Source organism: Lynx rufus, unplaced genomic scaffold, assembly GCF_022079265.1.
Source record: "Lynx rufus isolate CCGP_SWC_20201006 ecotype Redwood Valley unplaced genomic scaffold, mLynRuf1.p SCAF_6, whole genome shotgun sequence".
In the NCBI taxonomy this organism is placed as follows: Eukaryota; Metazoa; Chordata; class Mammalia; order Carnivora; family Felidae; genus Lynx; species Lynx rufus.
Window position 1 is genome coordinate 40,587,316 of NW_025814878.1, and position 144,179 is coordinate 40,731,494.

Sequence of the window (144,179 nt, forward strand, 5' to 3'; positions counted from 1 at the left end):
TGTTAATTTGAAATTGGTAACATAATGGGCTAGCATTTGGATGTCTTCCACATCTGCAGTTTGCATTCAGAGACATCTTTGGAACATTTACATAACAAATGATCGTCTATCATGTCAGTCAGAAAATAATATTATTTCAATATGATTAACAGAATGCACATCTTGGTTTAGGCCAGAAATGATAGATGCTGCAAGAAACAAAGCTCGGGTGAAAGCTTGTTACATAATGATTGGACTCACAATTATCGCCTGTTTTGCAGTGATAGCATCAGCCAAAAGGGTGAGTATCTCTTTAAAATAAAGCTGGACTAGTGAATTTTAAGCAATATTATGAGCTTTGTTCTCAGTTTGGGGATTATTGCTGTGCTTTTAATGTAAGCACGATTGCATCTTAGACACCTTGAGCTGCCCATATATATCTATTCTACAGGAAACAAATTTTTTGAGTCCACAAATGCAAAATACATGGGTAGGAGGAACAAAAGCTCGTTTCCAATTAAAAGATAAAAACAAAAACAGGACAGTTAATAGCCTGGTTAAAATCTGCACAAGAAGTTTGCTGCATGAAAGTTATCCAGACTAGATCATTCCTTAAGTCATGAACTCAATCATAGTTATCGCATAAAATCTTGAAATGGAAATGCAATCGTTGGAAGTGTTCAAGGCCGGCTTGTCGGTATCCTGTATGTGAGCCCTCTCTTTGCCATCTTCAGTATGTGGTTTCTAGAGAGAAATTAAGAGCTGACTGCTGTCTAATTTTGTTTCTTGCTTCCCCAAATCCATCTGCTGGGCACTTTTTACCATGAAGAGCAGCCCCACAATACTGGGAGACAACTAACACATCCCCATGAGTCTTCTCTTCTCCAGTCTTAATTTCTCTATTTTGAGCTCTCTGAACACTCCAGTTTATCAGGGTCGCTCTTCACTGGGCATTTGCAACTGAATGCACTAGAGCATGACTGCAACTTCTTTGATCATGAACCATGTTCTAATAGTGCCGCCAGAGTTGGAACTAGATTTTGACAACTTCGTCACACGGAAGAGTTTGCTTGGATCTATACTTCTTCACTCTCTGGGAGTGTGTAGCCAATTACCATTGTGCCTATTCCTGTGATTCTGCCTATCATTACTTTTCAGGTTTTTGAGAGTATCTGAGCCCAGTAATTCACATAGGGCCTGAGGCCTTACTGATGTTATATACATATCCTTTCATTTCTATTAGCTTGGCAGAGAACTTGTGCTTTCAAATTATTCTCATCAAATGGCAAATTTCTTAAATATTTCTTAAGTATTCAAACACGGAAATGAAGAAATTTGGTCATCTCTTCTTTATAACCTACTCTAGGTAAAATGACTGTCCACCAAGTTGATGACTCTCTAGCTCCTTAATGACAGACTGGAGGCTGATACTGTCTGGACCCTCCTTGTTTCTTAATGTCTTCTCTTTGTTATGCCCCATCTACAGTAGTTCGTTTCTATTTTTTTAATATACCAAGCCCTTTCTCTTCACTAGGCTTTCCTTCCTTCCCCTGGCCTTGCCATAGCTAGCTTATTCTCATTCTCATCAGAGACCTCTGTGACCACCCCCTCCAAAATGGCCTTGCCCAGGTGCTCACTATTTTGTCATCTTTCTAGCTGTTCATGAATAAGCCGTTATACATCGGCAATCTTGTTGACTCCACTTTAAAACATCGGGGCACCTGGGTGGCGCAGTCGGTTAAGCATCCGACTTCAGCCAGGTCACCATCTCGCGGTCCGGGAGTTCGAGCCCCGCGTCAGGCTCTGGGCTGATGGCTCAGAGCCTGGAGCCTGTTTCCGATTCTGTGTCTCCCTCTCTCTCTGCCCCTCCCCCGTTCATGCTCTGTCTCTCTCTGTCCCAAAAATAAATAAACGTTGAAAAAAAAAATTTTTTTAAATAAAAAAAAATAAAATATAGCTACCGGGGTCACTCAGTTGGTTAAGCGTCCGACTTCAGCTCAGGTCATGATCTCATGGTTCATGAGTTCCAGCTCTGCATCGGGCTCTGTGCTGATAGCTCAGAGACTGGAGCCTGCTTTGGAGTCTGTGTCTCCCTCTCTCTCTGCCCCTCTTCAGCTCATGCCCTGTCTCTTTCTCTCTCAAAAATAAACATTAAAAAAATTAAAAATAAAATATACCTGCCATTGGACCACTCCTCACCATCTATCCTGATATCACCCTGATCTGATTAAATAACTAATGCATATATCTTAAATGAGATTGTGATAGTTGGAGGTGAAGAGAAGGTTAGCAATTTGAAATAATATTTGTGGGAGTAGGAAGGATAGAACTTTGTGGTAAATTTGATATGGGAAAAGACAAGAAAAGGGAAGAAAGAAAAGCCTGGGTTTTTGACTTGAGCAACTAGGTGGATGGTGCCGCTGTAGATGGGTGATGGCTGGGGAAAGAACTGGTAGGCACAAGAGGCAAAATACACCAAGTCCTGTACTTTGGATATATTAAATGTGAGGTGCAAATTAGGCATTCATCAATATCTATTATTTTTTTAAATTATTCTGCTAAGGACTTCGTGTTCTCTTCAGGCTGAGGATCTATAGCTGGCCTCAATTCTGAAAAAGTCTAAGCTGTCATAACTTCAAATACGGACCCTTCACCCATTCTGTCTATTCTCTCTACCTATCATGAATGTGTGTTGGAACTTCTAATTCTATTCTCAAAGTCTCTTAACCGTCTTTTCTACTTTTTTGTTATCTGTGTCTCTGTACTGCACTTAGATTATTTTCTCAGATCCATTTTCTAGCTAGAGTTCTTGCCTCCTAATTATGATGCTGATCAGCTTTTCTTTTCACAGGTGATCCCCACCCCCCCCACCCCCACTTCCACCGCTGCCCCAGATAAATGCTTAGTTTCCTTGCTAGTTCCTTGGGCTAGTGAGAGGAATTTTAGTCACTTCATTGGTGTACCTGATACTTCCAACTCCAGATCCAAACTCTAGACTCACCTGTTGGTGTAGAGATAAAACTTCCAGCTCACAGCTGTTAAAACCAATATTTTTTCCTAATGTCCCCTTCCTGAAACCATTCCTTCCCATCCTGGCTTCAATCCTTCTTATTTCCCACCAGTTCATGCCTTTTTAGTTTTTTCCATTCCTGGTACCTGAGGATTTACCTTTACTGATTTTTGAGTGTAAGCATTTGAAAGTATTTTTGTTATTTTTTGCCCCAAAATATGTCTTTGTGTGCCCAGAGAGGGTCAGGGCAGATTGCTGACATCAGCTGTCCTATTGAGTAGAAGTCCAGCAACTTAAATAATTTTTTTTCTATACCAGAGGATCATTTTTCTTGGATACTATTTGTGACAGACGTTTTAAGTCACTCTTCTCCTTTTCACAGAGTAGTATCTCCTGTGTATGTCTATCTAAAACAAATTTTTCGCAGCACTCTCAACAATAGCCAAATTGTGGAAAGAGCCTAAATGTCCATCAACTGATGAATGGATAAAGAAATTGTGGTATATATACACAATGGAGTACTACGTGGCAATGAGAAAGAATGAAATATGGCCCTTTGTAGCAACGTGGATGGAACTGGAGAGTGTGATGCTAAGTGAAATAAGCCATACAGAGAAAGACAGATACCATATGGTTTCACTCTTATGTGGATCCTGAGAAACTTAACAGGAACCCATGGGGGAGGGGAAGGAAAAAAAAAAAGAGGTTAGAGTGGGAGAGGGCCAAAGCATAAGAGACTCTTAAAAACTGAGAACAAACTGAGGGTTGATGGGGGGTGGGAGGGAGGGGAGGGTGGGTGATGGGTATTGAGGAGGGCACCTTTTGGGATGAGCACTGGGTGTTGTATGGAAACCAATTTGACAATAAATTTCATATATTGAAAAAAATATATATCAGTCCTCAAAAATAAATAAATAAATAAAACACAAATTTTTCCAGAGAGTCACATTGCTTTGTTATTTATTTACTTATTTAATTTTTCTTGTTGTTGTGTATTTTTTAGGCTGCAGAACGACACGAGTCCTTAACAAGTTGGAATCTGGCAAAGAAAGCTAAGTGGCGTAAAGAAGCTGCATTGGCTGAACAGGCTAAGGCTAAATGAAACTCGAAGTAACAAAGTGTTAATCAGAATATCATTGCTATTATCAAAAACAATAAAAGATAGATAAAACAATATTTAAGAAGATAATTGCCATGGTTTTATTTGGTGCAAAGAAGCACAAAGTCTTTTTTATTTTTACTCTTTAGGAAAATTTGTATTGAAGTATAACTATATTCAGAAAAGTGCACAAAAGTGTGTACAGTCTGATATATATTTACATAATGGACACACCTGCATAATCACTGCCCAGGTCAGGATGCAGAACACAAGTAGTACCCCAGAAACCTCCTTTCTGCCCCCCTGTCAGTCATCACCCTCCCAAGGTAACCATTGTTGTGAGTTTTATCACCATAGATTAGTTTTGCTTGGTTTTGAACTTTATATAAGTAGAATTACACAATATGCACTTGTGAAGGTGGATCCTGATATTCAACATTATGTTGTGAGATCAATCCAAAAATTTTGTGTACCATGAGTTTATTCATTTTCATTTTGTTATAGTTTTCCATTGTATGAATATGCCATAGTTTATCTGGATATTTGGTCCAGTCTTTGGCCATCACAGATAAGCCTAAACTGAGCACTCTGTGTATGTTGCTCACTAAGGGTTCTTTGGAAATCTAAGCGAATTTTCAACCAAAGTTCCACTCTATTTGGTAATTGGTTAATCTTTTCACATTATTCCCCGCAATTAGATAAAATAAGTTTGAAAAGTTTTATAAACTAAGAACTATTAATTTAAAAATCTATTCTAAAATGACAAAAATACCAAAACAGTAATTGTATAAGTAATTTAAAGAGACAAAGACATTAAAGAAGAAAAATTGCGTGTCAATCAATGGCCTAACAACTTTAAAATTATATATCTCCTCCTCACATAATTTTCATTTGGAATCTATAATTTTTAGTCATAAACCTAGGTAGTTGAAACAGTATAATTTCATTTACTGCATATTATGTCTATGTGTGTGTGTGTGTGTGTGTGTCTACGTACATACATACATACATACATACACACACACAGAGAGGGAGAGAGAGAGATTTATTTAAAGGATTGGCTTATAGGTTTGTGGCACTGCAAATCAGAAATTTGTAGAGCAGACCAACAGGCTGGGAGCTCTCTGGCAGGAACTGAGGCTACAGTCCAAAAGTAGTTTTTTCTTCCTCAGGAGACTTCAGTTATGCTCTGCGGTTCTTTCAACTGATTGGATGAGGCCCAGTCAGACTACTGAAGATATCTTCTTTACTTAAAGTCAACTAGCTATAGATGTTAACCCCTTCTTTTCTCCAGAATACCTTCGCGGCAACATTTAGATGAGTGTTTAATTAGATAATTAGATACTTTAACCTACTCAAATTGACACATAAAATCAACTATCACAGTGCCTCCAAGAGAGGAGAAGAGAAAATGAGAGACAGGAGAGAAACTTATGTATTATCTTTAGATCTAAATGAAAAGTAGGAAAAAAAGTCCTTAAAGAATATCTGACCAAGGGGCACCTGGGTGGCTCAGGCAGTTAAGTGTCCAACTCTTGATTTTGGCTCAAGTCATGATCTCTCCATTTTGTGAGTTCGGACCCTGCATTGGGCTCTGTGCTGGCAGCATGGAGCCTGCTTGGGAATCTCTCTCTCTCTCTCTCTCTCTCTCTCTCTCTCTCTCAATCTCTCTCTCTCTCTGCACCTCCCCCACATGTGCCGTCTTTGCCCCTCTCAAAATAAATAAAACTTAAAAAAAAAAACCTAACCAAAAGTTTATCATGTATTTGGGGTCAGAATTTAGGCCATCTGTGTTATGCCCACCCACCAATAAACCCATACCAAATATTTGGCTAAAATAGCACACAACAGAAGCTTTTAAGGTGATAAAAGTGTCCTAAAACCGATTGTAGTAATGCACAACTGTGTAAATTTATGAAAACGCAACGTTACACTTAAATGGGTGAATTTTACGGTATAGAAATTACACCACAATAAAGCTGCTTTTAAGAAAAGTGACTTGAGGGGCACCTGGGTGGCGCAGTCGGTTGGGCGTCCGACTTCAGCCAGGTCACGATCTCGCGGTCCGTGAGTTCGAGCCCCGCGTCAGGCTCTGGGCTGATGGCTCAGAGCCTGGAGCCTGTTTCCGATTCTGTGTCTCCCTCTCTCTCTGCCCCTCCCCCGTTCATGCTCTGTCTCTCTCTGTCCCAAAAATAAATTAAAAAACGTTGAAAAAAAAATATTAAAAAAAAAAAAAAAGAAAAAAAGAAAAGTGACTTGAACAACATCCTATGTTTCCAAGGTAGTGAGAAAGGAAGTCCTCACAAGGGAAATATGACAATATCTAGCAACATTGCATATATATTTATTGAGCTAGAAATTTACAGTGTTATTCATTGCCACACTCTTTACAGTGGCAAAGACTGAAAACAATTTAAATGTCTAAGGGGTTAATTGAACAAATAATGGTATGTCCACACAATGGAGTACTATGCTGGTACAGTAGAGCATGAAGAGCTCTGTATTCTGCTATGTCATGAGCTACAGAATATACTTGAGTGAAAAAAGTGCATTAGAGAAAAGCATGTGTGCTATGCTATCGTTTAATAAAGGGAGGAAATATGTAAACGTATTTTTACATTAAAAAATGGAAGGATTGGGGTGGTGCCTGGGTAGCTCAGTCAGTTAAGCATCCAACTCTTGATTTCAGCTCAGGTCATGATCTCATGGTGGGATCAAGCCCCATGTCAGGGTCTGTGTTGATAGCGTGAAGCCTGTTTGGGAGTCTTTCTCTCCTTCTCTCTCTGCCCCTCTCCCACTGCATGCACTTTCTCCCTTTCTCTCTCTCAAAATAAATAAACACTAAAAAAATGGAAAGGTAAACTGAAAAAAATATTTTTAATGTGACTTATAGGATAAGGAAGGAAATATGTGGGAGAGGACAGTGATAGAAGCTAAACTTTTCTGAATATATCTTGTTTTATATATTTTACTTTAGACAGTATGGATGTCTCACATAATGATAAAAACATTACGTTCTTTAAAAAAGGCAATCAACTTTTAAAAGCAAAATCAAATGAATAAACTTGGGTATCAAGTTGGCACATGGAGAGTAAATATTTCAAGTGTTTTTTAAAAATCTCTAGTGGGATATATTTGACCTTTAAAAAGAAGTCTCCTCCTCCACCCAAAAACCAAACCCCTGTTTTCAGTAAGCATATTAACAATAATATTGATATTGGTAAGAAAACTTCATATACATTGATTAAGCATAAGTAATTAAAAAGTACATTTTTTTCCTAGCTCTGTACATTGAAAAGGCCTAGTTAGCAATGGGCAACCAAGTAGTTGTATGCTCCTAGCACACAGATCTTGATTTCCAAATATCATTTCATACTAACAGAAACGAGGCCTCCTTAGGGAAATGGCTGATCCCAGATGTGGTACAGGAAATATATAAGATGATCCTGGGATATCTGGCCATATCAGAAAATGAATAAGTGAGCTAAGAGGCTATGTCTGAAGGACAAGAATGTGGAAAGCAATCTCCAGTGGAGGGTCTAAGCTTCGAGAAGGAATGGATGAAAAAGAAAAAAAAGTAAAAATACTTAAACCAAAGTAAAAATTGACGGTATATCCTAAAAATATCTAACTTCTGGCTCAGAAAAAAAAAAAAAAAACTACCTTATAAATTGTAGAGGAGTAGGGTTCTTGCATTGATTGAGAGGAATTCAAAACTATTTAGATTTGTGTTAAGTTAAATACATATGTTAAGATTCCTAGGGTAACAGGAAAATACGAACTCTCAAACAGGTAGATTTTTAAAAAAATAGATGAATGAAATTAACCAAAAGGTAAAAAAGGGGGAGAAAAGAGAAAAAGGGAAAGAAAAAAAAAGGGGAAACAGAACAAAATAACATGGTCAAAATGAATCCAGATATATCAGTAGTCAGAATAAAGAAAAGAAACTCTGGTAAGAGAAGACAAAGATATGCAGAATGTATTGAAAGCAGTAATATACTGTATACAAAGTACACAACTAAAACAACAGAACACGTATAGACCATTATGAGGACTAAGATATACAGAATACAAAGATGGGGATTTTGTCAATGGAGAAATGAAAACAAATGGACATCCAGCTTCAATACTTTAACTTTGCCAAACGTGGTTGATTGGTCAATAGAGAATGAAACCAAACTATCAACCAGTTATTCTACTGTTTAAGGCAAAATTGTTGACAGCCCATTAGTTGTGCTGTGAAAATGTCTGAAGGGAAACTGCTTTCACCAAAGATGTTTACAGTGAAGTTACCTAGAACAGGGATTGAGAACAGGGTTTTTTCTGTTGTTTTCTGCTTGGTTTTAGTTACATCATTTTATTAACCAACCTGTTCACTGTCATCTATTTTTCTTTTTAACATTAGTAAATCCTAGACCAAAGGTTTTGCACTCTTTCATTCTATCTACTGGCTGCCTTTTTGGATAGTGGCCATTCTCTAGTGCGCTGGTATAGATTTCACCACGAAAAGCTGTGATTGAACCTTCACTCTGATCACATTTTCATCTTGGCATAATGGGGCTTCTGTGTGTTCAGCCTTCAGCAGTAAGGTCCATTGTTCCCACAACAACTGAAAAATAAAATATTTTCAGCTAAGTTTCAACTAGTTTGTTTTATTCAAATTCAGTTATCACATAATCTGAAACTAACATTTTGTAATAACTATTCTGTTCTTTTGGCACATAAATTTACAAATTCTCATTTGAACTTGAAAAATATTATACCAATTATAAATTTGTATGCACAAAGTAATGCAGCATCTAAATACATAAAAAATTGCCAGAACTACAAGGAAAAGTGGACAAACCCACCATTATCTTGGGAAATTTACATACCTTTCTTAGAAATTGACAAATTTCACTGACTCGTAAATATATTAAAAATGTGAATCAATTAATAATATACATTCTTTTCTAGCATGCATGAAACATTCACTAAAACAGCATATACTAAAACATAAAGCACATTTCATCGTTAAACTATAAGAGTAATCCTATCCCAACTTAGAAATTAATGGCATAATGTTTTTGTTTACTTATTTGTTCATTTATTGTCACAATTTTTTTTAAGTTTGAGGATTTTAAAACATTTCTAAATGATTCACAGATCAAAGAATAAATCATAGTAGAAGTTTAAAAATGCTTAGAATTGAATGATAAGAAAAAGCTATATATCAAAACTGTGGAATGCAGCTGAAGTGGTAATTCAAAGTAAATTAATAGCCTCAATATGCATTTCTTAGGAATGAAAGGTTTATAACAAATGTGTTAAACATCTCTAAGAAATTGGAAACAGAAATATAGGATACACCCAAAGGGAATAAAAGATTGGAAATTATAAAACAGCAGAAACTAATGAAGTAAATTAAAACATAGAATATAGAGGGTTGATGTAACTGAATTTGGCAGAGTCGTCAAGATAAGAGATGAAAGGTACAAGAAAACAGTTTAGAAATGATAACAGGGATTAAAGCCAGAGATTTTAAAAAGAACATTATGAATTGGTATGCCATCTTCTGCTCTGGCCAAAAGGAGTAATAGGAATAAGATACTCTCCTGCCTGAAACAACTGAAAAATTGCACAAAAACATGAAACAACAGTTTCCAGACATTGGACATCAGGCAATGAAGGGCAGTGATCTGTGAAAAAGAGAAAATAAGTTAGTTGGGCTCTGTAATTGTTCCACTTCACTGCCTAGAGAGTTTCAAGACTGCAAGGTGTGGACAGGAAACCTAGGTGGAGCCTAGAATTTTCTCAGAGTTGAAGAGAAGGGTCAGGAAGCCAGGGAAGATAAGACAATTAGATTTCACAGCGTAGGGAACCAAAATGCTAAAGCTGTGCAGAGAACTCTAGACACCTGAGCTGAGTGACCACTACCCATGGTCATGAAAAGAACCAGTTGAAAGAATAAGGAGAAACAATTTTTTGTTTGGAGCTTACACATGGCCAAGAATGGTTTGAGTTCCACTGGCCCAACTAAAAACTCTCATATTTGGCAGACTAGCAGAGTACTCAGAATGATATTGCCTCAGGAATAAAATAAAGGCTGTTCTGTGCCTGCCTTACAAAGTTTAAAAGCAAGACTGTAAAGGATCAAAGTGTCTTCAAGTAACTTCATTGTGTCCAATAACAAAGCTTAAGAATATATGCAGGAAATCCTTATCTAATAGCCAAAAAAGTAAAATTCACAATGCCTGGTTTCCAGCACAAAATTACCAGACATGAAAAGAATGCATGCAAATGGAAAATATAAACCATAATGAAGAAAAAGAAGAAAAACAAAAACAGAGCACATTAGAATTAGCAGATAAGTACAATGTATCAGCTATAATCATACCTGCTGTGTTCAACACAGTACAGAAAAGCTTGAGCATAAGAAGAAATATGGGAGATATGAAACAGACCCAAGTAGAACTGTTAAAGAGGAAATATACAAAGTCTGACATGAAAAATACACTAATGGAATTAAGAGCAAATTAGATACAACAGAAGACAAGATTAGTGGCTTCAAAGACAAAGCAAGAAAACTATCCAAAATGAAACACAGAGAGAGAGAGACATGAACAAAGCATCTGTATTAGAGGTATGACTATTTTGAGCAGCCTAATACAAATGGAATTGGAATTGAAAAAATATTGCAAGAAATGAGTTGAAATGTTTCCAAACTTGATGAAAACTATAAACTCAAAAACCCAAGAAGCTCAGCTAACTGCAAGAACAAGAAACATGAAAAAAGGCAAACAAAAACACATCATAATCAAATTGCTTAAGATCAGTGATGAAGAAAAAAATGTTAAAGCAGTCAAAGAAAAAGTTAACATTACTTACAAAGGAACAAAGATAAGAATGACAGCAAAATTCTTATCAGGTAAAGACAAATCAGAAGACACTGGAGCAACATCTTAAAGGGAAAAAAAATGTTTTTAAAATTCTACATCCAACAAAAATCTTCAAAAATGAAGATGAAGTAAGGACTTACTCAGGCATACAAAAGCTGATGTATTCACCACTAGCAAACTTATAATACAAAAATGTTAAAGTCCTTCATGTAGAAGGAAAATGATACCAGATAGAAATCTACATCTACACAAAGAATTGAAGAGCACTAGGAATGGTAACTATGCAGGCAAATATAAAAAACTTCATACATTTTTAAACCTCCTTTAAGAATAGTTGACTAAAGGGGTGCCTGGGTGGCTCAGTCAGTTCAGCGTCTGACTTCGGCTAGATCATGATCTCACAGCTCTGTGAGTTCGAGCCCCGCATCGGGCTCTGTGCTGATGGCTCGGAGCCTGGAGCCTGCTTCGGATTCTGTGTCTCCCTCTCTCTCTGCCCCTAACCCACTCACATTCTGTCTCTGTCTCTCTCAAAAAGAAATAAACATTAAAAAAAATTTAAGAATAGTTGACTAAAGCAAAAATTTATGGTTAAACAATAAATGTATTAGGGAGTTTATGACATATAGAGAAGAAAAATGTATGACAACAGAACAAAGGCAGAGAAGGAGACAACGGAAGTATACTGTACTCAAGCTGCTTATACCAATGTTGTCAAACAGAAAAATAACACCACATAGGAAATTTATAATTTTCTAATAGCCATGTTAAAAAGTAAAAATAATCAGTAAAATGAATTTTAATGGAATTTAACTCAGTATGTTCAAAATAGTATTTTAGCAAGTAACCATAATATAAAAATAATTAATAACGTATTTTATATTACTTTTTCCTTTTTAAATCTTTAAGACCCAACATGGATTTTACATCTCAGTTCAAAGACTAAATTTTGATTGGAAATAGTCTATATTTACACTTCATAAAATGTATAGTCAAAACAAAAATTCCCGGGGCGCCTGAGTGGCACAGTCGGTTAAGCGTCCGACTTCAGCCAGGTCACGATCTCGCGGTCCGTGAGTTCGAGCCCCGCGTCAGGCTCTGGGCTGATTGCTCAGAGCCTGGAGCCTGTTTCCGATTCTGTGTCTCCCTCTCTCTCTGCCCCTCCCCAATTCATGCTCTGTCTCTCTCTGTCCCAAAAATAAATAAAAACGTTGAAAAAAAAATTTAAAAAAAAAATTCCCATACCTAAGTTGTGCCAAATATACTTAGGTTTTCTAATAACCAAGTAAAGTTATCAGTTTTTATTTTTAACTTTATTAAAATAAAATAACATTAAACATTCGATTTCTCAGTGGTACTACCACATCTCAAGTGCTCAAAAGTACAGTGTTATATGTTATATGCTTCTGTATTACTTGAAAGTAGCCAGAGTGAAAAATGGCTATTTTAAATCCTTTATAAAGCAACCAATAAAAAATGAAAAACAAATATTAAAGAGTTACAGCTAATAAGTCAACAAAGGAGATGAAATGGAAAACTAAAAAATACCTAGCTAATCCAAAACTGTGTAGAAAAAGCAAAAGCAGACCAGAAAAGAAAAAGGGACAAAAAGCAAATAGTTAGGTCTAAATTAAATCAATAATCATGATAATTGTTAATGATTTATAAACACTCCAATGAAAATGCAGAGATTCTCAGAATAAAAAAGCAAAATCCATATCTTGGATTAGTAGATAAGTACAAGAAACCCACTTTATAAAGGAGGAAATTGATTAAAAGTAAAAAGATGGAAAAGATATACTATGCTAAAACAAAAGTAAGAGTGGCTATATTAATATCAAAGTAGATTTCGGAGCGAAGAATATTACCAAACATAGAGGGTTATTGGATAAAGGGGACAATTCATGATAACCAAAATGTGGAAATAACCCAAATGTCCATCAACCAATGAATGGATAAATAAAATGTGTTATATCCATACAATGGAATATTATTCAGTAATAAAAAAGGAATGAAATATCAATATATGCTACAACATGGACTAAACACTGAAAACATTTATGCTAAGTGAAAGAAGTGAGTCACAAAATAAAATGTTCTACAATTGATTATGGTGATAGTTACACATCTGTATGAATATAGAAACCACTGAATTGTATACTCTAAGTGGATACATTGTATGGTATGTAGGTGAATATCTCAAATAAAACTTTTTTTTTTTAAAGAAAATAGCATGTCCTTGATACCTGAACAGGAAAAATTTTTGAGGTGAACATTACATCAAGATTTTATTGTCTTCATAATATAGCAAAATATGAAGCTTAGAACTAGATCGCTCGGTCCTTTCTCTTCTCATCTCCTCTCAGTTCAAAATGTTTGCATCTCTTAATAGCCAGCATTCTCTTAGATCTGCAGTTGGGCTAAACACATTCAAGCCTCAGCACAATCTTCTTTGTAGTTTCATAATTTTTCCAGAAAATTGGCTTAGTCTACCTACCATAGCCACTCTGCTTCCCGTCATAACGCTGCTTTCCCTGGGCACAAAGAGAATCTTTGCCTTTCTTGTACTGTGTCACTTGTGTGTTTTAGGAATGTTCACATGGTTGCCAGAGTGCTGTCAGCACCTAAAACTGAACAGGGACAATTTAATGTAAAGAGATTAGTAATGAGGGATTGGCTACTCCTGGTAAAGAGAAGTCTGATAAATAACAGGATATGTAGGGAACAGCCACTATGTCTGAGGCAAAGTCAGTATCCAAGGAAGTAATCAATTTGGAATAGGTCTCCCTCCAGCAAGGCTAAGATTTGGACCTCATTGGTATGTAGCATTACTGGATGGCAGAAAAGGTCTTTGGGTGTCTCAGGCTGAGGCTGGCAAGCAGAAAACTGTCCACTGAGGTGCCAACAAAACTAACCAGTAAGTTGCTCTCAAGGGGTGCTGGAGGAGCTCCCTAGAAAGTTGCTTCCAAGGGCTACTTAATTTCACTGAGAAGTTGCCCACTGGGATGCCTGCAAGTCTCCCTGCAAGCCTGCTGGGGCACCAGTGAAACTACCTGGGACACCCTGTGCAACTTGCTAGAAAACGAGGTGGGTCACTGGGGTAAGTCTCCAGTGGGCTGCCTGTGAGAGTGCCACTGAACTGGTTGGGAAGCGGACTAGAGGTGCCAATGAAACTCACCAGGAAGCTGCCGGCAGAAGTAGCACTGACACTAGGCTGGAGGTGAGCTGCTGTAGTCTTCTGCACAGTGGCTGAGCATCATAGGAACAAAAGCTAGGAAAAGCAAACTAGGAATAGGTCATGAAACTTTTTCCTCCTTCAGTGTCCCTCCAGGGCCTTCTACGGACAAAGGAGAAATGTTTACGAGGTCCTGGACCAATATCAAAAAGTAGGTTGGGGAAGGGTGCATTTGGAGCTTAAAAGCAATAAAATGATAACTGACACATTGGGTACATCTTAAAATAGGTTCAATACTGGAAAGTCTATTTTTCAACATATTAACAGTAGAAAGCCATAGGTTTATTCACGATGCAGAGAAAAATTGGATGAATTTCAACTCCATTCAGGTTAAAAACAGAATAAAATAAAAACCTTACATTAGGGAAAAAAGAGTACATTTTAAATCTGATAGAAGTTATCTACAAAAAAACATACAGTCAGTTATCATTATTCATGGTAGTTATTGTATAAAGTTGCTGCAAACACTGAATTAGCAAGTATTGAATCATTACTCCTAGGGGAAATACAGGGTTAGGTTCCTGTGAACCTCTGGTAATATGTTTGTCAACCAAACAATACACACCCTATTCTATAGGTGTTTCTCTTTAAAAACTATATATATATGATTCATTAACATTGAACTCACAGCCTACAGAATTGTAACTCATGCCTCAACAAAGCGTAACTAACAAATGTGTTTTCTGTTAAGACACATCACTCACAAGGGGCTACTGGGTGGCTCAATTGGTTAAGCATCTGACTTCTGCTCAGGTCATGATCTCACAGTTTGTGAGTCCCACTTGGGGGAGCTCGAGACCTGCATCAGGTGAGTTCGTGAGCTCCAGCCCTGCTTTGGGGTGAGTCCCACTTTTTGTCTCTTCCTCTCTCTCTCTCTGCCCCTCATGGGATTCTTTCTCTCCCTCTCTCTGCCCCTCCCTCACTTGTGCCCTCTCTCTCTCAAAAAAAAAAAAAAAAAAAAAAAAAAAAAAAAGACACATCAGTCACATAAATAAATAAATAAATAAATAAACAAACAGAAAGCAGTCACACTGTTTTCTTGCACTTAGGAGCACTAGACAGCACTTCAGCAATATACTTGGAGGCCATTTTAAACAGCAAAATCAACAACAACAAAAAACACAAGACACATGGCACTAAATAGGTCATGAAAGGATAGCTGTTTGTAGTATGAAGGCTGAAATAAGAGAGCAAAGCATTGCTTTGTTCGACCTCAGCTGGGAACATGTGTCCTGGGTGACTTGATTTTTTCACCACTATGCACAATGTCCACAAATGACCATGAAAATGTCAGGGGTATTGATTTTAAGGAGTGGGCAAATTTGATAACACAGAATCTCCAAATACAAATTTCACCTACTACATCATCAGTGGTGAAACATTAAATGCATTTAAGAAAATAATAACAAGCTTAAAATGCCTGCTACTATTACTTCTAATCAATATCATACTAGAGGTCATAACTTAATGCAACAAGAAACAGAAACAAGGATTTGAAATGAATGTCATTACAGTTAATATTATCTACAAAACCCCAAAATCATCTACAAATTGGAACTAATTTAGCAAGGTTGTTAGATATGATTAATATGCAAAATTCAATTGGAGTTCTATACCCCAGGAACAATTTGGAAATTTTTAGTTAACAAGAAATGCTTTACAACAATGAAAAACATGAGGGTCCTACCCAGGAGTAAACTTAAAAGATGTGAATGATTTTTGTGAAGAAAACTGAAAAAAAGATTTTTGAAATACAGTAAGGAAGCTCTAAGTAAATGGTAAGCTATAATTTGCTAATGAGTAGTAAAAGTATAATTAAGATGTTAACTCCTCCAAAATTGTCCTCTAGATTAAATGCAATTTCAGCCAAAATCCCTATGGGGCTTTTCACAGAATTTAAGAAGTGAATTCTTTATGTGGAAATGCAAAGAGCTATGACAATCCTGAAAAACAGAAGACTTGCCTTACCAGATAATCATGATATAGTCACAAAATGCAATAATATACAGCAAAGAAAAAGAACCATAGGTATATGTATATATGGATGTATCTCAAAAATTGTTAACATTGAGCTAAAAAATCATAGAATATATAAAATATTCCATTTTATACATTTCAAAAACAGGGAAGTGAAACTATATATTTTAGGTATACATAAACATGACATAAAAAAACGAAGGCACACATAACACCCAGTGCTCATCCCAACAAGTGTCCTCCTTAATGCCTATCACCCATTTAGCCCATCATCCCCCCACTCAATATTCCACCAGCAGCCCTCAGTTTGTTCTCTATATTTAAGAGAACATTTATGGGTTGTCTCCCTCTGTTTTTTTCTTATTTTTGCCTCCCTTCCCCTATGTTCATCTGTTTTGTTTCTCAAATTCCACATACGAGTGAAATCATATGATATTTATCTTTATCTGGCTAATTTTGCTTAGCATAACGTACTCTAGTCCATCCATGCTGTTGCAAATGGTAAGATTTTATTCATTTTGATTGTCAAGTAATATTCCATTGTATACATATACCTCGTGTTCTTTATCCATTCATCAGTCAATGGACATTTGGGCTCTTTCCATAATTTGGATATTGTTGATAGCACTTCTATAAACACTGGGGTTAATGTGCCCCTTCAAATAAGCCTTTTTGTATCCTTTGGTTAAATACCTTGTAGTGCAATTGCTGGGTCGTAGGGCAGTTCTATTTTTAATTTTTTTGAGGAAGCTCCATACTGTTTTCCAGAGTGGCTGCACCAGTTTGCATTCCTACCAGGAGTGCAAAAGGGTGCCTCTTTCTCCGCATCCTCACCAACATCTGTTGTTACCTGAGTTAATTTTAGCCATTGTGACAGGTGTGAGGTGGCATCTCATTGTGGTTTTGATTTGTATTTCCCTGATGATGAGCGATGTTGAGCATCTTATCATGCGCCTGTTAGCCATCTAGATGTCTTCTTTGGAAAAGTGTCTATTCATGTCTTTTGTCCATTTCTTCACTGGATTATTTGGTCTTTGGGTGTGGAGTTTGACAAGTTCTTTATAGATTTTGGATACTACCCCTTTATCTGATATGTCATTTGCAAATACCTTCTCCCATTCCATTGGTTGCCTTTCAGTTGTTATGATTGTTTCCTTTGCTGTTCAGAAGCTTTTTATCTTGATGAGGCCCCAAAAGTTCATTTTTGCTTCTGTTTCCCTTGCCTCCGGAGACATGCTGAGTAAGAATTTGCTGTGGTCGAGGTCAAAGAGGTTGTTGTCTATTTTCAACTCTGGGATTTTGATGGCTTCCTAAGGTTTAGGTCTTTTGTCCGTTTTGAGTTTATTTTTGTGTATGGTGTAAGGAAGTGGTCCAGGTTCATTCTTCTGCATGTCGCTGTCCAGTTTTCTCACCACCATTTGCTGAAGAGACTGTCTTTTTTTCCACTGACTATTCTTTCCTGCTTTGTCAAACGTTAGTTGGCCCTATGTTTGTGGACCCATTTCTAGGCTATTCTGTTCCACTGATCTATGTATCTGTTCTTGTGCCAGTACCATACTTGTCATTATGATTATAGCTTTGTAATACAGCTTGAAGTCTGGAATTGTCATGTCTCTAGCTTTGTTTTTGTTTTTTGTTTTCAACATTACTTTGGCTATTCAGGGTCTTTTCTGGTTCCATACAAATTTTAGAATTGTTTGTTCTGGCTCTGTGAAGAATGCTGGTGATATTTTGATAGGGATTGCATTGAATATGTATGTAGATTGCTTTGGGTAGTATCAACATTTTAACAATATTTGCTCTTCCAATCCATTAGAATGGAATGTTTTCCTTTTTGTGTGTCTTCAATTTCTTTCACAAGCTTTCTACAGTTTTCAGTGTATAGATTTTTCACCTCTTTGGTATTTAATGGGTTTTCACCTCTTAGGTATTTTATGTTTTTTGGTGCAATTGTAAATGGCATTGATTCCTTGATTTCTCTTTCTGCTGCTTCATTATTGGTGTATAGAAATGCAACTGATTTCTGTACATTGATTTTATATCCTGCAATGCTGCTGAATTCATCTATCAGTTCCAGCAGTTTTTTGATGGAGTCTTTTGGGTTTTCCACATAGCATATCATGTCAATCTGTGAAGAGTGAGTTTGACTTCCTCCTTGCTCATTTGGAGGCCTTTTCTTTTTGTTCTCTGATTGCTGAGGCTAGGACTTCCAACACTGTGTTGAGTAACAGTAGTAAAACACTCAATGTTTAAATAGTAGGCACTTTTGGGCATTACACATCAAACTGTCTACTGTCTCAAAATTAAAATGGTTGTGCATTAACTACTGAGCATTCCAAGTTGTTTATTTGGTGGGGTTGCCCCCAATCAACATTTTAGTGCTGGTGGTGCTTTCCAGCTAGTACGATTATTTCAAAGTTTTATTTCATAACAAAATGGAAAATTGGAATGTTAAAGTGCTAATAATAATGATATGATGTAAAGGTCTCCTAAAACTTAAACTACTGAAATATAAAATTTATTTGATGTGCTAAAAGCAGGGAATCATGTACTCACTGAACTTAGTCAACTCTTCAAATATGAATGAAAAGAAAATCAAAGAACGCACATTAAATTGACCAAACACATCATTAAAGGATATACTTAGGAATTTCTGGGAAGGGAATGGCACAGTCTATTGTTTGACCTCTACATTGCACTTTCAGAAATTCATTTGCCACTAAAATTGCAGACTGCCTTACTGGAAGTAAGGTACCCTAAATATAACCGATCCAATTCCTTTCGCTACTCTGTGATTAACATAGTTTCAAATACTGAAAGAAATGAAGCCAGGCAAAGCGACAAGCAGCAGCAGCAAACAAAAGCTCTAAGCTAGGGAGGCTTAGGCTTGGCTACTGTGTGGACCATGTGTCCCAGAGTACATTAAGAAAGTTAAACTGGACATTCCCTCCAATTTCTATTTATCTGGTTTAACACTCTTCCCCTTAAATAAATGCACAGTATTGCGTTAAAATAACAGAAAAGGAAAAAAATAATCTCAAAACACGTGAAACTGCCAAAGCTTGAAATACAAAGACAGATCTAATGTATAGCAGAATATGTAAGTTCTAAAATAAAGACAACATACTGCTTTATCAGATAGGTTACAAACAACATTCTTAATGGTTTTTATAAAGTAGATGGAATTATAATCATGAGGGCATCTGTTTTTGCTCCAATAAGAATACAATAGCATCAGTAAGAACAAATAAAATAGACACATTTATATAATTGCAATTGTAAAATAGTATTTTATTATTTTTAATATAGTGCTGTAACATTTCATAATATTGCATACTGCTCAAATGTTGGTTTATTTCGTTAGACAAGAATATCCTCCCTTCATCCCACACCCCAGTCAGAATTTAAAGACACATTAATATGTCTGTCTCCTAATATGTCACATTTCATAAAACAGTAATGCTATGAACTAAAAGAGTAAAGGTTAACAATTACTTTGATTTCAGTTTCACAAGCAGCCAGGAGATTGCCAAATTCAGAACAGCAACAAAAACTCACTAGACTTTGTAGTAGTTACCTTTTCCATAATGCTCCTTCTTAAGAAAAAATATGAAGGCAAAGGTAATGTTTCTTTTAGTCTTTTATTCAACAAATCAACCTTTATCTTGCAAGTAAGTTTTACAGTTACCAAATGATATTATTTCTGTGCCAGCAGATTTTTTTGTTTTTGTTTTTTCAGCTTTTTGTTCTGGTGCTACCAGTAAGTGAACAAAATGACATTAAAAATTAAGTTCTAGGAACACCTTTCAAAATAAAACTTGTTTAAAAACACCAGGCTAGTGAGTCAAATACTTACAAATATAAAACAAGTAAGCATAATTGCATAGATTAACTAGTAAAAATTCAAATTCAGACAAAATGAAACAATGAATTTAATTAAATCAATGTAAAAGGCTCTTTCAAGTATTTTCTTGGTTTTTTTGCATTAATGTTGTATGCATTCCCCTTTATAACATGTTTTAATTTTTTTTTTTTGGCACAGTTTCTCTTGGATTTAAATATAAGAAGTCTTATTAGGAAAGAAAGTCAATTTTTTTTTCCATAAAGGTCAGTGAAGAATAATGAAAATATATTTTGAAGCATTTTAAAAATTATATTTGAAAGGAGGTGACATATATTAAAAAATTCTAATAACAAAGTATTTGCTAGTCTTGGTTCAATAAAGTCATCACCATGTCAATAGCTGGTCCCAACTATTAGATACTACTCCTTGCATTCAAATCTAATCAAATTAATTATCCAAGTAACAGATCTAAATATAATTTTATATTTAGATGCTTATAATATGGTCATATTCTGTATTTAGAGATATAAGGTTTCACTGGCAAAATTTAAAAATTGCCCCCTCAAAAATCATTTTATGTGTGAGGGTGTGTACACACACATATATTATTTTTCCTTTCATAAGAACTACTTTGTTTGAAAGACTTGACTCTGATATTTATTAATATGACTACAGGGTCCTCAAAATAAAAGCAGGCACAGCTGGTTAGTTTATGAATTATACTGCATTATTAAGTTCGGTTGATTACAAAGAGTGGAATACCCTGTCACCTGATACTTAGAACCATCTTACCACAAAGAAGAGTTTACCTCATAAATTCACCATCAATTTGGTAATCTTTGATATAACTACCCTGTTCTTTTGAATACACATAACACAACAACAACAACAAAAACCTTTTTTTACTCAACTTTATAACTTCCACCACAATAAAAAGGGCACAGATACAATCCTCTACTTAACAAGATATAAAAGAGGTTTGGCAGATACAGTCAGCATTATGGACACCATTTAAACCTGTATTTTATATCTGTAGGTTTTAAGTGTCTTGCCAAAAGCACGGTTTCATGATACATAATTTACAAAGTGTCATACTAAGTTTTAAAAGTACTCCTATATACATTTTCTTCTTGTAACATGCCTCTGATTTCCAGCAGAAACATTATAAACGCTATCATAAATGAAATCTTTCTTTACAGAATAGACTATGGATCATATCAAAAATGCTTTAGTTCCCATCTTAAGACAGTTGTATACTAATTTTTAAATAAGTATTTTAGGTATATAATTGGAAATGTAAATAGTCTGCATATAACCATAAATGAAAAGACTGCAGTTCAACAGTACCGTATCTGCTTAGAAAGCTCTAACAAGTACAGCACTGTGAGAACAACACACAGACACCCTATACATATGTATCTATAAATAAATAGAATTTTCCCATTGAAACTTTTTTTTTAAAAGCTTCACAGTTTGAAGAGGTTTTTGCTGTTAAATAGGTAAAACAGATACATTATACTGACCGATCTGCTACAAATGTAATCTAATACACTGATTTACAACAAGCAGCGGTATGACCCTCTCTGTATTATGAAAAAAAAAATCCCTAACACAGATTTCAACTATATTAAAGAATCCTTAGCAATTTTCACTAGTGTCATCCTTTAGTGTCCAAACATTAAGTGCATGTAATAAAATTTAACACATAACAAGGTGATTTCTTCAGGATAATTTGCCATTCAAGTACCCAAGTTTATTATTACACAGAAAGTGAAACTTTTCAATTACTGCTCTGAAAAATCAGAGAAAGAATTACAGTATTATTTTTGCTATGCAGCACTACTTTAGATTCATGATGGCATCTCTATCATGATGCTTTTTAAAATGAAGAGTGAAAAAATAATAAAACACTATTTCAAAAATGGTAGCATATTTGGTCAAAATACAAAATATAATAATATTAATAGCATTTGTATGTTAAAAACAAATATTTAAATGTTGTGTAATCATTTTAATGTGTTCAACATGAAGAACAGCTTTTCTCTTCACAATTGCCACATTTTAATTGATTATCAGTACAATACTTCTATGTTTTATAAATAAATTTTACAGGTTTTTTGTTGTAACTTTTTTTTTTTTTTTGCAAAGTATAACCTACAGCACAGTGATTTATAATTTAAGGTAACAGATATTTTCACATTCTAATTTAGCTTTTACACTATTTCATGCTTCTGAAGCTTTTTTGTTTTTGCTTCAAGATAGAGGTAGATTTAATAGATTGGGCATGTCAGACTTACTGCCAGAATGCAATTCTGCTAATGCAAAACTGCTAATGCGCAGCTTCCAAGATGCTAGAAAAAATTCAGAACCATTATGTAATACTTTACCAAAGTTCTCCTTTTCAAGCTTAAGTTATTAAATAATTTTATATGTATTTAATTGTTCACAAGTAGATACAAAAAATAGGTAAAACAACAGAAACACAAATACAGGTACACCAAAATAAAAACAAAACTATAACAAAAGATTGCATCCGAATGGAAACTTTTGTTTTGCTTTTTAAAAGTGCATCAACTTTTTCTTTTCTGTTTTAAGTAAAAACACACCAAACATTCCTACTGACACTGTAACAAAGAAGAGATATCTGAAACTACCCTTTTTAGCCATTAATTTTTCCCCCACCAAGTTAAAGTTGAAACCCTTCCATTGGTGCTTCCTGCTGCTGAAACACGAACTGTTGTTGATTTTCATCCACCTGAGGTACAATGCTGGGATCATCTTCTTCTACACCAAAGTAATGTTCAATCAGATCAAAAGCCTTTTGGTAAATTTCCTGATTTTCATGGCTTTGCAGAAATTCAATTTTATCCAGACCTATTATATACATATATATAGAAAATTGTTACACAGGTTTCAACATAAATTTGAACTGAAATAATGAATCCACAGCATCTGTCAGTTCACTAGCAATCGGCTGTTATTTTTATCTAATTTTTGCATATACTGATAGCTAACACCATTTATGCCTTAAACTTTAAGAATGAGAGCATAAGGCAGTGCGGTATGAGGAAGCAGCACAGGCCCGGGGGTAAAAACATCACAGTCTTCACTCTGCTAGCTGTGTGATTTTGCCCAAATAGTTTGGTTCCTTTGTAATTTAGTGTCTCAATTTTAAAATGACAGTTTTAGATTATGGAAGTCCACAGGTCCTTTCCAAAGTAATTATGCTAAATAAAAGGCACAAAAATGGAAAGCATCAAAACAAAAACACACCAAAAGGTGAGCAAACTAACACACACACATTATCACAGAGAATGAACCAGAAGATACCAATATGGAATGAATACTATTTGCAAATCCAGTGCATCTATTATATAATTTACCAAAAGTACAACCTATAAGTGAAACTGAAAATGTCTATTTTTACAAGATAAGCAGAATCTATAGCACTTCATTTCATTGCTTCCAAGAAAAACAATCTACACACAAGTCTCAGTGATACTGAAAATCTTTTTCATTTGATTACAGATGAACCTCTTCAATTGTATTATTACAGGATAGTATTGGAAGTACTAGCCAGAGCAATTATGCAATGAAAAGAAATTAAAGGCATCTAATTCAAAAAGGAAGAAGTAAAACTATCATCATTTGCAGATGACATGGTTTTATAATAGAAAATCCTAAGGACTCCACCAAAAAAATAGTTAAAACTAATCAATGAATTCAGTAAAGTAGGAGGATACAAAAACAGTGTAAAAATCTACTACATGTCTATAAACTAATAACAAACTATTAGAAAGTGAAATTTAAAAAATAATCCCATTTACAAGTGCATCAAAATGAATAAAATTCCTAGGAATACATTTAACCAAGGAGGTAAAAGATCTGTGCACTGAAAACTATAATGAAAGAAACCGAAGACGACACAAATCAATGGAAAGATATTCTGTGCTCATGGGTTGGAAGAATTAGTACTGTTAAAATGTCCACACTATCCAAAGCAATCTACAGATTCAATATCATCCATATCAAAATTCCAATGGTACTTTTCACAGAAACAGAACAAACAATCCTAAAATTTGTACTGAACCACATAAAACCCCAAATAGCCAGATGCAATCTTAAAACCAGCAAAGCTGGAGGCATTATACTCCTGGATTTCAAACTATATGACAAAGCTATAATAATCAAAACTTAGTTGCATAAAAACAGATCAATGGAACATAATAGAGAGCCCAGTAAGAAACCCACATATAACATCAACCAGATTACAACAAAGGAGCAAAGAATGTAACATACAATGGGAAATAATAATCTCTTCAAAAAAATGGTGCTGGGGGGTCGCCTGGGTGGCTCAGTAGGTTAAGTGACCAACTTCGGCTAGGTCATGATCTCACAGTTTGTGGGTTCAAGCCCCATATCAGGCTTTGTGCTGACAGCTTGGAGCCTGTTTCAAGTTCTGCGTCTCCTTCCTCTGCCCTCCCCTGTACTCTCTCTCTCTCTCTCTCAAAAATAAATAAACATAAATAAAATGGTGCTGGGAAAACTGGACAGCTACATAAAAAAGAATGAAACTGGGCCACTATCTTATACCACACACTAAAACAAACCCTGAATGGATTACTTGAATGTAAGATCTGAAATTCTAAAACTCCCAAAAGAAAACACAGCTGATAAACTCTTTGATATCGGTCTTGGCAATTTTTGGATTTAACACCAAAAGCAATGGCAACAAAAGTCAAAATAAACACGTGAGGTTACATCAAACTAAAACACAAGGTTACTCTTCCTTGTGTACAGCAAAGGAAGCCATCAACAAAATGAAAAGACAACCTACAGAATAGGAGAAAATATTTGCAAATCATATACTTTAAGGAGTTAATACCCAAAATATATAAATAACTCATAAAACTCAGCACCAAAAACAAACCATCTGGTTAAAAAATAGGCAGAGGATCTGAATAGATATTTTTCCAAAGAACACAGATATCCAACAGGTTGAAAAGGTGCTCAACCTCACTAATCATCAAGGAAACATAAACAAAAACTGCAATGAAATATCACCTCACATCTGTTAGAATCAGTTCTCAAAGACTAGAAATAACAAGCACTGATGTGAAGAAAACAGGACCCTGGTGCATTGCTGGTAGGAATGTAAGCTGATGCAGCCACTATGGTAAACTGTGTAGAGGGTTTTCAAAAAATTAAACTACTCAAAAAAAAAAAAAAACAAAACACCATATAATTTAGCAATTCCTTTTCTGGGTATTTATCCAAAGAAAACAAAAACACTAACTAGAAAAGATACCCACACCCCCATGTTCACTGCAGCACTATTTACAGTGGCCTAGATATATAAACAACCTAAGTATTTACTGATGGAAGAGGAATTAAAAAATTGTGGTATACATGTATATAATAAAATATTATTCAGCCATAAAAAGAATGAAATCTTGCCATGTGCGACACGGATGGACCTTAAGGGCATTATGCTAAATAAAATAAGTCACACAAAGAAAGACGAATACCATGTGATCTCACTTATATGTCAAATCCAAATATACAAAAACAAATGCCAAGCTCCTAGAGGCAGAGAACAAACTGGTGGTTGCCCGTGAAGAAGTTGGCAAAATAGGTATGAAGGAGGTCAAAAGGTACAAACTTCCAGTTATAAATAAGTCATGGGGAGATAGTGTACAGTATGGGGACTATACAGTTAAGAATATTTTATTACATATTTATTAAGTTGCTAAGAGAGTAAATCTTAAAAGTGCTCATCACAAGAAAAAATCTTTATACCTATGTACAATAATGGTTGGTAACTAGACTTACTATGGTAATCATTTTGTAGCATATACAAATATTGAATCATTATCTTGTATACCTAAAACCAACATAATGTTAAACAGCAATTAAAAACAAAAAGAATTGACTATAATGATAAATTTTGAACTGACTGCTTACCATATGCTTCTTCAATGAGAGCACAGTATGGATTAATGCCTATTCCATTTTGCTTAGATTCTTGTTCTCCAAGACGTAGAATATTTTCAAGTCCATTTAAAGCCACTTGGACTATTTTAGAATCCATAACAGTCAATAGGTCACAAAGGGGTTTAATGCAACCTAAGGCTACCAAATACCTTCAGAGTAATTAAAAAAAGAAAAAAAAAGTAGAGGAAAAAAATTTTAAAAAGACTTAAATATTTACAACAATGATAGGAAAATATTCTTTAGTGAAATGTTACATAAACAATTAAGAAAAGTACTCATATATAAACTCAAACATGAAAACATTTAAATATTCATCTACATAGGAACCTGAAACTTCTTTTTACTCTCCTATTCTCATTTAACATAATTAGTCATAAATGATATTACAAATATTACAAAAAGATACACATAAGCAAGTTGGTACTTGGGTCTGTTTTTGCATGGCAATATGAATACTAAGAATAGTGGCTTCAAGGTGCTTTTTTTTCTTTTTTTAAAGGTGAGCCTATGTACACATATCAGGGTCGCATGGGAGTATGCAGAAATGGAGAGGGAAAAGGAACATTTAAATCAAATTTCCCACAAAAACAATTGTAGCTGATGTTCTAAGGTATCTCCTGTGTTTCAGAAGCACAGAAGGCTTCTAGGAGCAAAACAGGCTCTGTTGTGAATAATTTTAACATATAATATTCACAAAAGTTATTCTACTCATTTTTTAATACTTTGTCCTTTTCTAGTTTTTATTAGCTCTTTTCCATTCTCTATAAAATAAAGTAACTGATTTATTCACTTGGCAAAACGTCCACTAAGCATAAAGGAAAAAAGCATGTGCAGAAGCCAGAATGCATGGCTTCAAGGGCCAAATCCACTCCTTATTAGTTATGTGACTTTGAGTGACTGCTCTGTGCCTCAGTTTCCCCATCTTTAAATGGGGATAATAACAGTACCAAGCTCAGAGTGTTGCTGTAAAAATACAGTTAAGAATTCAATAAAGTTAGTTTCCACTCTCTTTTTTTATTTTTATTTTTTTTTTAACGTTTTATTTATTTTTGAGACAGAGACAGAGCATGAACGGGGGAGGGTCAGAGAGAGGGAGACACAGAATCTGAAACAGGCTCCAGGCTCCGAGCTGTCAGCACAGAGCCCGACGCGGGGCTTGAACTCACGGACCGCGAGATCGTGACCTGAGCCAAAGTCGGACGCTTAACCGACTGAGCCACCCAGGCACCCCCCACTCTCTTTTTTTAAAAAAAGTATATACCTTCACTAGAGCACTCACTTGTCATATACTATACTAAAATTGATCAATATATTTGTTGAATGAATATCTCATAGAGGTATGAAGTTAAAGGACATAAAATACATGAAAGTATCTGATATACTCCTGACACTCAATAACTGAAATGATGTAGCACAACAACTGGCAATATCAGATATTCAATAAATATTAGTGGTATGCATGCTGAAATCAATCTAAGATCTCTTCCCATATATGTAGAATTAATGAAATGGTGAAAATGGTTAGAAAAATAATCACCTTGGTTTGGACACTTGATTCACACTAATAAATCTAAGTAATTACATATGGACGACATAATAATGAATATAAACTGAAAAAACACAACTATTTATAGGTGAACAAAGAAACTTTGGTACCCAAAGCACATAAAAATAGTATTAGTATATAAAAAATGCAAGCTAGAACAAAGGAAAGATCTTGTTTTATTACTGCTTATATTCATAACATAATGAAATGGAAATGTAATGAAACCAGTAGAATGGAAAATAAAAAGAAGAGATGTTATCAACATGTAGAAATATAAATCTAAGACAGCAAGATATAGTACAAGTGTAGACAATAATAGACAAAACCTTCTCAGTGATTTGTAAAGTAGCTAGTAGCCTGACTTCTTCTTTTATAAATTAAGAAATAAATAAAATACTAATTAGAAAATACTTCCTAAATAGGCACTTCAAGAAACCTAAAAAGTCCTGAGTTTCCAGACAAATCCATAGAACAAGAAGATTCTGTAGGAAGTTAGGCTTTTAGACAAGTGCAAAGTAGAACCTTGCTATGGGGGAAAAGAGGGTAAATGCACAAGATAAAAAGAAACTCAAGAATTCTGATCGTAAAAGCTGTGATGATTACACATAATAATGATAACAGCAGCTAATCTTAGTAGAGAATTTAATGTTTAAGCACCATGTTAAGCATTTAAATGTATGAATTACATTTAATTATCAAGATACTACCATAAGTACTATGTGTTAATCAAATTCATTTAAAAAATGAAGAAACTGGGGTGCTTAGGTGGCTCAGTCAGTTAAGTGTCTGACTCTTGGTTTTGGCTTAGGTCATGATCTCACAGTTCGTGGGATTCAGCCCCATCCATGTTGGGCTCCAAGCTGACAGTGCAGAGCCTACTTGGGATCCTCTCTCTCTCTCTCTCTCTCTCTCTCTCTCTGCCTGTCCCCTGCTTGCTGTCTCTCTCAAAATGAATAATCAAATTAAAAAAAAATTAAGAAACTGGATTAAACAGGTAAAATGACTTTGTCAAGGTCATGCAACTTTTACTGAGGGAACAGGATTTGAAAGCATCCTGACTTCAAAGCCCACAGTACCTATTTATGTTGTTAGTAAAATAAACAAGTAAATAAACAACAAAAGGCTTAGATTCAAAAAGTTATCATAAAAAAGAAAGAAAGAATACTAGTAATGAAAAATAAAAGATACCATCCATAGATAAGGCTAATAACCAGTTAGGAGAACATTACTATACAAACAAATGTCTATTTCAATGTATTTTAGATAAGGGATGCTCAAATTCATTAGCCATTTCTATATAATAAAGTTACATGTATGTGACTTTAATGGTCTAAAAAAATTTGCAAATTAATATAGACTGTTCTTTTTCAGATTTTTAATCTCTGATTTTTTTAATACAGTCTGTCAAAGAGAATGGTGTTATTATCCTTTAATGAAAAAAAAAAAACCTGTGAATGAATATACCTAATGTAACAAATGCTTTCATTTCACATTAAAATGCTTACTAACTGATTTAGAAATAATGTTTTAGTTTCATCAACAAATAAAATGTATTTAGTACTTCATTTAGTTCTATTGACATTTTAAAAAATATCAAAAAAATTTTTATCATACCTTACTTGTTCTGGAGTGCCTCCTGATGTTGCATTAGTTATAGCCCAAGCTGCTTCTTTTCTGGTGCGAAACTCTGCTTTCTGAAGAATCTCAATCAAAACAGGAAAAATATTTGCATCTATAACAGCCTGAGGAGGAAAAATGATACAGCATAATCAATGCAAATACTGTTTTAAACATATTAGTAAGTGGAGAGACTCATTGGTTTTAAAATGTCAGGCTTTTTGGAAATACCTCTGATAATCTTTCTAATCTTTCAACAAACTTTCATGATTGGAGAATATATTAACAGAATATTAATTTTAAATATGATGAAGTACAAGGTGGATAATTTATCAAAATGGATAATTTTTGACTCAAGAAGCTTGGTAAGATCCTAATAAATCACTACTTAAAAGCTTAGAAAGGAAGATCACTACCTATTTAAAACTAATATAAATCCATCCTTTTTAAAGAGTAGCCATATGTGTCCAGCACTGTGGGCAATTTTATACATGCACGCACACACACACACACACGCACACAATTCCTCACTAGACTCCTACAAATTAATGTTATTATTTTAGAGGAGAAAAGGCTATGTTCTTTAAAATACTTTTCAAGATCTTTTTAAGTAACTCACTAAAAAAAAAAATCACTGGTAAAATGCTGACTTTTGTCCACACTGACTTATGAAATCTTGCTGTTTTCTTAGATCTGAAAGGTATTTACCTGAATCTGAGCTCTATTTCCAGCAGTGATATTAGAAACAGTCCAGCAGGCTTCTTTTCTGATTGATTCCTTTGGGCTACTCAACAAGTGTAAGAGACACGGTAATGCAGAGCAATTCAAAATTACCTAAAACAAAAATCAGAAATGGAAACAAAGTTTTATGACAAAAACAATAACAAAAAAAAACAAATGAAAAAATCCACACAAAAATATACTAATGATTTAATTTAGAAATATAAAAACCACTCTGAAAAACTGAATTGGGAAAAAAGGGATTCCTTTCAAAGTAAAACTTAGGTTTTTGCTATCTTCTACTCTCCCTCTTTGCCAAATCTGGTCTAATGCAGGTGCAGAAAGTGCCCTTGTCAAACCACCAAAATGCAAATTAGCAGTACATTCAGAGATGTGCCCTTCAAGTTTAGGAATACACTCAAGAGTTCAACTGATACAACAATTTGAAGAGAGATTTAGTGACTGGCCAGTATCCGACCCCTAGTTTTACCAAATGAAATGATGGAAAAAAAAAAAATCAAACAGGTCGAAAGTACCTGATTCTATAAATGTAAAAAACCTCAATGTATACAATAAGGTAATTTTTTTCATTAAAATGCTTATTCCACTTTTCTTTTATAAAATAGTATGTTCTGCTTTGTCTCTTTACATTAATTCCATGGCATAATTATGTTCCTATTTTCAAAATACCCACAATGATTTGCATTAAATTTACTTGGTGAAAAATGCATGAAGCAGTATATGAAAATTCTGCTGAAGAGTGTATGTTTAAAAGGGCATTCTCATTTAAAGAGCTATTTCAAATTAGACACTATCAATTACTAAGAATTGCCTATTTAATAACTAATGTGTAAGTACCTAAATAGGACTTGAATAAACTAAAACTGAAAGACAATATGTAAATTAGAATAAAATTTATTTAATGGTGGCAAAGGAGAACTGAATGTGTTACAGAGTTTAAGTTCCAATCTTCAAAAAAGACTGCCCCAGATGTAATCTTGACATCACACCTTTTTTTTGGTATGTCACCATTCTCCAAAAGACAGACAGACACAGACACATGTAGTTACTAATCCAGGAAATGTTTCCTTCCATTCATAAACTAGATCTTCAATCTACTAAAAAAGGCCCTCCCATTTCTAACCAATCCCCTTCTAACCTGTTTATAATCAATCACTCTTTCCCTCATAGTTCCTCTTCCAGTCAACCTTATTGTCTCTTAAACACAACTCACACATCTACTTCTATACCTATGGTCATATAAATCTCTTCTGGTTTACTTAAATTCTTCTCCATCTTTAAAATACAGTTTAATTACAACTCCGTTATGGAACCTACAAAGATTTCTCAGCACAGTGATCTCTTCTTAAAATTTTTATCGCATTTACTGACCAATCAGCTCTCGTCAAACATATACTAAACTTGGGCAATTTACTTTGTTTTAATATGTATTTTCTCCTCAATTTTATCATAAATCCCTCACGAGCCTACCTTCTATCTTATACTTCTTTACATCAATATATATCTAGGATAGTGCTTTCACACAGAGGTATTTGAGGTTAATCACTTATTACCAAGAATATGCTTATTACCATTACATTGTACATGTCTATATAGTTGTGGCAATGCTAAAGTCTTGATTAATATGTAACCAAGTAGTATGAAACTAGGTAAATTTCTTAAAATCCATTATGTTAACAATTTATATTAAAGTCTGAACTCACCTGTGTTTGAATATCATCACCAGTCACAATATTACCAACTGCTCTTAATGCAGGTGATACAACTTTATAATCATTGTGCCTAAAAATAATAAAAATACCAACTTCATTATATATGAGAGTTAAAATTTACCCAAAAAAGGCAAAAATAGTACAAAAATACCTGTATACTCTTTACCCAGAAATCCCATTCAAGTTTCACTAGTTACCCCAGTGACACCTTTGTAATAAAGAATCTAATCCAGGATTATGTATTACACCCAGCTGTCATGTCTCTAGTCTCTTTCAATACAAAAAAGTTCCTATTTTTTTCTTTATGATCTTGACATTTTTGATGATCATAAGCCAGTTATCTGTTTTTCCTCCAATGTATCCTCATGATTAAGACACAAATCACCTACTTTTAGCTGGGACATCACAAATGCTATAGTCTTTTCATTACATAGTATAGCATCTGACACCTGTTTTTTCTACAATAGTGGTGCAGAACTCCAGTCAATTAGGATGATGTTTGTCACATTTCTCCTCTTTAACATTACTGTTTTTCCTTTTATAATTAATATTTTGGAGAGGATATACTTTTATACTATGTAAAATCCCATTCCTTATCCCACCTTTTACCACTACTTTCACCATTTCTTGATGTGTATTGTTTGAATTATTATTCATATTGTTGCCAATGATGATTTTCTAATACCATTATTTCAACTGTATGTCCTTTCTACTTTATCTATTGATCTACCTACTTATTTTAGTATGGACTCATGGACTCCTATTTTATTCAATATGTTAGTTTGGTTCTTGTTAATGAAGAGTAGTAAAAACCAAGATTTCGTGTGTTCAGCTTTTTAATATAGATGTATCTCTACTCCCAGGCTCTTTAAGAGGATAAACACACACACACACACACACACACACACACACACACACACACACACACATTTATTTCTACATCTCTTTATGTTAAAAGCCATGAGTTCACATTCAAATCTCCAGTTCTAATCTAATACCACAAGATTATTCTGGCTTTCCTCCCTTCCATATTTGTATTTCCATTCTCTTAGAATAAGAAACTGGCTTCTTTTATCATAATCTCCCCACACATGACCAATCTTCTGATCTGGCTAGGCTGTTATCCATCATTTGTTGGCTCCAAACCTTGCTCCAGCCTGCCTGCTCTTCTGGTCTAATGGGTGCCACCCTCAAGCTTGAGCCCTGATACCCCCATTAGATGTTGTCCTCAGACTGGAGCCACAACCCCTTATCAGACCTCTCTTCTTTGTACTGTCTGCCTTGTTTGTTTTTTTGACAAAAGGAAGGAATATAGTAAATCTTTTTTTAAAAAAAGGATACAGAAACCATCTTGAAAATTATATATATATGTATATATAACATATATATACATATATATGTTATATATACATATATATATATATATATTTTTTTTTTATTTTTTTTTTTAGAGCAAGAGAGGAAGCAGGGGAGGGGCAGAGGAAGAGAGAGAAAGAATCCTAAGCAGGCTCCAAACTCCGCACAGTGCCCAATAAAGGGCTTGATCCCACGACCCTGGGATAATGATCAGAGCTGAAATCAAGAGTCAGATGCTCAACCAATTGAGCCACCCAGCCACTCCAAGAAACTATCTTTTTAAAACAAATTGTCTTACAAGTTTTTAACTTCTTTTATAGAAAATATATTCTTTTTAAAGAAGGTAGCAATAACAGCCCAGCAAGAGAAATACTAACACAAGTGAAATACTAAATGTTTTCACTACATGGACTTTTACATAAGTTAGCTATTGTAATGAACAATTAACTAGATTACAGGTTCTGTAAGAACAAGTACTGTGTTCTATACTTCATTAACAATATCTTGTACAACACTAGAGGCAATAGGAATTCCATATATACCTGCTGAATTAAATCCCTCCCACTCATTAAAAGATTAAAATTAATGAAATATATTAATGAAATGATTAGTTCCAACTAGAGGATATGAGATACAAATTTAAGCATTATAGCTTTTCAGCATTATAGCTGTTCTGAAAAGTGGGGTTGATGGCTTTTTAATCCTTCCTGAAGATGGTGACGCTTGAGATATTTACAAGGCCATTACTCTAACTGCTAGACTTAATACACAATCATACAATTATTTATCATAAATTATAGTTACATCAAAAGTTCCACCAATCTTCGACAGACTCCAGAATCAATGACTGCTTGAATTTTATCATTGGGTCCATCAGAGAGATAAGAAAGGGCCCAGCACACATCTGCTAATACATCTGGGTCACTGCTAAACAATAATCGTGACAAGACATTTAAGCAAGGTGAAACCTGGAAGAAAATAAAAGAGCCAATATTTAACAATTTTCTCTAAGACCAAGTTCCCTTAGGCAAATGCAGAAACTCATTTTAAAACAAAAATTTAATAATACAAAAGTACCAGCAAAATTAACACATTCTATTATTTTAAAATTATGATCAGATATATGAACATATAATTATTTCCAATTAATCTTAAATAAGATATGTGGTAATTTAAAGCTTTTTAGGGTAATGAAATACATATTTGAGATGCTCTATGTTTAAATCATACACAAACACACCCAAAAAAGGCATATCAAAACAGAGGGAAGTAAAAATGTTAAAAGTGTCTAATATAATAATCATGGAATATGATACAACATAAATGAATCTCAACCTACTCATCATATGTACATTATTGGAAATAAACCTAATAACAGTTGAGGATTAAAGGTGTAGAAAATACAAAAAGAAATCTGAAAGGTTTTTAAATGGAAGTCACTACTAAACTCTACTTCTTAATGTAATGAAACCCTGAATCTTCAATTACACACACACACACACACACACACACACACACACCAGAGACTTAAGCCCTCTAGCATTAATATTACAACTAATTAGCTGTGCAATGAGCACATTACTTCATCTCTGAGACTCAGTTTCCAATTCTGTGAAACAAAGGCTGAATTAAATAAATTTATGATCTTTCCTTTCTTAGGTCAGACAGACCTAGATTCATTAGCTGTGTGACCATGGGCAAATTACCTAACATCTCTGAAACCCATTTTCTTCATTTATAAAACAGGAATAACGCAGTCCTGTTAAATTATAAGAATGCACATAGCATCTTAGAATAGTGCTGGCATATAGTAAGCACTGAGACTGAGATGTTGGTTGGCTCTTTTTATTGCCATAATCAGTATTGATTCTATATTCCGTAAAGTTTTTTTTTTTTAATGTTTGTTTATTCTTGAGGGAGAAAGAGAGAGAGAGCATGCATGTACACACACACATAAACACACACACAGGGGTGGGCAGAGAGAGGGAGACTGAATCCTAAGGAGGCTCCAGGCTGTCATGGCGGAGCCCCGACGCAGGGCTCAAACTCATGAACCGTGAGATCATGACCCGAGCTGAAATCAAGAGTCAGACACTTAACCAACTGAGCCACCCAGGCATCCTTGAAGTTTTTTTTGTTTTGTTTTGTTTTGTTTTTTATCAGCAACCTAAAGTATCCCTTCTATCTCAGAAAAGGGCTGTATGCTAAATTTAGATATGCTACAAAAAAAAGAGTAATGATAGCTTTTTCATGCTTAGTATTTTATTTTTATTAAAAAAAATTTTTTTTTAAATGTTTACTTATTTTTTGAGAGAGAGAGAGAGAGAGAGAGCGAGCAGGGGAAAGACAGAGAGAGAGGGAGACACAAAATCCGAAGCAGGCTCCAGGCTCCAGTTGTCAGCACAGAGCCCGAGACACGGAGCTCGAACTCATGGACCGTGAGATCATGACCTAAGCCGAAGTCAAACGCTTAACCAACTGAGCCACCCAGATGCCCCTCATGCTCTAGTATTTTAGATGAATTTTCTCTTTACCTTAATTAAAATTTTTTTTAATGTTTATTTATTTTTGAGACAGAAAGAGACAGAGCATGAATGGGGGAGGGGCAGAGAGAGAGGGAGACACAGAATCGGAAGCAGGCTCCAGGCTCTGAGCCATCAGCCCAGAGCCTGACGCGGGGCTCGAACTCACGAACCGTGAGATCGTGACCTGAGCTGAAGTCGGACACTCAACCGACTGAGCCACCCAGGCGCCCCATCTTTACCTTAATTTTAAAGCCTGCCAGGACATAAACTATAACCTTCTAAAAATACTTATCAATGTTCTCTGCTGGGCCATCTCCTGTAAGGATGACCCTAGGGCCCCGGAACAAGAAATAGTTTCTTTACAAAATAGATGTGTTTGTAAGTTAGTAAAACAAATCTGCACAACTGGATCCTTCCTGAACAATCATGCCTTCACCCTTGCCAACCACCTTCTCTTCCTTGAACAGAGAAATGTGCAAATTATTTTTAAAGTAAATATAAATTTTTGAGTTAAAAAATTCAGCATAGCTAATCCATATCTTTGTACTGACTTAAAAAACAGTAAAGTGCGACATATTTTTAAAGGAAGCAAAATAAAATTATTTCTGATTCACTGTCTTCTCAGAACAAGGAAAAGAAGAAAGAGAAATACAAATTCTATCTCTGAGGAGTGCAGTGGACATCTGTAATCCTGCCCGTAATATATTGGGGACATGATTATAAATGAGGAGGGAAAGGTGGCACCTCAATGCCTGGAGAGGTAGCTACCAATAAGAAGGAAGCTTAAAAAAAAAAGAAGAAGAAAGCTAATTTATCATCCAACTATCATCCCAAAGATCTCAAGAATCAGAGGTACCAGGTATCACAGAAAACACAGAAGAGGAACAGTGTTAAAACAGAAAGAGCTTAAAAACCTAAATGGGAAACAGGTTAGACTCTGGGTCCCTACCATATAGGTAGGTGTCTAATATTCTCAATGCTACCAAAGACTAGAGGTTTATTTTAAGGAGAAGCTGAACAACAAAAAGTGAACTACAGAAACTGAACTTTGGGGTATCAGGCATAGACAAGGTTGAAATAAAGCACAGGACCAGAAATTCCAGAGTAAAAGTTTACATACTGGCTGAAGAAATCCTCTAGCCCTCTTCCAATACCCAATTCTCACATCTCCAGTAGTATTATCTATATACCACACCTCAACCCAATCTATTTACTTTCCAGCAGGAGACTGGAAAATCATCTCTGGAGACAGTATGATCTCAGAAAGCATACTGAAATTTGGAGTTCCTCAGAGAAAACATGGTTTTGCTGTCCAATTACTCTGTAATGAAGTCCATGAAATGATGAGTCTAAACACCCACCTATCTACCCATTTTCCATTTAGCTTTTACTGCCTGCTTCCTAAGTATGTCCAGAGTACCCAAGACCACCAGTTAAATGAGGAGATCCCCCAGTAAAAATGAGACTAAGACAAACAAACCATAAACAAAACAAAAACATACAAAAAAACAGAGACACCAGAAAAAAGAAAAGCTCAAAAAAACTGTAAATCCTCACAGATACACAATTTGCTAGGTCCATAAAAGAAGCTTATAGAAGGAGTCTATATAAAAATGAGCAGAAAACAAAACAAAACAAAATCTTGAAAATATAAAATATGATTGTAAAAATAAAAATTTCAAAAAAAGTCAACGATACAGGAAAACTCTCTCATAGAAAAATCACAGAAAATGTACGCAACAAAAGTCTTAAGCCCTTTTAATGTGAATTACACTATAAGCTTGGGATATATAAGTAAACAAGAAGAGACAAAGATTCCTAACTCTAAGGAGTTTATATTTTAATGGAAGATTTTTTTAAATTAATATATGTAAAAAATTTTTAAAACACATACTATGTTAAAGGATGCTGAGGAAAAAAATTAGATTAAAATGTGGAAGTCAGTGGCTGGAGGCAGTGACAGATTACATTATTATATACAGTAATCAGAGTAGAGCTCATGGAAAAGGTGATTTATAAGCAAGCATTTAAGGAAGAAAAGGGAATTAGGTACATATTAAGCAGATACTAAGCATTAAGTTGTAGGCCAATGGTTCTCAAAGTGTGGTCCATGGACCCCCGGAGGATTCCTGAAACTTTCAGGGGGCTCTTTAATGCCAAAACCATTTTCATAATTATTCTAACACATAATGGGTCTTTTTCACTTTGTTGACATTTGTACTAAAGCTACAAAAGCAATGGTGGGTAAAACTATCAGTACTTCAGTATAAATCAAGGCAGTAGTACCAAAATGTACCACCGATCTTTGAATTTTTTACCTCCACATACTTAGAAGGGGAGAGAAACCCAGTTTCATTTAATAATTAACTTGTAGAAACAGTAAAAACTACTAATTTTATTAAATCTCAACTCCTGAATACATGTTTTTTTGAATACATTATAAGATGAAATGGGAAATATGCACATACACATATATATACATATAAAATATATTTTAAGGGGCGCCTGGATGGCTCAGTAGGTTAAGCAGCTGACTCTTGATTTAAGCTCAGGTCATGATCTCATGGTTCATGAGTTTGAGCCGCTTGGGATTCTGTCTCTCCCTCTCTGCCCCTATCCCATTTGTGCACTCTCTTTCCTTCTCTCTCTCAAAAATAAATAAATATATATTTAAAAAATTAATTCAATACTGTTACTAATAGGGAAAAAGGAAAAATCAAACATGGCATTTTAAACTAATTATATATTTACAACTATCTCATAATTATTATTTAAAAATATACACATACAGATGCACACTATTTTAAAAGCAGAGGAAGGCAACAAAACCCCAAACGCTTAAAAGGAATGTATTTTAAAGAAAGAAATTTAAAATGAAAAGCAATGCATAAACCAAAGTTCACGGAGTAAAATCTCAATTAAAATAGCATTTTTAAGAGGTAAAATAGATTACTATGATTGCTAAAACCATAAATATAATTAGCAAGCAAATTCTACATGCAAGTCTAAACATATAAATAGCTGGTGAAAGATTCACCACCATCAGTTGAATGGACCCTTATCATCTCCTTAGATAAAATATGAACATTTTCTTTCCTTCCAATTCTATAATGATCATGACAAATAATCAGCTTTTTTATATAGGTTTTTTTTTAAGGCTGTTTGAGGGGTACTTGTGTACCACATAACATTCTTTTCCTTGTATTATACACAGTCCAAATACTCATTTCTTCTTTCACTATTAAAGTGAAAATTGTAAAAAATCCTTTTATACTGAATAAGGCCATTGTTGCAACATTGTTTTATAATATGCTTCCTCGAGGAGCTGTGGTACAACTTATGCAAAACTTTTCTAAGATATATATCTATTAAACCAAATTTCTGATTAAAATAATAATTTTGTTCCTCCTTTTAGCATACTTTACTATGCTTTAAACCAGCTCTTTAGTCATATTATGCACTTGTCAACAAACATGGAATAGAATAAGCATAGATGGTAGTATAAGAATTTTATGAACTATGATTGAACCCATAACATGCTATGGGGTGTGGAGAAAGATCAACAGAATCATGGTACCAATGAGATTTTAAAGTCGTGTTGGCAGTTCACATGAAATGTGGCCAAATCATCCATTTTTAAAACTGGAATGGTTAAAGCATAAATGAGAAGGCATACTAATTTATGCATATTTTTGAATACGGAATTTATTATTTTTTGCCCCCAGAAACGTTATCACTAAATCCACACCAGATTTTGAGCTCTTGTTCCTCTTTAATTAATACTGAATTCAGAAGAAGTATAATGATAGCCCAGAAATTTACCTACATTCTATTTTTTTAACAGCATCTTATTGGTAAGACAATAGAACTAAATTGGGAATATATTAATAATCTACTCTTTTAGCAGAATATGAGGAGATGGGGAAAAAGATATTCTAAACAGATAAAAAGTACACTGGGAAAGCAGAAGCCACCATGGACTAATTACTTTTCAGATTTTACAACTAAGAGTAGACCTGGATGAATTACCCCTACCTTTTTAGGGGCTTCAATTTCCTATAAATGAAAAGAACTAGACTAGTGGATTTCTAAAGTCAACATTAACGTACATAAACATCAAGTGACAAAGTGACAATGGTTGCTGAGGGGCAATCATGAGGTAAAGTAAGAGCAGAAGGGAAACTTCTTTTCCACTGTATATCTCAATATTGTCTGGTCAATAAAGAAAATAATTACCAAAAAAAGGCATAATGTTTCCTTCAATCTCTAAAAATCTATTATAAGGAGATTTAAACATTTATATAGATAGATTCCTTAATTTGTATATTTTATTCATACCTTACTAAAGTTTGGAGGAGGGTTTTTCCCTCTACATAAATTTGAGAGGGCCCATACAGCATTTCTGGTTGTTGTTAGTCTGTTTGAATTTGTTAATAACCTGCCAAAAAAAAAAAAAAGAAAGAAAGAAAGAAAGAAAGAAAGAAAGAAAGAAAGAAAAGAAAAAAAGAAAATTGTCACTTTACATTCATTTTTTCTCTTTAGCTATTTTGTATCATAAAGTATAAAAATTCGCAATATATTTCATAAGGTAGTCAAACCCAAGTGGTAAACTAGGAAAGGGGAATTTTAAAAATAATTATATCCCCAGAAATAAAAATATATATCACCACTTTACTTTTAAAAATTGGAATCTATGATCTGAATAGATTTTTTACAAGACATAAAACATGTCAAAATAAAGGGTGTCATGAAAAACTGACTCATTTCTATATACTTTAAAAACAGTATTAGGGGCGCCTGGGTGGCGCACTCGGTTAAGCGTCCGACCTCAGCCAGGTCACGATCTCGCGGTCTGTGAGTTCGAGCCCCGCGTCAGGCTCTGGGCTGATGGCTCGGAGCCTGGAGCCTGTTTCCGATTCTGTGTCTCCCTCTCTCTCTGCCCCTCCCCTGTTCATGCTCTGTCTCTCTCTGTCCCAAAAATAATAAATAAAAAAAAAAAACGTTGAAAAAAAAAAAGAGTATTAGATTACTTTTTTTTTTAACCATGAAAAAAATACATTATACTTTTAGGAAGCAAGGTATGTACACAGGGTCAAATCAAATGCAGATCAGCTACTGAGAAGAGATGTTTTGTTCTGAATAGATTGTCTCTCACTATATTTGATCTGCAACCCGCCACAGCTATACAGAAACTAGGTTTAAAAAAAAAAAACCTCTATTCTGTAGTGACATCAGCAAAAATGGTAGAGAAGGTAACTTTTGCAGCTTGTCCCCCACTAGAAAAAAATATATAAACAACAACAAAAAAATCCGCAAACTTTGTCAAAATCAACTTTATCAGAACTCTTGAAGACAGGGGCACCTGGGTGGCTAAGTCACTTAAGCATCCAACTCTTGGGGTTTCAGCTCAGGGCATGATCTCACAATCAGTGAGATGGAGCCTAACCCCTAGTGGGCATTGCAGTGCTGAGCCTGCTTGGGATTCTCTCTCCCTCTCTGCCCCTCCCCCATTTGCAAGCACTCTCTCTCAAATAAACATTAAAAAAAAAAAAAAGAAATCCCAAATACAAAATCTAACAGCACACCTAAAGGAAATAGAAGCAAAACAGCAAAGACACTCCAAACCCAGCACAAGAAGAGAAATAATAAAGATCAGAGCAGAAATAAACAATATAGAATCTAAAAAAACTGTAGAGCAGATCAATGAAACCAAGAGTTGGTTTTTTGAAAAAATAAACAAAATTGATAAACCTCTAGCCAGGCTTCTCAAAAAGAAAAGGGAGATGACCCAAATAGATAAAATCATGAATGAAAATGGAATTATTACAACCAATCCCTCAGAAATACAAGCAATAATCAGGGAATACTATGAAAAATTATATGCCAACAAACTGGACAACCTGGAAGAAATTGACAAATTCCTAAGCATCCACAAACTTCCAAAACTCAAACGGGAAGAAATAGAAAATTTGAATAGACCCATAACCAGTGAGGAAATTGAATCAGTTATTAAAAATCTCCCAACAAGTAAGAGTCCAGGACCAGATGGCTTCCCTGGGGAATTCTACCAGACATTTAAAGCAGAGATAACACCTATCCTTCTCAAACTGTTCCAAAAAATAGAAAGGGAAGGAAAACTTCCAGACTCATTCTATGAAGCCAGCATTACTTTGATTCCCAAACCAGAGACCCAGAAAAAAAAAGAGAACTATAAGCCAATATCCCTGATGAATATGAATGCAAAAATTCTCAACAAGATACTAGCAAATTGAATTCAACAGCACATAAAATTATTCACCATGATCAAGTAGGATTCATTCCTGGTCTGCAGGGCTGGTTCAATATTCGTAAATCAATCAACGTGATACATCACATTAATAAGATAAGAACCATATGATCCTGTCAATCGAGGCAGAAAAGCTTTTGACAAAATTCAGCATCCTTTCTTAATAAAAACCCTCGAGAAAGTCAGGATAGAAGGAACACACTTAAACATCATAAAAGCCATTTATGAAAAGCCCACAGCTAGTATCATCCTCAATGGAGAAAAACTGAGAGCTTTCCTCCTGAGATCAGGAACACGACAGGGATGTCCACTCTCACTGCTGTTGTTTAACATAGTGTTGGAAGTTCTAGCATCAGCAATCAGACAACAAAAGGAAATCAAAGGCATCAAAATTGGCAAAGATGAAGTCAAGCTTTCACTTTTTGCAGGTGACATGATACTATATGTGGAAAACCCGACAGATTCCACCAAAAGTCTGCTAGAACTGATACATGAATTCAGCAAAGTCACAGGATACAAAATTAATGTACAGAAATCAGTTGCATTCTTATACACTAATAATGAAGCAACAGAAAGACAAATAAAGAAACTGATCCCATTGACAATTGCACCAAGAAGCATAAAATACCTAGGAATAAACCTAACCAAAGATGTACAAGATCTGTATGCTGAAAACTATAGAAAGCTTATGAAGGAAATTGAAGAAGATATAAAGAAATGGGAAAAACATTCCGTGCTCATGGATTGGAAGAATAAATATTGTCAAAATGTCAATACTAGCCAAAGCTATCTACACATTCAATGCAATCCCAATCAAAATTGCACCAGCATTCTTCTCGAAGCTAGAACAAGCAATCCTAAAATCTGTATGGAACCACAAAAGGCCCCAAATAGCCAAAGTAATTTTGAAGAAGACCAAAGCAGGAAGCATCACAATCCCAGACTTTAGCCTCTACTACAAAGCTGTAATCATCAAGACAGCATGGTACTGGCACAAAAACAGACACATAGACCAATGGAATAGAGTAGAGGCTCCAGAATTGGACCCACAAATGTATGGCAAACTAATGTTTAACAAAGCAGGAAAGAACATCCAATGGAAAAAAGACAGTCTCTTTAACAAATGGCGCTGGGAGAACTGGACAGCAACGTGCAGACGAATGAAACTAGACCACTTTCTTACACCATTGACAAAAATAAACTCAAAATGGATGAAGGACCTGAATGTGAGACAGGAAACCATCAAAACCCTAGAGGAGAAAGCAGGAAAAAACTTCTTTGACCTCAGCCGCAGCAATTTCTTTACTTGACACATCTCCAAAGGCAAGGGAATTAAAAGCAAAAATGAACTATTGGGACCTCATGAAGATAAAAAGCTTCTGCACTGCAAAGGAAACAATCAACAAAACTAAAAGGCAACCGACAGAATGGGAAAAGATATTTGCAAATGACATATCAGACAAAGGGCTAGTATCCAAAAATCTATAAAGAGCTCACCAAACTCCATACCCAAAAAACAAATAATCCAGTGAAGAAATGGGCAGAAAACATGAATAGACACTTCTCTAAAGAAGACATCCAGATGGCCAACAGGCACATGAAAAGATGCTCAACGTCACTCCTCATCAGGGAAATACAAATCAAAACCACACTGAGATATCACCTCACGCCAGTCAGAGTGGCTAAAATGAACAAATCAGGAGACTATAGATGCTGGCGAGGATGTGGAGAAACGGGAACACTCTTGCACTGTTGGTGGGAATGCAAACTGGTGCAGCGACTCTGGAAACAGTGTGGATGTTACTCAAAAATTAAAAATAGATCTATCTTATGACCGTTAGGAATTTACCCAAGGGATACTGCTAGGAATTTACAGGAGTGCTGATGCATAGGGGCACTTGTACCCCAATGTTTATAGCAGCACTCTCAACAATAGCCAAATTATGGAAAGAGCCTAAATGTCCATCAACTGATGAATGGGTAAAGAAATTGTGGTTTACATATATAATGGAATACTACTTGGCAATGAGAAAGAATGAAATCTGGCCTTTTGTAGCAACGTGGATAGAACTGGAGAGTGTTATGCTAAGTGAAAAAAGTCATACAGAGAAAGACAGATACCGTATGTTTTCACTCTTATGTGGATCCTGAGAAACTTAACAGAAGACCATGGGGGAGGGGAAGGGAAAAAAAAAGTTAGAGAGGGAGGGAGGCAAACCATAAGAGACTCTTAAAAACTGAGAATAAACTGAGGGTTGATGGGGGTGGGAGGGAGGGGAAAATGGGTGATGGGCATTGAGGAGGGCACCTGTTAGGATGAGCACTGGGTGTTGTATGGAAACCAATTTGACAATAAATTTCATATTTAAAAAAAAAGAACTCGAAAACAGTCAAAAGTTTACAAAGAAAACTTTTAAATAGGAAAGGGCTAAAATGTGGTAGGCTTTAAACAGCATAATTTACCCTTGCCCAACTCCCTCCCCACTCTGGCAGCAGTCTTTTTTTACATTTTTTTTTCAATATTTATTTATTTATTTTTGAGAGAGACAGAGACAGAGTTGAGCAGGGGAGGGGCAGAGAGAAAGGGAGACAGAATCCGGAGCAGCCTCCAGGCTCTGAGCAAGCTGTCCGCACAGAGCCTGAGGTGGGGCTCAAACCCACAAACCGACAGATCATGACCTGAGCTGAAGTCAGAGGCTTCAGCTGAGCCAACTGAGCCACCCAGGCACTCCCTGGCAACAGTCTTGAAGAAGAAAGCTAGAGCTCCCACTGTGAGTTCCTGGTTCTAAAAATAGAGCTAAAGAGACGTGTTTCCAAGAAATTGTGTCTGTCCGTTTTGATCTGTGTGGGTGCTGCCTGCAGGACTGATGCAGGGGGCTTGACTTTGTGTTGTCTAACTAGGAACTCCTCATTAAGACCAGCAGCTAAATTCTCATCAAAATCCATGGAGGACAGAAGGCAATGAGATTTATATTTAATCTGCTGGAAAAAAAAAAAAGCTGTCAACTAAGAATTCTATATCCTACAAGAATTCTATATCATGTAAAACTATCCTTCAAAATAATCAAAGAGAGAGTAAAAGATTCCCTGTACAACAAAAGCTGAGAAAATTCATCACTAGTAGATTTGCTTTACAAAAGTAACTAAAACTGAAAGCACAGTAAACAGTAACTCAAAACCAGAAGAAAAAAAAAGAACACTGCTAAAAATAACTATATAGGTTAATATAAAAGGTAGTAGTTTTGATTTGTAATTTTTCTTTTTTTTCTATAGGATTTAAAAAATAAAGTAATAATTATAAGTCGATGTTAACTGGCATACAATGTACAATGTTATTTTTGACAATAGCAACTTAAAGGAGGTAGGACAGTAATATACAGGAGCAAAGTTTTTTCATAAGATTGAGATTAAATTGGTATTAATTTAAACAAGGTTATTGTAAGTTTAAGATGTTAACTGTACTCCCTGGACTAATCATTAAGAAAATAACTAGAAAATATACAGAAAAGGAGATGAGAAAGGAATCAATACCATATCTTACCACAAAAAATCAAACACAAAGAAGGCAATAAGGAATTGAGAAGCAAAAAAGATATAAAACATACAGAACACAATAAATGGCAGAAGTCCTTCCTTGTCAGTATTTATGCTGATTACAAATGGATTAAAGCTTTCAATTAGAAGGCAGTGACTGGCAGAATACATTTTTAAAAAACCCAAAATAAACAAGCAACAATCTATAAGCCATCTATAATAAACTTTACAAGATACTCACTTTAGATTTAAAGGCACAAAGAGGCTGAAAGTGAAAGGATGGAATCAGATAAATACTAATTATACTAGTATCAGATAAACAGACTTCAAGTTAAAAGTTATTTTAAGGTGGGGTGCCTGGGTGGCTCAGTTGGTTAAGCCACTGACTTGATTTCAGCTCAGGTCATGATCCTATGGTTCATGGGTTCGAGCCCCAAGTCTGGCTCTGCACTGACAATGTGGGGCCTGCTTGGGATTCTCTCTTTCTCTCTGCCCCTCCCCCCTGCTCGCTCACTCTCTCTCTTAAAATAAATAAACTTAAAAAAAAGTTATTTTAAGAGACAAACACGAATACTATATATTGATAAAAAAAATCAATCCATAATGAAGGTATAACACTTAAAACTTATAAAACCTAACAACACAGCAAAGTATACAAAGCAAAAATGGTTACACCTGAAGGAAGAAATACACAGTTGAACAATCATAGTTAGAAACTTCAATACACTGTTTTCAGTAATGGATAGAACATCTAGATAGATGATCAGCAAAAAAACAGAGAACTTCAACAAGACTATAAACCAATTAAATATAAAAGACACCTATACAACATTCAACTCAGTAACAGCAGAATATATATTCTTCTCAAGCGCACATTAAACATTCCTCAGGATATACTGTATGTTAGATCACAAAGCACTACCAACGAACAAGTCAAAAAAGAAATCCAGGAACAAATTTCACCTAAATACCATCAAAAAAATAATAAAATACTTAGGAATAAATTTAATCAGTTCTGTACCCTGAAAACAGATTCATATGGAATTGCAAGGAACCCTCTATAGCTAAAACAACCTTAACCAAAAGAAAATTGAAGGACTCATGTGTTCTCGTTTCAAAATCTACCACAAAGGTACTGAAATCAAAACAATATGGTACTGGCATAAGGACAGATGTATATATCAATGGAACAGAATTAAGAATCTAGAAATGAACCCACACATGTATAGTCAACTCATTTACAACAAAGGTGTCAAGACTGTTCAATGGGGAAAGAATATTTTGTTCAACAAACCATGCTGGGATAAGTGAATGCCCAAATGCAACTCACATCATATAAAAAAAAAAACTCAAAATGGATCAAAGATGTAAATATAAGAGCTAAGACTGTAAGATTCTTAGAAGAGAACATAATGGCAAATATTCACAACCTTAAATTTGGCAATGGTTTCTTACATACGACACCAAATGCATAAGCAGCAAAAGGAAAAAACAGATACATTGGATTTCATCAATTTAAAAAACTTTTGTGAATCAATGGACACTATCAAGAGAGTAAAGACAACCCAGAGAACGCAAAACAAAACAAACTGTAAATCATTTACCTGATAAGAATCTATTCAGAATATATGAAGAAATCTTTTTTTTTAATGTTTATTTATTTTTGAGAGAGAGAGACAGAGCGCGAGCAGGGGAGGGGCAGGGAGAGAGGGAGACACAGAATCCAAAGCAGGCTCCAGGCTCTGAGCTGTCATCACAGAGCCTGATGCGGGGCTCGAACTCATGAACCGTGATATCATGACCTGAGCCTAAGTTGGACACAACTGACTGAACCACCCAGGCACCCCTATGAAGAATTCTTGTAACACAACAAAGAGACAAATAACTAAATTTTAAAAAATATTCAAAAGACTTAATAAACATTCTCCAAAGAAAATATGCATATGGCCAACAAACCTATGAAAAGATGTTCAATGCAAATCAAAGCAAAATGAGATACCGCCTTACAGCCTTAAATCAGAATCAGAATAACAGATAACAAGTGCTGATGAGAAAATGGAAAACCTGAAACTCTCATACATTGCTGGTGGAAATGTAAAATGGTACTGCTGCTATGGAAAACAGTTTGGTGATTCTTAATCAGTTAAAGATAGAATTACCATACAACCCAGCAATTCTATTCATAGGTATATACCTAAAAAGAATGAATGTTCATAGGAATACTATATAATCAAAAGGTGGGGGGAAAAACCCCAAATGACCATCAACTGATGAATAAGGGAACAAAATACAATAGAATATTATTCAGCCACAAAAATAATGAAGTACTGATACATGCTATAATATGGATGAACCTTGAAAACAATATGCTAAGTGAAAGAAGCCAGATACAAAAGGTCACACAACGTATGATTCCATTTTTATGAAATATCCAGAATAGCCAAATCCACAGAAACAGCGGATTAGTGATATCCCAGAGCTGAGGCTGTGAGGAAATAGGATATGACAGCTTAATGGGTAATGCAGTTTCTGCTTGGGGTGTTAAAAGTTCTGGAACTAAATAATTGTGATAGGTACAAAACACTGCTTAATGCCAGTGAGCTGTATATTTTAAAACAGTCAAAATGGTAAATTTTGTTATATTATCTTTTATCATATATAAAAACAAAATCTGTTCTACATGTCTTCCTACAGTCTTTGAAACCTCCTAAAATCATAACACATTTAGAAATAAAATAATTATATTGACGTTTTATATCAGGGATTGAGAAACTTTTTAAATAAATATTTTAGGCTTTGCACACCTTTCTGTGTAGTAACTATTCAACTGTGCTGACGTAGCATGAAAGCAACCATAGATATTAAGTAAGCAAATGGGAATGACTATGTTACAATAAAATTTAATTTACAAAACAGGAAGCAGGCCAGATTTGGCCTGAGGACTGCAGTTGTCCAAGCTCTGTTGTACACTACTCTTCTTTAACTATATTAATGGGGTTATTATATAAATTAAAGTTGAACTAAATTAAAACAACAAATGTGTCAGTATATGAAGTCTATAGTAGTAAGAAGTTTACATTTACCGAGAGGTTTATGTTTACTGAAAAGTTATATTTACTGATATCAAATGAAGTAAAGTAAAACAAATTAAAACTCAAACAGAATTGATAAAACCATTAACAGAAGTTTTAATTTACTTATCAACTAAAATGTGAACTTCAATGTGAACAACAGATAATCAATAATCTTTTTTAAGCTAATAACTTTCATCCTTTTGCCCAACTAAAGTGTATGCATCTGGTAGCTAAGTTGACATAATTTCTTTTTCACTATCTTTCTCAATTTTTTAATGAAACTGAACCTTACTTTTTAAGCCTATTCTTTTTCTGAAATTTATTATGTTTATAACTATTTAGCTGGGTGCTTTTGTTCTCCTTTAGAGCTTTATTTTTTTGTTTTGTTTTGTTTCTTTGGTCATGATTAAAATTTCCTTAAACATTTAAAGGAATCAGAATTAAGAAATGCTTACATATTATTTCATAAACCATTACCAACTTGAAATACTAACAAATAAGAAAATGAGACAGCAAAAGTAAAAAGAAACAAAGTGCTCAATTAATCTACAAACCCTATAATCAGGCCAGAAAAATCTCAAATTGAAAATTTAAGAGATACTTTTAACAGTATGAAATTCAAAATAACTCTGATATTGAACTCTAAATCAGTATTTTATTTTAAGCTCAGCTAAATTCTCCAACACTTTGGAACATTAACTTTGAACAAGCCCAAAGTTAATGACATAGCAAGTGGTTCAGTGGCCTGCACATACTAAATATTCGATGTTATTGAGTGAAATGCTGAGAAATCACTCTATTCATGGAAAGTTACTCTCTCTAAAAGAATAAAATATCTTTTGCAAACTAGTATCTAAAGTTTATTCTTCCTATTCAATTTTTCAGCTTGGAGAGAATGACTAACAGCACAGAAATGACAAAATTTTTCCTTTCAACCATCTCAACTAGCTTTTTTCTTTTTCACTACTTGCCAGTGGCAATTAGCCTAAAAAAAAGATCTTTTTAGTGATAGGTAGCCAGGATGAATAAAGGAATTTAACTTTCAAATAATTTTATGAAATTTCTGTAAAGGATTTAGAATAATTGCTTTTTAAAAAAAACGTGTAATGTATTTGAAAAAGAAACCACTAGATAAATCGTTTAAGTAAAATTCTAACTCTGAAAGAAAAATCTCTTATGATCTTTGTTCTCTGAACATTTCAAAATCAAATATAAAAACCTGATATCCTAAATACATCATCTGTTCATGCACTAAAGATTCCATGCTTTAGCAAAACTTAAATTTTTATTGTAGTGCAACTACTTATATCCTCATTTTATAGAATTATTTCAGCACAGTAAGCATCAAGCACACAATGAACACTGTTAAGTATTGCTTAAGAAAAAATAAAGATGGATACGATAAAAGTAGAAACACTTTTAATCTACTTTCAAGCTATTACTCTTGGTACAGCTAAACAGAAGCCAAATTTAAAAGCATCACTGAAGAATGTAATTGTGTATACAGAAATATACTGCAGAATATAATTTTTTTCCCAAAACTATTATTCATTTGTGATAAAGTACTTACTCTAAAAGAGGTGGAAGTATTTCACAATTCAAAACAAAATCTCTGCATTCGGCATTGTCACCAGCAATATTGCCAAGTGCCCAAACAGCCTTAGAAAAATGAGAAAGAGATATCCTGTTACAACAATATCTTAAATATGATGCTTTCTCTTACAAATAAGATTTTAGTACAGAATGAACAAAGTAATAGCTTCCAAGATGTTTAAAAAAACAAAACATTCTAGATGGACAGTAAGAAAAGTTTAAAAGTGCCATATACTAATATTTTTAGTCAAACTCAAGGATTGGGCATTAAACAATTTTTTCATTACATACTAGTGAAATGTTTATTCTGTTCAACAAAGAGACTGTCTACTCCGAATCTACATGGATTCAGATAAGATATATTAATTGAGTGAATTATTTAATTACTTATACTAGAGGTTTGCTCTTATGCCAAGGAATCCACTCACTGGGAAGGGACTGATTTGTAAAAAAAGGGAAGGAGACACAAAACACAGAAAAGTGAGGTAAAGCTAATATAAGAATTGGCTTGGGATTGATCTTTGAAAATAAGTTTAGAATTAGTCCAGGTTCATCATAATTTTTTTAAATAATTGGAAATAAAGATTCACTTATTAAACTTCAATTAAATGATAAATTCTACAAATACAAATCATCATTTCATTATATTCTTATTCAAATTTCAAGTAAGTACACAAGTAGACATAAGTTACGTTTTTCAATTGACAAAGTTTTAACATTTAAAACATGAGTTAATATTTTTAACATCAACTCTAGACCTAAGTTTATTTTCTATTTTTTTTTAAATTTTTTTTTTAACGTTTATTTATTTTTGAGACAGAGACAGCATGAACGGGGGAGGGTCAGAGAGAGAGGGAGACACAGAATCTGAAACAGGCTCCAGGCTCTGAGCGGTCAGCACAGAGCCCGACGCGGGGCTCGAACTCATGGACCGCGAGATCATGACCTGAGCCGAAGTCGGATGCTTAACCGACTGAGCCACCCAGGAGCCCCTATTTTCTATTTTTTTAAGAAAAACGTTCTATAAGGGGCACTGGGTGGCTCAATTGGTTAAGTGTCCAACTCTTGATCTTGGCTCAGGTCATGATCTCATGGCTCATGAGTTCAACCCTGCGTTGGGGCTCTGTGTTGGCATTGCAGAGCCTGCTTGGGATTCTCTCTCTCCCCCCCTCCCTCTAACCCTCCCCATCTGTCTCACTCTGAAAATAAATAAAATAAACTTAAAAAAAAAAAAAAGAAAGATCTTTTATGAGATAGGTGCTTTAACCAAGTAAGCCATATATAGCTACCTTAAGAAAACTCTTTTAAATTAATGATATTTTTCACCCTGTGGAATCGATATCCTATTGGTGGGGAAATCAATACATATAACTTTTTTGGAGGTCAACTATGAAATATGTAATAAGAACTTAAAATTTTTTCTTTTACCATAATTAAGTCATTTTTCCTAATGAAATAATCAAGAGACAAATAAAGATTGATATATAATGTTCCTCACATATCAGTAACATTAATAAGCTAGAAATAACACGATGTATAATATAACTGAGGGATAGATAACAAATTATGGTATATATCTGACTAGATAATGAGTAATCAATAAATCTTCTTGGAAGAATAATTAATGTCATTAGAAAAGGCTCCTAATATCAATGCTATGTGGGGGGAAAAACCCCATATACTGTATATATAAAACTAAACAGATGAATGGACAACAGATAAATTTGCCATAAAAACAGTTCAAAACAAAAATACCACATTTTATTTTCTTTTGTTGGTACAAATCATATGTGATCAAAATTTCCCTCTTACAACAACTATGAGAATTTATTTATGTTTATTTTAAAACAGTTCTATTAAAAATAATGTGATATTTAAAAAAAAAAACAACAACAACAAAATAATCTATGGACAAGCAAAGAATGAGGAGTCAGACCAGCCCAGGTTTAAAACTTGGTTCAGCCATTCACTGTGACTTTGGGTAAATTACTAACTTTCTGGGTCTCAGTATGCTCTGTTATACATGGGAATAGTAATTTTTGATAGTTGAGATCATACTTACAGAGAACCCAGGATTATGCCTGAGACAGTGCATTCTACTTTCATTCTAATTTGACACCAAATAGAAATTACTGTGTTTTAAGAAATGAAATGCACATGCAACTCTCAAGAAAACATGAAAATCTAGTAAACATAACCATTCATATTAGAAACATATACCTGTTCTTGCACATCTTCATGTTCTGAATTAAGAAGTTTGATAAAAATTGGAACAGCTCCAGTTTCAATCACTACCTTGGTATGCAGAAAAGTTCCAGATGCTATATTAGTTAATGCCCATGCAGCTTCAAACTAAGGAAAAATAGAAGTAGAGTAAGTGAGAGCACCAAAGAAATGTCAAAAAGAAAGGAAAGAGGGAGAGTAAAGACTTAGCTGAACAACCTGGAAGACTGATTTACAACTAGTAAAATTAATCAGATTTCATAAATAAAAACTCTTAATTTTAAAAAAGGACTCAATCTGGGGCGCCTGGGTAGCTCAGTCGGTTGAGCGTCCAACTTAGGCTCAGGTCATGATCTCAAGGTTTGTGAGTTTGTGCCCCACAGCAGGCTCTGTGCTGACAGCTCAGAGCCCATTTCAGATCCTCTGTCGTCCTTTCTGCCCCTCCCCTGCTCTCTCTCTCAAAAATAAATAATAAAAACATTAAAAAAAAAGACTCAATCTGGAAAAATAAGAACTGAAAAAAATATAATGAAAATGTATAAAATCATGAACAATAAATGAACACATCTGAAATTATAATTCACAAAACTAATGTTTAGTATTAAAGAGTCAGGTATTCTAACAGAAGCAATGCTCTTTTGGACAAACCTAACTTTTTATAATTAGTAAATTATATTGATTAGTGCTTTTTTTTTTTTTCAAAAAAAAAACTTAATCACATAAAAATATTTTAAGAGGTAAAAGAGCTTATACTAAAATGTTACAACCCTAATTAGCTAAAGGGTCAAAAAAATTTACCCATTATTATTTTGAGGTTTCTAAAACAAAAAATTTATTAAAGGTTGACAGCTACAAAATTTTTATTAAATTAAGAATGATTTTATATACTTTTTCCAAAATTGTTTAACAGAACAAACGTTCCTAGGAGAAACCAGCATTGCAAACATGACCAGGGCCAGACAGGTGGCACCACCTCTCCCTTTATTCCTGAATGCTTAAATATATTCAGTACTGTAGAACTTACTTTCACTAGAAACTTTAATCACATGTTATTTCTGGAAAGAATTAAGAAAGAAAACTTTAGAACTCACTTGTAAAGTACAATTTTCATTTCTTTCAAGAAATTTCACAAATCTCTGTACAACTCCTGGTTTCTGTATAACCTGATCAATTGGTGGATTAGGTTCTAAAAATTAAAAAGAATTACGTTATTACATGACACAAAAAGACAATAATCTGGTCCCAGTGTCAATTAACAGGACGCACAAAAAAACTTTCCTAGGTTTCACTGACCAAGTTTAAAAGCCTCAGGTATATGTAACTGAAGTAAATAAATGTTCTCCTAATTGCAATGTTTACTGCAAAGCAAATTCTTTTACATTGACCACAGTAACACAAATCCTAAAATATTTCCTATACAAATATTTAATTTTGTAAGTTGAAGGCTATTTCAAAGGTCACCTTCACAGCATGGAGTATTTCAGTCTAACATTTGAAACACCAACTGAAAGATAATGTTCCCTCTAATTCTTCATAAGCATACTCCACTTTCCAGGGATGTCCCCTTCCCTGTCAACCATTGTCTAATGCTTTCCAGTCAAGTTATATTCCATTTTGTCAGAGTATAATCCATTATTTACAGAAATGCTACTGAACTATTAGTATTCTTCATAAATTTTCATGAAATGCAGAGGACTTTTGAGAACCACAAAATCTCTAGGAAATTTTCAAACAAAGATACGCAAAAATAAAACCAAGATACTTTAGCGATTGGCAACCTAAGTACCAAAAAGTCTTTCTTCTCCCTTGGTTTCAACAAAAAGTATATTCTTATGGTTCCCCAGCAACTTCTCAGTTAGTGTTCCTTATTTATCAGTCAGTATAGCATAAGGCTCTTGAGCTCCAGGTTTTGAGTGAGTTCAAGCACCATGCTGGGTATGGTGCCTACTTAAAAAAAAATTTTAATTAATTTTATTAAAAAAAATAGATATTTTTTAAAAAGTTTTTTATTTTGAGAGAGAAAGAGAGAGCGTGCGTGTGCACAAGCAGGGGAGGGGAAGACAGAGAAGGAGAGAGAGAGAATCCCAAGCAGGCTCTGCGCTATCACTGTGTAGCCTGACATAGGGCTTAAACTCACTAACTGTGAGATCATGACGTGAGCCAAAATCAAGAGTTGGACGCTTACTCGACTGAGCCATCCAGGGACCCCCTCCGAAAATATATCTTATTTAAAAGTACATTTTAAAGAAAAATTAAGACGTACAAAGAAGAGTGCCTTAAAAAAAAAATCCAATAAATAAAACTCTAGTGCAGAATCTTGTAATATCAAATAAGCATACTGAAATGGGTGATGGGTTAAGGAGCGCACTTGCTATGATGAGCACTGGAGGTTATATGTAAGCAATGAATTACTAAATTCTACTTCTGCAACCAATATACACTATATGTTAACTAACTAGAATTTAAATAAAAATTTGGAGGGAAAAAAAAAAGTGACATCAATTTTAAATTGTGTCATTACAAGTTCAGTTCATTATCCATTAGCATTAGCAAATTTTAAAGCTTATTTTATCATGTTGATCTAGGAAAAGTAATGACCCATAGCCTTCTTTTATTAAATGATTAAATTTTCTGGTTTTATAAGATAAATGTACTAAATTAAATTGCTTATTAAAAATCAATTCGTAAAATAATAATCCTTGCCTTTAGAAAGCAGCTTTCTAAATTTCTGTGTTGCTGTAAGCTGTTGATCAGCGTTATTAGAAAAAATCATCTGAACCATATCTGTGGTGATAACTTCTTCCTAAAACACAGAAAATATAATTTATCATTTAAATATTTTATATGAATAATATTTGCTGTATCCACTACCTCCAAAATATTATTGAAGTATAATCTGAAATATATTTTTGTAATATCTACCTCTGGAATAGGTACAGTGGAACTGATATCTGGATCCTGGATTGGACTTTCTAGCATAGATTCATCATTTCTGGGCAAAGAGACATTTCTGCGTTTGAACAGCTGTAATAAAGAACAAACACTTTATACATAAAACACTGAATTCCCATAGAATTATATTTTTCATTTAAGTGTACAAAAAACTAATAATCTTATCATTTAAAATTCCAAATATTTTAGGTGTTTCTCAATCACTATGCCATGAAGACCTTAATAATCTTTGAGAAGTTAAACTTTCCAAGCTAGGTTAGCCTCTATGCTGCAGATTACTCTAAGTCATTCTTAATTTCAGATCTTTTACCAATGGCGGGTCCCTTCAGTGCAGTACACATTTATGTTTTATAGTACTTGTAAAAGCACATATGCTCACACTAGTGTATGAGATGTCTAAAAATTTTTCAAAAATTTTTCCAAGAAATCTTAATAAAAAAGCAAATCAGTTACCTGAGAAAAATAATGTGGCATATTAACACACGTAGTATATCAGATTAGTAAGGAATAGAGAACTCCTCTCAGGAAAGATGGCCCTATCCTTATTATTTCAGAAGTGAATAAACAAATAAAGAAAAAAAAGATAAGAGAAATAAAGCATAGAGAAGTCACTGAGTAGGATGCATAGATACATTTCCTACATCAAAATAGAGAGGAAAATTTCTGGTATCATATTCTTTTTGATAGCTAAATAATTACCACTCTTCTTCAGCCAGTATAGTTCCTTCTAATCATTCACTCAACAGATTTTTTTTATTTTTTTTTTGAGTTCCTACTATAATATAGTTAGGACTGTGCTAGATAATACAGATAGGGAGATGACAAATCATATTTATAAAACAGGGTCTTTCTCTACTTTCTTCATTGCTAGCCCTTTCTGCACATTAGTTTTAATTTACGCATGTGAAGACTATACCCTCTTAATTACTTATAAATATTTCTAAACTTAAGTAGAACTTGGAATGAAAAGCATTGAGAGGCACTCTTTCTAATGATGTTTCTATTCCTTATGTCACATATACAAAATTCAGAACAGAGAAGTCTTAGAGATCTAGCTGGCTGATGAGACTACAGAAGGAACAGTATGATCAGCATAGGAAGATGACTACAATTAACTTAAAACCAAGAACTGTGAAAACCACAAAGCAACAAATGAATACAATATTTTTGGGGGAAGAATTTTATAATGACAAACAGAAGTGATCTAAACAGGCTTAAGGGTAAAAAATCCTTAGCACTGGGATAAAATATAATTAACAGAAAAGGTTTATCAATAGAACAGAAAAGCTGTTCCTCTCAATGATTAAAAATAGTACAGGTTTCTGATTCATGAATTACTCCTGGAGTCTAACAAATTAAAGGATAGGCTTATATTCAATTTCCTAAAACACTTTTTCATTTAAAATTATCTAAAAATAAGCAATAATAACGCAACTTCTAAAATCTATACAGTTTTGTGATAAACAGAATTAAATATTTTGAAACACCTACCTGTTCTTCCCTTTTTTGTTTTCGAAGCTGTATTCCTTCTTCTTCTCTTCGTCTGCGCATCTCTTGGGGGTTTAGGGCTTTGTTCTTATAACTTTTCATTCTATAGTTATCTTTCCCTGGACTAGCCATGGCATCTTAAGGTTAGGAGAGAAGAAAACAGGTACTTGTAACTCTCAAAACAACATGAAATGTTTACTCTAGGGAAACTAAGTTCATGCTTACTGCTTAAATAGAATTACAAAATCCATTCTAAAGATCATGTACAAAGAATACATTCCCTCATTCCCATAACAAAATTGGAGCAAAAGGACCAAATATTTTAAGGACTAAACTATCAAACAAATAATAGATTTTGGTCTAAACACAGATAAAGTCATTACCCTAACTTCACTGGTTTTAAGACGCACTCCACAAAGCCTGCTGTTTTAACCTTTCTGAAGTAGGAAACGTCTTATATTCACTGTCAGCCAGGAAATTATCAATCATGAAATAGTTGGGTAAAAAAAAACTTCTAGGGGTGCCTGAGTGGCTCAGTCGGTTAAGCAGTTGACTCTTGATTTTGGCTCAGCTCATGATGTCATGGTTTGTGAGGTGGAGCCCCACATCAGGCTCTGCACTGAAGGGCAAAGCCTGGTTGGAATTCTCTCTCTCTCTTTCTCTCTCTCCCTCTCTCTCTCTCAAAATAAGTAAATAATAATAATTTTTTTAAAAAAACTTTTTATTTTTTAATGTTTATTTATTTTTGAGAGTGAGAGTGTGTGCATGCACAAGCAGGGGAGGAGCAGAGAGAGAGGGAAACACAGAATCCAAAGCAGGTTCCAGGCTCTCAGCTGTCAGCGGAGAGCCAGACATGGGGCTCGAACCCATGAACCGTAAGATCGTAACTTGAGCCACAGTTGGATCCTTAACCAACTGAACCACCCAGGCGGCTCCAAAATAACATTTAAAAAAAAAAAAAGAATTGAAAAAAAAAAACCTCCTAAGTTATGCTCCCAACAAGATCAAGAAATGGCCAGAATGAAATACCTTATTTTCAAGGGAACATGGTATTAGGCTTCAATAAGCACAGGTCAAATATTTTTGGGGGTCTGGCTTCTTTTATTTACTTAAAGTGCTGCCTTCAGAACTAAGACTGGGGGCGCCTGGTGGCTCAGTCGGTGGCTCTGCCTCTCCCCTGTTCATGCTCTGTCTCCCCCCAAAATAAAATAAAATGTTAAAAAAAATTAAAAAAAAAAACTAAGGCCGCATGGGTCATGACTTCAGTCATGACTGCAATACTAGTTTGCAGTACTATGGTAATAATTAGTTCTTTTTAAATGCTGAAATACTTACATATTTTTAAGTAGTTTTATTATAAATGTATTTAAAAACATTAACATTTATATAAACATTTTCTTACAAATGCACTTACAGTATTTTATGTAACATGTTACATTTAAAATAATATAATAATTTTACTTTCAGAAACCAAAGAGAATATTGTGATCAATTAACACTATGAAGTAAACAGAAGAAAAAGAAGGTTGGCATTTATCTGCTATCTCTAATGTCAAAGACAGACTAATGAAGTAGCAAATTATACTGTAATTAGTAGAGTAGCTGAAACATATGCATTGAATCCCGTGAAAGCCCAGAAGACCTAGCAGCTAACTGTGCCTCAGGGAGCTCTGAAAATCTTCACAGTTATCTTAAAGGAAGAGCAAGAATTTGCCAGGAAAGAGGATGAAAAGGGAAAGGGAAGGAACAAGCATTTCAAGCAGAGGGAATACATGCAAAGGCAGAGTTCTTGCAGAAAACTGGCATAATCACAAAACAGTAAGAAATTAAGTGTGCCTAAACAAGATTCATGGGAGAAAAGGCAGGAGATAAAGCTAGAAATGTAACTAAGAACACCTATGGTTCCTGCAATGAAGTTGAGAAATTTGGATTTGATCTTAAGGAACAGAATTAAAGAAATTAAAGAGAAGATTGTTTTGAACTTTGATGATGAAGACCAGAACTAAATTAATAGTTACAATGGAAATGTAGAAGACTGTTGATTCCAGAAACATTGCAGAAATTGATTCAAAAAGAATAAGAGACCAAATAAATATAAGAAATATGAGGTGAATAAGAAAAAGGAGTTTAGGAAACCCCATGGTTTTTAGCTTGAGCTATTTCAGTACAATGACAAAATAAGCCAAGACAGGGAATACAGATGGTGTATCAGAGGGATGGTTTTGTTTGAGTGCTAGCTTGTTTTTGAGATGAAAACAATGAACTGTTTTCTTTTTAAAGTTACATACAGTAAAACAAGCACTCCTTTGGTATAAAGTTCTATGAATTTGACAAATGCACAGCATAAAACCATCACAATCAAGATACAAACAGCTCCATGACCCCTAAAAAACTTTGTCATGCTGGGGTGTCTGGGTGGCTCAGTCAGTTGAGCATCCGACTTTGGCTCTGGTCATGATCTCACAGTTCGGTTCGTGGGTTTGAGCCCCAGGTCAGGCTCTGTGCGGACAGCTCAGAGCCTGGAGCCTGCTTCAGATTCTGTGTCTCCTTCTCTCTCTGCCCCCCCCCCAGAAGTAAATAGACATTAGAAAACATTTTTTTTAATAAAAAATAAAAAACTTCCTCATGCTGCTCCAATTAGCCCCTCTTCCACCCTTAATACCTGGCAATCACTGACTTGTTCTCTATCTCCACAGTTCTGACTTTTCCTGAATTTCACAGTAAGTGGAATAAAAACAGTGTATAGTCTTGAATTGGCTTCTTTCATTTAGCATAGTGTAGCTATGAGATCCATATTGTTGGCATATATCAATAATTCATTCCTTATTGTTGAGTAGTATTCAAGTGCATGCTTATATCACAGTTGCTCGATTCATTAGTTGAAGGACATTTAGGTTGTTTCTAATTTAGTACAATTATGAATAAATGTTATAAATATTCATGTACAGGTTTTTGTGTAAATATGTTTTCATTTCTCTCGGGTAAATATTTAGAAGAAGGACTGATGGATAACATGGTAAGTTTATGCCTCCCATCTTATAAGAAACTGCCAAACAGCAAAGTATTGTACCATTTTGTACTCCCATCAGCAATGTGTAAGAGTTCCTGTTGCTCTTTGTTCTGCTACAGTTGGTACTGCCAGAATTTTGTTGTTAATTATAGCCATTCTAATACATGTATAGTAACGTTCATTTTAAATGTGTTCAATTTATAATACTTAGGACACATACAGGAGATTTAGACCTATAGATGGTTAAAAATATGGGTCAAACCCCAGGAAGAATCCTAATTGATAATCCAAGATCATGTAGGGCTATAAAAGAAAGGTGACCAAGGATTGAAATCTTGAGGATGTTTATCTCTTAGTGGGAAAAGGAGCAAAGGACCAAAAAGAAATAGGTCAGAGAAATAAGAGAACCAGAAGAAAGAGGAAAGAGAAGAGAATTCAAAAGACAAGGTTGTATTTAATTTATAGTAGCACTGAAAACAGACCACTTGATTTATTCATTCTTTGATTCATCCAGCAAATCTAAGTGCCTACAATAAGCCAGGTGCCACACAAGGCATCAGATTTGATAATTAGGTCACTGGTAAAGACAGTGAGAGAAATTTCATTAGTGGTGGAGCTAAAGTAGAATGGAATAGGCTGAGCACTTCAGAATGATTTGAAAGATACTTTGTGCCTCTGAACTTAACACATGTACATCATAGCAATTAAGGTATATTTATACTCGACCAAAATCCTTCTTTAAAATAATTAATGAATTGATTTCAATAATACTGTGTGGACCTACAAACACTTATCATTAGAAACAGCTCAACCTAACTTTATTAATAAAAACAGTGTGCAGCAGTATTCCCTAAGTATTTCATATATAAACATTCTGGCTCATTAATAAGAGCTTTGGCTCTGAGATGAGAAAAAGACGAGTTCACTACAGAACAAATTGGACTTCAACATTAGTTGTTGACTTATGCTCAATAAATATAAAATATTTTAGCAAAATGAAATGTTCATAGAAATAAGCCTCTTAACGTTTATCACCTACACATTAGGCTTTTCGAGGCCATCGGCCTCTAATCTTTTTTTGATCACATATCCTTACGTATGCAAAATATTATTTGTGCAGGGGCGCATGAGTGGCTCAGTCAGTTACACATCAAACTCTTGATTTGGGCTCAGGTCATGATCTCACACTTCATGAGATCAAGCCCCACAACACATCAGGCTAAGAGTGCAGAGCGTGCTTGGGATTCTCTCTCCCTCTCCCTCTGCCCCTTTCCCACTTGTGCTCTTCTAAATAAATAAATAAATAAATAAATAAATAAATAAATTTGTGTATTCATCCTCAATGTTTGTTTATTTATATACAAGTATTACTAGCCTAATAATCTCTCCCATTACAAAATTCACAAATAGAAAAATTTTTTATAGAATAGTTTTAAAAGGTAAAGAAACAAGCTCTAGTATTTTCTCCCCACATCTACTTCAGTTACCTTGTGCCTCTCCAGCCTACACACTGGACACTACTTCTAATGAATCATTAATCTAGGTGCCCACATTAAAATCTTTAATATAAATGTTAACCAAATAAAATCTACCCCCAACAACTCATGTATCATTTGTTCCTTTTTCTGGTACTAACTATTTAACACCTGCATCCTCACTGCAATTGCTTTAAAGGAGACATATAGTCCAAGAACAATCTCTAAAGGTACCTCATCAGAGAGGATTGTTCCCTTTTCTGCAAAATAACTTTAAAGACTACTTCAAAGGTTACCATCTCATACAAGTTATTTTAAATATAAGAAATGCCATTCAGATACTTTGAGACTGCAGAACAGAGATTCTTTCTCTCTCTCTCTCTCTCTCTCTGCTCCCAGTTATAAGCTTATTTTTCACTCAGCTTTTTGAAAAACTGTTTTGAGGTTGGGCAAGTAATTGCATTTTGAACTTCTTCTAATATATATTAACGGAATTTCTTGTGCCCCTAAAGCCTCCATTTCTACGGATCTGGATGCGTATTAGTAAAAATATAAGGCTGGTACAAAGGGGTAAGTGTTCTGACTACAGCCCCTATAACCAAACAACCAGTACTTAAAGAGCTAAAGGATAAGGCTGTTTCTTGTTTACCAAAAAAGAAAATCGCTTACTGAGTGCTGTAATTAAGAGACATCAAGTCAGACGTAAAATGCTTTTAAAAGACTAAGAGCAAATGCCGATGTCATATTCTTTTGAAGTATCACTACCTCATTGCACACCTTTCGAATCCTTCGCCTCTCATGCATTACCGAGGAAACACTTGTTAAATTTTCATCTTGGAACGCAGCTATTAGAAGCATCTATCCCACCCAGTCCCGCGTCGACATCCAGGTGGAGGAAGGAAGTTGGCGGACCGCGAGCGTGCGACAAGTAGGCCCCCGGGGCCAAGCGTGCGGTATTCTGGACACTGTGGAACTTCTAATAAGCTGCCGGACCCACACAGACGCTAAGTCCCAGGACTGAATGGCAACATTTGACCAGACCGTGTACCTCCGAGAACGGAGCTACCAAGGCACGGTGAAGCGGCACCGGGCAGGATGAGCTCGGCCGTTTAAGGCTCCTTCCGAGGGCCAGCCCGGCTGGCTGCGAGGATCTGTAATCCCCAGCACCGTCGCGTCAGCAAGGAAAAGGTCCGGCTGCCACGCCCCCGCCACCAATGTGTCCCTTAGGGAACCCTGCAAAAAACCCTGGCAGAATGGCCTGGTCCTCAAACCTTCGCAAGGAAAGGGCTAAATACAGTGACCCCTGGAACCAGCAACCCCCAAAGGGACCAAACCCAAGCTTCACCCAAACTGGCCTGTATCACTCCCACTTACCCATTAATGTGGCACGATCCGCTGCCCTAACTTCCCAGTCCCCGGTTGCGGCGTCCGCTGCAGGTAACAGTGGGGTCGCCACTCCGCCCCTAGCGTCGAGCGTAGCGACAAGGTTCGCAACTCAAAATGGCGGCTACCTGCGCCCCTTCCCCGAGACCCCGAGACTCGGCTCCCAGAAGCCCTTGCAAGCGGCGACCGCGGCGGCGGTGGTGGCGGCGGCGGCACCGACCCGCAGAGGGGCGGAGAGAAGCGAGCGCAGAGCTCCACCCACCGAAGGAGGAGCCGGTACCTGCGCTGACTCCGGGATTTCAATCCGGCGCGGTAGCTGTGGCAGCAATGGGTTCTACTGCCCTAAGTCTTCTATGGGAGCTCTCATTCATTCACTCATTCGTTCTTTTGGTTTGTTTGTTCAGTCACTCATCCTACAAGATCGTATTGATGGAGAGCCTAATCTGTGCTAGGCACTGTTTTAGATATTGGAGCTGAAATAGTGTGCACTCTGGAAAAATTCCAACCTCGTGGAGCTTTACTGAGGCTCTTTCCTTCTTCAGCTTCATTAAACCTCTTCCTATGTCCTGCTGGTTTGTTTCAAGCTTTTCAATTTGCCATTTATTTAGAATTTGGATTCTATAATATCTGTGGATTTTTGACCAAAAAATAGTCATTGATACATGAATAATTCCAAATAAAGAACTCTAAATTACTATAACACACATAAGCTTTGTAATCCACTCTGGAGTTCAACAAACAGTATTGAAAAGATCTGTTTCCAGAAGTGATGCTGGGCACAGAGTATAGTAGATAACACATGATAGCTGCCCTGAAGAAGATCCTGTTTTCTATCTCTTGTTCTTTTTTTCTTTTCTGAGAATTTCGTGGTTACCTTTTGGCTCTCTATTGAGATAGATAGATAGATAGATAGATAGATAGATAGATACATACATACATACATACATACATACATACATACATACATAGATTCTGCTATTGTGTTTTTAATCCCAAGAGCTATTTCCTTTTTGATTCAGGGATTAAATATCTTTTTTTTGTCTCTCTGAAGATATTAATTGTAGTTTCCTTTAAGTATTTTTTTCCTCCTTCATTTGTTGTCTCTGTTTCTTCAGAGTTTTGTTTTTTCCTTTTTCATCATTTGGTTTTCAACTTTACTGCTACAGGCTGTACTCTAATGCCTAGTGATCCTTGAGTATCCATTCATATTTAAGAATGAGACACTAAAGAAAACTATTGTAAATTTGTATAACAGCCCATTGTCTGCTTGCCAATTGTCCTCCCTACAGAGTAATAACCTGGGATGTTGGCTGTTTCATTGAAGGACTTTCCTTATCTGTAGGTCTTATCTTTTGGACCAATGATATTCCCTGGAGAAGAATTTTTTAATCTCCTGACTGGAAGACACATATCAGACATCAGAATGTGTTGGGGGAAATGGCTAGGAGCCTCGTAATTCAGTATTTAGCTTTCACTCTTCCCCACTTACAGTCCAACACCTTGACTCCTCCCTGCCCCCCTCCACTTAGCTGTGCATTTCTGACATTATAACCTTGCTGGTTCATTTTCTTCATAAAACCAAACCTGTAGCCTTCTGTCTTGGACGGAAAGATCAGTCACTTGGCAACCTAGTGTTGGAGGAAATCTGGAGATGGTTCTAACTGCTCTTTATTCAGACTTTTCAGCAAAATGTTCCTCTTTTCAGGCCAGTTTTAATATGGTTTTCAGATGTGTCAGGTCTTTAATTTCTGAACATTTCCTGAGTTCTGGTGTATGAAGTGACTTGTTTTTGTTGACTTCTCTTCTTATCCAAGTTAGTTTCTACTCATCTATCCTTTTCCTAGCTTTCAAATTTTGTTAAAATCTCATCAGCATTTATTTTTGTTTTTAGTCTTCTGTCATTTTAGTAGATTTCGAGAGGCAGGGAATATAAATGTACATGTCCTATCTGCCATATTTAACTACAAAACCCTAAATATACCGTACATCATCAGGTTTTGCCACTCTCCTATGTAAATATTAAAATAGTTTTCTCCAAGAGCCTACATGATTCGGCCCCTGTCTACAACTCTGACCTTATATAGTAACCACTCTTCCTTCGAGAACATTCTGCTCAAGTCACAAAATGTTCTTTTTGCTCCAGTCTGAGCCTTTGCTCTAATTATTTTCTTTGCCTGGAATGCTCTTCCTCCTGTTGGTGCAAAGTTTATCACAACACTCACCTTCTCAGAGAGACCTTTTCTAACTACATTAGTCCTCTCTATAAATAACTCAGTTTTATTTCTTCATAGCACCTATCATGATCAGTTCGTTTCCTTGTTTATTTTCTGCCTCACTAGCATGTAAGCTTCAAAGGGTGTTCATTTTGTATATTTTGAAGACTTCTGCAGCCCCAGTTCCAAGCAAAATGCCTTTCGAATAGACACTCGCTATATATTTATTGAATGAAATGAAAACTGAACCCTAAAAATAAGGTGTGTGTGATCTTGTAACCTTGAGGCACGAACTCATCTTAGTTATCCTCCATCTGTGGAGCATAGTTTGGATTTTGGAACATAGTAGGATTATAAGCCCTTTATCGATACACAGCGGTAGTCAGGCCCTAGGTTATTATGGATTCGTATAATGTCCTAGGACCCGTCGTACGAATTCATTCTGAAAATTCTCAGAGCCTCGTGTGCCCCTTAGTAAATTAAGAGTCCGAACCCGGGAAAGAGGATGCAAAAAGACTACAACTCCCAGAAAACACTACAACCCAGACTGGCATGGAGCGGTGCATGCTGGGAGCCTTTTCCTTCCCGGGGACAGAGGAAGAGCTTTTTTGAATGTGTGGAAGCGAAAGTATTTTGGAGTCGTCAGGTTTTTTTTTCTTGGTTAACTGTGAACTTCTGGATATAGGGAGAGCCTGCCTCAGTCTTTCAGGCCGGTAAAGGTAATCGACGGTGCGCGTGCTCTTCTCTGCCCGAGAGCCAGAAGGAGTCAGCTGCGGACCCGAAGAGGAAGCCAAGCATAGGACTGTGTGGCCACGGCCGGATCTTCGGGCCGGTAGGAACTAACGGTCCCAACCCTTATTCCCCCAGCCTAAACTTTAACCCACTCAGTGCCTGCGCTGGTTTTGGTTCCTGGACGTTGGCGCCGACTTTTGGGCACACTTGGCCTTGCGGCATTCGGCCCTTACGGCTTCTCTTACCACCTACCTACTCTGGCATCTGTCACCAGCCTCATTACATCTCTCACCCACTTGTCTGATCACGCTGTTTGGGAGTTCAGGCGTATCCCTCTGAGTCTAGCCGTGCCCCAGCCCCGGGAAAAGAAGAAAGTCTAGGCATGACGTTGGTTCAGCTGGTGGTTTGGGAGAATTTCGTTCTAAAATCGAAGACTATTTTCACTTGTCTTAAGGGGAATAAGAAAATTAAGGACCATGTAGGGAGTTCTTATGAAACTAAATTTATTTGATTGGAATTTCCTTATTTTTCTTTTCCTGTTTGTTTTAAAATAATCCTTAACTGGACAAAGATTGTGGCAGTGATGGCTTTTTAAAAATTCTAACAAAATCACATTTTGTCGGCATCCAGTATTTTATTAGTCCATAAAACCTTAAAAAGACTGCCAGTTTAGTACAGTTCATTTTATAGATTGAGCCTCAAAGAGATGAGATGTTTTACCCTAAAATTTTGAAACCTGAAATTGTAATCCAGGTCTCTTGGCTCTGGAATTGGTGCTCTTTTCTACCATGGTCAACTTTGAGTTGAGAGGACAGCCTCTCAAAAGGTTTGCCTAACCATTTTCTGGCTGTGGTGACCTATCTGAGCCAGGGTTTCCTCCAGATAGAATGATGATAATGTACTTAAATTACTTTGATATACCTAAAGCTTTTTAACTGTTAACTACTGAGTTAAGATGTGTTTATTTACCCTCCCCATTGTTAACAACTTTAAGTTTCTGTATTTAGATACTTTAGGTGATAAGGTTTTTTGTTTTTTGTTTTTAGTTTTCCCTTAACTGAGTTATCTTACTTGGACAATTTTATAAACATTTTTTTTTCCTTTATCTCAGACCAGACATGTTTTTTGAAATACTTTAAATATTGGGGTGCCTGGGTGGCTCAGTCGGTTAAGTGTCTGACTTTGGCTCAGGTCATGATCTCACGGTTTGTGAGTTCGAGCCCCACATCAGGCTCTGTGCTGACAGGACAGCTCAGAGCCTGGAGCCTGCTTCGGATTCTGTGTCTCCCCCTCTCTCTGCCCCTCCCCTACTCACGCTCTGTGTCTCTCTGTCTCTCAATAATAAATAAATGTTAAAAAAATTATTAAATACTTTAAATATTATGTATTTTAATTTGAATTATTACTGCCTTTGTTTTATTGAAACCATAAACTTGAAATATAGTAGTGAAATTTTGGTTCAGATTTGTAAATAAGTTTGTATATTTGAGGAACAATTAAGTTCATTGAAGATATCTTCATCTAAACAATCCAGTTTTAAGTAAATACTTGTTAAAAATGTGTTCCAAATCATTTTATAAAGTGCATTTCTTTTTCTTCGGTCTTATTTTCAAACTTAACATAGTATTACATTTTTTTTCTAGCTCCCTGATGTACTATGCTTTCTTGTGATATTTGTGGTGAAACAGTAACCTCAGAACCAGACATGAAGGCTCACCTTCTAATTGTTCACATGGAAAATGAAGTTATATGTCCATTTTGCAAGTTGTCAGGCATGAATTATGATGAAATGTGTTTTCATATTGAAACTGCTCATTTTGAGCAGAATGAACTCGAAAGAAGCTTTGCAAGGATCAATACAATACAGTATAGAACTTCAGATAACAGGAAGGACAACACTTTACAATGTAGAATGGAAGTTAATTCTAGTGTCCATTCAGCTTGTGCATCTAATCATCCAAAAATTTCGGCTCAAAGCCTGCCTAATGATGGTACTTTAAAACAGAAAGCCTTTTATTCAGAGAACTTAACTGAGGCTAGAAAGTTCCTCAAAAGTAAGGAAAAAGAGTGTGACCTATCCAAAATAAAAGGATCAATTTATGAAACAACATATAGTCCTCCAGAATGTCCCTTCTGTGGAAGAATAGAAGATTGTAGTCAAGATATGGAAAATCATGTGAAAACAAAACATGCTAATCTTTTAGACACTCCATCAGAAGGTAAGATGTTAATATTATGTAATAAGTAACAGTAGTCCTGGTTTAATATGTGGTATCCTAAGAGTTGGCTTGTAAATCAAATTATTGCCAATGTGTTTTGAAATTCAGTTTATATTTATGGTATTATCCATTTGCTATTATTGCAATATAAAAAATACTATTATGGAAAAGAATTTTGATTCAGATAATAAGTGTTTCAACTACATTGAGAGTAGTTTTAAAACCTTTCTGAGGAGAAATACACTTAGTCATTTTCCAAGGGGCATTCTTTTACTTCTAGCTCAGTGGCATCTGAACTGGCTTGGGCTCTGATTTCCTGTGGTTCTGAGTTTGACTCTTTTAGATCAGAGAATGCACTCTGTGATTTTAGCTCTTTTAAATGTGTTGAAGCTTCTTTTATCTCCCAAGATACTGTATATGATCTATCTTGGTACATGTTCCATGGACACTTGGGAAAGAAAAGTATATTCTGCTTTTGTTGAGTTGAATGTTCTAAATTTGTCACTTAGATCATTTTGTTTGTATTCAGATCTGCCGTATCCTTGCTGATTTCCTATCTAGTAGTTCTACTAGTTTTTGAAAGTGGGCTGTTGTGGTTCACAATTATAATTGTGTAGTTGTCTATTTTTTCTTTCAGCTCTGTCAGGCTTTATTTCATGTATTTGGAGGCTCTGTTGCTGATGCATACAGTACATTGAGAATCCTCTCTTTTTCCTTACTGTTGAGTTTTAAGAATAATTTATTTGGGATACAAGTGCTTGATCAGATATGTGTTTCACAGGTATTTTTTCCCAGCCTGGAATTTGTCTTCTCATTCTCTTAACAATGTCTTTCCCAGAGCAGAAATTTTCACTTTTAATGAAGTGCAACTTCCTTGATTTCTTCTTTCATGGATTGTGCTTTGGATGTTGTTTCTAAAAACTCATCACCAAACCTAAAGTCACCTTTCCTATCTTCTAGAAGTTTTATAGTTTTGAATTTTACACTCAAGTCTGTGTTGCATTTAAGTTAATATTTTAAAAGGGGTAAGGAGAATATTTAGATTCATTTTTTTAAAATTAATAAGTGTTATTTTTTAAAACCATTTCAGGTTCACAACAAAATTAGGTAGAAAGTACAGAGAATACCCATATACTCACTGTCCCCGTATACTTACATCCTGTTTCACTATCAATATCTGTATCAGGTGATACATGTGTTATAATCAGTGAACTTACAATGACCCATCATTATCACCCAAAGTCAACAGTGTCCATTAAGTCGACAGTTTCCATTCCATACCTTAATGGAAGGTCTATATAATTCACTCTTGGTGTTATATATTTTACAAGTTTTGACAAATGTGTAATAACAAATACCATTTTAGTTATCATGCAGAGTAGTTTCACTTCCCTAAAAATCTTCTGTGCTTCACCTACTCATTCCTCCCCTACTCCCAACCTACTCCTGGCAATCACTGATCTTTTTAGTATCTCCGTATTTTTGCCTTTTTCAGAATGTCATTGGAATCATACAGTATATAGCTTTTTTAGGTTGGTTTCTTTTACTTAGTAATGTGCATTTCGGTTTTCTCTACATCTTTTCATGGCTTGACAGCTCTTTTTTTTTTTTTTTAAGGGATGAATAATATTGCATTGTCTGAATGTACCAGAGTATATTTATCCATTCACCTACCAAGGAACATCTTGGTTGTTTCCAAGTTTTGGCAGTTAGAAATAAAGCTGCTATAAACATCCAGGTGCAGGTTTTTGTATGGACAGAAATTTTCGATTCCTTTGGGTAAATACTAAGGAATGTGATTACTAGATTGTATAATAATAGTGTGTTTAATTTTAACAAGAAACTGCCAAACTCTGAAAGAGTGGCAACACCATTTTGCATTGCCACCAGCTGTGAATGAGAGTTCCTGTTGCTCCACATCCTCATCAGCATTTGGTATTGTCAGTATTCCAGATTGTGGCCGTTCTGATATTTGTGTTGTGATATCTCAATTTAATTTTAAGTGCTGCTCATTAATATAACATGGGTATCTTTTCAAATGCTTAATTACCATCTGTATATCTTCTTTGGTGAAGTATCTGTGAAAGTCTTTGGCCCACATTTTAATCTTGTATTTTGTTTTCTTATTGCTGATTTTTAAGAGTTCTTTGTATATTTTGGATAACAGATCTTTATTACATGTATCTTTTGCAAATATTTTCTCCCATTCTGTGGCTTCACTTCCTATCCTCTTTGACATTGTTTTTTGCAGAGTAGAAATTGTTTTTTAATGAAGTCTACCTTATCGATTATGTTATACCTTCATTTTGCCTTTGGTGTTGTTATTGCCATACCCTAAGTCATTTAAGTTTTCTCCTGTTATCTTCTAGGGATGTCATGGTTTTGCATTTTATGTTTAGGTCTATGATCCATTTTCAAGTTAATTTTTTCAAAGGATGTAAGGTCTGACTCTAGATTCATTTTCTTTGCATTTTGATGTCCCCATGTTGCAGCACCATTTGCTGAAAAGATTTTCTTTGCTCCATAGTTTTGCCTTTGCTTCTTTGTCAAAGATTAGTTGACTGGGCTATTAGTCTATTTCTGGGCTCTCTGCTCTGTTCCATTGATCTATTTGTTCTTTTTTCAGTACCACAGTATCTCGATATTATAACTTTATAGTAAGTCTTAAAGTCAGGTAGTGCCAGTCCTTTGACTTTGTTCTTTTTCAATATTGTTTGTATTGGTTATTCTGAATCTTTTGCCTCTTCATATACATTTTAGAATCAGTTTTTTGATATCCATAAAATAACTTGCTGGGATTTTTATTGGAATTGCATAGAATCTATAGATCAAGTTGGAAAAAATAGACATTATGGCAATATTGAGTCTTCCTATTTTGAAGAAGAAATATCTCTCACCTTAGTTGTTCTTTGATTTCTTTCATCAGAATTTTGTATTTTTTCTCATGTGTAGCCTGTGTATTTCGTTAGGTTTTTACCTAAGGGTTTCTTTTTTTTTTTTTTTTTTTTAATTTGCCTGATCGTGTCTTGGTCCATTTCATCTAGTTTACAAATTTATGTCATAGTTCATATTATAACTTTATTCTCTTTTAAATGTACATGGGACATGTAGTGATGCCCCCTTTTTATTTCAGAGTTAACAATTTGTGTTCTCTTTTTTCTTAGCTTGACTAGAGGCCTTTTGGTTTCATTGGTTTTCTCTGTTGATTTTCTGTTTTCTCTTTCATTGATTTCTGCTCTAATTTTTTTTCTTCATTATTTCTTCTGCTTATCTTGGGTTTGATTTGTTCTTTTTATAGTTTTCTGAAGTGGAAACTTAGATGCTTTATCTTCTTTTCTGATACATGTGTTCATTGTTCTAAGTTTCCTTCTACGCATTGCTTTTGCTGCATTGCACACATTTTAAGTTGTACTTTCACTTTCATTTATTTTTTTTTAAAGGCTACATTTTTTTTTTAGGTTTATTTATTTACTTTGAGAGAGGGAGAGAGGGAGGGAGGGAGGGAGGGAGAGAGAGAAAACGAACAAGTGGGGAGGGGCAGAGAGACAGGGAGAGAGAGAATCCCAAGCAGGCTTTGCACGGTCAGCAGAGCCCAATGTGGGGCTTGAACCCACAAACCGCGAAATCATGATCTGAGCTGAAGTTGGACACTTAACCAACTGAGCCATCCATGCACCCTTTAAATTTCATTTAGTTCAAAATTTTAAAATTTCCCTTGGGATTTCTTTGATACATTATTTAGGTGTGTATTTAATTTCCAAGTATTTGGGGATTTTTCAGCTCTTTCTGTTAGTTACTTTTTGTTTATTTCCATTTTAGTCTGAGAGAAGATATTGTATCATTTTAATTCTTTAAATTTCTTAAGATGTAATGGCCTAGATTATGTTTTGTGGCCTAGAATGTGGTCTTAGTGAATGTTTTATTTATTAAAAAAAATTTTTTTTAATGTTTTTATTTATTTTTGAGACAGAGAGAGACAGAGCATGAGCAGGGGAGGGACAGAGAGAGAGGGAGACACAGAATCTGAAGCAGGCTCCAGGCTCTGAGCAGTCAGCACAGAGCCTGACGCGGGGCTCAAACTCACAGACTGTGAGATCATGACCTGAGCTGAAGTTGGATGCCCAACTGACTGAGCCACCCAGGTGCCTTCTTAGTGAATGTTTTATACAAGCTTGGGCAGAAAGTATATTCTGCTGTTGTTGGATGGACTTGTGTAGAGGTGTCGATTATATCCAGTTGCTTGATGGTACAGTTGAGTTCAATTACTGTATATCCTTACTTATTTCCTCCCACTGGATTTGTCTACTTCTAAAAGAGGAGTGTTAAAAATTTTCTAACTGTATAATAGCGAATCCATCTGTTTCTTCTTCCAGTTCTGTTAATTTTTGCCTCATGTAGTTTTTTTAATGTTTATCTTTGAGAGAGAAAGAGAGACGGAGTGCCAGTGGAGGAGGGGCAGAGAGAGAAGGAGACACAGAATCCAATGCAGGCCCCAGGTCTGAGCTGTCAGCACAGAGCCCGATGTGGGGCTTGAACTCACAAACCGTGAGATCATGGCCTGAGCTGAAGTCTGACGCTTAACCACCTGAGACACCTAGGTGCCCCTTGCCTCATGTATTTTGACACTCTGTTGTTAGGCACATACACATTAAGGATTATTATGTCTGCTTGGAGTATTGAACCCTCTGTCATTATGTAGTACCCTCCCTTATCCTGGATAATATTCCTTGTTCTGAAATCTGCCCTCTCTGAAATCAATAGAGCTACTCCTGGTACTTTGTTTGTATTTGTTTTTGATTAGTGTTAGCATGCTGCATCTTTCTTCTTTCTTTCACTTTTAATCTGTAAGTGTATTTATATTTAAAGTGAATTTCGTATAGGCAAAATACAGGTACATTTTGTACTTTATTTCACTCTGACAGTCTGTCTTTTGATGGGTATGTTTAGACCAGTGATGTTTAAAGTGATTATTCCTACAGTGGAACTAATATATCTACCATATTTTTTACTGTATTCTATTTTTTGCCCTTGTTCTTTGCTTCTTTTGTTTTCTACTTTTTTTCTGTCTTTTGTGGTTTAATTGAGCATTTCATATGATTTCATTTTATCTCTGTTGGGAAAGACAGTTCATGCATGCAGTCTTTCTACCCCTACTTGGCCACATAAGAATGAACCTTGGGCCCAGAATACTTCCTTATCAAGAGGTAAGAGTCCTCACAGCCTGTGTTTGGAAATAGCTTTCCCTGTTTCAGGCAACAAGTATACTCCTTTGTTTTGCTTAAGCATGTTTGTCATATGGCACCTGCTAGATCTATCCTGTCTCCTTCATTCTACTAGATCTGTCCTTTGTCCTTCATTCTGTGACATAAGAGCAGTGTGTAGAGACCAGTTGCCCTGTGATGGCTGCTGGAAGAGACCCATGGGCCATTGCAGACTAATGTCTAATACTGAAGGTGATCTTATTCTTTCTCTTCTCTGTGTGTTTCTCTATGTTTACTATGAGTTAAATGTTCTCTCCATTGCTTGACTGCGTGTTTTCCTGGGTGATTTTGGTCTCAAGATGCAGTGTTTGGACTTCTACTCCTGGTAACAGGCAAGAGATGTCACTTGCTCAATTAATGCTCTCCTTTCTTAGCATATCAGTTATCCTTGTTTTTACTTTTTTTAGTGCTTGGCCTAGAGTTTGCAGTTTTATTAAGAACTAATCTAAGTCTAATTTTAAGTAACACTGTATCACTGTATGAGTACAAGGACCTTATATTAATAAAATATTCCTAATTCCTTCCCTTGTCCTTTGTGTCATCGTTGTCATTTATTTCACATAAATGTAAGCACACATATGTATACATACATATATATATATATATAAATATATATATATATACACACAGACAAATAATTGAATGCATTGTTGCTATTTTTATTTTGAATAAACTTAAGTCTTACATCTTACATCAATTAATGAGAAAAATCAAAGTTTTTATTATACCTTCACCTATGTCTTTTCTGATGCTCTTCCTTTATGGAGATCCATGTTTCTGACTAAGATCATTTTCCTTCTCTCTGAAGAAGTTCTTTTAACATTTTTTGCAAGGCAGGTCTACTGGCAATAATTTCTCTCAATTTTTATTTGTCTGAGAAATTCTTTATTTTTCCTTCACTTTTGACAGATTATTTTGAAGGATATAGAATTTTAGGTTGGTAGAGTTTTTTTTTTTTTTTCTGGAAAATTTAAATATTTCACTCCTGTCTTTTATTAGTTGAATGCCTTCTGAGAAGTCATATGTAATTTTCATATTTGTTTCTCTATAAGTAGGGTGTTTTTCTTCCTCTGGCTTCTTCCGAGACTTTTTATCTTTGACTTTCTGAAGTTTGAATATGATATGCCTAGATGTAGTTGTTTTGGCATTTACTATGCTTGGTGTTTTTTGAGCTTCCAAGATCTATAGTTTGATGTCTGACATTAATTTGGGGATGTTCTCAGTCATCATTGCTTTAAATAATACTTTTGTTCCTTTCTTTCTCTCCTGGTGTTCCTATTTTGTGTATGTTACACCTTTTGCAGTTCTCCCACAGTTTTTGGATATGCGGGATATTGAGGGGTTTTTTTTGTTTTTTAGGGTTTTTTTTTTATCTTTTTCTCTTTACGTTTTGGGAAATTTTATGTTTCTCATTTCATTTTGGGAAATATCTCTTGTCATATCCTCACACACAGAGATTCTTTCCTCAGCCGTATTCAGCCTACTAATGAGCCCAAGTGTTTGATCTTTAGCATTTCTTTCTTTTTTTTCATGTCACTTCTATTAACTTTTGAAGATTTATAGCACTTAAATCATGTTTGCTTATGTGTATGAAGGTTAAAAAATTTTTTTTCCCAGAAAATTCAAGAGCAACCAATTCATCATCAAGTAAAGTAAAAATTGGGTTTCTTTCTAAATTAGTCCAAAGTAGCATTTAGGAACTTAGTTGTAGGTTGCAATGTTGGCACCATGGCAAAACCAAGTGTAGGGGTGGATCTGGGTTTGTTTTGGTTTTCTTTTCAGTATCTGATGCTCCTGGATTAAGTTCTGAAAATGGTCCAATTTTAAGGCAGGGATCTGCTTGGATTCCAGCAGGGGTATGCTTGGGTTGGATGCTGCAGGGTGAGGCACATTTTGTGGGACTCATGTCAACTACCTATTAGTTATCAAAGTAAAAAAATTCATCGTGTCCTCCTTTGTGTTCTGTGGAACTCAGCTCAGTATTGCAAGATTCTTCCAATTCCACCAAATCCGTTCACAGACTGGGATCTTTCTTATCACAATTTCCAGTGTAGCTCCAAATTTTTTATAGTTGTGAGCAAACCATTCCAGCAGGGACATGTTCTTAATCAGCTCATATACCTGTCCTGTCAGTGAAATGAGATTTATCATCTTATTCTGCAGTTAGAGAATTTTCTCCTCTTCTGTGCCTTGACAATAAGGAATATTTCTCATTATATCCAGATTTTCATAAACTGTTAGAATCTTTACAGCTCCCACTTCCAAAACCTTTAATGTATCTTCGGCTCCAAAACAGTACTTGTCTGTTCTTGGCTGATTTCACCCAAGTATTCAATTAATTTCTCTTTTTGAATGAATTTCATTGGAAGGAATATCAGTAGATAACTCAATAGCTTGTTTTTCATTTTCACCACCATGGGGTATATCAACTAATTTTAAATCTTTTGATTGCAGCCTCTGACCAGACATATCAGATTGACTTAGTTCAGTTTTAAAGTCATCTGATCCAGCTAAAATGAGACGAGTCACATCTACTTTGTGAAAATAAACAGCTTCATAGCAGTCTCAGCTACTTTCTAAATACTATTATTCCACTTCCAGACCAGGCCTTACATGCATGGTTGCTTAGCTCAGTCCTTTCACTGGGTTCCTCTTTCATGACTGACATAAGGTCTTGGCCTTGGGGAGGTACTGCCTCTGTCCTGGGCAAGCTGCACCTCTCTGCTTGCAGTACTGCTTGATAAATGCAGCTCTTTGATCTTCTGCTCCCAAACAGGCTATGATCCCAATTCCAAGCTTTATGCTGAATGCTCTATGCTTAATTTCACATGTCACCACTTAGTTTGGGGGGAGGGTACTGAGAATTTAGTTCCTAAAATGGCCCCTACTTACCATTTTGATTTTCCTTTACACTTTTCTTTTCTTGCTCTGACTATAGATCTGCATGTTTATTATTAACTTTTTCTTTTATTATCGTGGTAAGAGAGATTTGTGCTTTTGTTCAGTCTTCCATTTTGACCCTAGAAGTAGAAAATAGTTTTAAATCCAACTACAGAGATCTTTGATGTATTTAATAAGGTTAGTGGGCAGTGGACATTCTTTGACTTAGGGTGAAAAATCTAAAAGTTTTAAAAATAAAACCAACTGAACTATATCTCTAAAACAGACCATGATCAACCACTGTATGACTGTCCTATGTGTGGGCTCATCTGTACAAATTACCATATTCTCCAGGAACATGTTGACTTACATTTGGAAGAAAGCAGCTTTGGACAAGGTATGTTGATATATTTCAAAATAAGAATCTCATGGTTTAATTTCTACTTCCTACGATACATCTAATTTTTGGAGTAGTGATATAGAGAAAAAAAGTAATGTAGCTTCAACTTTTTAGAAGTTGTTTCACAGAAAAGTTGTATGGGATGAATTGTTGTAACCAACAACTAAACTCGTGGTGTGTACCCAGAGTTTTGCCCCAGAACACCAATATTGAGAAAATAGTGATATATGGTATAATTTTTAAAAATCTGTTTGATGAAGTTGAGGCTTCATGAAAGGCTTAATGAACTAGGAAGCTGTCAAATGGCACATAAAATTTAAAAAGTATATATGAACTATATGACTTAAACGTTTTTCAGGTTCATTTCCAATTTGCCTAGTTTCTAATATTATAGCTTATTAGTTTTGTTAGTGACTCTACAATTTTTTCTCTGCCTCCTATCTTTTTAAATAGTGGCATTGATTAAGTAATCATTGTGGTACATTACAAGTGGAAAGATTCTATATGAGTTTCAGAGTTCCACTGAAATAAGACCCTAAGAGCAACCAATTGTATTCTATTGGGTTTTAGTTTCTTAAGTTACATTGTTATCTCCTGTTAATTCAGGGGTCTTTAGTGTCCATTATTATTGTTCCTAATACCAGTCAGTGAGTTTCATGGACAACATTTCCTTGCTCACTCAGCCTAATCCCCAAATGAAAATTATTGGAACAAAGATGGAACAGTCCTCCCATTCTGGTAGTTCTCTCCTAACTACAGTGGGAAAATAACTCTCTGAAGCTGAATGTCCACTAATTCTTATTTTGTTTATGATAGACTTTGTACGGGTACATAAATTATTCTGTAAGCCTATAGTGGATAATGAAAAGTATGGCCTGAGTGAATCACTGTAGATAGCATCAAAATACTCTAAAAATCAGTTGGAAACTGCTTATCTCTAGCAGTGAAAGTGGGGACCAAATAACTAAATAGGAAGATGTGATAGAAGCTGAGAGATTTGGAAGGAAAGAAAGAATATTCAAATACATATTAAACTATCAAATTGGAGGTCAGGGAAACAAGATGCTGGCCAGAAGCTACTGACTAATGGATCTGTGGGATATTGGCTAGAGAGGAAACAGGGCAAAATGTTACAAAGTTGTACTGTTTGTTTGAGATCAGACTGTAATTAAGCGGCACTTTGCAAACATATTTTTATGCTCTTTATTATTTCCTTTTCTCCCCTCAGTTTATTTTAAATGCCAACCTGCCTTATTTGTGTTAGTAAAGAACACCAATGAAGAGTATTACTTAATATCTCCAAGTTCTGGTTTCCTTAGTAGAGAATACCTAACTTCCTAAGTTTGTTACGAGGATCAAATGAGGTAATTAATGAAAAATGCTTGTCACAGCCTAACTACTCAGTGAATAGTAGGGATTTACATGGAGGTTCTACACTTATGGAAGCTGTTCACGTTCTGCCAGAAATAGTGCTTCCATGACATCACAGTCATGAATAAATATCAAAATAATAGCATATACTCCCATTTAAAAATATGAAGTAACATATAATAAGTAAGATTTATATTCAGAAGTTATTTTATTCTAAACATTAAAACTATCTAATAGGCATAGATAGAGTCCAGTGTTCTAGAGATCTAGAATTGGCTCATCAGCTTCAACAAGAAGAAGACAGAAAGAGGAGATCTGAAGAATCACAACAAGAAATGGGAGAATTTCAGAAGCTGCAGGTACAAAGATTAAATAACAATGTAATATTTTGCTTTGGTGGAGTTCTTTTCAAACAGTCTGTCAAGACTGCAGCCTATTATTTTTGTCCGTGTTGATATACAAAATATTTTTTGTAAATATTTATTTATTTTGAGAGAGCAAGAGAGCACAAGCAGGGGAGGGGCAGAGAGAAGGGGAGAGAGAATCCCAAGTAGGCTTTGCACTGGCAGCACAGAGCTAGACACGGGGCTTGATCCCACAAAGAGTGAGATCATGACCTGAGCTGAAATCAAGAGTCGGATGCTTAACTGACTAAGCCACCCAGGCGCCCCCCAAAGTATTTTTTTTTTTACATATACATTTTATAATTCATAACAGCCACCATTTGTAAGTACTTACTCTGGTCATGTATTGAGATAAGCACTTCATATATAGTATCTCAAAATCTTTACAACTCCATAAGTGACAGATGAAGAAATGGAGACAAAGAGTGCTTACATAGCCTGGATTCAAACTCATGTAAATTGATAGGGCAAATTAGGGAACTGAGACTCAGAATTTAACTGTTTGTACAGATTTTTAAACATTACTCTTTCTGAAGCTCAATGCTAATCAATTTACTCTCCCATCTGAGTGTTACTCTTAACGATTGCAGTTCAGGCACTCAAAAAGAGCAATTTTTAATGGAAAATGTGTTTTTGATGATATTTGAGGCTTTATCTTAGGTTGATGGTGGTATCTGCTGAACTAAACTGGCAGCAGCTATATATATATGTATATGTGTTTTTTATTTATTTTTTTTTTTTTAAGTAGTCTTCATGCTCAGAGCAGGGCTTGAACTCAACCTGAGATCAAGAGTTTTATGCTCTGCTGAGCCAACCAGGTGCCCCGAATGTGTTTACATTTTTAACAGATGTTTCTACTTTTTTCAATCCTAATTGCTGTGGACTATGGTGTTATCTGTGCTAATAATGCTCAGAGTTTCTAAATGTTCTTTTTCCATGTGCTGATAGGATTATGTATAAATAAAAAGGATTTATGATTGAATAGGTTTGAAAGTATTCAGTTAAGCAGGTTTGTATACTTCAAGATTTCTCAGAACCTTTAATATTCTAATGTGCATTGTACATAATCATAATTTTCTCAGATTTACTTGACTTCTGAGTTTGTCTTCTCAGATACCTCACGTAGGACTGTGCAATTCTCGCTTTGGAATATCTGATTTAGGCTATTTTTCTCCTTGGTGATTCATTTATTTGCAAAACATTTTCCCACTAGGATTCAGAGGAGGAAAATAAGTTGGCGTTTCCTCAGTTTTTTTTACCTTACATAATTTTCAACATTATCAATACACAAGGTTTCCAGTATTTAAGGGAGTTTGTTATGTAACTTAGCAAGTTGTTTAGATTTCAAAACTTTTTCCATAGAGGCTGTGTTATACATTTGAGATTCTCTATCCAGTATGCAAAAAAAAAAAAAAAACCCAATTAATTTACTATGTAGAATTATTGCCTGAATGAAGTATGGATTAAGTAAGCCTTCATAAACTAGCCTCAGAATCAAATAACAAATACTGACAAATTTTCTTCAATAAATCAGTGCTATATTCAGAACTCATCTGCCTTTTTCAGTATGTTTAGTAGGAAGACAGGATTCACTACTTTCCCTACTACAAGGAAAGCAAATCTCTCGCTCTGGTGGTGGTTTATAGAGAAAGGCTGTCATTAACTCAGGGATGTGTGTGTGTGTGTGTGTGTGTGTGTGTATTTATCTTTAATAAAAATCTTTAAGTTGATTTGTATAAAAGTCTATAAACCAGAATGTTTCAAAATGCATTTCCAAATAAAATTGTAGTACGTTTCCATCCTCACTGAGGTAAAGAGGCATAAAAATTAAGTGATTCATTTTTATGTTTGATAGAGACAATATGGTTTAGATAATTCTGGAGGATACAAACAACAGCAACTACGTAATATGGAGATAGAAGTCAATAGGGGAAGAATGCATCCATCTGAATTTCATAGAAGAAAAGCTGATATGATGGAATCACTAGCTATTGGTATTGATGATGGAAAAACAAAAACTTCTGGTGAGTTCTTAAACATCCAAACCATTATTTTAATATTTCATATGTCAACGAAGTAATAATAAGAATTATTTGAATTTTGCTTAATTTTTGTAAGCCATAGTTTATCTACTTTTAGGTGAGACTGTTCAAATAATTATTTCAAAATAAACCATTTTTTAAATTTGTGTACTTCTATTTTTATGATGAATTAATCACTTAAAAATATCTCCTTATCAATATAAGTATCCATTCCATGCTGTAACATTTAATAATCAATTATATAGCATTTTAATTGTTCTTTTTCTTGATTCTAAGTCTTATCTTTTAAAGTTCCTTGGAAATGGTTTACATATATTTCTATCTTTCGTATGCTAGGCACAACTACAACACTTGGTTCATTTAATTGTTTTGATTTATTGACTCTCATCTTGTTAAGGACAAAACCCATTTTCCCATAGGATACCCTCAATTCAAATGAAAAGAATCCAGTGATTGCCTTTTTCGTGCCACATACTGTAGGACAAAGTATCAGCTACCCAATTAAGACCTTCCTGCTCATAAACTTCACAGAATCTGTAGAGTAAATACAGTATACACAAAAAAACTGTAGTGTTCTGCCGTGACAAAATATACCTAATGCGTAGGAGGCACAGCAAATAAATGTGGTGAGGGTTCAGAGAAAGAGGACCTTTGTGTTTGGGTTTTGGAATCAGGAAAGGGGTCTATAAAGACATGAGCATTTGATCTTTGGAGTGTCTGTAGGGTTTCAAAATACCCTGTAGGGTATTTTGGTATTACAGGATTGCATGGAGGGAAGGGACAGAGTCTGATATACCCTGTCCTAACATCTTGTTTATCCATATTGTAGCACTTACTATAACACTCTGAGTCCACGAGATTTCAAAGAACATTATTATATATATCTTTTGTAATTTTAGCACTTAGCATAGTGCTAGGTATATAAAAAGTGCTTATCAGATATTATAATTGAATGGAAATTCCATGGGCAAAACGTTTAATGTGTTCGGTTAGGCCACAGCCAAAATTATGTCAAGAAGAATGGTTTGAAAAAAGGTAAGTCAGAAGATAGCTTGTTGTGGGGCTTCATATACCATGGATTATGACCATTCTATAGATAATAGCAAGTTATTGAAGTTTTTAAATTGGGAGCAAATTGATTAGGACTGAGCTTCAGAGAGAGTAATGTCTAGCAGTATGTATATAATAATAGATAATAATATCATTCATTCAATAGTACACTTTTATGTGCTCGGCCTGGTAGGTGCAGAAATGAAAGGTGCGATCAATTTCAATTCAATGTAATTAGTAGTGTGCTAGTGTTAGGAAACTTGTATCATAGTAATAAGAAAGACATGAACTAAGGTTGTAACAGTAAAAACATAAAATGGAATTGACAGGATTTAGAAGGGACCCCTGAGGGAGAGACTGATAACTAGAAATATATGAGACAGCCATAGAAAATGTTAGCTTACGCTTCTAAATCTTCTAAATCTCTTTTCTATTTTAGGAATTATTGAAGCACTTTATAGATACTATCAGAATGCTGCCACAGAGGTGAGGCGTGTGTGGCTTTCTACAGAGGTGGATCACTTTCATTCATCTTTTGGTGACAAAGGTTGGGGTTGTGGTTACAGAAATTTCCAAATGCTACTTTCATCATTACTGCGAAATGATGCTTATGATGATTGCTTGAAAGGTATGTGACATACAAGACTCTGAACCTGTCAGCTGATACGATAACATACAGTTGACCCTTGAAAAACACGAGTTTGAACTGCATAGGTGCACTTATACAGAATTGTTTACAGTGCAGTATTGTAAATGTATTTTCCTTATGCTTTTCTTTTTTTTTCTTACGATTTTCTTTTCTCTAGTTTACTTTATTGTAAGAATACTGTATATAATATGTATAACATATAAAATATGTGTTAATTGACTGTTAGGTTTATGTTTCTTCATAAGGCTTCCAGTCAACAGTAAGTTATTCGTAGTGAAGTTTCTGACCAGCAAAAACTTTCTTGCGGATTTTTGACTGTGCCAGGGGTCAGTGCCCCAGCCCCTGCATTGTTCAAGGATCAACTATACATATAATATGGAATGAGTTAATAAATAGTATTCACAATTCATAGCTTTAATGAGGAAGCATTTTAGTGGATATTTACATTAAAAGCCTGAATTCATGTTGGAGAAAGAGAAGATGTTGTAATAAAAATGTCAAGAATGATGGTCTTTAAAAAGTGTGTTGTAGGTCCTGTGGAGTATATGGCATATAGCTAAATGGTATGATTCAGTACTTCAGTAACTGTCATGTAACATGTTTGCTTGTATAATTTTAGGTATGTCAATTCCTTGCATTCCAAAAATCCAGTCTATGATTGAAGATGCATGGAAGGAAGGTTTTGATCCTCAGGGTGCCTCTCAACTTAATAACAGGTTACAGGGAACAAAGGCCTGGATCGGAGCATGTGAAGTGTATACACTTCTGACCTCCCTAAGGGTAAAGTATGTACCTAAAAGTCCAAGTTAAGGTTATTGCCATCTCTGGGAAGTTTCCTTTGTTGTTTTTTTCGTTTATCAGAGAGACCGCTAAAAAATAAAATTTAAGTGGCACTGAAACACTTATACTGAAAACCAACAGTTCAGTCCCTATCTCATGTTCCTCTCTGTTCTCAAATCCTGTTTCTCAGAGGCAGCTGTTACTCCCATTGTTTCTAAATAATAAGTGTTCAGGGCCTTTTTTTTTTCTTTTTTTGGTTTATCAGTTTTAGATGTCTGCTGCATTTCTCTGACATGTCCTACCTGTGGTCACCCTCAATCCTTGTAATTTAGTTAAATTTCACTTTTTTAAGTTAAAGTCAGAGTTTACATCATGACTGTATTAATATTATTCATTGCTGATTTTATTTCCTTTCCTGAAAAGCTTTTAAAAAATTTACTTGAATTAAGGATTGCCTTTTCTTTCCCCTTTTACTATTGACTGCATCATGCATGGTCTCAAGCTATTCTAAACACTCCACTTAATGTAATCTGAGGCTTTCCTATTCCTGAACACCTCCTCCTTGAAGTCCTCTATTGTCTTTGCTCTAGTCTGGATTATTTGCCTCCTAGATCCCCTTGAAAGCTATAATCATCTAGCATTTCTTCATTGTTTTCTTGAAGTGGAGTCTGGATTTTTTTCTGGATTCCATGTCTTTATCTTTTTTGGATTACTCTTCTCTTAAACACATCTTTCATTAGGTTCCTAAGGAAAGATGCCTAGTCCTAATTACTTAAATGATAGTTTGGGTGGCTATATTCTTCTAAATTTAAAGTCATTTTCAGATCAAATTAAGTTTTTACCCTAGTGACTTCTAGCAGTCAGTATTACTATTGAGAAGGTAAGATGTCATCTGATTTTCATTCCTTTTATGTGTAACCTGCTTATTTTCTCTGAAAGCTTTTTTGCATCATCTCTTAGCCCTGCTGTTATGAAATTTCACTGTGAATGTGAGGCTTCAATACCTTGTATTGGGCATTTGTTTTTCCTTCTGAATCTGGAATTATGAGTTGTAAGATCTCAGTGTAGTGGGTTAGAGCTTGGACTTTGGAGACTGACTGCCTACAATTGATTCTAGTTTTCCTGCTTATTAGCTGTATGACTTAGTTTGTCTGTAGTCTTGTGCCACCATTGAAAAAAAACATGTAAAAATAACTGCCTCATAGATTTGTAGTAATATTAAATGAGGTCATAAAGTCCTTAGAACTGTGACTGGCATGTACTAAGAGCTCAGAGGTTAACTGTTGTTTGATAATTATGATCTCTCCATTTTTTTTATTCTTCTTTCTAGAACTTTGTTAGTTGGCCAGTGAACCTCGATATTAAGTTTATTGGTTAAGTTTCATTTTTCATCTTTGTTTTTGTTTTACTATCTAGATTTACTCAACTTTATCTCCCAACTATTTTATTCAAATTTGTATCTTAGCAATCATGTTTTTTAATTTTAAGGGTAATTTCATAGCATCATAGTCTTTTATGTTGCAAAAATTTTTTTCCAACATTTTGTTTCTTTCTATTCCTTGCGTTTTGTACTTTCTTCTGTGTTAATTTGTTTTCATGTCTATTTTAGTCTTTTGCATTTTGAGGGCTTTCTTCTAACTTTTATAAATCCTTAGTTGTCCATTCCTAGGGTGAGGAATGAGGCACTAAAAAGGTCCTGTAGGATTGCATGGAGCTAGCAGATGAGCAGACTATTAGGTAGAAGCTTGCTGTTTGGTTGGGGAACTCTCAAATTTCAATATAGGAAGAGATGTTTTCTCAGAGGCCATTCAGAGAAGAGTTCTCACTCTTCTGCCTTGAGCTCCTGCATTGATGGAGGGGGTGTTTAAGGAGAGATTTGCCTTCTTTATGCAAACTTTCAATTCATTTCACATTTATAGCTGTATTACTACTCTCCCTAATACTTAGTGCCTCTAAGCTTCTAGCCTCTCTGGAATTTTAAGACAGTTGTCTATTTCTTTGCATTCACTTTTATGTTTTCTTTTGTGCTTTTCATTTTCCAAAAATGCAGGGCAGTTTTGTCTGTCTCCATTTGCTTTGTCTTTGGTGTTTGGATCATTTACTCTTTCAGTATTATGTTGTTGGGCTTTCAAGAGGGAACAGAGATAGATGCTTGTGATCATCTTTAATGGAACGTTTGCCATTAAGCTTCATGGCTCTGTGTTTTCCTTTATGTTTGCTTTACATCATTTCTATCATATTAATTGATTAGATTCAGCAGTAAAAAATATTTCTTAACTTTTAAGTAGGAAAACTTCGTATAAGGACTTTCTTGAATTTTTTAAATCAAAAGGACGATTTTAATGCCCTCTAAATTTATTTATTTTTCTTTTTTTCTTCTTGCCAGTCTTTTCACACTTTCAGGTTATGTATATGTCATGTACTGAGTTTTAAATCAGGTTTAAGGAAAGGAAAATTTCTGTCTAAAATACCTGATATATCCAGCTTTTCTCAGGGTGACTGAAATAGTTTAGTCTTTGAGTAAAGCCTTTTCGATGCCCTTCTCTGCATTTGTTTACTACTTGTTTAAATGTCTTCCTTTTCCTGTTTATGAATTATATTCTATAGGGCACTATTCAAATTCTAAATCTAAACATGTGGTCAATTTTCTAACCCAAAAACCCTGTACCTACTTTTTAACAGTTTATCCAGAAATTCATTTCAGCATTTGAAACTCAGTAGTAATCAGTTGAAAGTTACCAACACAAAACTTGCTAAGGCTAAAGATAGCAACCATTATAGTTTTGGTGTATTTGGAGATTTTATTGTTAGGAAAGACAAGGACAGGGTATCCGTGCTATACTTTAAAATGACAGTAAACCTTGTAATTGCTTTTGGTTATACCTGACCTTTTGAAAATAATTGATGAGAAATGTCAACAGTGCTTCTAGTTAAAATAATTTTGTTTACTCAAGGTTGACTTTCTCTTGGGGAAGGGATACTACTGTGGTCTAGTGCCAAATAGGGGATGGGTGGGTGTACAGATGGGAGCACATGCAGGGTTTTTCTGAGATCTTTCCAGGTATTATTTTCTTGTCTATTATTGGAATTTGTGAGAGCCAACAGGAAAAATGTTCAGGGTCTTTTTGACACATGTAAATGGCTATTGCAGAATTAAAATTAGAAGTCAGCTTCTAATTGATCATCAGGTTTAGAGACTTTAGAATGAAAGTTGTGTCTCAGGTTTTATGAAGAGGACTTTTAAAAACCAAATATGGTCCTTATTTACTATTCACGGAGATTTCTATGTCAGAAAAGGTTTGTAACTTTTAGATCAGTCATCAACCTTATTATGAAGTTATTTAAATAATTATTCATAAAATGACAATAAAATTTATATTCATTTTCTTCTTAGGAAAATACTGATGAGACCAAATTAGTTCTAAATTAAAACTTTCTTTTGTATTTGATAACTCCATTGATGAAAATGTTTTAAAACATATTCTCCAGTGTTATGCTAAGTGAAATAAGCCATACAGAGAAAGACAGATACCATATGGTTTCACTCTTATGTGGATCCTGAGAAACTTAACAGAAACCCATGGGGGAGGGGAAAGAAAAAAAAAAAAAAGAGGTTAGAGTGGGAGAGAGCCAAAGCATAAGAGACTCTTAAAAACTGAGAACAAACTGAGGGTTGATGGAGGGTGGGAGGGAGGGGAGGGTGGGTGATGGGTACTGAGGAGGGCACCTTTTGGGATGAGCACTGGGTGTTGTATGGAAACCAATTTGACAATAAACTTCATATATTGAAAAAAATAATAAAAATTAAAAAAAATAAAAAATATTCTCCAAATCCATTTTGTCAATTTTTTATAGGTGCCACATTGTTGATTTTCATAAGTCAACTGGCCCTTTGGGTACACATCCTCGTTTATTTGAATGGATATTGAACTATTATTCTTCAGAGAGAGAAGGGAGTCCAAAAGTAGTGTGTACATCTAAGCCACCTATCTATCTTCAGCATCAAGGTTGGTATAACACTAGATAGTAAGTGTAACTTATAATGCCTTTATAGGACAACTAATTGGCTTTTGCTTTAGGACAGGTTAAGATTATGATAATGGGGAGGGGGAGAGTATTGTGACCTTAGTCTGATTTTCAGAGCTACATTATCATTACAGTACCTTCCTGGGTAACGAAGGGTGCTATCCCTGGCATATTCTGGGCCACCTGTTTCACTCTTCCTTTCTTATTTATCCCTTACTTCTTTTAGGTCTTCACCTCTGTCGCTTCAGTGAGTCCTTCCCTGATCACCTTGTATTTAAAATTCTATCTTGTTATCTCAAACCCTCACCATTGGTATTTTTTGTGTTTCTTCCCTGCTTTATTTTTTTGTATCTAACACAATATATGCTTACTTATTTAACTTGTTTATAGGATATTTCCTCATTTTAGGATATAAACTCCACAAAGGCAGGAATGTTCTGTTTGCTTCTGTAAAGCTAACTTCCTGGAATAGTGCCTAGCACATGGATAGTTGGTAAATTTTGTTGAATGGGTGATTTGAATCAGTAGGAATAGGAGAAGTAAATGTTGAGGATTTCATCATTTAGGAATATAAGCTATAAAGATCAAACCCTCTCCATTGAAATTCTAGTATATAAATTTATTTTTGTTGACCTTTTGGAATCATGAGACGTTTTGTTCCATGGTAGGTAGTTTTCAAATGCTTTCATCTGAGATCATTTGAATAAGAAGGATCAAGGGATTAGGAAAGAAAAACTAAAATATATGGCACAGTAGACAGAATTTTTTGTAATGAAGCCTTTAGAAAACAAAAGTTGAACAAGACAAAACTGAAGGTTAGGAAATAGAACTAAAACTATTGTCTTCAGAGTGAGAGAGCTCAAATACCTACAGTCAGAGGGACTGGCAGTATTTATATTCAAAACACACGTGTGCACACACTACATACAGAGAGTATATAATATAGTGTGTGTGTATGTAGTAACTTATGTCTATACATATAGAAATAGTTATGACACACACACACACACACACATATACAGCTGTTATTTTATTTTTTGATAGGTCATAGTCGAACAGTTGTTGGAATTGAAGAGAGAAAAAACCGAACATTATGTTTACTAATATTTGATCCTGGATGTCCTTCTCGAGAAATGCAGAAACTATTAAAGCAAGACATGGAGGCTAGCAATCTCAAGCAACTTCGGAAATTTGTAGGAAATTTAAAACATAAGCAATACCAGATAGTGGCAGTAGAGGGTGTTCTTTCTTCAGAGGAGAAAGTTGTAAGTATCTCAATATTTGATTATGTGATGCTTAACAAGTTGAACTTTCAGGAGTTTAAATTTTTTAGTTAAAATCAGTGTTATCCCTTTGTATCTCATTCTGCATTACTAAGTTGGCAAAGATATATTGGTTTTGTATCATTTAATTTCTGGAGTGGGCATCTTTAAATTTCAAATGCTACCTAATGACTTTTTTTACTTTTTTTTTTTCTTTTTTTGAGAGGGAGAGGGCACAAGTGAGCAAGGGACAGAGAGAAAGAGAGACAGAGATAGAGAGACAGAGAAAATCCTACGAGGGGCAGAGAGGGAGAGAGAGAAATGGGCCTCACCTGAAGCAGGGCTTGTGCTCACCTGATGTGGGACTCAAACTCACGAACTGTGAGATCATGACCTGAGCCGAAGTCAGATGCTTAACCAACTGAGCCACCCAGGCGCCCTACCTAATGACTTTCCAATACTTTACTCAGAGCTTCATAAAAATATTTAACTGTATAATATGTAATTGTTAATGTCAGACAAGTAATGAAAGTGGCAACATATATGGTCTAAGGAAACCTAACTTATTCCAAGAAGACCTAATGTATATTGGTCTTAATATAATTATTGTTCATTAAATGTGATTCTTGTGATTCTTAAGGCTCTGTTTTATGCACTTGGACTTACTGGATAATACACAGTTCTAGAATTCAACTTCAGTACAGTTGCCTCTTTATCCCTTACAAGTTAAGTGTTGACTGGTACATTATAGAAGAATTTCTAGAGATTGAAAACCCTCCTCCACTTGGTATAAACTGAAGCTATGTTGTGGCATATCAAGTCTAGAAAATGCACAGTTCCCAGAATCTTAAAAGAAAAAAAAAATGTTCCTATTAGAGTACTCCACATAGATTTGTTTCCCTCTGAGGAGATAAGAGATGACTAGAGAAGAGCATTTATGAAGAGTAACAGGATTATGGGAGGAAGGACTGAAATTGCTTGAAATGAGAGAACTAGAGCAATCTTTTCAGGCTCACAACTTGGGATATAAAGGCTAAGATTGTTTTAAGAGGTTCTTCCATTTAATTATGATATCTTAAAGGTTTCTTTGCAGTGACTTAAATGCCAAAATTGCATTCATTTTTTTCACCCTGTCATAAATTTGGCTGCATAAAGTTAGAGATTAACAAATTTTATTTATTTACTTATTTATTTTTGACTTCTTAAATCCAGTAAACATACTGGGTTTGTCTTAATTCCAGTAAACATACAGTGTTATATTAGTTTCAGGTGTACAATATAGTGATAAAACAATTCTATACATTATTCAGTGCCCATCAAGATGAGTGTACTCTTAATCCCCATCATGTATCCCACCCACTTCCCCTCTGGTAACCATCTGTTTGTTCTCTATAGTTAAGAGTTTATTTTGCTTAATTTTAATCATTATAAAATACAAAAATGCTTGATAATCAATACACAGATAACTTTTTTGAAAGCATAGGTTTCATGTTAAATATTATCATGGAGCCTGGCTGAACACTTTAGTTAGCTGTTAACTTTCTTGTTTTGAAAACTGAGACAGTAGTAATATTAGAATACTAAAAATGTACATTTGCTACTGCTCCTCTATTCCTTTTTTTTTTTTTTTTTTTTTTTTTTTTGGTGAGTCATGGAGAGTAGCTGTGTCTTTAACTGAAAGAATTAGAACTTGGCTGACTATGTGCAATAGTGCCAGATAGAGAAGAAATGATAATATGATATAATTGTAATTTTAATAAAAGCAACACTTTATAATGCTTATTTTATGCTGGGCACCATCATAAGCACTTTACACATATATTAACTAATAGCTGTATGACTGCTCTATAGAGTAGGCACTATTATTTCCATTTTACAAATGAGGATGTTTATGCTCAGAAAAGTTGTTATACTTCTAAAGTCACGCAGGTGCTAAGTGACAGGAGGCAGGATTCCGATTCAGTCCATTTACATCCAGAGTCCTGCCCTATATTGCTTCTTCTGTGAGAATACAAAGTCTCATCATTTTCATGTTTGCTAATTAAGCTTATGTGTGAACAATTCACTTTCATTGTTGAAAACATAGGATGCTATTTTTGAAAAATAAAAAAAAAATCAGTAAACGTTTTTGCATGTTGCTTTCAAGCCTATGTTTTTGTTTCTTCCTTTTTTTTTTGTAAATCACTGTGTCTTACAGTTAGTTATTCTGTCATTTTTAACAGTGCTTTTATACACTCTAGGAAGACAGCAAATACTGATATACTGATTGATCTGGATATCACCAAGTAGAAACCTGCACCTTTAAATAAGGGCACATTAATGACTTTACTTTTATTTCATGTTTGTTTTTGTTTTTTTATAGCTCATTTTAAAACGTCTTTTCCCTAAGTGAGAACTATGATTTTAATTGTAGGAATTTCAGAACAAATTTAGTATTTTAAAATATTCCAAAATGTAGATGTTTGTAACTGAATTTTATGTTCTTCATATTTGGAGTTTAATTAATTACAATATGGTAATAATCATGCAGCTCTTACTCAAGGAGAGGAATCAAGTTTCACAAAAATTTGTTTGATCCTGGCAGCTGTCTTATAATTACCTTAATATATTCCTACCATATTTTGAGTATCTAATAATTCCAAACTGTTGTAGATGTTCAAGTACTTGTTTAGGTGAAAGCATTTATGTTAGAAAATAACTTCTAATGCATTTCAGTTCAGTAATGCATACAAATCTATTTAATAGCCATGTTCCTCAATTCTTTTCATATTTTTTTTTTTTTTTTTTTTTTTAAATTTCTTTTTTCAACCTTTATTTATTTTTGGGACAGAGAGAGACAGAGCATGAACGGGGGAGGGGCAGAGAGAGAGGGAGACACAGAATCGGAAACAGGCTCCAGGCTCTGAGCCATCAGCCCAGAGCCTGACGCGGGGCTCAAACTCACGGACCGCGAGATCGTGACCTGGCTGAAGTCGGACGCTTAACCGACTGCGCCACCCAGGCGCCCCAATTCTTTTCATATTTTGATACATTGTGGTTAAATTACATCACTGCATTCTTTGTTTTCCATTGTGTAATCCTTGCACTCTAGATTTAACTTTGTTTTAAATTAGCTTGGTAAATTAGCCTTGATGTAACTCAAGTTCTGAAGATAGAACACGTTTAGAGATAATTTCTTTATCTGTTTATACATGTCTCTTTCTGTGAGCCAGCATTTTTACTTAAAAAATATGGTTTTTTTTATGTTTATTTATTTTTGAGAGAGAAAGAGAGAGAGGCAGAACGTGAGTCAGAGAGGGGCAGAGAGAGGGAGGCACAGAATCTGAAGCAGGCTCCAGGCTCTGAGCTGTCAGCACAGAGCCCAACACGGGTCTCAAACTCACAGACCATGAGATCGTGACCTGAGCTGAAGTTGAACATTTAACCAACTGAGCCACCCAGGGGCCCTGCATTTTTACTTTTGAATCCTTATTCCTTAAAATAGTGACATTTTCTTTTTACTTTCTGTTTTGTCTTCATCTGGTATTTTTGTTTAATTTCTTTTTTTGCTTGGCCTTAAAAATGTTTATCCCTAATCACCTAAGTTTGAAGTTGTAAGTTTTCTTAAGGAATTTTCATTATCTTGAAAAAATTTCCAGATTTTATTTTTTATGTTCGATAAATAATATGTATTCTAAATAATGGACTTCTTGCTTAAAATTAACAGTTTTTTAAAATTCCTTTTCAAGGCCAGGAGACAAGCATCTCAAGTCTTTACAGCTGAGAAGATTCCTTGAAGAATTAAGCATGTCAGTGACTATGGAATTTTACTTTATTTTCCAAATCGAGATACTAAACTCCCTAATACAACTTACGAGTCTGAATTCTCTAAATACTCAACTTGTAATTTAATTTATAAAATGTCTAAATCATACCTTGAGTATTGTTCAGTAATTATTTCAATAAACTATTTCATTTGCATTATGAATTCTGTGTTTCCTCTCTTATCCGTATTTTAGAAACTGGTTTTGTATGATAGTCATATGTAATATTTATTAGGTCCTTAGTGGTGTTAGGTATTCTTAGTATGTTCCATGTATTAATTAGTTTAATCTTCAAAATAGTTCTGTGAGACAAATTCCGTTAGTCCTGTGAGGAAGCTGAATGTCTGTAAGGTTAGTAATTTGCCCAAGAAAATGATTGTAATCCAGGGTGTGAACCCAGGCTTTCTCATTTCCAAGCTGAAGCTCTTTCCATTATAGCATTCTGCTCTCTTCTCTTGTAAAACATATATAATGAAATTCCCCGCTCATTACTTAGAAATAACCTTAATATTTAACAGAGGGATTTGCTTTTGTTAAATGTTTATACCTTACCCATACAACTGTGAATTGGAATTTCGTGTTTAATGTGTCCTGTAGGAAAGAAACTTTCAGATTCATGTTGGATGTATCAAGTAAGGTTGCAAGCAGGCATCCTACTAGAGCCAATTTGAGCAGAAGGGAATTCACTGAAAGATTGTCAAGAGCTCAGAGAAGACACAGGTAACTAAGAAACTGTGCTGGAACAAAGGCAGTTCTAGAGGCTAGATTTACAGCAGAATAATCCGTCTAGGAGCTGAGGTAGAATGTCTCTGTACAAAATTCAGATTCTAGAGAGGGCACATCTGATTGGCAGGAGACTATGCCATGGGACGGTAGATAAGAAAATGGATATTATACAACAACAACCAAAGGCAACACCATGAATAAAAAGAACATACTTGAAGTTTTATAAATATCATCTGCATCAAATAGTAAAAGCTGCGTTCCTAAGAATGAATAATATTGCCAATTGGAAAATTCTGGAAATCATCCGTTCTAATATTCTGTCCTTCAGACTGGTAACCAGGCTTCTACTTTATCCTGTTTCATGCCACCATTTCCTCTTATCTAGATAATGTGATAACCCCCTAATTAGTCTCCCAGTCTTGATCCTTTATTAGTCTTCCACATATAAGCCAAATGTTCTAAAGTATAGATGCGATTTTATCACTTCCTACCTGAGTCCTCTTCATTGCTCCTGGATTCCAACAATCTGGACCCTGCTTACCTCCAGGCTCGTCTCTCACCACTCTCAAAGTTCCACTCCTTCCAGCCTAGAGTCCTTTGCCAAAAAAATAGCTTATGCTACCTATGACCCTTCTCCCTTTAGTTGTCCACCTCTTGGGAGTGCTTTCTTCATGGCTGAAATCCAGGTTAAATGCACCCTCTAAGTGTTTGATAGCAGTGTTTTGTTTTTTTTTAAGCATAGATCAGTGTTTTGTGAACTGGCACTCTGACAAGATAATTATAGAAATTAGAATTGTGATATTTTATTTTCCAAAATAATGACATTGGAGTCGAATTTTAATTTTTAAATTGGTACGTCACAGGATTTAAGAAGCACTGTTCTGTGGTATCCTGTGATATTTATTGCACAGTACCTGCTAAGTTGCAATCTATTCTAATTTTCTATTTCTCTTTTTATACTTCCTTGATGAATGGAAGCTCTAAGACTTCAGGAGCAATGTCTAGTTTTTAAAAGTAATCTCAGAGTGTCCAGCACAAAGAGGACTTAAAAATACATTTTTAGGAATGGAAATAATAACTAGTTTTAGAGATGCAGTGCTACAAAAACAGTAATCTTAAGTCTTTGGATATCCCAGCTAGCCATCTCTGTGCAGATCATATAAAACCAATTTTTTTTTAGGATAAAGGAGTCAGACAGAGCATTTTTTTAAGAAGTAACAAGTAAAAAGTATTAACATTTTGAGCGTTCCCAGTCTTTGGGCAGGTGATAGAATTATAAATCCTCTCCCCAGCAAAACAAAACCAACCCCCCCACACACATACATACATATGCAATATTTGCATATAGTATCAGAGACTGGTTAAAAGTACATGCTTTAATTCAGTGATTATCAATATTTTTGGTCACAGTTCCCATTGACACAAAATATATTAAAGACCACCAAGAAGATATTGTGGATTACATCTTCCCAGGTTTGCCATATTAGAAATTAAAACTTTTTTTTTTTTTTTTTTAAAGAATACACATGCTTCTATTAGCCGTAGTCATCAGAACAGTGATGTAAGAACATGTCATCTAGCCTCTGGAAAATCCATTGAGCTTCCTTCTACAAGTACATATTAATAGCTGCACATATGAAATTCCAAACTTGACATTTTCAAGGAATGACATTTTGCACAGGAATAGTTGCCAATATTTATGTAATTATATGCTACAGTTATGTATGTAAAACAGGTTCCGGGGCACCTGGATGAGTCCGTTGGCTGAAAGTCTGACTCTTGATTTCGGCTCAGGTCATAATCCCAAGGTTGTGGGATTGAGCCCTGCGCTCTGTGCTGAGTGTGGAACCTTAAGATTGTCTCTCTCTGCCCCTCTCTGTGCTCGCTCTCTCTCTAAAATAAATACATAAATTAAATTAATAAATAAAATTAAATAAATAAAAGTAAATTAAAATAAATAAAATAATATAAAATAAAATAAAATAAATTAAATAAATTAAAATAAAATAAAATAATAAAATAAAAATAAAATAAATAAAATAAAATAAAATAAAATAAAATAAAATAAAAATAAAATCGGTTCCCTGTAAGGTATATGTGGATCAGTCTTACACAAACCTGGCTAATTTTATTCTTGGTCATAATCATCCTCCTCTTCATCTTCCTCAGTATCTTCATTTTCCTCAGCTGAAAGAACAGCTGCTTCTTGTGCAGCTCTGAAAGCCTGCTCTTCTTCCACAGTAGGATCATCCATTTCTGTAATTTCTGCACCACTGGGGTATTCTTGATACACTGGTGGTAGAGCTGGGGGTGTATAGTTGTCTGGACTATATTTGTGACCCCAGCCTATGTAGAAATTTTCAAACTTTCTATAAAGTTTAAAAAAGAAAGTTGGTGATTGTTATATAATTTTTCGGTAAGAAAATCGCTCCTTCTCTAAAAGTCGATCACTCTTAGAGGGTCATAATCCCATAATTTTAAAACAATACATTTTAAGTGCTAGAGATGAAATACCCCTCAATGATTCTCCTACCACAGGAAATGACTATGATCCAAACTGCCTAAGCAGATTAAGAGGCCACCAGACCCTGTCAAATTGTACTTTACACCTAGACCACAACTAGTACGTTGCTGGTATGGCAGAGGATTCTTGTGATTGGTTACAAACCTGTGTGTGATTTTTCAGGCCCAACCGTATGCAATTACAAGTTTTGCCCGACAGGCCTCACAGGGGAAGACTGCCATTCCCACACCAGACTTGATGCCCAGCCAGTGCATCGACGTCTCTAAGGGAAGCTGTGGTCAAGGACTCTGGGCCATCTGGCCTGCCGTGCTCTTTGCATGGTTGAGTTCCTAGCACAGGTGCCTTTGTTCTAGGTCTTATCTGAGGCCTTAAGCAGAGGTCTTCAGGTGCTTCTGCCACGGCCTCCTTATGGGGTTAGGGAAGGAGATATACCTCAAGGACACTTCTCCCCACCCAGACTCAGTACTGAGTACTTCTTCACTTCTAGCCCTTCCCCCCACCCTCTACCAGCTTCCTGGGCCTTCAAGGCCATAAAAACTGCAGAAGCCTAGTATCTGGGGACTCCTCAGTGAGATGACCCCCATACACACACTGATCCACTGACCTTCCATCAGTGTGCCATTCCACAAGGGAAAATGGGACAGGGACAGTCAGAGTTTTCTCTTGCTTATCACAGTAAATGTTCACAAGCTTAACTCTTTCATTTTGGACTTGTTGCTTTAATGGCATCTCTGACATGTGACAGCTCAGCTCTCTCTCCAGCTTAGCTGAGCTTCTGACAGAGGGCTCTTAGGTGAGAAATGGAAGCATAAGACAAATGGAAGTGTGTGTTCTGGGTGAGGAATAAAAGGACATTGAGTATCCTCTTTGAACCTGATTCTCTTGAAAGTGATAGTTTAAATAATACATATTTTAAATTATTTTTTATCAAGATGTCCAACAAAAACTGTTGAGATTAATTTAAACACTGCATAGAATTACCTCCATTAATCTTAGAAAACGAGTATGTCTATTAATCACAGAATAAAAGCCGTATTTTAGCTCCACTAATTGGTTAATTAAAAGGACAGAAGTCTGAGTTACTCTAATGTTCTAAATTTGATGCTTCACTGTGTAATACAGATGTTATCTGAATAAATCTTATGGCACACACACTTGACATGCCAAGATGAATTAAAGCCATAGTAACCCGCTTCCTCCTTACCAAGCATTCCTGGCACCAGACAGCTCCAGAAACGAACACCAGTGAGAAAATAGCTCCGGTGAGAAAATAGCTTACCAGACTGCAGTGGTGTAGGCTCCCTGGAAATGGTTATCTTGGCAACAGGAGGAAGCTCATCCTGGACAGCGACATTTTACCCACTGTGGAGTCTGGGGACTTCATCATCTGCCTCCAGCCTTTTGTTCTCTCTTTATCCCCGCCCAGTTTCCTAATCTGTGAAATGCGGGCCTCTCTTCTCAGTTGTGATAAGAACGCATGGGGAAGATGTAGGTGCAAGTGCTGAACATGACATCTAGCTCACAGCCTGGACCTTCCTGGGTATCACTTCTCCTTACCCCCTACTCTGAGTAGACTGCCCCATGCCCTTTCCCCCTTCCATCTTGGCCTTGGGTCTCTCCCCTGGTTATTGCGAATGACTGCCCTGAACAACCACTCAGGGCAGCCTTGTCTCTTACTCTGGGGTTGCTCTAACTCCTGAGCCCAGGTTGGTACTTCACCTGGAGAAGCAGGTGAGGGAGGGGAGAAAAGAAAGAAAGAAAGAAAGAAAGAAAGAAAGAAAGAAAGAAAGAAAGAAAGAAAAAGAAAGAAAGAAAGAAAGAAAAAACTGGAACATAACATTCCAGTGATAAGTTACAATTTTTAGCACTTAAATAATCACAATAATGGCTTTGTAATTCGTCAGACACTTACTTGCCATTGGAAAAGGCATATGCCCCAGGCCAAAGGTTGGATCTAAGGACTGCAACAGCATATTGAGGAATGAGATTTGAGGATAGCCGTGTTGTCCAAGGTGGTATATTCTGGATTTCTGTAAACCAAAGAGAAATTCAAAAGCTTACCTCTTAAATAGACAAGGATCTACTGCGTAACAGAGAAGCTCTTTTTATAAATCTTAAAACACACATACTTGACATAAAAATTAAACATCAGCAGCTTAACATAAAATCAGAAGGATATTTTACGAATGTTGTGGAACAACAAATTTGATTATTTATATGCATGTATGTGTGCGTGTGTGTGTCCATCTGTGCAACAGGGAAAAGTTTTACTAAGGGAGAGGAGGCCTATGAGGTGGAGAGAATATTATTTAATGACCAAATAAAAGATTAAAATTTTCTTATTATGGAAGAGAACGAGGATTACAAGCAAAAATGCCCCAGAACCGAATAGGAAGAAACAAGAATATGAAGATAGTAGTAGATTTTAAAAAGCCACAGTAGGGGCGCCTGGGTGGCGCAGTCGGTTAAGCGTCCGACTTCAGCCAGGTCACGATCTCGCGGTCCATGAGTTTGAGCCCGGCATCAGGCTCTGGGCTGATAGCTCGGAGCCTGGAGCCTGTTTCCAATTCTGTCTCTCTCTCTGCCCCTCCCCCGTTCATGCTCTGTCTCTCTCTGTCCGAAAAATAAATTAAAAAAAAAGAAAAAAAATAAATAAAAAGCCACAGTACCTCATATGATACTTTACTGTAACTATGTCATGTGTTTATGGCCATATTTTATGGTCTGCAAAATGCAAGACAAGAATGATACGCAAGATAACTGTCAGCATTTCCAGTAAGACCTGCAGCCAATTTATGTTTCCTCCCTGCATCACTCCTCCACCCTCTGTCCAAGAAAGTTGGCGGTGAGGCCAGCTATATTCTCTATCCCCCATTATCCCAAAACACATGAAGGGGAAAGAGGAGGAAATTTTGGTTATTATCCACTTTTTATAGGTTATCAACTCCCATTTGTCATATAATATACATAGTATGTAATATATACATAATAAAAATGTACTATAGTACCTAGTATATATATGGATGCTACACATACTATATCATATATGCATATATATAATCTACATAGTATATATAATATACATGGTATATTATGTAATCTGTAAAATTACCTAAATCTTCAGAGATTGGTGTCAAAAGAGGTGGCCCCACTTCCTGTTCTGTATAGTCAGGCTCTTCTCCTTTCTCTTCTTCTTTTTCTTCATCTTCCTCTTCTTCTTCCTCCTCACTTTTTTGTATGGGGTTAAACCAATTACAGCGGCCCTGGGAATGAGTATCGCAAGATTTAGTAATCTCATGAGGATCTTGAAATATTGGAATATTTATTTGGATTGAAGCAATTGTCTGCAAGATGTCCTACTGTGTGGGAATTTAACCAGTCAATCGTTTATTCATTCAACATACATGCCAAGTGCTAGGTTTTTGATCGTTTATGTCTAGCAAAAAAAAAAAAAAAATTGTACAATTTATTTCAGAAATTTGCCAGCTTCTTAAAGTTACAGAACATGTAACATATATTTTAAAATTAGCCAAACCCTTGTGAAAAAAATAATGCATTTTACTAATTTTTCATAAATAGTTTATATGAAAGTGGTAAGGTACGATTAGTAGTAGTAATAACAAATTTTTAAATGTGATAATAAAGTCAGGTAAGGAAGCTTGGGGCTATTTTTCATTTAGTTAACTCTTATCCATAGACATATTAGAGTATCTCTTACGTAGATCAAAGTGTAAGGATTTTCTGCCTGCAGATGAGGCAGCACAGCACAGTGATTAAGAGGATGGACTCTGGATCCATTCTGCCCATTCACATCTGACCCTGTTGCTTATTGGCTATATTCTCTTTGTCACATTTTCTAAACTTCTGTCTCAATTTCCCCATCTGCGAAATAAGGATAATATGTCTTTTATACAGTTGGGAGGATTACATGAGATAATATACAGAAAGTGCTGTTAAGAGCACCTGGCAGAAGAGGTGCTATATAGCACTGCTTGTTTTCATTTTTGTTATAATATATTATTTTTCTTGGTATAAAAGCTCCATGTATTAGAGAAATAGAATAAAACAACTGTTCCCAAAACTAAAGTACCTATCTATGTTTAATATATAAAACATAATTTCATGGGGCGCCTGGGTGGCTCCGTCGGTTAAGCGTCCGACTTTGGCTCAGGTCATGATCTCACGGTTCCTGAGTTCGAGCCCCGCATCAGGCTCTGTGCTGACAGCTTGGAGCCTGGAGCCTGCTTCCGATTCTGCGTCTCCCTCTCTCTCTCTGCCTCTCCCCTGTTCGCACTCTGTCTCTGTCTCTGTCTCTCTCAAAAATAAATAAAACGTTAAAAAAAATTTTTTTAAAAGCACATAATTTCACAACATACATAAATCGAAATCCTTACATAACTTGTCAAATTCTCATAGAAATACTTACTTTATTTCTGTTTGGAAATAAAAATTTGTTTGAAGATCCCAGGTCTATACTACTTGGCAATTATGTAGTACCCTGTGTCGTCATTTGGTTTTTCAAAGGTTTCTTTGTCTAGGGTCTGAAGAACTTTGTTTTGTATACATTTGTACACTGTAGAGGGAATTTAACAAATATTTGCCGATTGGCTGATAGATTGAGAATTGGAAAACCCTTACCTGGGACAGAATGTGTTGCACGTGATGAACCCAATTGGATAGGGATTCCACGAGATCGATCACTTGGATGCCTTCAAAATCGGGGTTTTCTTCAAAGCTGTCTCGTCTGCCTTCTACCTCTTCCTCCTCTTCTCCTTCCTCTTCACCAAACTGATAGAATCCCAGAGGACTGACGTGGGTCCCTGCTGAAATTCTGGCAATTTGTGCTCGTAAGTAATTGCTCTCATTTCCCGGGAAAGGTGGGTAGCTTATGATGGGAGCATCTAAACGCCCAGTGAAAAATTTCTTTATTTTTCTTGCAGTAACAATTTGTGCAGGCGTAACCGAGGGTAACTTCACCCATGGTCTTCCTGGTTCGTTGCAAACAAAATACACATATTTGTTGGCACCCGTCCTGTTTTCTTCTTTTGGTATAGCCTGTGGGGTCTTGTAAAAGGTCCTTGGTAATTGGTCTTCGTCATCTTCATCAGCTTCGCTATCTGCATCGTCCCTCTCTTCAGTTACATCTTCCTCTTCCACATCCTCTTCATCCTCTCCCTCACGGAATTCTACTTCAGCTACAATATAATTCATCTCCAGACCCAAGATCTTGCCCCAGAAACGACATCTTTGGATGGGGTGGGTGTCAGTAAGCTGCTTGAGGGCAAGAAATATGCGATAAGTCTCATCTGTGCCCAAACCAACTCCAGCTTGTTCAAAATAAAAAGCTGACTCCATTACATTTGGGAGAGCGTTTTCTGCCTGGGGATACAAATGCTGTGGTTAATGTTTTATCTATAAGAGAACTGCTTGCTTCCTGTTTCCTTTTTAAAGATCTTGGTGTTAGCTTTACTTTCTCTGGCCACCATGTCTTTGACATTTCTTGCAACATTTAGATCAAACTCTGATAATTCCTGTATGTCAATTTTTCCCTTATTACTTATAAATGTGATTTCTATTGTGTCTTATACTTGTCAATATAACAGTTGCCTTGTTATCTGTGTGTATCTTAAGTAAAGGTAATTTAAGCTACTATGAATAATAAAAATTCAACATCCTCTTTTTATAAAAAATATTTAAGTGGGCTCTTTACAATCCTGAAATAATAAAGTATAGTCTACCTCCTATATATATTTGGAAAAAAATGTTTATATATGTTTGTATATGTTACCATATTTTTATAAATAATAAATATTTATTATATACATATGGTAATCTATAGGGTAAATAAAAATCAATATGGCCCTCTATATAGGGTAATATACAAGATAAATAAAAGGAAAATATAATAAAATAAGCGCTCAGACATGACTTCCTTTTTTTTTTTTTTTAATTTTTTTTTTCAACGTTTATTTATTTTTGGGACAGAGAGAGACAGAGCATGAACAGGGGAGGGGCAGAGAGAGAGGGAGACACAGAATCTGAAACAGGCTCCAGGCTCTGAGCCATCAGCCCAGAGCCCGACGCGGGGCTCGAACTCACGGACCGCGAGATCGTGACCTGGCTGAAGTCGGACGCTTAACCGACTGCGCCACCCAGGCGCCCCCAGACATGACTTCCTTTGAAAACATAATTGAGTCAGATGTTTTCCCCTGCTTACAATAAATACTTTCGGATTTAACATAAGGAAGAAAATTTAAAAAACATTTTCATAAAAGAAATACAGAGACATGAAAAAGCAAAGTCTCAAGTAGACTGTAAGAAAACATCTGTGAGAAAGTAGAAAATAACCGTAACTAAGAGAGGGATCACTTGCAAATTTTAGACAAATTTTAGACCTCGAAGATGGAGAAATTGAGAGCACTTTGCTATTCTTACAAATGATCCGTTCTTACTTCTGTAATTTTGATGTCAAAATAAGCATAAAGGCTTTTTTCAATCCTCATCTCTTTCACGTTTGACATCTATTGCACCCTTCACTTGTTTTTCTTTTTTTTAAATTTGAGTGTAGTTGACACACAATGGTACATTAGTTCCACATAGACACAAAGTGATTAGACAAGTTTCTACATTGTGCTATGCTCACTACAGGTGTAGTACCATCCATCACTATACATCACTATTACAGTATCATTGATGATATGCCTTATACTGTGCCTTTTATTTCTGTGACTTATTCATTCCATAACTGGAAGCCTGTATCTCCCTCTCCCCTTTACCCATTTTGCCTATGCCCCACCCCCCACTTCCCTCTGGAAACCATCAATTTGTTCTCTGCATTTATAGGACTGATTCTACTTTTTGTTTGTTTACAAATCTGTTGGTTTTTTTTTTAGATTCCACATATGAGTGAAATCATATGGTATTTGTATTTCTCATTCTGATTTCTTTCACTTGGTGTAATACCTCTAGGTCCATCCATGCTGTCATAAGTGGGACAGTCTCATTATTTTTTATGGCTGTGTGATATTCCAGTGTCCTTATCCATTTGTCTTTCAGTGGACATTTAGGTTGCTTCCATACCTTGGCTACTGTCAATAGTGCTGCAATAAACATAGGGGTGCATATAGCTTTTTGAATTAGTATTTTTGCTTTCTTTTGGTAAGTACTCAGTAGTGGACTTATTGGATCATATGGTATTTCTATTTTTAATTTTTTGAGGAATCTCCATACTGTTTTTACACTGGCTCTCACTCATGATCCTACTGTGCCTTCTGTAACTATTTATTCTTAGTCTCTAATTGGTTCCTTTTCCTTATTTGGGTCCTAAACATTGCTGTTTTCAAAATTTCAGCCATCATTCAGTACTTTGTGATTGGCATATTCCTCCCACATTACTTCAAGTGTTATGTGGGTTGTTTAAAACCCAACTCTCTTACTCTGACTTTTCTCCCATGTTCTACACCCATGTTTCTAGCCAGTTTCTAGAAATTTCAGTTGAATAGTCTACATATACCTCAAATTAAGATTGAAGTCATGTATCTCTCAAAATCTTCTCTTTTTTTGTATATGCCCTATCTTTGCCAATAACATCACCATTCACTCAGTTTCCCAAATTAGAAAATTCCATTATCCTTGTTTCTTCTTTTGTACTTAATTAGTTACAGTCATATTGATTCTACCACCTAAAAAGCTGTTGGCATTCTTACCTCCTCTTTAGTTTATTTCTACCATATGAGTCTCCATCCTGACTACTTGTCCTGCCACAGAAGACTCTGAATGCCCTGTTCTAATCTTTCTCCTTCCTTTCTCCTCCACATTATCACCAGGGTTACCTTTCTAAACCACAAGACAGGCTATGCTATTTTCTAGTAAAAACTTCTACTGACTTCCCATTGTGGAGAAGAAAAAAACTTTCTTATCAATGCACAATGCACAAGAGCAGTCTGGCTTTATGCATCTTGTTTGCTTGGTTTTCATTGTTCCCTCATGCTTCACTTTCCCAAATATTAAATAATGTTTCCTGACTTTCTGTTGTTCTTTTTGCCCAGAATTTATTCCTTACAGTCTTTATCTCATGAACTTCTACTTCTCCTTCATGACCCAAATGAAATACCACCTCCAGGACAATTCCCAGTAGCGGAGTTAGTCATTCCATTCTGTTTCATAGATTGTCAAAACAACATAATAACAATTGCTGCTATCCATTGAGCTCCCAGTATGTGCCAAACCCTTCATAAATAGTACTCTCCCCTTGAGTTGTTGCCATCTGATTACTCCTGAGGCTTGTAAAGGTTTAATCATTTACTCATAGTCACACAGCAAGTAAGTAATCGAGCTAGGATCCTAATTCAGATGAAATCTTCTGTTTGCCCCACCATATGAGGCTATCTCTATTATTGCACTAATTAAATACCTTTACAGTCCTTTTTGCTTGTTTCAGTAGACCGTGAGCAACTTAAAGTCAGGAAGTTCTGTGTATATGGGTTGCCTGGGTGACTCAGTTGGTTGGGCATCCGACTTCGGCTCAGGTTATGATCTCATGGTTTGTGAATTGGAGCCCTGCATCAGACTCTATGCTCACAGCTCAGAGCCTGGAACCTGCTTGAGATTCTGTGCCTCCCTCCCTCTCTCTGTCTGCCCCCTCCCCTGCTTGTGTTTTCCCTCTCAAAAATAAATAAACATTTAAATACATTTCTGTGCATATCATTTCATGTGTGTATCTTTTTCATGTGTACCTGGCATGCAGTAGGTAGTCACAATGTTTGTGAATTAATGGGTAAATGAATAAATGAATGCTAAAACTAGGAACAGGAATTCTGATGTGGTCGAAGACAGGAAAAGAAGCACGAACACTCTAAACATTAAGTCGGCATTCCAACTTAATGAGTTAATGAGTTGGTCACAAAGCTCACATTTCAGTGCTCCCAAGACCTATGTGTCTTTCTATTCCTTCATCTTTCTACTCTTTGAGATAGAACTTTTAATCTTCATCTCATGGCTCAGCTATTCCTGGCCCTAAAACCAATCCTACTCTTCCTTAGGAAGAATTTATGAAATCTGGTTAAAGAGCTCAAGTTCCAGGACCAAAACACCTTGTTTGTGTTCTCACCCCTAGTTTCCCTAGTCTTAGGATGCAGACCCCTACTTTGTAATACTGTGCCTATAGATGGCCCAATGCCCCATTCTAATACTGGAGTCTGACTTCTCTTTGATAAGCTCCTCCATAACAGTGTCTACCTATCTGCTTAATCCCTACATGCTGATTGCCCCCAGACTTATCATCACTGTATGTGGCTATTTAACCACATGTTTGGCATAAGATATTTTCAGAAAACGTGCAGCCGATGTCAACTCCTTGGCACCCATCACCTGTTCCTTCTGAGTACCCTGTATCCCACTGTGTTGGATCCCCACACAAAGGTTGCAGAGCCCTAGATGGTGTACCTACTGTCTAGATCCCTCCCCCCTATCTTTTTCCTGACTGAACTTTCCATCCTTTTCTGAAACTATCTTACACCAAACATCAAATTTGCAAGTATATAGGCAGATTTAAGTAGTCTAGTGGTTAACAAAACATGGAAGCTCAGTAGATGTATAGTGTAAATTACTCAGTAGTATAAATGACAAGCATATGGACATACAGGAAACAGCATGCTTGATACTATTTAAAAATATTTGGAGCTAAAATTTCTGTAGTACAACTAATTTTATTCTCTAATGATAATTTTTTATCTCTGTCACCAGCTTTCTCTGTAAATATTTTCAACGCTTTGTCTATAGAGATTAAAATAACTATCTTATCCCTCTCCCCTCGTATCATGCCTCCATTGATGTAACATGCATAATATCAAGACATAATATGAGGAAGTTGCCTTGGAAAAGAATGCAAATGACATTAGAGGTACTTCTAATTATTCTAGTAAATTAAAGGGGAAAATATGCAACTTGTTTTAAAGTCCAATTTTAAACTATCTGACATTAATTAATTCATTTAATAAATTAATAAGAAACAGCTATAGACCCAGATCTGTCCCAGGTACTTTGGAGGATATAAAAGATGAAGAGATCATTTTCTCTGACATCAAGGAGCTCAACCCCACAAACATATAACAAACAACTAATCCTGTGAAACACAATGTAAAAAAATCAGAAAGTGTAACAGGGAAATGTATGGTGTGAAATGAGGTTACACATACTATTTAGGAAACTATAAAAGACAGTTGATATGAATTTAAACCCACACCCACTCATCTGAAATAAAACTCTAAGACTGAGCTATTCAAATTTACAGCAGTGACTTACTATTTCATCTTCTAGTTCTTGGTCAGCTCCTTCCAAATTTCCCTGGAGAAAAAGAGCCCTTTGCTTCTCTGCTATCTCATATGTTGGAAGCATCTCATTCTCATTTTGGAGTGTATCTAATTTTTTCCTAAAATGTCCCATCTTCACATCTTGGCTGATACTTTCAATGATATCCACAGCATTTTCCGGACGCTCATCTAAGACCTTGGCAAGCATATCAGAAAGATGATCATACCTACCCGAAAAGAGAAAATTCCAGATAATATCCTTGTCAAAAAGCCTTTGAAGAAGCATCACATGCAGACTCTGTTAGTTGGTTTCTAGGAAACTTCAAGAAATCAAAGCCTTCAGATATTGTAAATGGATAAACACCGTTAATTTCACCACTGCCAGAAAGAACCTATGCTAGAATTTTGCTTAAGAAATGCCTCCAATGTGATATGAATATTTAACTTATTAAAACACATATTATGGCAAGGTACATATTTTGCATCAGATACATTTTCACATTTTATTTGATTTGAAATCTCTTAGTTATATATTTAAGAGATTAACCTTATTTTACATTTTTTTCCCTTAACTTCTTTTTCATCCCCTTTCCCCTACACTCATCAAATCCAATTTGATTTCTAAATCCTGTTGACTCTTAAATATGTTCTCTTCCTTTCCATTTCCTGGACCAATTATCTACTTCAGTGGTTTTTAGACCTATAAGAAATACATTACATATTGCAACCCTTCCCCACACACAATTGAAAAATGTCATCAAATATTATTCATCTTTATTAAAATGTGATGTACTCTAACACTTTTGTCCTATTCTATTAAAAACACAGCCCTAAGGGGGCACTTGGGTGGCTCTGTCGGTTAATCCAACTTTGGCTCAGGTCATGCTCTCACGGTTGGTGAGTTCGAGCCCCACGTCGGGTTCTGTGCTGACAGATCAGAGCCTGAAGCCTGCTTCAGATTCTGTGTCTCCCTCTCTTTCTGCCTCTCTCCAGCTTGCACTCTGTTTCTCTCTCTCAAAGATAAACAAACATTTAAAAACAACAACAACAACACTGTCCTAGGTACTTATTTCATAACTGAATTAGTGAAACTGCCTAAAAGTGGTTAATTCATTACATTTTATACTGCTCAGGTGTGTTTTTTTCAAATACCAGATTTTCTGTGTGAATTTACTATTTAAGAGCAAAAAATGTCTGTCAAAGTACTCTTCAGTTAGATAGAAATTCTTTTGTCCAATTTGCAAACTTGCCTGAATTTCTCCTCTGGCAGATAAGGATTACATGTCTCCAATTTCATTTCTAATAATTAGCTCAATTAGAATGTCTGCCCCAGTGAGGTAAATCTACTCAAAATTAGTTTCACATAGTTGTTAAGTCCTAACCTGAGAGCTTTTGTTTGCTATGTGCCATATATATAATTTCTCTCAAGAAATCATTTAAAACGTATTTTGTCCTTGAGGACTTATCACTCTAGTCATTCCTGAAAACCATTCAATGGGCTTCTCTGAGATCACCGATCCACTGCTATGCAATTGTGTAGATGATATATTTCCCACTCAGCAATTGTATTAGGTTCTTACCTGGCCAAAACTTAGTTTTTGATGTTGTTGTTTTAATGCATCCTCTCCCTTATTAGAGTGAAACAAAATAGATACTCAGTAACTGCCCACTTTCTACTAGTTGCCCGTAGCGATTATTTTTCATTTTTTCTTTATATCTTTATTTATCTAATGGGTCTCAGGAATATTGAAGAAAAAATATGCAGATTATGTGGGCAACCAATGTGAAGGGCCATTTAAAAATACATGTGAAGAATAAATCCTTCTTTCCCAAAATATTGCTATTCTTGTAGGTGAACAGAAATGGAGTTTGTTTAAAACTTCATCATGCTTCCTTAATATTTGTTCAGTATTGAAACTCCTGGAGAATGAGTCAGGATAAAAATATTATTGCTTACTAGGCAGCTGGGTTGTAACTGGAGTTCTTGATTTGCTCCAGTAGGGACCATATATGCCATTGAATTGAGGACTCTAAGTCCAAATTTTATTTTATTTTTCAGGCTTTAATATAATGTCTGCTTGTGCTTTATTTATAGTTCTTCAGGCAAGATATTGCATTGGTTTTTTAAGAGGTCCACATCTGAAAATGCCTTTGTGTCAAATTATAAAATGTGGATTTTAATTCATAGTTACAGCTTTTTCAATTTGGGAGGTTTAATAATTTGTTTTAATAGAATGGCAGAAAAGGAGGAAGGAATTCTTTTTTGTAGGCTAATTTTATTCAACAGAGCAAAACCAATGTCAGATCTTGTATTTTAGTAAAAGACTGTTTCAATTGCAACAAAAACAATATTTTTCATGGCTGTCAAATAAGAATTGCATATAAGAGATAGAGTTAAAGTCATTTTTACCAAATGGTTTTTAACTGCAGGCTCTAAAGTACTTAGAAGACAATAGTGAATATTATAGAAGATATTTATTACCTCAGAGATTTAGCATTTGGAAATAAAATAAAATTTGATATTTAATTAATATCGGTTATAAAATAATTCCATAAAGGAAAATTTTCCATTTTTATGTTTGTGTTCAGTTTTAAATTTTAGTTAACTAACTCTCAAGTATGTATGATTTTTTCTGGAATTTTAACAAAGTTTGTAAATTTATGCTTGTTATTTAACCCAGACAATTATGACAATAAGTTCAAATGAGAAATTCAAGTAGAATAACCACTAAGGATAAATCACATCCTTGAAGCTTAGTAAATTATAGTTTAAAAACTGTACTTTAGAAAAAATATTTTAAAGTGTCAATCTCAGGTTTGGGGCAAGATTTCTTACATTAAATAAAGAATTCTTCAGACTTAAAATTACTGTGATCGATTCTTCTAGTTTATCCAGGACTGGGGGTTTTCTCGGGATACAGAATATTCAGTGCTCAAATCAAGACAGTTCTGAGATAAGTGAGATAATTGGTGATCCCCTGCCCCGCCTCCGCCCCCCCCCCGCCCCCGCCCCCCCCTTCCCCCCCCCCCCGCCCCGCCCCGCCGGCCTGCAGGGGAACTCAAAACCAAGCCATATAACTACCATGATGCTCAGAGTAGAGCCATGCACACTCCCTACCACTGGTAGACAATTACTTTTTATAAGCATCTTGGAGAGATTCTTGGACTTCACTATCTTCATCATCTCTGTAAACCCAAGATTCCATAACTCCTAGGTTTTATTTCTTTTTTTTTTTTTTAATTTTTTTTTTCAACGTTTATTTATTTTTGCGACAGAGAGAGACAGAGCATGAACGGGGGAGGGGCAGAAAGAGAGGGAGACACAGAATCGGAAACAGGCTCCAGGCTCTGAGCCATCAGCCCAGAGCCCGACGCGGGGCTCGAACTCCCGGACCGCGAGATCGTGACCTGGCTGAAGTCGGACGCTTAACCGACTGCGCCACCCAGGCGCCCCTCCTAGGTTTTGTTTCTGTGTGCCAAGGGTTTGTAAAGAAATGAAAAGAATTGCCACCAAAGACCTATTTTGAGTCCTGTGATGCAAAGAGTTATTAAGCCACCAACTCTCTCCTACCAATGCAAACTTTTCAAATACATTTCCATTCACCCACAGAAACAAAGTCTCATACACAGATACTCACACCCCCTTTTCTTTGCCAAATCCACACACACACACGTACACACACCCCCCTTTAACCCTTTAGGACTTACAAATTTAAGCCAGACTTGCTACTAGTCTTCTGTAAGTAAGCCTTAGCACTCTGAATGGTGATCTCAAGCATGCTGGGAGCCAGTTCAGAGACCCCAGGTTCAGCGTAATCCAGATCATAGTTACTGTTTGAGTCTTCGTCCTGAAAGATGTTAAATCTCAGCTCTTTTTGTTTAGAGTTGTTATAGTTCACATCTTCTGGTCCATACAGGTCATGTTTGGTTTGCTGAGACTGTCGGAAGGTGCTTCCCTCTGATTGGAATGTGTGAGAAGCAGTCGATTCTCCTTTATCAGACGATTGTTCCAAATGGTGGAAGTGAGGTGTCCCAGCTTCGGGATTCACACTAGTGGTTTTGTCTGACTGCCATGGCGCTGCAAGGTCCTGTCTGGCCAGAGCCGGGGGAGAAGGAGTGTAAGAGGCCTCCTGTGGAGGGGAAGGTGGATATGATGCACCTGGTCCTGTGAGGTCATCCAGAGGGATGCTGGCTCTGGACTGTGGGCTCTGAGGAGGGCTTCTGGGTTGGGGTCCAGTTTCCAGCCCCTGCTCCAATTCCAAGGGCTCAGATAACCCAGACTCAAGACCTTGGGAAGAAGCTGCTGTTACTTCTTCCCATGGCTGCCCTGCTTCCCTCGGATCTTGGTTTGCTTTTTCTCGCTTCGGGGACGTCGAGTCTTCCATGGAAAGAGTCAAGAAAAAAAAATTCTGGATGAAGGAGGAGTGCAGATATGGAAAGAGGCAATGCAGGGCAGTCGCTTTGCTGAGGTCAGTTAAAGGATTTCAGGGTCCCAACTGCTCAGCAAGTTACAGCGTCCCATCTCCTTAGCAACCCAGGCAAGGAAGGGTTTCTCCTCTAAGAGAAACAAAGCACACCAGTTGCCAGGATTCTAGGGAGGAGACCAAGTAAAATTAAAATCCTAGATTTGTGATTTGGTGGAGCATCTGCTCCTCTTCCTACCGCAGCCAATCCGACCTGCAGTTGACCAGTCTTGGTTGGAAACCTGAGAACCGGTCTGGCGCAGCGGGAACAAAGAAGGAGGAGCCTCGAGTCCTGATCCAGCGCTGGAGAACTTTCAGGATCTGAATGTTGCTTGGAAAGGGGCGAGTCGTGCATTCCTGGAGAAAGAATGCATTTACAGAATGCGCGCGCGCGCGCGCGCGCGCGCGTGTGTGTGTGTGTGTGTGTGTGTGTTTGGCAGAGAGACCCAGACCCAGGCACAGACAGACCTTGGGAATCCTGAGGTGCAGGTATGAATGAGATGGGAGGACTAGGAGAGTTCAAGACTCGCGCTTAGAAGGCAAATGTGTCTCATCTGCGCCAACCAAACTCAGGAGACTGGAGGATAAACAAGGAAGTCCAGGTTTTTGCTCTTCCCCCTCTTATGGAGTGTGGCAGATGAGTAGAGAGAATATCACCTTGAAGGCGAAGGCAACGCAGAAGGTTATCCTATATAAATAATACAGCTCATGGGTTACTTGTTCTCTAATAATTGAAATTCAAATTAACCCTAAGACTATATTGGCATAATTAATCCTTTTTTGATAATGTAAGTATGAATTCATAATTTTGCAATATTTAAGGTCATGACTAGTACTATTAATTTATATTACCTCCAACTTGAAGAAGGTATAAAGGATGGGACAATATCTGGCCTTGACTATAAACTGTATATATATTTTTAAAAAATTTTTAAATGCTTATTTTTGAGAAAGAGCGAGCAAGCAGGGGAGGGGCAGAGAGAGAGAGGGAGACACAGAATCCGAAGCAGGCTCCAGGCTCAGAGCTGTCAGCACAGAGCCTGTCGCAGGGCTCAAATCCGTGAACCATGAGATGGTGACCTGAGCCGAAGTCAGACACTTAACCGACTGACCCACCCAGATGCCCCTAAACTGTATATTAATTAGTCTTTAACGTTTATTTGTCCTGTATCCCTCTCTTTTTAAATGAACTAATACTTGGTTTTGACACTTTACATTGATACAACTTCCATTTAGCAAGATGTTGGTTGTTAATTTTAACTTCATGGAAGAACATAATATCGCCCACTCTCAATTTTGGTGCGAGAATTGCAGAATTCTTCAATAAAACTGTGAACCTGTACCCTTCACAAAATACACGTGTCTGTGCACACAAAATGTTGCATGTAATTTCTGCTGGTTCAGGGACTCCTTGAAGTCTAACTCCCTAGATTAGAACCCTTGGCATAGACTCAAAGTGAAAGAAAAACTAAAGTGATAAACTAGGGGAAAAGGGCAACTGAAAGGAACAACCTTCAGAAAATGTCCATTATTTTTCCTGCTTCATTGCCAGTCTTTGACTCCAGTAATCCTAAAGTTGCTTCTCATTGTTCTTAGAATCACTATCAAAGCTCTTGGTCTCCTTACCTTTCCAGTTTCATCTGGAGCCACTCTCCCCACTCTGTCAGCAACCTAGACACCCTGATTTTTCCTTCATTCACTCAAATATTCCATATTCCTTTTTAACTCTGAGCAATTGCACATGCTATTTATTTCTTTTGCCAAAAAAGTTTTCCCTTAGGAAAAGTTATTTTCCTTAGGAAAACCTTCCTTGCTCCCACAGACTTTCTCAGTTTCCCTTATTATGTACTATCATAGTACCCTGTACTTTTCATTCTTAGCATTGATACAATTTGCCCTTGTAATGAACTGCTGTTGAGTTTTCCCTCCAGAGGTTTCCCTAGGTTCTTTAAAGACCAGAGAAAAAGCCCTCCTGCTTTTGGCAGGGAGACAAAGGAAAGTAACCATTCTGAAAAATGCCCAGAGCTCCCTGTTCTCCTTAACAAGGACTGCCCTCAAGGGAAACTAATTTTTACTAGGGTTTGTTTGGGGTTATTACTAAAGCCTAGCTGACCTGAGGGGAGATACCCAAATCTAGCCCCCTCTAGCCCTCTTATATCCCCTGAGGTTGGACAGGGGGAAGGAAGCTGAGAAACATTTGTGAAACTCACAACCCAGAGACACAGATTTACAAAAGGCTGAGACCTGATTATAGGATCTTGGAATGCTTCCCCTTTCTCTTCCCCTCTCTCCCTGCATCTCACCACCCTGTCAACAGGGCTTCTGTGTAATAATAGGAGCTTGCACTGGAAGAACTGCAAACCTGAGAACCATTTACTAAGGACTCTCTGGAGGAACCCAAAGACAACAGAGACAAAACAGGGACACAAAAACGGGGACATTAGAGGAGATTTTATCTTCTGAAACCACAGCTGCAGCAAACAGTGAGTACAGTCTAACTCTTAGCCACATAAATACAGCACCTCACACTAAAGGTCTATCTCAGTTCCTTTTACCTGATACAACATTCCAGCTTTTCACAAAAAAAATTACAATGCATGCTAAAAGACAATAAACATAGTCTCAAGAGACAAAACTAGCATCAGAACCGGGTTCAGATATAGCAGAGATTTTCGAATTATCAGACCTGAATTTAAAATAACTATGATAGGGGCACCTGGGTGGCTCAGTAGGCTAGGTGCCAGATTTCAGCTCAGGTCAAAATCTCACACTCCCCGAGTTTGAGCCCCACGTTGGGCTCCTTGCTGATAGTACAAAGTCTGCTTGGGACTCTCTCACTCTCTCTCTTTCTCAAAATAAATAAATAAACTTAGTCAATAAAAATAAAAAAATAAAATAATTATGATAGGGTCACGTGGGTGGCTTAGTTGGTTAAGCATCTGACTCTTGGATCTCAGCCCAGGGTCTTGATCTCAGGGTCATAAGTCGAGCCCTGCATTGGGCTCTGACCTGGGTGTGAAGGCTACTTTAAAATAAAATAAAATAAAATAAAATAAAATAAAATAAAATAAAATAAACAAAGGCTTTAAAGGAAAACGTGGATAATGTGGGAGAACAGATGGATACTCTAAGCAGAGAAATGGAAACTCTAAAAATCAAAAGAAAATGCTGGAAATCAAAATCAGTGTAAAAGAAATGAAAAATATACCTGATGGGCTCATCCGCTTAATGGGCATGGCTGAGAAAAGAATCAGTGAGTCTAAAGATATGTTAATAGAAATTTTCAAACTGAAAAGCAAAAAGGAAAAAGAATTAAAATAAGAACAGAATAACCAAGACCTGTGAGAATATTACAATAGGTGTAAAATACACTTATTTTAGTAAGTGTATAATATAGCAGAAGGCAAGAAAGAAAGAAAGAAAGAAAGAAAGAAGAAAGAAACAGAAACAATATTTGTAGTAATAATGGCTGAGAATTTTCCAAAATTACTAACAGACACCAAACCACAGATCCAGGACACTAAGGAAACATGCAGGATAAATACTGAAAAATCTGTATCTAGGCATATAATATTCAAACTTCAGAAAACAAGACAAAGAGAAAATCTTGAAAGAAGCCAGGGGGAAAAAACACTTTACCTGTTCTACAGAAACAAGGATAAAAATTACATCAGACTTCTCTTTAGAAACTATTTAAGCAAGGGGTGCCTGGGTGGCTCAGTCAGTTAAGTGGCGACTTCAACTCAGGTCATTATCTCAGGGTTCATGAGTTTGAGCCCCCCATCAGGTCCTCTGCCTGCATCACAGAGCTCATTGTGGATCTGTCCCCCTCTCTCTGCACCTCCCCTGCTCATGTTCTCTCTCTCTCTCTCTCTCAAATAAATAAATAAATCTCAGAAAACAAGAGAAACCATTAAGGCAAGAAAAGAGTAGAGTGAAATATGCAAGTGTTGAAAGAAAAGAAATGCACTCATCTAGAATTCTGTGTCCAATGAAATTATCTTTCACAGGTGAAGGAGATAAGGCTTTCTGAGATGAAGATTTGCAGCCGGTAGATAAGACATGTTAAAAGAAGTTCCTCAGAGATCGGGGAAATGATATAGATCAGAAAGTCAAATCTACACAAGGAAAGGAAAAGTGTTAGGCAAGGAATAAATGAAGGTAAAAGAAAACGTTTAATTTTATTTCTTTTAACTTATCTAACCTAACAGTTTGATCAAAATAATAATATAATAATGTGTTGGATGAATATAGCTTATGCTTAAGTAAAATGAATGACAGTAATGCAATCAGCGATGAGAGAACCTGGGAATAATCTTTTAAAATACCTGACCTACCTGTGAAGTGGTATAGCGCTATTTGAAAGCGGATTTAAATAGTTGTAAATGTTTATTGCAGTCTCTAAGGCACCTACTAAAAATATTTTAAGTATCATTGTTGTACTAAAAAAAGAAAAAAAATAGAGTCATGTAAAATAGGAGAAGGCAGAAAAAAGAGGGGAGGGCAAAAAGAAGAAACAAAGGCTAAATAGAAAACAGTTCCAAAAATTAGTGGAATATTAATCCAACTATATCATATAAAGTGGAATATTAGTGGAATATTCATCCAACTATAGCATATAAAGTTGCTATGAATATTCATGTACAGGCTTTATGCGAATAAAAGTTTTCCTTTCTGTAGGGCAAATAGTAGGAGTAGAATTTCAGAGTCATATGATAAGTGTGTATTTAGCTTTATAAGAAACTACCAAATTGTTTTTCAGAAAAACTATCATTTTACATTCCTACCAACAATGAATGAGAGATTCAGCTTCACTTTTTACACTGCTTTTATCACTTTGAGAAGTGTCTCTTCCTTGTCTGCTGAGGGATGCAAACGCAGTGCCCAGTAGGGAGGGGAGAGGGAGGGGGGATCATCTCTGCTCCTGTTCATGCAGGGGAGGACTGTCAACAGCAGCAAACCACCCACTGTGCAGTACAGGTGTGGAGGAGACTATGGGGCTTCTTCCTTTGTGTTTGCCTGGGATAGAGTGAGTAGAGTCAGAAAGATTCTGTTCTGTGGCGTCTCTCTATTCCGAGTCTAGGAAGAACAGAACTTTCTCGGGTCTTTTAAAAGTATGCCCATTGGAAGTTCTAGGTGTGGGTTGGTTTAGCACCCAGGCATGGATACAGGTGAGAGGAAAAAAGCAAAAACAACAAAGAAATCATCACTGGGTCATCCCCTGAGTCCTGCGATCTCTGGCTAGTCTGTTCCACCACCCCACCCCCGCTTCAGAATCTTCTAATAGTTGCTTTATGCGTTAAAAAAAAAAAAACAAAACCTTTTTTCAGAGAGAGATGGAGCACACTGGGCGGGGGGGGGGGGGGGGGGGAAGGGCAGAGAGAAAGAGGGAGAGGGAGCATCTCAAGCAGGCTCCACACTCAGTGCAGAGCCTGACATGGAACTCGACATGGGGTTCGATCCCATGACGCTGGGATCGTGACCCGAGGTGAAATCAAGTGTCAGACACTCAACCAACCGAACCACCAGGTGACCCTGCTTTATGTATTTTATTCAGAGTTTTTAGTTGTAATTAGTGGAAGTAATAGGGAAGAGTATGCCTACGATATCCTTCAGCGATCAAAGAACCAAAATCTTCAAAGAATGAGGGAACTGACGCAGGAGTTGGTAGATGACTATACTAAAGATGTACAATGAGTGATATGGGTAGATGATAAGAATATCCATGACAAAGCTGGGTATTTTTATGGAGGAAGGTGGGATAATAATCTGAAAGCGGCAATAAGAAGGAAGAAGGATAAACCCCCACTTATGAGAGAAAAAATAGCCACCACTTGAAAGAGAAATAAGGAAAGCATGGTCTTCACAGGAATGTCAACCTGAAAACAAAAAGTCACAATGAGACTCAAATGAGAGTTTATCTGAGATTCCAGAATTGCAATTAGGGGTCACAGATTCAACTAGAAATCCAAATAGTTTTCGTGCCTGTCGGGTAAAAGCAAGGGGTTTCTGCTTCATCAGAGGTGTTTACTTAAGGACAGCCACAGGTGTTTATCACAGAACAAACCTCACTTTGTTCAGCTAGGAGGTAACCAAGAACAATTCCATTAATTAACACAACTTGTGCAAGGGAGTCCAAAGAGTTTTCTTGGGCGGCTATTGCATTAGCAAAACATTTTAGCAATATCTCTCAGGATTTTAGAGAGATCAGGCAAATCTACAAACCTAGCAGCTTTGCTGGAGTTGGCACCACCTGTAGTTGAACACCCTTGACTATGTGTGCAGCCGGTATACACGTTAGTCAGTGAAGTAAACTTAAAGGGGTGCCCAGTGCTAAGTTTCTGATTGATTATGCAGATGAAATAGGTGTAACCAATAATCCAATTGCACAACAACCTTTACTTCAATAGGGACTTAATCAGTGTGTTTATTTTGCCAAGCACGAGTAAAAATAGACCCGGGAGAAGCAGAAATTATGGAGTCATTATAGACTGTAGTTCCAACAGCAGGGTAGACATGGTTTAGGAGGGAAATTAACTTAAGAAAGGAGATACAGAGTAGCAGTGTTTTGAAAATGTCGATAATCTGGCCATGTCAGAAGTGTTCAGTTATCAAAAGCAAAGGGATTTGCCAGCGTTGTAAAGGAGGTTTAATGTGAAATAGATTAAGACCAGAATCAAAATAATGTTTATGAGTATGCGGGCCTGGTATGGAATCTTGACTTAGCTGTCCACATTCGCTGTCATCTTTGTTTTCTTCGTCAATTTGATTCAGAGGTCTCCAGCATTTGTATAGAGCTAGACGCCATGTGGAGCCTTCTTTAGCTGTGAGGTGTCTATCTAAGGCTTGAGTCCCCGAAGTCACTGCCATCTGGACAGTGAGGATGCCCTGATATAGTCTCTTCCAAGGAGATTCAAGAGCAGTTATTATTTTTATTGATTCCAAATTACAAGGGTGGGAGAAAATTGGAAATGCTAGTTTGGAGAGTCATAGCCAGATGTTTGAAGAAACTACACAAATTTAGGATCCAGTCCAGTCCAGCTTTGGTGTATAACCAAATCTCAAAGACAATTAATAGGACTCGAATCTAATGTAGACAAAGGTACAAACGTAACTTTTCTCTCTACAATTACTCCCAGTTTTTATTATTTTTATTATTTTTTTTAATGTTTGTTTATTTTTGAGACAGGGAGAGACAGAGCATGAATGGGGGAGGGTCAGAGAGAGAGACACACACAGAATCTGAAGCAGGCACCAGGCTCTGAGCTGTCAGCACAGAGCCCGACGAGGGGCTCGAACTCACGGACCGTGAGATCATGACCTGAGCCGAAGTCGGATGCTCAAATGACTGAGCCACCCAGACGCCCCAACTCCCATTTTTTTAAATCAACGATCATGACAAGCCTAATTTGTTTAAGCTTGGCCTGGTTATTTTTGTAAAAGCAGGAAGAATAGTGACTGGGTATGTAAACTTTTTAAAAGATTGCTTTGTTGGAGCTTTGTAAGCAAGGTATTAGGCCAATTTTTGGAAGCAGTTCTTTAAACCTGTATGGTGACACCTGAGTCTATGTACCTATCTCTCAAAGATGACATTTTAGTCAAAGCCTTGGCAAGATAGGCATTTGTTTTTTAATTGTGTCTTGTGATAAGGGGAACAATTTCTCAGTGAATTTATGTAAATAACTAACAATATTGTTTAAATTTTGGAGGGATTAGGTAGGAGAAAAAGATAAATGTTTCATCTTTGTTTACAAAGGTGTATCTTACCAAATTGTTGGCAGCTTAAGAGAAGAGATTTTCCTGGGGCGCTTGGGAGGCTCAGTCAGTTAAGCATCTGACTTCAGCTCAGGTCATGATCTCACAGCTCGTGAGTTCGAGCCCCACGTTGGGCTCTGTGCTGACAGCTCAGAGCCTAGGGCCTGCTTCTGATTCTGTGTCTCCCTCTCTCTCTCTGCCCTTCCCCCCACTCACACTCTGTCTTTCTTTCCTTCAAAAATAAATAAACATTGAAAAAAACTTTTTAAAGAGAAGAAATTTTCCTAAATCTGGAAAAACAGAAGGTCAAAAGCCAGTAACACTTTAGACAACAAGTTATGAAAAGTGTAATCCATATTCATCAGTTCATTAATTACATCGGCCCTATGTAATCTGTACTTGTTCTGCTTGAGTATAATTTTTTCATTAGTTTTGTTGACCTTGCCTGATTATTGACAGTGATAATTTTAAGAAATTTGTAAGGTTTTCATTGAGGCTTATATAGTTTGCCCAGTGAAGTGGGTACTTGGATGTTGTGAAAGTCCATCCCAGGAAATACATTTTGATAACCCACAGTAAGTGATAGTTGAATGAAGTCCAGCTGCAGATGTTTAAAAAGTCCAGAGAGAGGTCTGAGGCCTCTGAGGACCAAGCTAATTTATTCAAATGCACCAAGGTCACTAAAGGAATGCAAAAACCAAAAGTGGGATTTGCCAGAGAGTTAGGAAAGACCAAGTGGTCATCTTGGGTTTCTCATAGTTCTGACTATTCATTTAATTTATAACCATTGTTTACTCATCTTAATTTCTGTGATTCAGGAGCAGACTGTTGCTGCCATGTTAGAAGGACATCAGGATGGCAACAGTGTGGTAATGAGGGGACATTTTTTTGTAGAAGCAGAATATACTCTACCCACAGGTTCCACAGTCTTTATAGATTTTATTGCCCATGGTTAGGTCACTTGGAACACCCATGAAATCCATCTGCAGAGTGGCAGAAGGATCTCCACAGTTGGAGGAAGACAGCTTGGAAAGAGTGAGGTGCGTGGATGTGAATTGGGGGAGAGAAAAATGGCGGCACTATGGAGGGGATGGAATCCTTTCCCTGGAGAGACAAAAGGGAGAGAAAGAGGTATCGAGATACTGAGGCATTGAGTTAGCACAGGAGGAAAACCTCTCTGGACCATGGACTGGGGCGGGGGACGGGGTGCGTCAGAAGTTCTTTTTTGCAACCAGGTTTCGGAGCTCAAACTCTTAGGCTTGAGCTGTGGCGCATGCTCCTGGAGAGAAGTGAGCTGATCCTGGAGTGCATAGTGTGGTGTCGTGATCTCTGGGGTACACTGGGAGAGAATAGTACCCTTCCTGGAGTACTTTTGGAAAAGGGTTTATTGCCTCCCCAAGGGCAAAAGATCTTGTAGGTGCCAGCTAACGGCCTTTCATCAGCAGGGTGGAGAGGGTCTACTCTGGAGGAAAGGAGGGGATCTGTGCCATGCACAGACTTTGGGTTTTGAATCCCAACCGCATCAAAGAAATAACACAGAAGAGTGTGGCCCAGGGTGAGCTGAATGCCCTTGCTATTCTGTGAGGGCTGCAAGATTCCCAGCCCAAGGATGAGAGATTGGAGTAGCACCATATTCTGCCCCCACACCAACATAGTGGACTTCAGAGAGCAGCACAGTGCAATTGCTGGGTTGTAGGATAGTTCTATTTTTAATTTTTTTGAGGAAACTCCATATTGTTTTCCAAAGTGGCTGCACCAGTTTGGATTCCCACCAACAGTGCAAAAGAGATCCCCTTTCCCTGCATCCTCACCAACCAACATCTGTTCCTGACTGAATTGATAATATTTGCCATTCTGACCCGTGTGAAGTGAGAACTCATTGTGGTTTTGATTTGTATTTCCCTGATGATGAGTGATGTTGTACATTTTTTCATGTGTCTGTTCGCCATCTGGATGTCTTCTTTGGAAAAGTGTCTACTCATGCCTTCTGCCCATTTCTTCTATGGATTATTTGTTTTTTGGGTATTGAGTTTGAAAAGTTCTTTATAGATTTTGGACACTAACCCTTTATCAGATATGTCATTTGCAAATATATTCTCCCATTCCGTCAGTTGCCTTTTAGTTTTGCTGATTGTTTCCTTAGCTGTGCAGAAACTTTTTATCTTGATGAGGCCCCAAAAGTTCATTTTTGCTTTTGTTTCCCTTGCCTCCAGACTCATGTTGAGTAAATTACTGCAGTCGAGGTCAAAGAGGTTGTTGCCTGTTTTCAACTCTAGGATTTTGATGGCTACCTAAGGTTTTCTTTCGTTCATTTTAAGTTTATTTTTGTGTATGGTGTAAGAAAGTGGTCCAGGTTCATTCTTCTGCATGTTGCTGTCCAGTTTTCCCAACACCATTTGCTGAAGAGACTGTCTTTATTCCATTGGATATTCTTTCCTGCTTTGTCAAAGATTAGTTGGCCATATGTCTGTGGGTCCATTTCTGGGTTCTTATTCTGTTCCATTGATCTAAGTTTGTGTTTTTTGTGCCAGTACCATAGTGTCTTCATGATTACAGCTTTGTAATATATCTTGAAGTCTGGGATTGTGATGTCTCCAGCTTTGGTTTTCTTTTTCAGGATTGCTTTGGCTCTTCAGGATCTTTTCTGGTTCCATACAAATTTTAGAATTGTTTGTTCTAGCTCTGTGAAGAATGTTGGTGTTTTTTTGATAGTGATTGCATTGAATATGTAGATTTCTTTGGGTAGTGTTGACATTTTAACAATATTTGTTCTTCCAATCCATGAGCATGGAATGTTTTTCCATGGTTTTGTATCTTCTTCTTTGTCTTTTATAAGCTTTCTACAGTTTTCAGTGTATAGATTTTTCATCTCTTTGGTTAGGTTTATTCCTATGTATTTTATGGTTTTTGGTGCAATGGTAAATGGGATCAATTCCTTGATTTCTCTTTCTGTTGCTTCATTATTGGGCATAGAAATGCAACTGATTTCTGTGCATTGACATTTATATCCTGAGACTTTGATGAATTAGTGGATCAGTTCTAGAAGTTTTTGGGTGGAATCTTTTGGGTTTTCCATATAGAGTATCATGTCATCTGCGAAGAGTGAAAGTTTGACTTCGTCCTTGCCGATTTGGAGGCCTTTCTTTGTGTTGTCTGATTGCTGAGGCTAGGACTTTCAATACTATGGTGAATACCAGTGGCAAGAATGAGCTCTCTGTCATGTTCCTGACCTTAGGGGGAAGCTCTCAACTTTTCACCTTTGAGGATGATATTAGTGGTGGGTCTTTCACATACGGCTTTTCTAATCTTAAGGTATGATCCTTCTATCCCTACTTTCCTAAGGGTTTTTATCAAAGAGGGATGCTATCTTTTGTCAAATGCTTTCTCTGCATCTATTTAGAGGATCATGTGGTTCTTGTCCTTTCTTTTATTAATATGATGTATCACATTGATTTGTATGTATTGAACCAGCCTTGCATCCCAGGTGTAAATCCCACTTGATCGTGGTAACTCTTTTAATGTATTGTTGGATTGGTTGGCTAATGTATGTTGAAAATTTTTGCATTCATATTCATCAGGGAAATTGGTCTATAACTCTCCTTTTTAGTGGGGGCTTTGTCTGGTTTTGGAATCAAGGTAATGCTGGCCTCATAGAATGAGTTTGGAAGTTTCCTTCCATTTCTACTTTTTGGAACAGCTTCAAAAGAATAGGTGTTGACTCTTCCTTAAATGTTTGGTAGAATTCCCCTGTAAAGCCTTCTGGCCCTGGACCCTTGTTTTTTGGGAGATTTTCATTAATAATTCAATTTATTTACTGGCTGTGGGTCTGTTCAAATTTTGCATTTCTTCCTGTTTTAGTTCTGGTAGCTTATATGTTTCTAAGGATTTGTCCATTTCTTCCAGATTGCTGGATTTATTGCCATATAATTGCCTATAATATTCTCTTAATATTGTTTGTATTTCTGCAGTGTTGGTTGTGATCTCTCCTCTTTCATTCTTGATTTTATTTATTTGGATCCTTTCCTTTTTCTTCTTGATCAGGCTAGCTAGAGGTTTATTAATTTTGTTAATTTTTTCAAAGAACCGGCTCCTGGTTTCATTGATCTGTTCTACTGTTTGTTTTTTTATTTCAATAGCATTGATTTCTGCACTAATCTTTATTATTTCCTGTCTCCTGCTGGTTTTGGGTTTTATTTGCTATTCTTTTTCCAGCCCTTAAAGGTGTAAGGTTAGGTTGTGTGTCTGAGACCTTTCTTCCTTCTTTAGAAAGGCCTGGATTGCTTTATACTTCCCTCTTATGACCGCCTTTGCTGCATCCCAGAGGTTTTGGGGTGTGGTGTTATCATTTTCATTGCCTTCCATGTACTTTTTAATTTCCTCTTTAATTTCTTGGTTAACCCATTCATTTTTTTAATAAGATGTTCTTCAATCTCCAAGTATTTGTTTTCTTTTCGAATTTTTTCTTGTGGTTGATTTCGAGTTTCATAGCATTGTGGTCTGACAATATGCATAGTGTGATCTCCGTCTTTTTGTACTTGTTGAGGGCTGATTTGTGTCCCAGTATGTTATCTATTCTGGAGAATGTTCCCTGTGCACTCCTGAAAAATGTTTATGCTGCTGCTTTAGGATGAAATGTTCTGAATATATCTGTTAAGTCCATCCAGTCCTGTCTGTCATTCAAAGACATTGTTTCCTGGTTGATTTTCTGCTTAGATGATCTGTCCATTGTTGTAAGTGGGGTGTTGTAGTCCCCTACTATTATGGTATTATTGTCAATGAACTTCTTTATGTTTGTGATTAATTGCTTTATATATTTGGGTACTTCCACATCGTGGGCATAAATGTTTACAATTGTTAGGTGTTCTTGGTGGAAAGACCCTTTAATTATGATATAATGCCCTTCTTCATCTCTTGTTACAGTCTTTATTTTAAAATCTAGATTGTCTGATATAAGTATGGCTACTCTTATTTCTTTTGGCAACCATTAACATGATAGATGACTCTACATCATCTTAGTTTCTAAAATACTTTTTAATGTTTATTTTTAAGAGAGAGAGAGAGAGAGAGCACGAGAAGGGGAGGGCATAGAGAGAGGGAGACACAGAATCTGAAGTAAGCTCCAGGCTCTGAGCTATCAGCACAGAGCCTCACACAGGGCTTGGACTCACACACCATGAGATCATCACCTGAGCTTAAGTCTGAAGCTCAACCAGCTGAGCCACTCAGGTGCCCCAGCATCCCCTTACTTTTAATCTGAAGGTGACTTTAGGTCTAAAATGGGTCTCTTTATAAGACACTCTTAAAAACTGAGAACAAACGGAGGGTTGATGGGGGGGTGGGAGGGAGGGGAGGGTGGGTGATGGGTATTGAAGAGGGCACCTTTTGGGATGAGCACTGGGTGTTGTATGGAAACCAATTTGACAATAAATTTCATATATTGAAAAAAAATAAAATGGGTCTCTTGTAAACAGAATATAGATGGATCTTGTTTTCTTATACATTCTGTTACCCCATGTCTTTTGATTGTTTAGTCCATTGATATTTAGAGTGAGTACTAAAAGATATGAACTTATTGCCATTGCGTTACCTCTGGTCCTTTCTTGTCTTTGTTGCTTTTGGTCTTTTTTGTTTGTTTCATCTTCTCTCCCCTCAACTAGTGCCAGACTTTACTGCACTCTGGTGTCTTTGTTTCAAAATCAGCAAACTTGGCTGTTCTCCAGGGTCTGCTGGGACCTTTGCCTGTGGGGAAGCCATAGGGCCTCTACCAAATGCCCTCCTAACAGGGGAACTGCTACTCTTTGCATGGCCTGTGGACCCCCTGGATCTTGCTGTCTGCTTCTGGGGATTCGCTCTTCCCACAAGAGCACTGCCAGGTATTGAGCTGAGAAATTTCCACCTGTGCTGTCCCCTATTTACAGAGTCCTAATGGTATTGAAACCCTCTTCTTACTCCCTTTCTTGTTCAGTCATTTGTGGGTGTCCCCACTGTTTCTCTCTGTCTCCATCCACTTTTGGGGGGAGTGCTTTTCCTACACTCTTCCCCCTCTCTCTGTCCTCTCTCCACAAAAACAGCTCCATACCCTCCGTGGCTTCTCCCTCCCCCGTTCACCTCTGTGTGATGGGTACCTGCTTGAGTTCTGCGGCTAATGTTATGCAGATTGTTGTGTTAATCTTTAGATCAATTTTCTAGGTGTGCAAAATGATTTGGTGCTGTTCCAGCTGCATTTCAGAGATGAGAGAAGTAGAGAACTTCCATGCTGCTCTGCCATCTTGGCCCCTCACTTCTTAGTGCATACTTTTTAAAGTACTTTCCTAAGGCCTTTTCTTTAAAGTTTTATTTGTTTATTTACTTATTTATTTATTTATTTATTTATTTATTTATATACAGTGGGGGAGGGTCAGAATACACACACACACACACACACACACATATATATATATATATATAGAGAGAGAGAGAGAGAGAGAGGGAAAGAGAGAGAGAGGATCCCAAGCAGATTTCATACTGTCAGTGCAGACCCCGAGGCAGGGTTCCATTTCATAAACCATGAGATCATGACCTGAGCTGAGAGAGTTGGACTCTCAGTCAACTAAGCCACCCAGGTGCCCTGCCTAAGGCCTTCTTAATTTAAAAAATTTTAGGTTATCAATGAGTGAAACTTGAAGTTTCAAAAATGCATGGGCTTAATTTATTCTTAGGCCTTCATACTTCCTTATATTTAAGTTAGGCAGTAGTAGTTTCTCCATTTATTCTTTCATCCAACAAACTTATCCAGTACTTACTACATTCTGGGTGCCATTCTTAGAACTGAGCAAAACAGACAAAAATCCCTATTTTCCTACAGCTAACCTACTAGGGGGGAAAGACAGACACCAAATAATAAATATAAAAAGTAAGGAAATTGTTTAGGATATTGGAAGGAGAGAAATGCTCTGGAAAATAAAAAGGTAAATGTAGCAAACTGGTGATCCGAAGTGCAGGGAGGGGGCATTGGCAGGGTGCATTATTAAATAAGATAGGGTAGGCTCGTGAACATGTAGGCAGGTAGAAATGAATGAGACATATAATAGAGTTTTTTTCTCGTATTTCTGCTGATTCCCTAACATTTTCCCCAGTTTAAACTATAATCAGGATCACTCATATATCTTTGACCTAGAGCTACCTATATCTTATTCGCACAACTAGTTACATTGACAATCCTTAGTCACACATCTTCTTCATGGGGCTCATGTGTGATCAACTTAACCCATTTCAGGACCTCAGAATCACTGTGCTAAAAGTCAGAAGATTCTTGAAAAGCAGTTGACTCATGAGGATGTAGAATCCATAGTGAAACAGGCTACTTTCAAAAACATAAAAGAAGACCCCAGAACAAATTATGACACTGAGGCCCACTCTTGGAAGGGCAGAGTACAAGACCTTTCTCGAAAAGCTAGTAATAAAGCGATGTGCTTTGTTTCTAAATTAGGGACAATGTCCTGCTCTGACAATGCTCTCTGCAATACTTTTCTGTCTGTAGATGGGTGTTGCTGAAGTCTTCTCTCTCCCAGCACCTCTTGTGCCTAATGACTTGGCTTGCTGACTCAGTTAACTGGGATTAGACAGCTGTCCATCACTGCTGGAAATCCAATCATTTCAAAAGAATGTCGTTCTAGGAAATTGGTCTAAACTTTGAACAACGAAAAGAAGAGCCAAACATGTACAATTTATACTTCAGCAAGAGTTATTAGCTATGTGACCCGATTAACTACAATTTTAAACTTACAGCACACACTATGCATACAATGTCTGGAATTAAAACAATGCTCAGATTTCTAATACCATCTTCTACACTATGATTATACTCTAATGCTCTTCTTGTCCTTATTTGCCTGTTTCCTTTGTGATAAGGTCATCTCTGGATTGAAGTTTACACTATTGACCTATGTGTATCTTTCGTTTCTAAATTGACATTCCTTGACTAACATTTCACAGATTAACTGTTCTCTATATTCAAAAGGTACTTTCTTCACACGACTGAGTCCCTTTTAATATTAATTATTCATATCGAAATTGTGGTGGACTTTTTACGAGTTACATTTCAATGGACTTCTCTGTGTATTCTGTGGCTTCTAATAAGAGGGAGGATTATGAAGATGCTATCAAAGCCCCCCAGAATTACAGCTCATATTTCCCTGTTTATTTAGGACAATCTCAAACTAATATTTAGAAATGTATCATTTCTTCCATTTGTTATGTGCCTGGGTACATAATATAGTACCACTGAAAGACTTCTAAACCCTTTTTTTTAACTTGGGTATGTTTTGTGTATCCTGAAGTTAGCACTCTTGAGAGTATCTTTCTTCTCCTTTATGAAGTGCCAATATTCTTTGTCCAGAAAATACACTCTTTTATCTTCCGTAAATCTCAGTCTATACAGGCACACCTCACTTTATTGTGCTTTGCAGATATTGCTTGTTTTACACACTGAAGGTTTGTGGCAACCTTGCATCAAACAAGTCTATTGGCACCATTTCTTCACCAACATTTGCTCACTTCACACCTATTCTCACCATATTTCAAACTTTTTCATTATCATATCAGTGATTACGACTCACTGAAAGCTCAGGTGATGATTAGCATTCTTTAGCAACAAAGTATTTTTTAAGTGTTTACATTTTCTAGATGTAATGCTTTGCACACTTAATGGCCTACAGTATAGTTTAAACATAACTGTTATGTGCACTGGGAACCCCCAAAATTCATTTGACTCACTTTATTGCAGTATTTGCTTCATTGAGGTGGTCTGGGACAGAATGAACCCATGGTATCGCCAACGTATGCCTGTGTTCTTTATCTACCACACTTCAGAAAGTATTTCTTTTTATAGGATGATATCCTTTATTCTAAAAAATACTACTGCTAACTCAGTTGTCTTTAATCTGGGACCGTCGCCTTAGCTGCAGACATATCCCCATGTTCAGTCCTTTTCTATAGATCCTTTATTTACCTTCTCTATGAGTGCCAGGTTTACCATGAAGTTGATGATACTTAATATAGGCCCTTTGTTATGCCCTGCACTTAATTTCTAATTCATATTTTTGAATTCTCTTTTCTTAAGAGAGCCCTTCAAATTGCATAAGCCTTAGGTGACACAAATCCTTGATCTGCCCTATTCCTACATAGGACTCAAGAGGAAAAGGCTCATATAGAAAGCAACCCAGTGCCCTGATTTAAACCAAGATTACAGATTAGCAGTCTCATTCTCTTGGGTGGCCAACTTTCCTAGGTTAGCCTGAAGTGGATGGAAGCACTTCACCTATGGCTTTAGTTAATTTCATGTGCGGTCTTCTATAAAACCCTATTTGACAGTGAGGAATTAACACTTTGGGGAACACTTATGTGCCATGTTGATATAAATACTATATTTGACCCATATGGACACCCAGAGCAGTAGGAATTATGGTCCCAAACTCTGAGTATTAACATAATTTGTCCAAGGTCATACAGTTAAAAACGTTGGCATCTGGGATTTAAAACCACTTCTGACTCTAAAGTTGCACACAACACAACTGTATTGCTCTTTATTTTTCCTAAGTTGATACTTGGTTTTACCAAGGTATCCATAGGTTACAGAGGTGGAGATAAGCATGGGGGATAAAATACTCAGAAATTTTCCAAGTAAATTACTTAGTAATATGAAATCAGACATACTGCATTTTTCCATTTGCCACAAGATAAAATTACCAATGAGGACTGCTTAAAAGAAATGTTCGGCTCTAAATAGGGTGGTGGCAACATTTTGCCCTACAAAATAACTTTTCACTTCCCCATACAATTACCATTGCTGTTCTTCCACTATACATGTGGAAAAATTTGTTGGCAGTTTTAGCCAGGGCCAGGAACATAAAAATGGAGCATTTCCCAGCTTCCTATTTGGCTAATTGTAAACATTTTGGGGACGAATTGATAAAATCTGGCCATAGTTTTGCTAAGTATCTACAAAGCTTCAGAATTCCTTAATCCTTAGGCATAGAGGTCCACAGCCTCTGCCAAACGCCTTAAAGCTCCGCTCAGCCCCATGTGTGACTCTTCTCCTGGCTGTAGGGGGCACTAGTCATCACAGTCCGGAAGGTCACTGTAGGAGCAGCCCTGGCAGCCTCGGTGCGCTCTGTAAGCGATGAGCAGGTGGTAAAACCCAGGCAGAAACACCAGGATGCCAACAATCAGAACGGCAACAGCCCGGTTGGCGCCCACTTTGCTGATGTAGCCTACCAGCAGGAGGCAACCCGTGACAACGAGAAAGGCGCCAATCAAAAACTGCGCGGTGGCACAGGCAATGGCCTTATAAGGAATCCTCGTAGAGTTTTTCTTAAACTTCACTAAGTGAGATCTCACTGGACATCTTTTCGATTTAAAGCTAGCTTCGGTAGGCGAAGTTTCCTTCTGACGGTTAATGTGCCCAGTGTCAGTGCTGGAGAGCTTTGAGTATTTCACTTTGCTGCTGGGGATCCCAGCAGCCACGTTGGTGCGAGTGGGAAGCATAACCGCAGGGGTCGTGCGGAGCTGTCCTGCTGCCACACAGTGAGCAGGGGCGTCAGGACCCACGTGCCCACCCAACGGCTGCCTGGACCCGCGTGGAGGCTCGCCTCGGCATCTCTCATTCACCTAACTCCTGTTTCTGCAAGACCGCTGCGTTTGTGATCGAATTCCTCTTTCATCATGCAAAATTGCGATTACGTTGATAGTCTGATGTTATATGGGCTCTGTGATTTTCTTAGGGCAGTTCTAGTAAACTCCCAGATTCCTTTGACACTGCAACTATTTAGATTGAGCAGATTAGTTTACATTCATTGGATTTCAGTCACTTTCATAGAATTTCCATTTTCTCTAAATGTTCGTAAGCACATCCCGCGTTTTTCTCTCTTGCGTTGGTCTAACATGCAGCATACTTGGTTAATCTGATCAGCCTCCGAGGGCCAATCAGGGGAGAGGAGAGATGTGAAAGTTGGAATCAAACGCGGCTGAAATCCTGGCTCTGCTTTTTATTAACTGTGTAAGCTTAGTCATAGTGCATATCCAAGGACCTAGTTCCTTCTGTAAAAGGGGAATTGTGCCATACAATGCAGATTATTGTGAGTACTTACTTAATGAAGGATGCAGACTGCCTTCCTCCACAGAGGAAGTCCTATCTCCACAGAACTCAAGTCCTGACATGATCAAGGGCAAGGCGTGTCCAAAGACTTTAAGACATCTCACTCCTGAGTTTTGGCTGATTTTGTAGATGACAGCTTTCCTGCATCTCATGTTGCCTGATCATTGAATTGGCTGCCTTGTGGGAGCGGTATGACCTCTGGAATGGTAGGACTTATTTAGAAGTGGTGTGGTCTTCTGATAGGCTGTTGCGGACGGGGTTCCTTCTCCGTGAGGGGTTGAATTGGAGACCTCTAAATTCTCTCTCAGCTTCTGGAATTTGTACCCGAGCTGCAGCCTCTGCTTAAACCTTTTTTTTTTTTTAATCAAACAATTGTAGTATTTCTCCCACTTCTGTGTTCTATGCCTACCTTTACTAACCTATGCCTTCTTACTAGTTTATAATTCATCTTAAAATTTATCATCTACTACATCCATTATCCTATTTAATTCATTTTAACCCCACTCCTTGGAATGTGCATTTTAAATTCTACCAGTGAGTTTTATTTGTTTAAGTGGATTCTTTTATATTTGGGATTACCTCATTACCCAAACTAGAATATAAAACTTCCCTATGGAAGCAATGATATATTTTCAAAATCCTCTCAACCATAGAGAGCTTAGCATTGAACATTTTGCTTTTTGTAAACCCAGTGTTTGTTGGTTAAATTTACTACAAATAGAATATACAGTAGCTAAGGTAGTTCTTCCTATAACTATTTAAATTATAATCTTACCTTTATTTACATGGCATTTTATAATGTGCAATCTCTTCTCTCTAACGTGTCTCAGAAATACAAAGTTTGATTTGCATTTTTGACCCCCAGGTCACACAGCTAGTTAATATCAAAGAATGGATTATATGTAGACAATCACCTTACTAGAGGCAAGTCATTTATAATGGAGTTGAGATTTGACTTCATTCCAGCTTGTGTTATATATCTATGATCAAATTTCGTATGAACTAGATGACAGAAACATGTCTCAAACATGTCAGTTATGGGTTGTAGAGACCAGGCCTATGCATTATAAAAGAGAAGAGCAGTCGTGAGAGATCTGTTTGAGAAAAGAGACTTAGGCTGAGGCAGAAGAATGCAGTCTTTTTCCAAATGGCCAATGTTAGGGATACTACCCGACTTCAGTGGGATTTTATTGGCGCAACGGAGACTTGTACCTGAGTTTGTGATCGTGCTCTTGGGAAACAAGAGGAAAAGATACTAACACAAGGCATAAAATGTACAACACTACTGGCCTTCCAGAGTACAGAGGAGCTGATAATTCATTGCAGAAATGAATTTCAGTGGCTCAACATTAATATATTACTTTATTATATTTATCAACTGGCATGGTCCACATCGTGTTACTGTTTGCTTAAATAATGCAGTTAGTTTATTTTATTTATATGTAAGTAATCAATTTTTAAGTTTAAAACTATAAGCAGAAGTAATCTCAGTACTCATTTAAAATAGCTTAGAGTCCAGGCTTTCCCTGAGATTATTTGACCATTTAGCCAATTGTTAGGATAATTGAAGGAAGAACTGACCTTTGTAGACTTAACCCAGGAACTACCTCACACTTCCTTAATTTCAAAGTGGCAGAGATATAGTAAAATTATTCAGATACCTGAAGGCTCTCAACAGAGTATACTTTATCTGAGCAAAACTCACTTGCTTTTCTCCCATCTGTACCCATCACTAAAACGTACAATTATTGGCAGCTAAAAGCAACAAAATCATGTTTTACTATAGTGTCCCCCCTCCCCTTAGCATATATAAAAGGTACATTAGAGGCAACTAAAATATTTTAAAAGAACTATGCTTTACCCTGTGTCAATAATGTGTGTGTGCATGTGTGTGTGTTACTCTAATTCACATGATAGTACACTGATAAGTCCATTTGCCTTATCTCTTTCTAAGGACAATTGGAGATTGGAAAAATCATACGACTATCACAGAATTAGAGATTTGACAACTTTTTTTAAAAAGAAAAGATTAAAAATCTTCCTATTAAATTTATCTGGGATATTAATAAAGGACTTTACATTCAGGGCAGCAGAAAATCACCTACAACATTTGTGCATTAGAGTTACACAAATATATAAAATGATATAGGTGCTTTTTTGGTTCTTTGATTTTTTGCCCCGCATCTGCTTCTTTTTTTCTTTCTTTAAATGTTTATTTATTTGCGGGGGAGAGAGAGAGAGAGAGAGAGAGAAAGAGAGAGAGAGAGAGAGAGAGAGAGAGAGAGAGACCAAGTGCGATAGGGGGAGGGGCACAGAGAGGGAGACACAGAATTGGAAGCAGGTTCCAGGCTCTGAGCTGTCAGCACAGAGCCTGACGTGGTGCTCAAACTCATGAACCATGAGATCATGACCTGAACTGATTGGATGCTTCACTGACTGAGCCACCCAGGCGCCCCACGTTTGCTTCCTTTAAACTTTGAATTAAATCTTAGGCATGTATTTCCCCTTGACTTGATGGTGTAAACTTGGGACTTAGCTATTTGGAGGTGACAGATTTCCTATTTCTTAACTTACAAACTATTTTTAAACTCCTATGTCTCTATTTAACAAGATAGTAAAAACATACAAATATGGGACTAATAGAAAGACTGTTTCCATAGCATCATTTCATGAATATAGTCCCTCAAGTTATAGTTCCCTCTGTCCCTGTAGAATGTGTCACAATGGTTCTCTTTTTTCCTTTGAAAACCAAGTAACATATCTGTCAGCCATTTATGTTTACCATCATTCCAAAGGCCTTGAATACCAGCATCTGTCTTTGTTTCCCTATAACCTTTTTATTTTTGCTTCCCTTTTATTGTAATAGCTCTTTAATAGCTTACCATTACCATACAATAGCTACTTTGGTTATTTCTTACCTGTGGAAAAACTTAAATTAAATGACCATATTACTGAATCATCTGAATTGGATTTGTTCTGGTTAGTCATCCATGTATAATTCTGTTAGATCAGTAGAATTAAGCTGTTGGCAATAGTTATCCTCCTTTGCCTCACTCAGCATACACCACACACACACACACACACACACCCCCACACATTAGTGAACCTACTACAGGCCACAACACAAATTGTTTTGCAGACAATGAGATCAGAAAGAGTTAACAGATTTTTCTTGGTCCAAGATTTTTCAGAAATTGTTTATTAAGATACTTTCCATTTAGGAATATTGTAGTGAAGACCATAAATGATTTTGTACATCTGTAATTATTTGGATTTAAAACATTTTAACACTACTCTTCATTCATATACACATATAGTCTTCATAGTTTGCTGTTCATTTGGAAATCCATTTATAATTTAAAAAGTAATAGTGACAATATTAGTATTTTCTTCTCATTAAAAAAATTAGTTGTACTACCTGACAGGCTTATGTGTTTATTCAGTCCTGGTTTTATTAGAAGTTTATTCACTAGTGTTTGTTTCCTTTTACCCTAGAGTCCTTAGGTGATTTTCCTGGGACCTGTCCTCAAATCTACCTTTTCTCTTGGTTATCTATCCTTTACTGTGTGCATACTGATCTCTGGCCACAATGAACTCTTTGGTGATTCACAAAAGTAACAAGCTCTCCTCATCTTGTAAGCTTTTATAATTCCTACTTTTTCTCCCTGGAATAATGTCTCTCCCTTGTCTGCGTAGTTACTTTTATTTCTCCTTCAACCATTAACTCATCAAATATTTGGTTCATGTCTACTGTGTATCAGGCACTGTGGTATAATAGTCAATAGTCAAAATTCCTTTTCTCATAGACTGTTTAGTCTCGGCATGAATGTGGAGGGAGGAGAGTTGCCAAATAAAAAACACGAGTACATATAAAACTATGGACTGCACTAAATGTAATATAAAAAGGTAAATGAAACAATAACATTGTAACTGGGTGACTGTAATAAATCAGAGAAAATTTCTTGCAGAGAATACAGACCTGGGTGAAAGGCGTATTGGTCAGAAGGAGTGTGGTACCGTAGAAATTGACAGGAGACGAGGTGGCTGTAGAACAGAGAATGAAAAGGACCGCAGTGTAGAAGGAGCCTGCAGTCAGACCTGGGTCAGCCACACACATAAGCCAGACCAATGGTCAGTTATTTTAGGCCATAGCAGGTCCTGAGTTGAAGGAGATGTAGCACTGTGAATCCATTCCGTAACAAAGAGTGACTTTTAATGGATGCAAATTTAAAAATCGGCCATGATGTCAAAGGAATCTGAGATGAGATTGAGCTTGACAAATTAATCTATTAGAGATGTGTGACATAACACCACTGAGTGGGATGGGGGAAAAGGCTCTGATCTAAATAACTTTAGAAGCCAATATTTTGTCTAAGTACTGTAAGACTAAAGACAAAAAGAATGCCAAAAAAAATTGTACTCCAGTTGGTAAATTTTTTCTCATAGATGTATGATATAATAATTCTTAAACTATTTTATGTGTATACTAGAGTTGAACAAATAAGCAAGTGTATTATAGGTATAGGTTTCTTACTCTGAGAAAAAGAAGAAACATTGGAAATCTTGTACTATCTTTGAAAAATTTCTGTAGGTATCTTATTTAAAAACAAAAAGTTTACTGGGGCACCTGGATGGCTCAGTCGGTTAAGTGTCTGACTTTGGCTCAGGTCGTGATCTCACAATTCTTGAGTCTGAGCCCCGCGTTGGGCTCTGTGCTGACAGTTCAGCCTGGAGCCTGGAGGCTGCTTCAGATTCTGTGTCTCCCTCTCTCTCTGCCCCTCCTTCGTTCATTCTCTGTCTCTCTTTCTCTCAGAAATGAAATAAACATTAAAAATTTTTTCAATAAAAAGTTTATTGACATCTGTGGATAACAGGCTATCTATAACAACATTGTAATCATCAACAACCAGACTTGGTCTGAACAATGGTAACTAAAGCTCATGTTCTTTAACTTGTAAGTTGTGCTACTGGACTAAATTTCCTTTCCTCTGACATCCAGAATGTGTATTTTCCAGGGGAAGGGGTATTCCTACACCTAACAACAACAGAAAGCAGGCCCTCTAAAGAGAAAAACAAAACCAAACAAAGCCAGAATCCTATGAGACATCACCTACTTTAAGCATAGAAACAATTTTCTTTAACATTAATTAAATGTTAAAGAATGAGGATGAAACAAACAAGAAAGCCCAATGAAGTAATTGGGAGCTTGAACTGAGGAAGAATCAAATGCCTATCACATCTTCCTAAACACAAGAATAGGATATATTTGCACAACTACCAGGTTTTTAAAGCTATAATGTAAATTAGTATTATAATCTCCCTAATATTTCTATAATTCCTCTCTATTCTTATTACCACTCTGTCATAATATCTGTCAGTTACTATATTACAGTTTATTCACATAAGTATCTGAACTTATTAGCATGATTCTGCTTTATTTAACAAAAGCTACAGGAATATGGCTGACTTAAAGAAAAATTATTACCTCAGGCTTGGCTACCATTACTGAGTTTTTTACTATATTTATACTCTTCTATTTTCTTTCAACCAAAGATTCTCAAACATTATATAACCCCTTATGCTTTAAAAAACATGATAAACAGAAAATAAATGTTACTTGACTATATAACCACATAGAAATAAAAATTCACTCAGACTGAAAAAAATTAAAATAAGTTTATTTAAGAAACAAAGCAAGTGAACAAAGGAAAAAAGAGACAAATGATAAAACAGACTCTTACCTGTAAGAAACAAACTGATGATTACCAGAGGGGAGGTTGGTGGGGAAAGGGGGAAAATAGGCGAAGAGAATTAAAGAATACACTTATTTGAGCACTGAGTAATGTGTAGAATTATTGAAACACTATATTGTACACCTGCAACTAATATAACACTATACATTAATTATACTGGAATTTAAAAGATAATTAATTTAAAAAATTCCCATAAAGAAAAACAGAGTGTGCTGATTATGATAAGCACTGAGTAATGTTATAGAATTGTTTTGTTTTGCTTCTGAAATTGTTATTTTTTAAAGTTTATTTATTTTGAGACAGACAGAGAGAGAGAGAGAGAGAGAGAGAGAGTGTGTGTGTGTGTGTGTGTGTGTGCAGGAGGGGCAGAGAGAGAGAGAGAGACAGAATCCCAAGCAGGCTCTGCACTGTCAGCATGGAGCTCTATGCCAGGCTCGAACTCATGAACCCTGAGGCACACAAGGGGGGAGGGACAGAGAGAGAAGGAGAATCCCAAGCAGAGTCCATGCTGTCAGTGCAGAGCTTGACTTGGGGCTCGAACTCATGAAACTGGGAGATCATGACCTGAGCTGAAATCAAGAGTCAGACACTTAATCGACTGAGCCCCCTAGGCACCCCTTGTTTTTGGAATTATTGCATCACTGTATTGTACGCCTGAATCTAACACTGTATGTTAAAATAAAAAAGTATTCACGATAAAAAATAAAAAAATAAAAATAAATAAAAATAAAAAGCTTAAAAATAGATCTTGATAACTAGCTAGGATGAATTCTCCAGCTTTGTTCTTCTTGTTGGCTATTCTATAATATTTATAATTTTTATTTGGAAATAGTTTAATACTCACAAAAAGGTGCAAAAAAAATACAAAGAATTCTGGTGCTCTCTTCAACAAGTTTCCCCAATGATGATGATATCTTACCTAACCATAGTACATAGTCAAAAGAGGAAGTTGATATTAGTATAATACTATTAACTCAAATGCAGACATTATTTGAATTTTACCAGTTTTTACACATACTCATTTTGAGGAGAGTGAGGTGACTATAATTCTATGAAACTTTATCATATGTAGATTAATTTAACCATCAGCACAATCAAGATATAAAACTGTCCCATTGCCACAAAGTAACTTTTTTGTGTTGCCTCTTAGTATTCACACCCACCTCCCAACTTTTAACACCTGGATAAGACTGATCTGTTCTTTATCACTATAATTTCATCATTTTAAGAAAGTCATAAAAATAGAATCCTAATGTGTGTAATCTTTTGAATTTGGCTTTCTTCATTTCGTATAATGACCTTGAAATCCATCCAAGTTATTGTGCTTTGTTCATGCTTTTTTATTCCTGAGTGGAATTCCATTGTATGGATATATTATGTTATTTTTTTAATCTATTCACCTGTTTAAGGACATTTGGGATACATCCAGTTTGGCTTTTCTTTCATCTCTCTCTCTTTTTTAAATGTATACTTATTTATTTTGAGAGAGAGAGAGCCCACGCGAGAGAGACAGGGGCAGAGAAAGGGAGAGAGAGAATCCCAAGCAAGCTCTGTGCTGTCGGCATGGAGCCCAATGCTAGGCTTGAAGCCATGAACTGTTAGATTGTGACCTGAGCTGAAATCAAGAGTCAGACACTCAACTAACTGGGCCACACAAGTGCCCCTCTTTTCATCTCTTAACAAGGTCTTTTGTAGTGCAAAAGCATATGTGTGTGTGTGTGTGTGTGTGTGTGTGTTTTAATTTTGCTAAGTTTAATTTAGCATATCTTTCTTTTATGGATCATGGCTTTGGTGTCATGTCTAAAAACTCTTTGCATACATTTAGGTAATGAATATTTTTTCCTATGCTTTCTTCTAAAAGTATTATAGGTTTATGTTTTGTATTTAGATCCACTATGCATTTTGGGGTTGTTTTTTTTTTTGGGAGGGAGGGGTGGGTTGTTAGATTTAGGTGTCATTGTTTTTGTTCATGAATGCCCAATTATTACCATGCCATCTGTTGGAAAAATCTATCCTTCTTCCATAGAATTGCTTTTGTGCCTTTGTCAAAATTCAGCTGTGTACTTACGTAGCTCTCTCTATGGAATCTCTATTCTGTTCCACTTGTCTTTGTGTCTATTCTTTTGCCAATACCATGCTGTCCTGATTAGCTGTTGCTATACAGTAAGTTTGAAATGGAGACTTTGCTTTTGTTTGGCTACAAAGAATCCTACTTGGATTTTTGGTGGGAGAAACCTATAGTTTAATTTGGTGAGAACGGACATCATTGATGAGTCTTACTATCAATAAAAATGGTGTGTCGCCCATTTAATTTGGTTTTCTTTTGTTTCTGTCATTATAATTTTTGAGTCATCAGCATGTAGACCCTGTACACATTTTGTTAGACGTGCACCTAAATATTTTCTTCTTTGGGAGTAATTATATATGGCATTATGTTTTTAATTTGTTTTCAATTTTTCATTATCAGCCTATAAAAATATGATTGATTTTTCTGTCTTGGTAACTTTCGTTTTGCAACTTGGCTAAACTCCTTTATTAGTTCTGGTAGGTTTGTTTTTGGTTAATATTTTATGATTGGTTAATATCTTATGATTTTCTACATGAACCATCATGCCATTTGCAAATGAGTATGATTTTGTTTCTGAATTTCCTATGCCTTTTATTTCTTTTCCTTGCTTCATTGTACTTGGTAGGCTTTTCAGCACTATTTTGAGTGGGAGTGGTGAGAATGGACTTATATCTCCAGTTATTATTACAGTGATTGGTGACGTGTATTTGGACGTTTATCCCATGTGTCAGAGGTAATCAGCACGATGCCAACCTACTGACTTCTTTGGTTTGGTTTCAGAACCTGCCTGATGGCTGTGGTATAAAGTAGCAATGATTTATTTGAGTTATAGAGTGTTATACTAGATTCCTAGAGCTGTTGTCACAAAATACCAACATGCAGGTGGCTTAAAACAACTGAAATTTATTGCCTCACAGTTCTGGAGGCCTTAAGTACAAAATCAAGATTTTCCTCTGAAACCCATAGAAGAGAATACTTCCTTGCTTCTCCTGGGTTCTATTGTTTGCCAATAATCTTCGGCATTCTTTAGCTTATTGATACACCATTCCAAACCCTGCCTCTGTTATCACATGGTCGTCTTCACCCTGTGTTTCTCCTCTTTTTATAAGGCCACCAATTTTATTGGATTAAGGACTCATCCTATTCCAGTATCTGAATATAACTAATTACATCTACAATTTCCCTATTTCCAAATAATGTCACATTTTGAGGTAATGGAGATTAGGACTTCAACATATCTTTTTTTTGGGGGGGGACATAATTCAAGCCATAATGTGTGTGTGTGTGTGTGTATTTTTCTATCTTATCTGCTGAAGGATGCTACAGAATTCTAGGTGCTATGTTTGTACTCTGTCAGTATTTTGCCTTGACCACAGGTTGACTCGTAAGGGAAGTTAAGTGACATACACTATTCAGTTTTTCTTCCTGAATTTTTAGTTTGAAGTCAACAACACTAACATATCTTTGTTGTTTGAACTGAGGTCATTTGAACGTAGAGTATGACTGCTGTCACGCTGAAGCAAAACCAATCTGCAGAGATGGAAGAAGAGAAAAATGTGTCCTTTAAATGAAGAATGCAGAGATGAGAGACCATGAAACTCTAAGGCAGAAAGAATTTTTTAAAAGGTTGGAAAGATATATGAATCCTTGACTGCTTCATGCTTCTTGGAAGTTTCTTCATGAAATTCAAGAAAACTCTTTTTCTGTATTCTATGAATCGTTGTAATGAATTACCCTATTTTCCATAAACTTGTTAGACGTAGATTATTCTTATTTGCAACAAAGTGCTTGACCAAAATGCCAAGAGAAAGAGTTTCAAAAAGGAGAGAAAACCTCAGTTATATGTTCACCACAAAGATGTAAATAGATGTTCTTTCCAGGAAAAAAAGTCAATTGCATGAACATGGAAAAATATGTTGGTTGAAAAAAGAAAAAAAAATGTAGTGAAGGTAAAATGTATAGAAAATTGAGTTAATTGAATAGGAGTTCAGAAGTTTCCTAGAAATGAAATAAGAGGATCATCTGGTTTGACTAGTTTTAATACTTTCAATTCTGTTTCAAAATTGCTATAGAGAAGATTTGAACTCATTTGTGTTTCCATGAAAATATATGAGAATGTCTATTCCACTCTGCTGTAACATTGAGCATTTGCTGATTTTTTTTTTAACGTTTATTTTTGAGACAGAGAGAGACAGAGCATGAACGGGGGAGGGTCAGAGAGAGGGAGACACAGAATCTGAAACAGGCTCCAGGTTCTGAGCTGTCAGCACAGAGCCTGACGCAGGGCTGGAACTCACGGACGGCGAGATCATGACCTGAGCCGAAGTCGGCCGCCCAACGGACTGAGCCACCCAGGCGCCCCGAGCATTTGCTGATTTTTAAATTTTTGCTAATCATGAATTAATGTTTTCTGTTTTCAATCAATTGCAAGCTTTTTTTGATTGTATCTAACAGAAATTTCTAATATATGTGAATTGGTTCACAAATTTCACTAAAATATGACAGAAACACGGAAACGTTTATAAATTATACACTCACAGCCCAATGAATATTTACCCAATGACCACATCTAGGGAACCAGCACTAAGACCAGGACACAGGATATTCCCAACATCCAAAGTATTCTCTTATTTACCTGTCCAGCTAATATATCATCCTACATAGAAAACCACTCTTTAAAACCATAGATTAATTTTACCTGTTTTAAAATCTTACATAATCAATCATTCAATGAGTGTTTTTCCGCTGAATATTATTATATTTCTGAGAGTCATATATATTTTTCATGTAGTTTAATTCACATATCCTTATTGAAGTATAGTATTTCTTTATAAGAAGTGCCACAATTTACTTACATATTTTATTGTACATAGACAGTGGGTTGTTTCCCTTTGTTGATTGTTGTGGTGGTGCCTTGAAATGTTTATGAATATAAATTTACTGAATTTTTATTTAAATTTCTTCCACTGCTTTTATGCTTCAAAAGTTTTTCTCCATTTAAGAATTATAAACAGGTTCACCTATATTTTTTTAGTAAAATGATTTTATCTTACATATTTAGTTTAGTGAGTGAGATGTTATGAATACAATTATTGTTTTATCCAAATAGTTAAATGATTGAACCATTTGATGATTAATCCACTTTTGATTCTTGGATCCTTAGTGCAAATTTTGTGATCTAATAAATTATTAAAATGATGCAAGCGTTTATATGTGAGTTTGCTGACCCTAAATGTAACTGTAGATAAAGAAAAAATACACACTACAGGAAACTCTCTCAAGACACTTGCAATCCATGTTGCATGCATTCTGTTTTTTCCTTTTTTCCCAAGTCATTTTAATTTCTGAAATTTCAAAGTGTTCATCAAAATCACAGTAACCAATCTCAGCACAATTTACTCATATTTTTTTAGCAACAAAGTTTTATAACTAACATTCGCATGAGAAGCACAAATTAATGTGTCTTAAAATATCCTTCTAGTTAGTAGATTTTTATATGATTATTTTGCACTGATTCTACTCCTCAGTTATCTCCCAGATGCACTTCAAGGGAAAATCCTTCATTTTGCTTTGGAATATTCTGTAAGATTTTTCATTTTGTTCCACAGTCAAGCGGTATTTCCAGTCTCCAATGGTTCCTAGTGGGATAAGAACATGAACAGCACTTAGGTGAAGAAGTAACACTCTCAGGATCAAAATTTTCTCCAACCCACTTTAATTCCTTCTCCAAGGCAACTTAACTATCTGTTAGTTCTCTGGGGTGGAGGCGGGGGGTGGAGGGGTGGGGAGGGTTGACACTTCACTTTTCCTCATACAAGGATGAGCTAAGAAACAAACTTGGGAATGTAATTATAGTTTTATATAGTCTACTTCCTTAACTGTTAAACTCCCACCAGCCACTACCATCAAATTATAACTGTTCTTTAAGTTTTGGAAAACCAAAACTAAAATACATAAAAAGATTAGAATTTTTAAATATATTTTACTAAATGCCAGATGCCATCTTGGCGAAGTACATCCATCATGATATAATTCTTCATATAACCTTGCAAGTTTACTGGTTCTTCGTTTTTAAAATTGAAAAAAATGAGATCCAAAGATTTTCAAATAATGAAGTCAAAACCACAGAGGGTTCTCAGAAAAGCCATTGATACAGTTTTGGTTCATGAAAGTCTGAATTGGTCTGAAGCCAATTTTTAAATGAAGATTAATAATTTGACATCTTCAGCGTTCAGATTTTCTTTTGTAAACATTATTATTGACATTAGAGACAGCAAACTATTAAGAACATGAGAACTGCTTTATATCCGATCTAGTTGAGCAATGAGAAGTTGCAGAAGATAATAAATGGTACAAATGAAGAAACAATATTTTAAAAGTAGTAAACTCTATAGAAATTTCAATAATATCTTTACATAATTAAGAATTAACTGGGGCTCCTGGGTGGCTCAGTTGGTTGAGCGTCCGACTTTGGCTCAGGTCATGATGTCACAGTCTGTGAGTTCGAGCCCCGCGTCGGGCTCTGTGCTGATGGCTCAGAGCCTGGAGCCTGCTTCCGATTCTGTGTCTCCCTCTCTCTCTGCCCCTCCCCTGCTCATGCTCTGTCTCTCTCTCTCTCTCTCTCTCAGAAATAAATAAATATTTAAAAAATTTTAAACAGATTATTAGAATTTAAATATAAAAGTAAAACTTTAACATCTAAAGAAATAAAGAATGTATTTCTGGTCTTAGAAAAGAGAAAGATTTCCTAAATGGGAAAAAAATATATTTAAAATAAAAATTGATGAATTGGACTGCATTAAACTTAAGAATGCTGTTAAAATACACCATAAAGTGGCAAAAGCAACAAAATATGAGAGAAGCAACACATATAACCTATAATAGATTAGTGTCCGGAATATATATAAAACAAATCAATAAGGGGCGCATGGGTGGCTCAATTGGTTAAGTGTCCAATTTCAACTAAGGTCATGATCTCATGGTTCGTCAGTTCAAGCCCCAAGTCATGCTCTGTGCTGACAGCTCAGAGCCTAGAGCCAGCTTCAGATTCTGGGTTCTGTGTCTCCCTCTCTCTCTGCCCCTCCCCCACTCGCACTTTGTCTTTCTCTCAAAAAAATAAATATTAAAAAAACGTTTTAAACCAATCGACGAGAAAAAGATAAACAATGAATTACAAGCTGGGCAAATGTCACAACTGTTTCACAGAATAAGAAATTATAGTCAACAAACCTATCAAAAAGTGCTTAATCACATCACTGATTAGGGATATGCAAATTAAGATCAGTTTGGGAAACCGTTTTATAATTACCATATTGATAAAAATCAAAGTCTGATAGAAAAGTTTCCTAGGAGGAAAATAAGAACTCACCAGTTACAATTACTGGCTTTGTCATAAGCTGGTATAACAGCTTTGTATTAAAAAAAAATAGCAGCATCTTATGAAGTTGAACATTTTTGAACTTTGTGGGTTTGCAATTCTATTCTTGGGTGTATACTCCGGGAAAGCTTGTGCAGATTTGCACCAGGGAACATGATTAAGAATGTTCATAGCAGCATGTGCTAGAATAACAAAATATTTCAATAACCTAATTATAAAATGAAGAGAAGACATAGATCTAATAGAATTACTTACACAACTTGTAAAATTATATAGCTTTGAAATATAATATTTAAAATTAAGAACAAACAAAGGCACATGGGCAAAACTCCAGGGAAAAAGAACACAAGTGACAAGATAAAGTTAAGTAAAATTTAAAGCAAAATGATTTAACAGGACAACATATAATTTGTTTGCGATGAACGACAGAACAGGAATGTTTGTATAGAATAATGTTATGGAATAGAACAACTTAAATGGCACAGATTTAGCAACAATTATAGTGGGAGATTTATACACGCTTATCTTTAGACAAAAAGATAAAATGATTAACAAAATCAATTTACAAAATTATCTAACAAAATTTATTTTATACGTGTGTATGTTAGCGCCCCACATGGAGAATACACACCATTTTCTCATATAGTCATGGGACATATTGAAAAATTGATCATATAATTCGCCATAAATTTCAAAAATTAGAAATCTTATGGTACCACCACCTATTGATAAAGCCATAATATTAACAATCAACAATGAAGAAGTTAAAAAAGAAAATTATATAAACACTTAGGGGAAAAAGTCTTTAAAACCACTTGGACCAATTAGAAAATTAAAATTAAAATGATAGACTATATATTAACAAGATTTTATTTCTAGCTATATTAAAAAGATATTCATCATTTTTAAATGCCAATATTTGAAAAAATAAACATTGGATATAGATAATGCTATTCATTTAAGTAAAGAAGAAAGAAAAATATGAATGAAATATGAGGAAATAATTAAAATGAAAGCAGAAATCAAAAAGTAGAAAACATTAAGTTATGTCTTAACAAAGAGCTAGTTCTTTGGAGGAAAACCACAATAAAATAGAAAATCACTGGTACCTTGAAAAATGTGAAAAAAGCAATATATAAATTTTTCCATCCTTACTAATGAATGAAAAAGATGTAATCACAGAATTGGAAAAAATTTATCAGATCATGGCAGAATATACTGTAATTTTTTTCCATGTTTTGAAATCTAGATGAACCGGTGGATAATTTGCTTTGAAAACAAAATTATAATTCCGGTTTGGGGGAAGGCAGCTAATTTAAATAAAATGATAACATGGGGCACCTGGGTGGCTCAGTTGGTTAAGTGTCCAGCTTCAGCTCAGGTCATGATCTCAGGGTTTGTGAGTTCAAGCCCTGCACTGGGCTCCGTACTGACAGCTCAGAGCCTGGAATCTGCTTCAGATTCTGTGTTTCCCTCTCTGCTCTTTGCCCACTTGCACTCTCTCTCTCTCTCTCTCTGTCAAAAATAAATAAACATTAAAAAAATTAAATAAACTGATAAGAAAAAGGAAAATGTAGAACTATAAAGCTGACAAGATTGATATATTTATAATGGGCTTTACTCAAATCTTTTAAACATTCAGTTAATTTATATCTTTTAAACTATTTGATAACTTACCAAAAATACAAAAACTTTCAAATATATTTTGCAAGACTAGAATTTCAGTGGTACTAAAATCAAATAAAGATAGAGCAAACATGGAAAGTTAAAGCCTTTTTTGAAATAAGACGTCATTAAATTACTAGTGGATTTTGGGGTGCCTGGGTGGCTCAGTCAGTTAAGTATCTGACTTTTGATTTCTGCTCAGGTCATGCTCTCACAATGGTCAAGATTCTCTCCCACTCACGGTAGAATTCTCTCACTCTCCCCTTCTCTCTCTGCCTCTCTCCTTGCACACGTGCTTTCTCTCTCTCACAAAATAAATAAATAAACATTAAAAAAAAGTATTGGTGGATTTCAATTCACTATAAACTAAAATGGAGGAGCATGAAATCTTCAGAATTTCCCAAAAAAGGCATTTTATGTGAAAAGAACTTTTCTGCATAAAGCAAAAACAAAGATAAAACTCCCAAGTAAAGTAAGAATTAAAAAAAAATTCTCAGCATTATATGCCCCCTCAAATCAATGGCAAAACAAAACAAGACAAGATAATAAAAATGCTAAACAATTAAGGACAAGAGAAGATTTCTTATCACCTCTATTATTCTGGCTTGTACTGCAGATATTAACTATTGAAATAGAAAAAAAAGTGTAAATATTGGAAAATAAAAATAAAATGGATTATTATTTTAAAATGAATTATATTCAGAGTATAAAGGGAAAATTCATAAAACTAGTTAGAGAGATTAAGGGAGCCAAATACAACAGAGTGACAAAACCAAAGCCTCTT

The 144,179-nt window shown here is 36.0% G+C and overlaps 4 protein-coding genes, 1 long non-coding RNA gene and 1 pseudogene across 8 annotated transcripts; 1 reads left to right on the forward strand and 5 right to left on the reverse strand.

The window, feature by feature from the left end:
• Nucleotides 1-7,127: 7,127 nt before the first annotated feature.
• LOC124528832 (uncharacterized) lies at nt 7,128-14,228 on the reverse strand. The gene is made up of 3 exons (XR_006966242.1): nt 14,142-14,228; nt 13,461-13,593; nt 7,128-8,697 (listed from the first exon to the last, which is right to left on the reverse strand). It is a non-coding gene; the product is annotated as an uncharacterized LOC124528832 (long non-coding RNA).
• Nucleotides 14,229-19,345: 5,117 nt separating this feature from the next.
• Nucleotides 19,346-62,711, reverse strand: KPNA5 (karyopherin subunit alpha 5). Its single transcript, XM_047102901.1, has 14 exons — nt 62,520-62,711; nt 56,664-56,797; nt 55,143-55,244; nt 54,924-55,023; nt 53,312-53,406; nt 52,218-52,349; nt 49,975-50,063; nt 39,849-39,948; nt 33,790-33,953; nt 31,621-31,699; nt 29,885-30,010; nt 29,174-29,301; nt 25,984-26,162; nt 19,346-22,893 (listed from the first exon to the last, which is right to left on the reverse strand). The coding sequence occupies exons 1-14, from the start codon at nt 62,521-62,523 to the stop codon at nt 22,706-22,708; spliced, it is 1,620 nt and encodes a 539-aa protein (XP_046958857.1). The 5' UTR covers nt 62,524-62,711; the 3' UTR covers nt 19,346-22,705.
• Nucleotides 62,712-65,355: 2,644 nt separating this feature from the next.
• Nucleotides 65,356-91,777, forward strand: ZUP1 (zinc finger containing ubiquitin peptidase 1). Of its 3 annotated transcripts, XM_047102471.1 has the most exons (11): nt 65,356-65,573; nt 67,117-67,692; nt 72,819-72,896; nt 76,120-76,230; nt 77,842-77,963; nt 79,864-80,032; nt 81,540-81,728; nt 82,369-82,534; nt 86,385-86,536; nt 87,600-87,820; nt 91,546-91,777. In XM_047102471.1, exons 2-11 carry the CDS (start codon nt 67,131-67,133, stop codon nt 91,591-91,593), a joined length of 1,818 nt encoding a protein of 605 aa, XP_046958427.1. In that variant the 5' UTR covers nt 65,356-65,573; nt 67,117-67,130; the 3' UTR covers nt 91,594-91,777. The 3 variants fall into 3 exon arrangements, with proteins under 3 accessions (XP_046958427.1, XP_046958425.1, XP_046958426.1); XM_047102469.1 differs by lacking the exon at nt 72,819-72,896; XM_047102470.1 differs by lacking the exons at nt 72,819-72,896; nt 87,600-87,820.
• LOC124528359 (eukaryotic peptide chain release factor subunit 1-like) lies at nt 74,872-75,572 on the reverse strand (annotated as a pseudogene).
• Nucleotides 91,778-94,470: 2,693 nt separating the features above from the next.
• Nucleotides 94,471-109,565, reverse strand: RSPH4A (radial spoke head component 4A). Of its 2 annotated transcripts, XM_047102989.1 has the most exons (6): nt 108,889-109,565; nt 105,173-105,407; nt 99,509-100,249; nt 97,983-98,133; nt 96,783-96,900; nt 94,471-94,715 (listed from the first exon to the last, which is right to left on the reverse strand). In XM_047102989.1, the coding sequence occupies exons 1-6, from the start codon at nt 109,563-109,565 to the stop codon at nt 94,475-94,477; spliced, it is 2,163 nt and encodes a 720-aa protein (XP_046958945.1). In that variant the 3' UTR covers nt 94,471-94,474. The 2 variants fall into 2 exon arrangements, with proteins under 2 accessions (XP_046958945.1, XP_046958946.1); XM_047102990.1 differs by lacking the exon at nt 97,983-98,133 and having other exon boundaries at nt 94,693-94,715.
• A 17,925-nt stretch (nt 109,566-127,490) lies between these two features.
• LOC124528030 (transmembrane protein 230-like) lies at nt 127,491-127,922 on the reverse strand. The gene is made up of 2 exons (XM_047101355.1): nt 127,829-127,922; nt 127,491-127,759 (listed from the first exon to the last, which is right to left on the reverse strand). Exons 1-2 carry the CDS (start codon nt 127,920-127,922, stop codon nt 127,491-127,493), a joined length of 363 nt encoding a protein of 120 aa, XP_046957311.1.
• Nucleotides 127,923-144,179: the final 16,257 nt, after the last annotated feature.

Coding starts and splice junctions, on each gene's coding strand:
- KPNA5 (XM_047102901.1), bottom strand. Junction 55,245..56,663: donor AACAAAAAAGGGAAGAACAG/GTAGGTGTTTCA, acceptor TCTTTATTACAG/CTGTTCAAACGCAGAAATGT. Junction 30,011..31,620: donor GTGATGATATTCAAACACAG/GTGAGTTCAGAC, acceptor TTTTTGTTTTAG/GTAATTTTGAATTGCTCTGC.
- ZUP1 (XM_047102471.1), top strand. CDS start 67,131: ATGCTTTCTTGTGATATTTGTGGTGAAACAGTAACCTCAGAACCAGAC. Junction 72,897..76,119: donor GAATACTTCCTTATCAAGAG/GTAAGAGTCCTC, acceptor TCTCTAAAACAG/ACCATGATCAACCACTGTAT. Junction 82,535..86,384: donor CTGACCTCCCTAAGGGTAAA/GTATGTACCTAA, acceptor AATTTTTTATAG/GTGCCACATTGTTGATTTTC.
- RSPH4A (XM_047102989.1), bottom strand. CDS start 109,565: ATGGAAGACTCGACGTCCCCGAAGCGAGAAAAAGCAAACCAAGATCCG. Junction 100,250..105,172: donor AAGAACTAGAAGATGAAATA/GTAAGTCACTGC, acceptor TTGTATCCCCAG/GCAGAAAACGCTCTCCCAAA. Junction 94,716..96,782: donor TATGCCTTTTCCAATGGCAA/GTAAGTGTCTGA, acceptor TAAACTTTATAG/AAAGTTTGAAAATTTCTACA.
- LOC124528030 (XM_047101355.1), bottom strand. CDS start 127,922: ATGCTTCCCACTCGCACCAACGTGGCTGCTGGGATCCCCAGCAGCAAA. Junction 127,760..127,828: donor TGACACTGGGCACATTAACC/GTCAGAAGGAAA, acceptor GATCTCACTTAG/TGAAGTTTAAGAAAAACTCT.